Source organism: Anolis carolinensis, chromosome 3 (genome assembly GCF_035594765.1).
Source record: "Anolis carolinensis isolate JA03-04 chromosome 3, rAnoCar3.1.pri, whole genome shotgun sequence".
NCBI classification, from domain to species: Eukaryota; Metazoa; Chordata; class Lepidosauria; order Squamata; family Dactyloidae; genus Anolis; species Anolis carolinensis.
In genome coordinates this window covers 279,281,658-279,425,836 of record NC_085843.1, presented here as the reverse complement: position 1 = coordinate 279,425,836, position 144,179 = coordinate 279,281,658, and the positions used below count along the sequence as shown (strand labels likewise).

The 144,179-nt window shown below is 41.0% G+C and overlaps 3 protein-coding genes and 1 pseudogene across 6 annotated transcripts in view; 2 read left to right on the top strand and 2 right to left on the bottom strand.

The window, feature by feature from the left end:
- LOC134297916 (cytochrome P450 2J4-like) overlaps positions 1-22,008 on the bottom strand; it is a 25,214-nt gene extending 3,206 nt beyond the window's left edge. Inside the window, exons 1-7 of one of the 3 annotated variants that reach the window (XM_062976845.1) lie at positions 18,051-22,008; positions 16,449-16,598; positions 11,629-11,789; positions 10,177-10,353; positions 9,866-10,013; positions 6,711-6,896; positions 4,796-4,937 (exon numbers count right to left, since the gene is read on the bottom strand). In XM_062976845.1, coding sequence (XP_062832915.1) covers positions 4,796-4,937; positions 6,711-6,896; positions 9,866-10,013; positions 10,177-10,353; positions 11,629-11,633 — 658 coding nt within the window. In that variant the 5' untranslated portion in view covers positions 11,634-11,789; positions 16,449-16,598; positions 18,051-22,008. Of the gene's footprint in view, positions 1-4,795; positions 4,938-4,966; positions 6,897-9,865; positions 10,014-10,176; positions 10,354-11,628; positions 11,790-16,448; positions 16,888-18,050 lie in introns of those variants that run through there. The other 2 variants (XM_062976846.1, XM_062976847.1) reach the window with 2 other exon arrangements.
- A 12,456-nt stretch (positions 22,009-34,464) lies between these two features.
- Positions 34,465-138,121, top strand: LOC100562569 (cytochrome P450 2J4). 2 transcript variants are annotated; one of them, XM_062976844.1, is made up of 10 exons: positions 34,465-34,617; positions 36,069-36,150; positions 115,272-115,434; positions 123,429-123,578; positions 124,826-124,986; positions 125,257-125,433; positions 133,886-134,027; positions 134,154-134,341; positions 136,672-136,813; positions 137,204-138,121. In XM_062976844.1, exons 1-10 carry the CDS (start codon positions 34,553-34,555, stop codon positions 137,392-137,394), a joined length of 1,461 nt encoding a protein of 486 aa, XP_062832914.1. In that variant the 5' UTR covers positions 34,465-34,552; the 3' UTR covers positions 137,395-138,121. The 2 variants fall into 2 exon arrangements, with proteins under 2 accessions (XP_062832914.1, XP_008114449.2); XM_008116242.3 differs by lacking the exons at positions 34,465-34,617; positions 36,069-36,150 and adding an exon at positions 108,596-108,972.
- Positions 56,386-58,994, top strand: LOC107983205 (cytochrome b-like; annotated as a pseudogene).
- On the bottom strand, positions 79,092-94,668 carry LOC103279728 (cytochrome P450 2J5). The gene is made up of 8 exons (XM_008116263.3): positions 94,572-94,668; positions 92,941-93,090; positions 92,570-92,730; positions 89,989-90,165; positions 86,509-86,656; positions 83,998-84,182; positions 82,436-82,577; positions 79,092-80,648 (listed from the first exon to the last, which is right to left on the bottom strand). Exons 1-8 carry the CDS (start codon positions 94,666-94,668, stop codon positions 80,464-80,466), a joined length of 1,245 nt encoding a protein of 414 aa, XP_008114470.3. The 3' UTR covers positions 79,092-80,463.
- Positions 138,122-144,179: the final 6,058 nt, after the last annotated feature.

The following is a 144,179-nucleotide window of genomic DNA, read 5'->3' as shown; positions in this document are numbered from 1 at the left end:
ACTACATCTGCTCCAAATGCAAACAGATGACTCTGATGGAGCAGAGGATCCAACAGCTCGAGCACCGTATTAAGACCCTTAAGGACATTCAGGCACTCGAGCTCTTCTTGGACACTGCACAACACGCTGCTGTAGATCTGCAGCCTGCATCACACCAACACCACCAAGACCATGATCAGGAACCTTATGGGGAGATCAACTCAAAGGTAGACAACCCTCAGGCTTGGAAGGAGGTCACCCATAGAAGGAGACGCAGGACCAGGCAGCCTCCGCAGAACTCCTCTGCTCAGCTGCATTTACACAACAGATTTGAAATTCTTACATCATTAACATACAATCAGGAAACACATCTTGTGGAGGACCACAGTTTCTTAGATACCACTCAGTGGACCACCCTGGATCAATGCGCAGGGGATAGCCCTGACAGGGACAGTGCATCACCACAGTCACACTTATGTAATCATGCAAATGCTCCATCCCCAATCATAGACCAGGAGCAACAGGAACATCCTTGGGAGAGTAATGGGCTCTCGGATGTATCTCAATGGATTGTCATTGATGAATGCACTGGGGATGTTGAGGAGGAGGACAACACTTTACACCTACATGATTCACTTCAACAGGAACACTCTTCAGGGGACATACACACTGTCTTGCACAAAAGGGACCCTGTCAATCCTCAAAGGAAACAGGTCTTGGTAGTAGGTGACTCCCTCATTAGAGGAACGGAAGCCATCATTTCCAGACCGGATGGGATGGCTCGAGAAACATGCTGCCTCCCGGGGGCAAAAATACACCATCTCACTCAGAGGCTCAGCAGGCTCCTAAAGCCCCATCACCCTCCCCACCTTATGTTGATTCATGTAGGTACCAATGACACCGCTAGGCATACTTTTCAAAAGATCACAAATGATTTTCGAGCTCTGGGAACAAAGCTAAAACTGTATAATGTACATGTGATCTTTTCATCCCTCCTCCCCGTTGTAGGACACGGCTCTACAAGGGCCGGAAAAATAGTACAGGTCAATAACTGGCTCAGAAAATGGTGTCAAGAGGAGCATTTTGGCTTCCTTGACCATGGTCTACTCTTCCAAGAGGATGGACTACTGGCAAGCGATGGGGTGCATCTCACACAAGTAGGAAAACATCTTTTTGCACACAGACTCACAAACCTCATCAGGCGCACTTTAAACTAGATCCACTGGGGGAGGGGAACAACAGCCTGGCGAACACTATATTACCCACAACCACAGGGAACCGCCGAAAGGCTAAACGGAGGGCTGCACAAACACAGCAAGGACCAAGTACAGAGAGCACAATAATCCCAAATAAACAGTTCGAGGGGAGGTCACAGGGGCTTACATGTCTTTACACTAATGCTCAGAGCATGAGAAATAAGCAAGACGAACTCCAACTCCTAGCACAGCACCACACATACGATGTCATAGGCATCACTGAAACCTGGTGGGATGACTCCCATCACTGGAATTTAACCATTGAGGGCTATAACCTCTTTCACAGAAATAGAACAAAGGGGAGAGGAGGGGGAGTAGCTTTATATGTCAAAAACAGTTACGTTGCAGAAGAAATGCAAGACTGTAATCCGGGAAACCAGCTTGAAAGCATCTGGATAAGAATCAAGGGAACCGGGACTCAAAAAGATCTTGTCGTGGGTGTCTACTACAGACCTCCGAGTCAGGATGAAGGACTTGATGAAGCCTTCTGTCAACAGCTGACCAAACAGGCACAAAGAAGAGATATAGTAGTCATGGGCAATTTCAATTATCCCGATATCTGCTGGAAAACAAACTCAGCCAAGAGTACAAAGTCCAACAAATTCCTCACTTGCCTTGCAGATAATTTTATGGTCCAGAAGGTAGAAGAGGCAACAAGGGGATCAGCAACTCTTGATCTAATCTTAACAAATGTGGAAGACCTGATCAATACAGTTGAAGTGGTTGGATCCTTAGGGGCAAGTGACCATGTGCTCCTGCAGTTTGCAATACAAAGGAATGCTGAAACTAAGACAAGTCAAACACGCATTCTGGACTTTAAGAGAGCTGACTTCCAAAAAATGAAGGAACTACTGAGCGGCATTCCATGGACGCCGATATTAAAAAACAAGGGAGTTAAGGATGGATGGGAGTTTTTCAAAAGTGAAATACTCAAGGCGCAAATGCAAACAGTGCCAACAAAGAAGAAAAATAAGACAAGTGCAAAGAAGCCAGAATGGATGTCCAAAGAACTTCTAACTGAGCTAAAGCTCAAAAGTGACATGCACAAGAAGTGGAAAAGGGGAGAAATCACCAAAGAAGAATTCAAACGTATAGCCAACACCTGTAGGGAAAAGGTTCGCAAGGCTAAACCGCAAAATGAGCTCAGGCTTGCCAGGGACATAAAAAACAACAAAAAAGGTTTTTTTGCTTACGTTGGTAGAAAAAGGAAGAAAAAGGAGGCGATAGGGCCATTGCAAGGAGAAGATGGGGTGATGGCGACAGGGGACAGGGAAAAGGCAGAACTACTTAATGCCTTCTTTGCCTCGGTCTTCTCACAAAAAGAAAGCCATCTTCAACCTCAGCAACATGGAATGGACGAAGGATTGGGGGAAATCCAACCCCAAATAGGGAAACAAGTTGTCCAGGAACACCTGGCCACTCTAAACGAATTCAAGTCCCCAGGGCCAGATCAGCTACATCCAAGAGTACTGAAGGAACTAGCGGAAGTTATTTCAGAACCACTGGCAATTATCTTCGAGAGTTCTTGGAGAACAGGAGAAGTCCCAGCAGATTGGAGGAGGGCGAATGTGGTCCCTATCTTCAAGAAGGGAAAAAAGAACGACCCAAACAATTACCGTCCGGTCAGCCTCACATCAATACCAGGCAAAATTCTGGAAAAGATCATTAAGGAAGTGGTCTGCGAACACTTAGAAACAAATGCGGTCATTGCTAATAGTCAACACGGATTTACCAAAAACAAGTCATGCCAGACTAATCTGATCTCTTTTTTCGATAGAGTTATGAGTTGGGTCGATACAGGGAATGCTGTGGATGTAGCGTACCTGGATTTCAGTAAGGCCTTCGACAAAGTCCCCCACGACCTTCTGGCAAACAAACTAGTAAAATGTGGGCTAGACAAAACTACGGTTAGGTGGATCTGTAATTGGCTAAGCGAACGAACCCAAAGGGTGCTCACCAATGCGTCGTCTTCATCATGGAAAGAAGTGACAAGTGGAGTGCCGCAGGGCTCCATCCTGGGCCCGGTTCTGTTCAACATCTTTATTAACGACTTAGACGAAGGGTTAGAAGGCACGATCATCAAGTTTGCAGACAACACAAAACTGGGAGGGATAGCTAACACTCCAGAAGACAGGAGCAGAATTCAAAACGATCTTGACAGACTAGAGAGATGGGCCAAAACTAACAAAATGAAGTTCAACAGGGACAAATACAAGATACTTCACTTCGGCAGAAAAAATGGAAATCAAAGATACAGAATGGGGGACGCCTGGCTTGACAGCAGTGTGTGCGAAAAAGACCTTGGAGTCCTTGTGGACAACAAGTTAAACATGAGCCAACAATGTGATGCGGCTGCTAAAAAAGCCAATGGGATTCTGGCCTGCATCAATAGGGGAATAGCGTCTAGATCCAGGGAAGTTATGCTCCCCCTCTATTCTGCCCTGGTCAGACCACACCTGGAATACTGTGTCCAATTTTGGGCACCACAGTTGAAGGGAGATGTTGACAAGCTGGAAAGCGTCCAGAGGAGGGCGACTAAAATGATTAAGAGTCTGGAGAACAAGCCCTATGAGGAGCGGCTTAAGGAGCTGGGCATGTTTAGCCTGCAGAAGTGAAGGCTGAGAGGAGACATGATAGCCATGTACAAATACGTGAAGGGAAGTCATAGGGAGGAGGGAGCAAGCTTGTTTTCTGCTGCCCTGCAGACTAGGACACGGAACAATGGCTTCAAACTACAGGAAAGGAGATTCCACCTGAACATCAGGAAGAACTTCCTCACTGTGAGAGCTGTTCGACAGTGGAACTCTCTCCCCAGGGCCGTGGTGGAGGCTCCTTCTTTGGAGGCTTTTAAGCAGAGGCTGGATGGCCATCTGTCGGGGGTGCTTTGAATGCGATTTCCTGCTTCTTAGCAGGGGGTTGGACTGGATGGCCCATGTGGTCTCTTCCAACTCTACTATTCTATGATTCTATGATTCTATGATTCTTTCCCCCATAATTTTTACCCTGATGCTCTTAACCTGGCTTCCAGCATTTATGTTATGGATCGCTTCATCTCTTTAAACATCCATGACATAAATTGTTACACCTCCTCCATTCCTGTTTGGTCTATTTCTACATTATAGTCATGAGATTCATCCTGTTAGGTTTCCACCCTCTCAAGTAACCCATCAAGTTATAAGAGAAGAGTTTCTGCCTAAGCATTGGAAACACTGCTCAGGAGTGAAACAGGAGGGTGGTGAACTCTCCACCATTTGAGGTCAACTAACAAAGGCTGGTTTCTTTCAGCTTCATTTTATTTAAAAGTGCCCCAACTCAGACAGTCACAATACTTTGTTCCTTATAGATCCAGATCTTATTCCAAATACTTCCCAAAATACTTGCCCATACAGAAGCTAATTTGTTGTTATCATGTGCCTTCAAATCAACTGGATTTACGGTAACCCTAAGGATAACCAATATTGGGGATTTTTGAGAAAGATTTGTTGAGGGAATTGGGTTGCCTTTGCTTTCTTCTGATACCGAGAGTCTGTGAACTGCCTGAGGTCATCCAGTACTTTTACCTGTACCAAATCCCAGAAATTCTTTTCTAGCAACAAAATTTCCATCTTTGTCCAAAAAATGATTGGGATTAAATTCGAGTGGAGTTTCCCAGTACTCTTCATCAAGAAGAACAGAACGTATATTGGGCGCAATGTATGTTCCCTGAAAGAAAGAAACAATTAGCAGACAAATAGACACACACACATATCTCTCTTAGAACTGAGATTCAGTGGAAATGGTCTGCCTGAGAGCCTATCATAACCCGACCATGTATTTTGCAGTTGCTGAGATGCTTCCATAATGTAAATCTATATTCACTTAATTATATGATGGTTGTATTACATCATTATTCTAACTCAGTGTTTCCCAGTCTTTGGTCCTCCAGTTATTTTAGACTTCAATTCCCGGAAATCCCAGCCAACTTACCAGCTGTTAGGAATTGTGGGAGCTGAAGTCCAAAACATCTGGAGCATCAAAGGTTGGGGCAGGGATCTAACAAAGATGGACAGTATTTAGAGCAAGCTTGGAAGCTTAATTTGACCTCTTTCTTGAAGAAAGCAACACGAGCTTCTGGGATTATCTGTACAGGCTTGCTGAAATGAGCAATTCCTGAGATCTCATGATAATGGTGTCCTGGATCTTGGCTCTACCATCCCTGGGTTAGAATAATGAATTCTGACCTTGGTTCCAGCAATCCTGTCCCAGACCCTGTTGTATCTTGAATTCTTGACTCTGAATTTTGACTTCCTGGTTTGATTTGTGGACTTGGACTTCAGTTTGTATCCCTGATTATCTGGCTTGACTTCAAAACTCTGACTCTTGCTTTTTGGTCTTGTTTTATGAACTCTGATAGGTGATCTCCTGGCTTCTGGCTATTGAACTGTAACCTTGGCTATTGTTTGTTTTTGCACCTCACCTGGCTCTATAGGACTTGGCTTGTCTGCATTAATTGGACTCTTGACCTTGGCATTGTTATTGTTACTCCAGTTGTGTGCTGCAATATTTTGGCCAGACTTTGAAAGACTTAAGACTTTAGTTTTCTTTATAAATAAATATAGCCTTGGCTTACTTCACTTTTGTTTATATAGACCTTAGCTCTGATACCAGGAGAGCCCCAGAGCACAGCATGGTTGGACAAATAGTTATGGACCATCCAAGAATGTCCAAAACATGGTCAAAATTATTCTTGGTTAGTCTTAACTAGAATAGAACCATTTGGCCAATTGTTGGATGATGAGTTAACGCATAGATAAATCCAGAGTATTTAAGGAGAAAGCAGGTATCACTGATGGTCTTAGATATCTCTACATGAATGTACAGGACATGGGAAATAAACAAAATGAATTGAGCTTGCACATAGAAACGCAGATATGCTATGCTAGCCATAATTGAAACCTCATGAAAAGTCAAATAATGAACTTCCTCTCTCCCCCCCAACTTCCCACATCCTTTCCCCCACAAAACCTTTCCCTGTTCCCATATTTCCCAATCCCCTTTCCTTACCCTATAACCCCAGTTTTTAATGCATGTAATTGAAAATTCTTTATTAGTATTAGTATTATTATTAATAACAACAACAACAACAACAACAACAACAACAACGAACTTCCTCTGAATAAATCTGTGCAGGAAAACCCCTTGATGTTAGGGTCCCCATAAGTGGGAAACAACTTGTAGGCTCAAAGCAATCGTGAAGTCTTTCTGGAAAGATTTGTTTAGAGGGGATTTGCCTTTATTTCTTCTGAGTGAAGCTTGCCAAAGTCACCCAATAGATTTCCATGGTCAAATGGTGATTTAAATCCTGGTCTCCAGAATCATATTCTAACACTGTTATCCTATGCTAGCTTTGTTTCTGTGGATGCATATCTCAAAATGACATCCTTTGAATATCTTTGTTCTTGGGATGCAGAATGCAGCTAAAACTACAATCTGTACCTTTGGGATGATGAAACCTCTCATGTGTATATCTATGGTAGCTTGCCTTGCGACTCCTACTATCATGGGAAATCTGTAACGCTCGATTTCATGAAGCACTGCATGAGTATAAGGCAGTCTTTTGTGGTCGTCATAGCAGATAGAAGCGGAACCCAAAACATCTTCTATCTCCTTGATGATTTTTATCTGAGGAAATAGATGGATATGGATGGATATGGATGAAAGCTTTATTTCAAATATTTGAAAAAAAGGATAATTACTCAAATATTTTTATTATTATACCCACAAGTTGATCACAATTAATTTATTATTGTTCCACTTTTCCTCAAAAGAGTTCATATAATTTTCACGGCCCTATGGGAATCTGAACTTTGTTCTGACGAGAACTTTTTTAAAGCAATGTTCTAACATTGAAACTGTTTTATGGTGTGCAGAGTGAGGAAGTGGAAAGGAGATGGGGAAGGGTCTCTGACAATTCCCCAGGACAAGCCCCCTTCCATCCACAGAGACTAGGGAGTGCAGTGGGAAGGGAAGCACAGAGTTGAAAGACACCCTCAAAGGGCATCCAGTCCAACCCTTCAGACAGGCAGGAAGGCAAAGCATCTCTGGATGGCCATCCAGGCTCTGTTTAAAAACCTCAAAAGAGGTTTAATCACTGCAGAAGTGAAGTGCTGCTGCTGTTCAAGGGTTGGCAATGATATAATGATGAAACGTTTCTAATTAAGAAAATAATCTGCTGACAGTGATGTTTATGATGAACCACACAGAGCAGCTATTGAGGAATCTACATAAGAATCAACTGTAGTACACAAGAAGTGTACAGGAAAAATGTCCATATTTTGTTTATAGAGTAAAGATTATATGAGCAATAGATAGATGATAGATAGATGAATAGATAGATAGATAGATAGATAGATAGATAGATAGATAGATAGAACTCAACTGAATTACTGTGTCATGAAAGGATGCACATTTGTCACTAACATGAAAAGTTTGGAAAGCTCTGTCCTAGAATGACAGCAATGAACCTACTCAGGCCTACTGAAACTTGGTCCAAAGCCAGTTTGCTGCAACCATTTTGGTTTAGATTGTATTGCTTTTGCAAAAATCAATTGGGATATCCTTGAGAAATTTACTGGGATCTGAGTAACAGTGCTTTTACTTGACAGAAGACTTCTTGGGCTTAATCAAAGTCCTTTTCCTCTGCTAGATATGTTCTGAGTGTGTTTGACAGGTCATGCCAATGGAGGCATTTCACGTATCCCTTCCCATAGAACAGTGCTTCTCAACCGAATGCTGAGACCCCTTAATACAGTTCCTCGTGTTGTGATGACCCCCAACCATAACATTATTTTAGCTTTTATTTCATAACTGTAATTTTGCTGCTGATATGAATCGTAATGTAAATATCAGACCAAATTTGGCACCAAATTTGGCACAAATACCCAATATGCCAAATTTGAATACTTTTGGTAGGAGGATTCGATGTCTGTTTCCAAAAAGAAAGAGAAGGACAGGTGGAGAGATCTTCAGCTTTCTCTGCCAAAGGGGTTCCTAAAACCATTAGAAATACAGTAGAGTCTCACTTATCCAACACTCGCTTATCCAACGTTCTGGATTATCCAACGCATTTTTGTAGTCAATGTTTTCAATATATCGTGATATTTTGGTGCTAAGTTCATAAATACAGTAATTACTACATAGCATTACTGCTTATTGAACTACTTTTTCTGCCAAATTTGTTGTCTAACATGATGTTTTGGTCCTTAATTTGTAAAATCATAACCTAATTTGATGTTTCATAGGCTTTTCCTTAATGCCTCCTTATTATCCAACATATTCGCTTATCCAACATTCTGCCAGCCCGTTTATGTCGGATAAGTGAGACTCTACTGTATGTGTTTTCTGGTGGTTTTTGGTGACCCTTCTGACATCCCCTCGCGACCCCCCCCCCGAGGTCCTGACCCCCAGGTTGAGAAACACTGCCATAGAAAGTATGGACTCCATGACACTGATATTAAAAAAGCCCAGTATGCGCAGCTAGCTACCATAACCTGACAGGTTGTGTCAAACTTTGTAGATACTTTTGTGTTAATGGCTCCTGATATGTTTACATCCATATCCTTTTTATTCAGTATAAACAGTTTCATTTAGTACATGCTCTATTTTTCTGTATCCACAGGGATAAACATTTCCATTCTTCACCTTTGATATCTCCTGTTTTCTTCCTTTTTGGCAACTTTTTTCTAATTTGGGGGCTAAATGTTTATTTTTTGCCATTATCCACATACTTTCTGAAGAAAGTTCTCCTGTCCTAATTTCAGTAAACCTTTGCTATCAAATGCTTTTTAAATTAATTCACCAGCCATTCCTTCTCCGTTTGTCCACAAGATTTCTATTTGTTCAACTAATCACAATTTGGAAATTTTCTATGCAGGAACTGGGAGTCCAGAAAACCTGGATTCTGGTTTATTTTAACTCTGCTAACCACTGAACACTGGAGCCCCTGGTGATACAGCAGATTAAACTGCTGAGCTGCTGAACATGCTGACCAAAAGATTGGCAATTCGAATCTGGGGAGTGGGGTGAGCTCCTGCTGTTAGCCCCAGCTTCTGCCAACCTAGCAGTTCAAAAACATGCAAATGTGAGTAGATCAATAGGTACCACTCCGGTGGGAAGATAACAGCACTCCATGCAGTCATACCTGCTACATGACCCTGGAGGTGTCTACGGACAATGCCAGCTTTTTGGCTTAGAAATGGAAATGAGCACCAACCCCCCAGAGTCAGATACGACTAGACTTAATGTCAGGGGAAAACCTTTACCTTAACCATTGAACACATTTATAGTTTCCATGAACAAGACAGAAAAACATTTATCAAAGAAAAAATAATTAGAAGTAAAAGATTTTTAGATATGTCCAGAGGACGTGGATGCCCACATTATCTGACACTCTAGTAATAAATTAGCTTGCTGGTGTATATTCAGTCTTTTCAGTGGGAAGCACTATTTGTGGAGAAACTGGATCTGATTGTCTTTCTCCTTCATTTAGCACATCTTCATTTGATAGATATACCATTTCTATTAAAAATACTGTTGGCACAACAGGGATCAGTAGTAGCCCATTGTTTGTGTTGCACAATGACCTTTTTTACCTTGGACATCTGGACGATTTGCCAAAATGAGGACTCCCCATTTAAGAACTGTGGAGGTAGATTCCAATCCAGCAAAAAAGATGTCATGAATTGTGTGAGCCAGGTTCTCTTCATCCACTGCAGAGGTAGGATCATTCTTATTCTTATCCTGGAAATATAAAATGTGAAGTAGAATTTCTGACTGATCTAAGAGCTACTCCTCAATGCTGCCTTCACTTCTGAACATGTGTGCATGTCTTGACATTGAATATCACCTGTTGACATATAATAACCCAATTTAAAGATGGATATAAAGCAGATACAGTACTTACCTTCCCCATTTCAAGCAGGTAGTAATCAATGAAAACCCGTGGCTCCAGTGTGGGCTCTTGCTCCTTATGTTTCTGTATTTCTTCCTTTGATAACGAAAGCAGTATCTCTGTGGCCTCAAGTGCCTTCTTATGAAGCCCTGGAAGACGTTCCATGAGCGATGGGAACAATTCATACAGCTACAACAGATGAAAGCAAAAAGCCTGCCGTTATTATGGAGGAGGCAAGGAAACACAGTTCATTGGCCAAAGCAAGTTTGACACACACAAATTATTTTGAGATAACTAAATTTCTTGACTGTAAAGAAGGAATGGAGACTAGGATACCTGTACCCTTCATCCATAATTTTCTTCCACAATGTATTCTGAACTTTCCCTTCCTGAGTAATTCTCTGTTCTCCCATTTTCTCAGCTGTTTTCCATTTTGCAGGATTACTTTTTGACTAGTACTTTCCATTTTTGTTCTCATCTTCTTTCCAATACTGCAAACTGAGTGTATATTACTTTTGCCCTCAGTCAGCAAGAGGAAAGAGTAAGGCTCAGTCAAAAGAGAATGATGGCAGCCTTTCTACTTTGAGTATTCTTTCTCTTGAACTTTGGTGCTGGAGAAAAATCCTGAGAGTGCCTTGGACCACAAGAAGATCCAACCAGCCCACACTCCAGGAAATAATGGCCAGCTGCTCATTGGAGGGAAGGCTATTAGAGGCAAAGATGAAGTATTTTGGCCACATAATGAGAAGACAGGAAAGCTTGGAGAAGATAATGATGCTGGGGGAAATGGAAGGAAAAAGGAAGAGAGGCTGACCAAGGGCGAGATGGATGGATGGTATCCTTGAAGTGACTGGCTTGACCTTGAAGGAACTGGGAGCGGCGACGGCTGACAGGAAGCTCTGACGTGGACTGGTCCACGAAGAGTCAGAAATGACTGAACAAATAAAGAAGAAGAATACCTAGCCATAAAGGAGAGGCACTACAAATTCCTTTACTGCAGTGATTGTCAACCTGTGGGTCCCCAGATGTTTTGGCCTTCAATTCCCAGAAATCCTAACAGCTGGTAAACTGGCTGGGATTTCTGGGAGTTGTAGGTCAAAACACCTAGGGACCCACAGGTTTAGAACCACTGCTTTACTTGGTTGTGAAGATACATAACAGAACTCTGGCGAGAGTAACAGATGTGCACTGGTGCCCAATGCTCATAGGAATATAGGCAGTATTCCTTGGAAGCATTTAACTTCACACTTGAGAATTTAATAGTCAAATATTTACTTTCCTAGTTTAATTTGTGAGGGTTTTGCTCTTCAGGCTTTCTTTTGGTCCCTCTTTTGGTCCCTCAAGGTCCAACTGTCAAACCTACTGTCAAAACTACTAAAAAGGTTTTCTGAATATTCTTAAGCTAAATAGATCTTCCTAAGGCATTAAATTGGGGGGGGGGGGGAGGGGAGAGAGTTTACTTACCACATAAAAGATAGATACTCCAAAATGCATGGTATACTCAATGGCTTTAACCAGCTTGTTGAAGTGTAAGTCTTCAAGGGACCACCTGTGCCCAAACATCAGGGCATGTGTCACGTTGGAGACTGAATTGGTGATGATCAATGTAGGATCAAATGGCTTCCCTGCAAATGAAGTCTGATTAATATCAGTTCAGCTTCTTTTTAAAAATAATTTTGATTTACTTTTAATATTTTACATCAACATGTTGGGGGGGGGGGGAAGGTGGGCAGAAGGGGTAAAAAGAAAAAAAAGAAAGAAAAGAAGAAAGCAAGAAGAAAAAAAAACCAAAAATTGGGTAGAGGAGAAGAGAGTAAGAGGTGAGTTGGGGTAGAGGGTGTGTTTGTTGTGTTTCTGGTTGCCTTTATTTGAATCTTGTTTTTTCTTTTCTTTTCTTTTTTTGCACTTTCTAACTCCTTTGCTGCAATTGTTTCCTTTTGCTGGGTTGTTTTATATGTTTTATCTCTCTCTTTACTGGAGGTTTCTTCTTATTTCTTCTCCTGATTCATATATTCCTTTAGTAATGTCCAGTATGTCTTTTTGATTGGTTTTCCTTGGTGTTTCTTTAGTAGATATGTTAATCTGTCCATGTTTCTTATTTCCCATATCTTTTTTATCCACTGTTCCTTTGGTGGTGTTTCCTTGTGTCTCCAGATCCTCGCAAAAACTATTCTTGCAGCCATCACAATGTGATTTAGTATTATTTCTTCATTCCTACTGATTTCTAGATCAGTTATGCATAGCAGATATAGCTCCGGTTTCATTTGGAATTTTCTGTTCATTATCTTCTGACATTCCTTGTGTATTTCTCTCCAATATTTCTTCGTCTTATTACAGGCCCGCCACATGTGGTAAAATGATCCAGGACATTCTTGGCATTTCCAGCATTTTGTCTCAATTTTCTTATTATATTGTCCCAATTGTTTTGGAGTAATGTACCACTTGTACATCATCTTATAGTGATTTTCTTTCCATGGCATATGAAAATTTTATTTTCCTGTTCCAAATTGTTTACCACCTCTCATAATTAATTGGTCTTCCTATATTTTGAGCCCATTGAATTAAGCATTCTTTGATTTGTTCGGTCTCCTTATTCCATTCAAGCAATTTCTGTATATCTTGCAATTATTTTTCTTTCCATTTATTTATTATTTACAGTATTTATATTCTGCCCTTCTCACCCCGAAGGGGACTCAGGGCAGATCACATTATAACACACATAGGGCAAACATTCAATGCCCATAAACACATCAAACAGAGACTGAGAGACACACGTAGAGGCAAGTTAACCTTCTTCTGAGGGGATGTTCGATTCTGGCCACAGGGGGGAGCAGCTGCTTCATCATCCACACTGACGGCACTTCCTCATTCCAGGTCGTAAATTAGTTAATCTTGCCTCCCCACTTTATAAGTGGTACCTTATCTCCTACTTGATAGATGCAACTATCTTTCGGGTTGCTAGGTCAGCAACGAGCAGGGGCTATTTTTTATTTTTAATTGACGGGTGCTCACCCCGCCACGGGCTGGCCTCGAACTCATGACCTCATGGTCAGAGTGATTTAAGGCAGCTGCTCAACAGCTGCGCCACAGCCCGGCCCCTGTGTTTTATCCCAGTATGTTCCTTTTTCCATGAAACCTCGGTATTTGTCTTTGTTGAATTTTTCTCTTATTTGTCTGTACTGAAACCATGTGATGTCTTTATGTACTTTATTTATTTCATCCTGTGATTTAAGAATATATTCTTTCCCATTCTTGTTCAGTAGTTCCTCATAGATGGGCCATTTTGTGTTCCCCACCGCTCTTCTCTGGAGTGCTTCGAGTGCTGAGACCCACAGTGGCATTTTGGGAAACATTATTTTGTAATTAATATTGAGTAGGGATGTATGCTTATAATTTTTGACATTTTGACATCTGTGTTTTTTTGTGGATCAATGTGATGTTTGCCAGGTCTTCGGTATTTTCCTTTCTGTCATTATCTGGTTCATTACTTTCTTTAAGTGTGGTAAGAGTATGTCTTTTGTTTTGTAGTATGCTGCTGTTAGGCTGGCTGGGCCTGGGGCCTTGTTAGTGTCTAAATTGTTTATTGCCAATATTATTTCCTTATCTGAGATCTCCTTATTGAGATTTTTTCTTTGCTCCTCTGTGATTTTATTTAATTTTGTTTTCCTAAAAATGCTGCTATATTCTACTTTTTTATTGTGTCGTTGCTGTATAATTCTTTATAATATTTTCTGAATTGATTAAGTATTTCCTGTTCTGTGGTGAATTTTTTTTTTGCCTGATTTTACTGAGTTGACATATGTTGCTTCTTTTTTCTTCCTGAGTCTTCTAGATAACCATTTTCCTAGTTTATCTGCATTATTGAAATAAGTTTGTTTTATCTATTTTAGTTGGTTTGCTCCTTTTTCTTGTTCTAGAAATTCTCTTCAGCTGTGGAGTAATTCTAATTTTTGCCTTATTTCTCCTCTTTCTGGGTTGTCTTTCAGTTGTTTTTCCTTTTCAGTAATTTCCTTCTTTGTGATGTCCATCTTCTTGGTTCTCATTTTCTTCTTTATGGTGGTCTGTTAAATGAAATGTCCTCAAATCACTGCTTTACTCGCCTCTCAAAGTATTTGTGGTGTCGTTTCTGGTGTTGCGTTTAATTTAAAGTATTCTTCTAGTAGTTTTTAAAGATTTTGTTATGTCTTCTTCCGCTTCGAGGATATTATCATTTTATCTCCATCAGGTTGTTTTCCTCTTTTGATTCAAAATAAACTCTATTGGGCAGTGATCAGATTCTGTTCTGGGTATAATCTTAATTTTTTTTATCTTAGATGTTCTGGATTTTGTTGTCCATGCCATATCAATTCTTGACAACATCTCTGTCTCACTGAACAGAACGTGTGATCTTTTTCTTCTTCATAATGGATTCTCCAGGTGTCCTGCAAATTGAATTCTTTTTGGACATTCTTCATTGCAAGGGGCATATTCCCTGAATTTTCTCCTTTTCTGTTTGTCTTGTTATGAGTTCTGTCTCTTTTTGCATCCATCACTGCATTGAAGTCTTCAAATATTATCCAATTATCATAATCTTGAGCCATTATTTGGTCTTTGAGCTTCTTAGCGAGGTTTGTTTTTTAGTCATTTGGGGCATATATGCTGCATATTAGTGTTTTTGAGTGTTGAGTTGTGATGATCACCCCGACCATCCTTCCCTCTTGGTCTTTAAAGGCTAATTGGGAAGGGATCTCTGCCTTTATATATATTACCACCCTCACATTTTTCTCATTGGCTGAGGAATACAATTGTTTCCCTATTTTGGTTGCCTCAAGTAGGCCACATGTTTATGTGATATGTGCATTTCTTAGATCGCCACCACATCATATTTGCCATTCTTTATTTTATTGAAAATGTTATTCTGTTTATTTGGAGATTTAAGTCCATTTATAATATTTGAAAAAAACTGATTTCCTGATCCATATTGTTTGCCTAGTTTCTATCTTCCTCCTCTTTATCCCCTTCGTCCACTTATCCTAGTTCTGACATTTCCCAATCTTTCCTTTGTCTATTCTGGATACTCCGGTCCCCGGGTTCGTGTCGTCTTTGTCTGGTGATTCTGTTTGTGGCCTTTTCTTGTCCTTAGGCCCCTTATCCATCTCTTTCTGTTAGTCAAAGTCTTGTTTAAGTTTTAGGAGGAGTTGTTTTGCTTTATCTTCTGTGTTGATCCAGTGTTTTGTTTTATGTATATTAGCGTTAATCCTTCTACTCTCGCCCATCTAAATCTTATTTGCATCTTCCTTAATTCTTACACCACTGGTGTGTATTTCCTTCACCTATTCAATACTGAATTGGGATATTCTTTTATAATTGCGATTTTTCTTCCCTGGTATTGGGTTGGGTTTCCATTGTTTCTTTTTAATACTTCGTCTCTGGTTGTTTTCTTTACAAAATGAACTATTGTGTCTCTTGGTGTATTGTTCATTTTGGTGCAATTTGTATTTGTTCTGTATGTTTTATCATCTCCTCTGCTTCCTCCCTTGTGTATTGCAGTATTTTTGAGACTATTTCAATTATGATCTGTCTTATGTTTTTATTTATTTCTTCTATATTCCTGAATCTTAATTGATATTCAAGTTCTTTTGCCTCTATAATTTCTTGCTTTCACTCTAACTTCTCATTTCTAGCCTCTAAATTTCTCACTTTTATTTGGGTCTGTTCTTGAAAACTCTAAAGCTCTTGCTTTTCCTGTTTAATCTCTTGTTGAATATTACTGTGAATTTGAAAAAGCACTCAACGGGGCAAGAAGGACAAGACAAGAGAGGCGTGATGAGAGGGAGGCCAACAGAAGGAAGGATAGACAAGACAGTGGGAAGAATAAAATCGGAACCCCCTGGGGAACAAGGGAAGAAGAAAGAAAGGGAAGAGTAAAACACACACTGACAGACATAAAATATATAAGAAAAGAGGCCTGGATATATGATTATGCTGGTGGAAACCCTGAGAAAGCAAGAGATACTGACTGAAATAAAGAGAAAGCCACAAAGGAAATCACTGTTACAAAAAAGAGAACTAACCTAAGGGGGAAATAAATAAATAAATAAGTCAAAAAGGGGAGAGTGGGGGGGAAAGTGCAACTTTTTAATACTGTGAATTGTATTTCCTTTTGGAAAAAAGGAACAATTGGAATTTCTGACCACTTACTTTTATATCAAAAATCAATTAAATATGATAAATTTCATAACAAAGAGAAATATCGGTTCTACAGGCAAAGACACACGCCAGCATCATCTCCTAATGTTACAAACCTTTTTTACTTGCAAAAATCTCTACAAGCTGTTGGGCTTCATCTTCGATTTTGTCTTCCATGATTCTTTTCCCGACTCCCAGTTTCGCCAAAGTCACTTGGGCAAGTCTTCTCTGTTGCTTCCAGGCATGACCATTTGAGAATCCGACACCTGAGGGCATCAGGAGTCAATATGCAATTATTGCTCACAAAAATTCAAGTCAGATGATGCTGCGTGGCTACTCTAGAATAGGCAAGCTTTATTAAAGACCATGCTCAAAAAGCAGAAACCTCAAAAAGCAGAAACTTTGTCACCAAACTCTGAGGATACATTTGAATAGGAGTATCATAATCACAATCTTGAAACCAAAGCCAGTGGCCATTGGCACCCAATCCAGCATACCATGCTGGCTCTCTTTTTCTTTTTTCTTCTTCTTCACCTATCATTACCTTCCCTTTCTATTCTTTTCCCCTTCATTCCTTGGAATTGTTATCTTTTTATTGTAGAAAACTTTGCTTAATAAAAATTATTTTTTAAAAATGATGAATTGAATTGGGAATCACAAAGGATACTTTCCGACTGGTACAGTATGGTGTACCAAGACCTAGGAAGAACTGCCTATCACTGTTATGGACCAAAAAGTGAAAGGAACGTGGAAAACATTTGATATGGATTGAGATGCACCTGAAAATGATATAAAAGGGGGGCTTTTAAGATACTTGGGTGTGCCAGAGATAACCGTTGCATCTGACACCTATCGCTTCAATGAAGAAACTGATCAACTATTCGGGAGGAGCCTTGTGAATATGAGGATGTATGCATGAGAGAATGAATGTGCCTACTTGGTGCCAAGTCAATGTATGATTTCCAAATGCTTAATAAAAGTTACATGCAAGGTATTTAAACCCAGATCTGGTATCTTTGGATATTCTTTCAAAACCTGGAACTCTCTGTGGAACTCTCTCCCCCGGACTGTGGTGGAGGCTCCTTCTTTGGAGGCTTTTAAGCAGAGGCTGGATGGCCATCTGTCGGGGGTGCTTTGAATGAGATTTTCCTGCTTCTTGCAGGGGGTTGGACTGGATGGCCTGTGAGGTCTCTTCCAACTTTACAATTCTATGATTCTATAGTCTTAAGTTGCAGATTATTGAGTTTCCCCTCTTCTCTGGATAAGGATGAACTGTTTTTGCTTAAAGCAGTGGTTCCCAACCTTTTTTTGACCAGGGGCCACTTGACCAGGGACCACTCTCCAGCATTAGGACCAAAAGGGTTATGAATCAGTTTTTTGGTCAACTTTAGATTCAGTTTGGTTATTTGGGGTGCTGATTCAGAAAATGACATTGGATAGACCACATCAGCTCTACTTTCTAATACAGAACATATGCCATCCAGTAGTCGCCATCTGCTCGCCCACAGAAAACCATATTTAATTATCTGGACTGATTTTCCCTGCATGTCTTGCAGACCTTATTTTAGATATCGCGGTCCATGAGTGGGCCATGGCCCACAGGTTAGGAACCACTAGCTTAAAACGTTAGTTTTTTTACTGCACTTTCTAACAGATAAAAATCTTCCCTTGTCCTCATATCTCTGGGAGAAGGTCTAGTGCAACTTTTCATAACTTACCTTTTCCTTCTGATATTCTATAAAAAAAATGGAGTCGACCCCCGATCCAACAATTCTTCTGAGTGATCAACTAGTCCTTCTTTCACAGCATCGAATCCAGACAGGAACACCACTGGAAAATGACCCAGCCATAAAGTTAAAACGTTTCCGTATTGTTTTGCTACCTGCATTTGGACAAAGCAAGGAGAACAAAGTTATAAACACATGAAGCAAACTATTTCAGAATAATAAATCAAAAGCTAGCCATCCTCGGATCTTCACCTCTGAAGTTTTTTTGTAATAATTTTTATTAAGTTTTCCACACACATACATTGTTTTTATAGAAACAGAAAAAGAAAGAAAATCAAGAAAAAAATAAAAGAAGAAAAAGAGGAAAGAAAGAAAAAAGAAAGAAAAAGAAACAATCAGACAAAAAAACTTAAAATAGACTGCTTTGTGAACTTCCAATCCATATCCGTGCCTTCCACAATAAGAAAGCATTCCATATCTATTAGTATAATGTTTTTAATTCTAGTTCTGCTTCCCTATATTTACATCCAATCTTCTGCGAATAAAAACATTTTATGTCTCTTTTGATATTATAATTTTCTTCTTTTTCTTAATATAGTCCAGAAAAGGTTGCCAGTCCTTATTTTCATTACTTTGATCAGCCAGTAGTCTTCTTGTCTCCAATTTTTCACATATGTGATCCTCACCGCCATCGCTAAGTAATTAAATAGTAGCTCTGGGTTTATCTGGAATTAATTTTTTAGAATTCTTTGGATTATTTCATTTATCAAAAAAATTTCGCCTTATCACAAGTCCACCACATGTGGAAAAAAGACCCTTCCTGTTTCTTACATTTCCAACACGTGTTCTGCATATTCTTATAGTAATTCCCTAATTTTTGTGGAGTTATATACCACCTGTGGAACATTTTAAGCCAATTTTCCCTCAGATCGTATGAGTACATTTGTCTCATTTTACGATTCCAGATGTTCTCCCATTGGTCCATCCTTATTGATCGTCCTATGTTGGTTGCCCGCTTTATCATACAGTCTTTGACTGTTTCTTTTTCTGTTGCCCATTCCAGGAGTTTCTTATAAACTTTTGTTATTAATTTTTTTCCCCAGGATCATAATCCTATCCCAGAATGTTTCTTTGTCCAAAGATCCTTCTGTCTTATTTTTATTATAGTATTCTCTCAATTGTCTGAACTGGAACCATGAGACATTTTTCTTTTTTTAACCTAATTTTTTCTTGTGTTTTCATTTCTACTTTTCCATCAATCTTCTTCAATATATCTTTGTAAGTGGGCCATTTCTCCCACCCTAGTAATCTTCTTTGGCCTGCTTCCAGTGGTGACACCATGAATGGGGTTTTAGGATAAAGTCTTATCTTGTATCTATTCCACATTTTTATTATTGCTGACCTTATAAAGTGGTTACAAACTTTTTTTAGTTTTTATTTTTCTATACCAAATGTATGCATGCCAGTCAATTTGTAAGTCGTGGCCTTCAATACTTAATATTTTTTAGAAACAGGAAGTGATGAGAAGAGACTGTAGAAGTACAGTGAAGAGAATAAAATAGAATAGTAAAGCGGAGAAGTTAATAATAATAGAAGAGAAGGAGGAATCTGTGACCAGCACGACAGACGAGGAGACAACAAGAAGACAGAATGATGAGACACAGAGATTAAGATCCAGCAGGATGACGAAGAAGTGGAAATGGACAGAGATGAGACATTAAGGAGCACAAAGTAGGGAGACAAGAATAAGAGAAGGCTAAGAAAGCTGAACCCAAAGAAGAAAAATGACTTCATTTAAGTTTAAAGCAGACAAAGAGGACAAAGACATGAAGGGATTGCAAAGGAGATACTCTCAGAAGAGATTAGCCTAAAGAATATTATGAAGGAAATACAAAAAATGTCAGTGAAGCAAGATGCGTATCAGAAACTCTTTCAGGATCACATGTTAAATATGAAAAATGAAATCATGGAAGAACTAGAAATATGAAGAAAGACATTAATACATTACAACAGGAAATACAAGAAATCAAACAAGATAAACAAAAACAGGAAAAATCTCAAAATAACATTCAAACCAAGATTGAGAATTTAGAATTAAAAAATCAGAAATTGGAGTTAAAACAAGAATTAATGGATCAAAAGAATTTAGAATATCAATTAAGATTTAGAAATATAGAAGAGGAAAGTAAAAAGAATATAAGACAAATAATTATTCAACTAACTGCTAAACTGACTCAAACTACAAATGAGGATATGGACACGAAAATTGATATGGCTTACAGAATATCTAGTAATTATGCAAGGAGGAATAAAGTATTGAGGGATGTGATTGTATATTTCTCAAAAAAAGAAGAAAGAAATGACATCCTGAAACAAAATAGTAAACAAACTACCTACTATAAAGACAAAAACGGAGCAATCTTAAAAGAATTCCTGACAACAATACTTATTAAAAGAAGAAAATATATGTCTTTTACTGAGGAATTGAAGAAACTACAAATCAGATTCTGATGGAAATGTAATGAGGGCATCATGGTAACATATAAAGAAGAGAGATCTTACCACCCCAAAGAAAGAGACTATACTTTTTACTCAAATAGCCACCAAGGGTGGTCCAGAATAGACATGGTCCGGGCATCAAATAGCTTAGTAATAAAAATAATGAAAATTAAGGTATTAACTAGAACACATTCAGACCATTGCCCAATCGAGTTCACAATAAACTAAACAAAGACGATTAGAAAATGGAGACTAAATGACACATTGTTGATATCTGAGGAAGATATAAAGAAAAATAAGGACATACTGTATTAAAATAATACTTTCAAATTAATGACACCCCAGGAATAAATATGCAAACAATTTAGGACGCAAGTAAGGCTGTTATGAGGGGACATTTTATAAGACAAAACTCATGGAGAAATAAGTTAAGAAATCAGAAATTAAAGAATTCACAAAATCATATGTCAGAAATAGAAGCAAAGTTGAAAAAAACACCTACAAGTCAGAAACTCAAGGGGAAGTTAGGGATACTGAGAAAGCAGATAGCAGATTTAGAATAACTAGCTAAGAAACTGAAATATGTTAAACAAGACCATTTTCAGAAAGCAAATAAGCCAGGCAAATGGCTCTCTCGGAAAATTGAGAGAAAAGGACAAACACAATATGTGACCAAAATAGATGATAAAGGGAAATCCTACTGGACTGACAAAGACATATTGAAACAATTTGAAAATGTTTTTAAGAAACTCTATACAATAGGCATCAGCGATCCAAAAAAAAAATGGTTCAATACTTGTCTCTAAAGTAGGGGGCGCCGGTGCTTCATTTTTGCAACTATTTCCAATTTTTCCCCTCAAAAATTTCAGATATTTCTGAAAATTCGTAATGCTTGAAATTGGTTTGTTAATGGCGGACATGCATGCGCAATCGTGAAAAAACTAGTGTGTGTGTGTGAGGGGGGGCTTTAAGGGTCTCTACCGCCCTAATCTTTGAAGCGATCCTGATCAAATTTTGCACGGTGGTAGAACACATTCTATCCATGTGGCACAGTGTGTTAAAGCGCTGAGCTGCTGAACTTGCAGACCAAAAGGCCCCAGGTTCAAATTCCGGGAGCAGAATGAGCGGAATTTTCTCGACGTCCATGCTGCAAAGCCAGCTGCCAGCAGCACGACAGCCAGCCACAGGTGCCCTTTCTTGCAAAAAATCACCTAAACCAACCCAGTTCTGCTTCTTCCTTCTCCCCGTTGCCTTTCAGCAGGGCCAAAATGCAAAAACCTACGGCCAGCCAGACAGCCAGACCAACACGGAGTCCTTGCTTCTTCTTAAGAAATACAACCCAGACCCCTAAAAGCCGCTTCTCCTTTGCTTCTCATTTTCCCTTCTTTCAGCTTCCCACTGCTAGCCAGATAGAGCTAATACTACAGCCCACAGACAACAACCAGCATCCACCCACCCTCGTGTGCTCCCACCGAACTGCAAATGCCACAAGACAGCCCAAACCGGGCTTTTTATAGAAGACTAATGCGTGGGCATGCAGAGGACATTAGCCCCCACCCTTGCATCCATCGTGCACTCCTGTGATTGGTCAGGGAGCCGAGGCCATGTTTGACTGTGCTGCACTCCCAAACAAGTTCGGTTGCATTAACAAATAATTTTTTAAAAATAATTTTTAAAAAATTTTAAAAATTATTTTGGGGAAAAAATTATGATCAAATTTAAGAGACATAACAAGAGTAGAGCTACAATGCTTCAAATTACCAAGCTTGATGGGCCGTGATAGCCTGCGTCGGATACCGGATCAAAAAGTGGGATATATCCGATTTTAATCCGATTTAAGATTTTTTACGATTTTTTGACCATGCCTACTATACAAAGGACCAAATAAAGAAAGAGAGCACAGTACAGTACTTAAGTAGAAAGAAACTCCAAAAATTTACAAAGGATCAAAGAGAGGCTCTAAATAAACCAATCACGAAAGAAGAAATACATAAAGAAATAAAAAATGGACTCTAATAAGGCTCCTGGACTGGATGGGTTCACGGCAGCATATTATAAAACTTTTGAAGACAAATTGAAGCCATATCTTATAAAATTGATGAACAACATCGTGAACCAAGAGAAGCTACCTGACACATGGGAAAAAGCCAATATAATGATGATTCATAAAGAAAAAACAGACTCTAGGAGTCAAGGACTATAAACCTATATCCCTGCTAAATATTGATTATAAAATATTCACTAATATTCTAGATGACAGATTGAAATAATTTCTAAAGAATTGGATCAAAGAAGATCAAACAGGGTTTCTCCCAAACAGACAATTAAAAGATATTGTCAGAATAATAATTGATGTAATACAGTATTACGAGATGAACAACCAAAAAGAAATGGCTCTACTTGCATTAGACACAGAGAAGGCCTTCAATAATATTAATTGGGATTTTTTTTAAAAAAAATAATAATGAAAAAGATGGACATCAGGTATCAATTTTTAAATGCGATAAATGCAATATATGAAGATCAGTTTGCAAGAATCTCGATTAATGGGCAAGAGACAAAATAAATAAAAATAAGTAAGGGTACCAGACAAGGATGCCCCTTATCACCCCTTATCTTTATCAATGGAGATACTACTAAATACGTTAAGAGAGGACCCAGTGCTCAAGGGTACTAAAATAAGAAATCAGCAATACAAAATAAGGGTGTTTGCAACCACATAATCTGCATCATTGAGGATCCAATAGAGGACATACAAAAATGGATAAACAAGATAGAAGAATATGGATCAGTAGCAGGATTAAAAATAAATATCAAAAAAATTGATGTTATTAACTAAAAACATACGTAAGAAAAGACATGAAAGATTAAAAGAACTCTCTGGACTACAGGTCACAAATAGAATTAATTACTTAGGGATTACTATTACAGAAAAAATTCCCAGTTATTAAAGAACAATTATGAAGTAAAATGGAAAGAAATTAAAAGACAACCTCTGAAGTTTCTGACTGGAGGAACTCCCTTTTATGTCCCCTTTTTCCCCTTACAGCTGACCTTCATCAAAAATATTTAGTTCTCCTGGAATGGTCTCTCACAAACCCTTCCAGTTATATTCCCAACTCATGGAGCCTTCCTCTCAAGAAAGGGAGGGTCCATGAATTTCTTGCTTTACAATAGAGCTTACACCTAAACATGAAAGTATTCTTATCAGGCTTCTCTGTAAAATAAAGGGAATCATTTCTTCGTATCTTTTTCTATCCCAAATGAACTTCCAGAAACAATACATGGAAGCCTTTCCTTTTAAAAAAATTTAAGGGCATCTTCAGTATTCAGTTCATGTTTCTATCACAAGCTCATTTGGCACTGGTTATGCTGCACTCTACATGATATAGATACCAATCCATGAGAGATACTTAAGTGAGTTGGGATAACTCAAGCTGCCATTAATGGAAATACTTTAATTCCAACTTTTTGCCTATCTAGAATTGACAAAACCAGTGTTGCATTTATAAACCTACAGTTAAGCAAAAAAGGGTATTGCATGTCCAGGGGTAATGTCCTGCCAGTAGCCACCATAATGAATACTGATGAACATATAAGAAGTCTAATGAAAATTTCTGAACAAATTGGACCACAACTTTGTTGGTTACAGTTACATAATAAGAATAATCACATAACATGAGTCCCAGATCCAGATATTGATCAACATCATGATCAGTAGCCACTGATTTAATGCAGAAGATATCCCTGCACCAAAATGTACAATGAATCATTAGACCTAAGCCCATTGAGCATTCTGTCATTAGGGCAGTAGGTGGGTGGCTGCAGAACAAGGACTGCCTTGTCCAAGAAAAGGGTCTTTGCTTGCTGGTGACTTTTTTTGTAAAGGTTTTGTTTTATATTCCAGTCCTTTATCTCCTTTAGCATGGGAATTAATAAAGGAGGCACACCAAGAAACTCACATGGGAAAAACAGCTTTGGCCTCACTGTTGGGACGACAGCTCTATATTAATGGACTCACTGCCTTAACAGGTATAGCATCAGCTCGATGTCATATTTGTGCTAAAAATAATCCCAGGACAGGACCTTTGCTGCCCCCAGGAAACCAATATCAAGGAAATACACCATTTGAGTCTCTAGTGGTAGATTTCACTGAAATGCCTAGATATGGGCCTCACAAATATTTGCTTGTTTTTGTATGCACTCACTCCGGATGGCCTGAGGCATACCCCACTAGAACAGAAAAGGCTGCTGAAGTATCAAAAGCACTTCTCAGAGACATCATCCCCAGGTATGGGATTCCTTTACATATTGGTTCAGACAATGGTCCAGCTTTTGTGTCAGAAATATTACAGACTTTAGTTCAGATGTTGGGAACAAAATGGAAATTACATTGTGCATACAGACCTCAAAGTTCAGGGAAAGTAGAAAGAATGAATCAAACACTAAAAGGAAAATTATCAAAAATGTGTCAAGAGACTCACTTACCATGGACTAGGGTATTACCTATGGCTTTGTTGCAGATTAGGTGTACCCCTACTAGGTTTTTGGGTCTTTCACCTTTTGAACTTATGTATGGCAGACCTCCACTTGGACTAAGACACCTCCAAGGGGACATCACTCAATTAGGACAACAGGCTTTGAAAAAAGACATTCAAACATTAGGACAGGCCATAAATCAACTTCAGCAATACACTGAGGATCTCAGGCCACCATGGCCTGCTACTCCTTTACATTCTTTTCATCCAGGGGACTCAGTGCTGATCAAGGATTGGAAGATAGAACCATTAGGGCCAAAGTGGAGAGGACCCTTTACTGTTCTACTTTCTACCCCTACAGCTGTCAAGGTGGAAGAAATTAAGGCCTGGATACACTACACTAGAGTAAAGAAGGCACCTCCTGAGTGGACAGCAACCCCGGATCCAGATGATCCTCTGAAGCTCCGCATCACCAAACAAGAGGCCTTGTGACAATCCAGAAAGAGGACTACGGCTCTGGTTTTGACTACATACCTGGAGGCTGGTCAATCTACACCAGACAGAAGCTTGAGGAGCACTGTGAAAGTGCCTACGTGTATGGGAGACTCCTATCGTGGACAATACACAATACCCTAGAGCAAAGAGGGGTAATTGTGCAAGAAACAATTGTTAAAATACCAAGATTGGGTCATATCAGAAGAAAAAGACCCTCCAAATGAATGATTTTGTTGAGGCTGCAATAATTGTGTCAGCTGTTATTTTATTTTGCTTTATATGTGTTATATACTTGTATTATCAATTGAGAGATATACTGTGTGGAAAACCTATATATCAAAATGCGGAGGTATTGGATCAACTTGCTATCACTTATCCTGATAGTAATAGTTCAGGTTCAGACAGGATGGGAAAAGAACATGTTTCACCAACTCATGACCAATCTGACTCGGCAATTTAATCGGAAAGATTGCTGGTTGTGTTCACATGGTCCATCCTCCCATCGACAGGGATGGCCAGTTATGCCAACAGCTGCATTAAGTCTAGTAGGATGGAATTTTACAAAAGTATCTCATATCTCTGATATATTTCCAAATCAGTTTCCCATAGTAAGAGACCCTGGACAATTTTTATTAAGAGCAGGAAATGTGCCATCTGCTCCTTTATGTGTTCGTAGGTATAAAAAAGATCCAATGAGAAAAATTGTTAATGATGGGGTGAAACATGTAATGACTCGAGTACTCTTGGGGGCATACCCAAATTGTGCTCAGGTTATAAATATATTAGAAAATACAAATGAGACTTGTTCAAAATTAAATCCTCATCATGCTACTTTAGATGGATTAGAATGTGACTCATTTGATACAAGGATGCTTTTATATAATATGACTAAGTCATTGAATGTATTATGGTCTTTGCAGAGACAAGCTATTAACCCATATGAAGAACAGTTATATGGACTCCCAGATGGTTTATATTGGATGTGTGGAAGATGGGCAGGGAAGGTTTTACCTGCTGTCTGGAAGGGAACCTGCACCATTGGGACTCTTATGACAGCAGGTATCTCTTTCTATGATCCAGAACAACCAATTTCTGCATGGCATAAGCAGTTTGCTTGGGATAAATTAAAGCGAAGTTATGATAAAAACTTAGGATATGATCCTGATGATACTTATTTGAGTGAGGGAGCAAGATTTGGTGCTATAGCGCTCCCTTCCCTAGGAGTGGCTTGGAATGTAAGACAACTTAGAAGAATATCAGCACAACTTGAACAGTTTGCAAATCTTACTGCCAAGGATCTTACTTCGATGCAACAAGAGATAGAATCCTTGGCAGGGGTAACAGCACAACATAAGCTTGCACTCGATTATTTACTCAGCAAAGAAGGAGGACTATGTGTGTGGTTAAACACTACTTGCTGTCATTATGTTAACAAAACAGGAGAAATAGAAACAGATGTTGGAAAGTTACATCAAATTGTTGAAACTATTAGAAAGTCATATACCCCTGGTGATAGTAATTGGTATAGCTGGCTGACTTCGTGGTTGCCAGATTTTGGATGGTTGAAATCGTTATTTGTTGGATTTTTACTAGTGGTTCTTTTGTTTTTGTGCTTATTAATTTGTATACCTTGTATTCTATCTATGTGTAAAAGAATATTGTTTCAGATGCTGCCAACAGAAAACATTATGGTAGTCCATAAAAATCCAGATACCCCAGCACCAAGTGAACAATATGAGACAATACTATTAGAATGGACAAAAGAATACAGACCAGCACCTCCAACACCACCCTCTACACCATTGATTTTGAAGAAAGAACACAAGATGGCAAGCCAGACATAATTAAGTTTGCGACGCTTCTGTAAAACATTCGCTCGCAAAAAGGGGGGAATGTGAGGGCAATTGGAAAAATATAATATTAATTTTCTAATTAAGATGAAAATTAAAGATTCTAATTTACCTTGGTTCAGAAGATGCTGAAAAGCTGTGTTCTGTATATTTCCACAAGGAATATACCTATCGATTTCTCCCCTTGGCATAGTAGAATGTTTACTTTGTTTGTTGATTCTGCTTCTGTTTACAGAAGTACCTAGGTCAAACTGGCAGGGTATGATGAACTGGACGAGTCAATATATCGATCGGGATGTGTAAATACATCTCAGGACATTTAATTGATGCAGTATTAGAGTGCCATCTTACGGAAACTACGTGTAAATAGCAGGCATTTTAGAAGAACTTATTTTGAATTATATTTTTAGTTTTACTTAGAAAAATACATTACATTTAACATTAGGAAAACAATCAAGAACAGACACTAAGGAAGATCAGCTTAGTATTCATTGATTGATTATAGCTTTAGTAAGAATACATATATATATATTCAAAGAATATATAAAAGATAGGAAAAAGAAAACAATAAATAAATAAGATTAATAGTTCTTATAAGATGAAACCTATATTTTAAAAGAGTTTGCTTTAAGATCTGCTTTTAAAATTCAGTAATATAATAATCATTTAAAAGAGTTTAAAAAATCAGATGGTAAGAAATAGAACATTTGATCTTTGGAATCACCTGATGTCTGAATTACATAAAAGTATAATCAGGAGATGTAGATACGTCAGCAAATGTTGCATCCCCCTGACCTGGAACATGACCTAAAATTAGAAGGTCGAGGGCAACTGTACACGTGAACACCTGTTTTTCACCTGTTTAATAATTATATCAAGGAAATTTCCAAATGTTGTATCTTCTGCGCATGTGTAAAAAACTGATTTTGTCAGCACAAATTGTACTATATATACTGGTGTAATTGAACATAGCTTTTGTGACAGTCCTTTGATCACTGATCACCCTCTTTTGCAAAAAAGTAAAGACCTGGAAATCCATCTGCTGTCTCCGCCTCTTCCTTTCCCAACTGCACTCGAATGGACGGGTAACGTATGCTGCAACAGATTGAGGGGGGAATCAGAGTTTGATGAGACATCCAAACTGCAGCTGAAGCTGTGTCCGGATCAGTGCATGTATCAGCACCTGCTATTAACATTTGTATAAGCAGCAAAAGAAGCCCCGGTGGCAAAGTGGACCGAAAGATCCCAGGTTCAAATCCCGGGAGCAGAGTGAGCGCCCACTGTTGCTCCAGCTTCTGCCAACCTAGCAGTTCGAAAACATGCCAATGTGAGTAGATCAATAGGTACCGCCCCGGTGGGAAGGTAACGGCCAGGCAGTCATGCCAGCCACATGACCTTGGAGGTGTCTACAGACAACGCCGGCTCTTCGGCTTAGAAATGGAGATGAGCACCAACCCCCAGAGTCAGACATGACTGGACTTAACGTCTGGGGAAAACCTTTACCTTACTATAAGCAGCAATGTGCTTGGCTGCCTATCAAACTGGGTGGAATTGTGAATGCAAACAAGAAGAGTGTGAAGCTAGACATCCTAGAATGGAGGACTGCTGAAATGGCCTAGGGACCCTTGACCATGTTCATGGTCACCCTCCTCTAGACAGTTCTTGCTTGTCAGTGTCCTTCATGATATCTCAGGCCCCTTCCACACAGCTGTATAAAATCCACATTGAACTGGATTATATAGCAGTGTGGACTCATATAACCCAGTTCAAAGCAGATATTGTGGATTATCTGTCTTGACATTCTGCTTGTATGGTTGTGTGAAAGGGCCCCCAGTTGCCCAGAACTGGACACAGAATTTTAAGTGAGATCTGACTTAAGTAGAAAAGGGTGACACTTGTTTTTCTCTTGATTTAGACTGTATTGATGCAGCCCTGCAGAATTTTGGAAAGCTCTTACAGAAAACATTAACTAAATGGAATTCTCACCTACCCGTAGTAAGGGCTGGTGTCTTCCATAACAGCATGACAGCCAATGTGCTCCTTTTCTTTGATTTTATTCCAGAAAATGTATTTGCACCATCAGTTTTATATGTCTAGAAATATGTCAAGAAAATAAAACAAATGTTATTTTTAGACAACTAAGCACCAATTAAAAATAACAATAGAGAAAAAAATACACACACACATAATCAAAAAGCTCTACAAATGTATCACTCTCTTTCTGTTCCGTATTATGCCTTGTTAGTCTCTACTCCCTAGGAGCCATAGCGGTTCAGTGGGTTAAACCCTTATGCCAGCTGAACTGCTGACCTGAAGAATGGGTTGCTCACCTGAAGGTTGCCAATTCGAAACCGCGAGATGGAGTGAGCTCACGTCTGTCAGCTCTAGCTTGCGGGGACATGAGAGTAGCCTCCCAGCAGGATGGTAACACATCCAGGCATCCCCTGGGCAATATCTCTGACACCCGAATTCTCTCACACCCGAAGCAACTTGCAGTGTGTTTTCAAGTCACTTCTGACACCATTAAAAACATCTTCTCCCTTTAAATGATATTATTATAATCACATTTCTTTTTCATCACTGTATGAATTTATGAACCCTACATTTGACAAATTGCCCTCATCATTGTTGTGAAAAGGTAATGAACAAGTTCCAATCTTTCTAAAAGATTTCTGCTCAATCATCACAATCAGTTTGTCCAGTTTGGTTTATTCATTGATATTTAGTTCACTTTTCCTATAAGAACTTTTCAAAATTCTGCAGCTCCCCAAGTGTTTGGAGAGTGAATTCTTCATTGCCTTTGCAATCTTGTTGAAGTTGTTCTAATATTACCTACAAGAAGGAAGAGAGTGCAGATGTGCACTAGCATATCACACAGCATAGCATAATAGGTATTATATCAGCTGTGACAATTTGTCTCTATCCTCATTTGATGTACTAGATTATTCAATCAATTCTCACTGAACATCTTGCTGTGTAACATTTTTTGTCTTTTTCATCTATAAATAAAGAGTTTGAAAACTAGCAACAGCAATTTTCTTATGTTTACACTCTCATGGACATATTTTCTGATAAGCAGGGGATGTGATGGTTGGCGCTGATGTGCTGGCAGGGATAGGAAGCAGTTGTTTGGGAATCTCTCTGGAATTTTGGTGAGCAAACCTGAGGAGATGTTTTATTAACTGATGTGAGAAAATCAGCACCTGACTCACAATACTAGAAAACAGGATGTTCCTGATGACTTCATGAAGCCGTTGATGTAAAATGTAGAACAGACAAATGGAAGTATCTCTTCACACCGCACACATTAAAACTCTGGGATTTTCTCCGGGAAAGAATGATGTCCTCCAAGTTAAAAATAATATTCAAGAAAATTGTATATTTTGGCAAATGGTAGTTTTGCGTATATGATCATATATTTTGGCAAATGGTAGATTTGTGTGAAGCTCAATAAGTGGATCGACGACAAATCAGATAGGATAGGATTCAATAAAAATTATGGAGAGTGAAAGGCTATCAAGTGTTACTAGTCCCTACCTAGTGTTACTGAGGGAGACATGGGTTTAAAAAGAATTTTCAAAGATACTTGTAATGGCTATAAGTCCCAATATGTTTTGATTGACCTTTGTTGTAAAAGGCCTATGTTCGAGGAAGGCATGCACTTGAGAGAAAATGCTGATGTTTGGGAAAAGAGTTGTTCCAGAGAAAAGAAGTTACTTTCAAATAATAACAATACATCAAGTCAGAACCGGTTCCCATACGATTTCGAGCATATACTTGCAACAAGTCAGGGTCAATAACATGAAAGCATCATTGTCTAAAGAATTACATGTTGTTACAGCATAGAAAACCAATGGGATTGCATGATGGTTAAGATGCTTGTGACGTAGACAACATTAGACAAATGGGGTAAATGATCTTTGTGAGCCAATAAGGATATGCTTGATAACTTCTGTGAGGTGATAAAACCCTCGCAACCATTTTGGAAATTCGGACAAATCCTTTGATTGCATGTATGCATGTTTTTATCTCATTGCTATGGCCACGCAATAAATAGTTCTTTTGCAGTTTGAAGATCCAACTTTTGTGGTGTTTTTCCTCGCCCTCTTCACAGAAAAGGGGCCTCCTGCTTTTGACTTTGGATTAAGAGGAGTATTTTTACATCTTTTACATCCTTGTCCCTTCATTACAAGCAGCATAGCTTTGAATATCCATTGTTAGGGAAAGGGGGTGTTATTACCAGAGTCCTCTTCCATGAAGTTCCTTGTTAGCCACAGAAGAAGAAAGAAGACTGGGCTAAATATACCTTTACCCTCCTCTATCAGAGCTATTCTGGGCTATTTTAATGTTGGACATGTTCAGAGCAGTATACAATACTGCAAAACAGGCGCGAAAAGGGTATCCACATACACATACAGCACAGAGGGCCTTCTGGTGCAGCCCCAAAACCACCAAGCTGCATTTTAAAATAATACATGATGTGTTTTCCCTCTCAAATGGTAGACTAATGCATAGCTGCAACAAACTACAACCCTCCTAAAATGCCAGAGTCTTTGCAATGCATTCTTCCCAGAGCGATGCAAATTCAAAGTGAAATTGATAAGAAATCACTTGACAATGAACCCAAGCAGGCAAAATGGCCCCTGGGCCACCCTAAGGGAGCCCTAAACAACATGTCAACGAACCCAAGCAGGCAAAACGGGCCCTGGGCCATCATAAGAGGCCCCTAAACAACCTGACAACAAACCCCAGTGGGAAAAACGGGCCCTGGGCCACCCTAAGGGGGCCCTAAACAACTTGACAACAAACCAAAGTGGGCAAAACGGGCCCTGGGCCACCCTAATGAGGCCCTAAACAACATGACAATAAACCTAAGTGGGCAAAATGGGCCGTAGGCCACCCTAAGGGGGCTGCAATTGATTTATTGATTTATTGATTTACAGCATCTTATACCCTGCCCTTCTCACCCGAGGGGACTCAGGGCGGCTCACAGATATTAGCAAAATTTAATGCCCAAAACGTAAGAAGGAGAAAACCCCCCTGTTAATATGGTTTTATGTATCTCAGCATCTTGGGGATGGGGAGTGTCTGTGTGAAGAATTAACCAGTAGAAGGGAGACACTCCTTTTCCATGTGACCATTTTTATCGGAAAAGGATGCTCCCCATCCCTCAAATTAGGAACCAAAAGCAGAAACAAAGAACAGTTACTGGCAATAAATTAATGTTTACAATATATATCTGGGTCCTGGTTAGCATTAAAGCGACTTGAATGTGGGTAGCAGGAACGGCAGTTCTGCATCATCTCAGAACTTTGTTGCAGTGTGAAATAGATTCTTTGGAGCAAACCTATCAAGCATTCAACTGTGTATCTTCCATGATTTTAGAAGAGGATCTTTTTCAGGATGCTGAACTGAAGGTGAGACGTTTTAAGATTCCAATAATATGCAATGCCATTGAGCTAAACATCAGAGCAGCTTCTTGGTAATGCGTAGATCACTGACAGGGAGTCTACCTGCAACACACACACACACACAAGAGACACAAAACCTTTCTGACAGGGAGGGAATTTCAATAACCTTCCTCTGCCACCATCTTATATGTAACACACTAGGCACCTGTGAACTTATCAATAAGGCAGGGAGAGTTTTGTGATCCCACCGCTGCCACCATTAAGTATGAAACGTGCACTTTGCGATCAGGCAGCGGGTCATCTCTTTTACCAGATCCCAGCCACTGCTTCCATGAACACGTATGTGAGTGCGTGCGCACATGCGATGTAAAGAGACACTGAGGGGAGACTTTTTTCCTGCTGCAACTCTTTTTAAGGAACTTCACTTTATTACTTTGAGGTTTAGAGAAGAGAGTGGAACACTGTGTGTAATGAAAGAAGAACTATTTATTTATTTGTCTCTTTTGAGGCACAAATGCTTGACGGTTTCAGGAACATGAATATGGCAGAAAATGCTTGATGTATTACAAATGGCTTTTGAATGCTTTCCAAAGAGGTTATCACTTCAAAACGTTTTTGTGTAACTTTCGTTTTATGAAATTCCTTGGCCTTTCCTTCCTTGAAGGCTTTAATACAATTACTTTTGAGAGGGACATGGGTTTAAAAACAGAATTTTCAAAGATACTTGTAATGACCACAAGTCCCATATGTTTTGATTGACCTAAGTTGCATGAGGCCTATGTTTGAGGAAGGCCTGCGCTTGAGAGAAAATGCTGGTGCTTGGGAAAAGAGTTGTTCCAGAGAAAAGAAGTTACTTTCCAATAACAATACATCAAGTCAGAACCTTACCCACTACTCCCTAGGATTCTCATACGGTTTTGAACCTATATTTGCAACAAGGAATAGATAAGGAGGTAATAACATGAAAGCACAATTGTCTAAAGAATCACATGTTGTTACAGCATAGAAAACCAATGGGATTGCATGATAGTTAAGATGCTTGTGACGTAGACATTAGACAAATGGGGTAAATTATCTTTGTAAGCCAATAAGGATATGCTTGCTAATTTCTGTGGAGGTGATAAAACCCTCGCAACCATTTTGAAAATTCGGACAAATCCTTTGATTGCATGTATGCATGTATTTGTCACATTGCTATGGCCACGCAATAAATAGTTCTATTGCAGTTTGAAGATCCAACTTTCGTGGTGTTTTTCCTCACCCTCTCCACAGAAAATGAGTTTCCTGCTTTTGACTTTGGATTAAGAGGAGTATTTTTACATCTTTGCCCCTTCATTGTAATTTCGTTTTATGAAATCCCTTGGCCTTTCCTTCCTTGAAGGCTTTAATACAATTACTTTCAAAAGCTGACTTTTGAAACTTGAATTAGACACTGAAGTTCTGACTCAACTGCTTTTTTAAACCTAAACTAGGACTCTCTGTCCACTCTTTAACTCTCAGCTATTCAGTTATTGCTATTAGCTATCCCAAATAACTCTCTAACTGAACTCTAGGGATCCAGCTTTCTCCTTAGCTGTCCCAGCTCAACTCTCTAACTCTCAACTGACTAGAATGCTCAGGAATAACTGCCATAACGGACGTTTTAGCCACGCCCCTCTGTTGGGCATTAGCATCTGCTTATTTGAATCTGGCCAATCAGGCCACTTCATGCAAGCTATCTAGCTCCTCCCCCTGGCTCTATTAGAAAGGAGCCACACAAAATGTCTGCCTTGTTCTTTTATTCTTTTTCTTTCCAAAATGGCTGCTCACAAACCATCTCCTCAAGGTAGGCCACGCATTAACTTTTCCTTAGGCAAGAAAAATCAGTTGCAGGGGCCATAAACAACTTGACAATGAGCCCATGAGGGCAAAACGGACCCTGGGCAACTCTTAAGGGGACCCAAAACAACTTGACAACGAAACCAAGTAGGCAAAATGTGCCTTGGGCCAATCTAGGGGACGCTAAACAACTATATTATTGTCATCTTATAAAATTAACTGCAATGTATTTGTATAGGTAGCACAATTTAAAAGTAGGTCTGTTTACACACAATGTGTTGACATTCAGCTTCGTAATTACCTCTTGCTCAGGTTTCCACCCCATTTCTCTTTTTATGATAACAATTTCCAACCCTTCCTCGGTACCTTTCTCCCATGAGAATAACTTGGAAATGCTGCACATTCTCACAACTGCCTCATAAATCTCCTAATCATCAATGAGCATCCTTAGCTAATGAGAGCTTTCCCAATAACCCCATTAAAGCAAGCAATAGCTGCATGTTTCAAAGCATGACAACACCCATCAGGTAGGAAGGTAGGTAGGTAAAAAGGTAAAGGTTTTCCCCTGACGTTAAGTCCAGTCGTGTCCGACTCTGGGGGTTGGTTCTCATCTCCATTTCTAAGCCGAAGAGCCGGCGTTGTCCATAGACACCTCCAAAATCATGTGGCCGGCATGACTGCATGGAGCGCCGTTACCTTCCTGCCAGAGTGGTATCTATTTATCTACTCACATTTGCATGTTTTCGAACTGCTAGGTGGGCAGGAGCTGGGGCTAACAGCGGGAGCTCATTCCGCTCCCAGGATTTGAACCTGGGACCTTTTGGTCCGCAAGTTCAGCAGCTCAGCGCTTTAACACTCTGTGCCACCACCAGGGACCCAGGAAGGTAGGTAGGTATGTATATATCTGCATAGCTCTACAAGTAAATATATAAACAGGTACACAAAAAAAAGAACTGAAGAAGGTACAAACATACAATATGATATGACTCAAGAAAACATGGGAGGAGTTATACTCCTGACACTCTCCATTGACTTCTCAACAGAAATATTGGAATTTTATTGAAAAGTAATCAAGGATAAGAAAGAAAAGTGCTGATGTAAAGGATGAAGAAAGTTAATAGGAGCCAGGCCAAGCAAGACCAGTCTTCCTTTCATCTTTCCAGGAATAATTTTTCTCCCATGTTCCCTCCACTAAAAGATCATGAGACCGTACAAGTTTCAGATATTATCTATTAAAATGTAAAAATGAGAAAACTGCTGTTGCTTTCTCCAAAAAATTATTTATTCAGGAAAAGATGACATTTTAGAGCTGAAAGGGACATAATAGGTTACATAGAAAGGATTTTTAGTGAGAACAACTAATTTAACAATCTATTATATCATAAAGATGGGGATGAATTGTCATGGCTGATGTTGTATGCTATGACGTGCGCTTCTGTACTCTCTCCCTTCTTGTAGAGTAATAGATGAAAAACCTCAACAAGCTCATCAAGGAAATGGAATTACGTGCTTTTCCCAAATATACCTCCGAATATATAAGGTAACCTACATGAAATTACCATCTACCCCTAGTTGTAGCTGGTGTCTTCCATAACAGTATGCACTCATTAGCTGCATCAACAGGGCCATAATGTCCAAAAGCATTAGTGGCACTATTTTCTGCTTCTGTCAAACTGCACCAGGAATTATGTGTCTATTTCTGGACAACACAGATCAAGGAGGATATTGACAAGCTAGAACATATGCAGAAAATGCTGACCAAGATGAACAAGAGTCTCAAAATCAAGTCTTTTCTCCTTTTTATTTAGAATGCTTAGGTTCAGTCTCTGACCCGGCTGTATTCATAATTTTACCCTTTTGATAGGTAGCCAACCACATGGGCTGCTCATAGAAATGTTATTATCAAGTGTTGATACATGGAGTGACCTAGACATAGTGCTTGCTGCAGCTAGAAGATGCCGATTGTATCAGTCAGCTCCAGACCTCCCGAAATGTATTGTGGGCTTTTGTGTGTTTTCATGGGTCTTGGGATTTAGCAAGATTGCTTCAGAGGCCTTTTTCTGTCTATGCCTCCAGGCTGAGAAAACTTGGTTTATGCAACATCACTCATTGTATTTCCATAGCTAAAAGGCGATTTGAAACTTGATCTTCAAGGGAACTAGTCCAACCCGCAATTCACTATATTGTTAGTTCCCCTATATCCATCCATAGCAAAAATTCTTTCGTTTGAGCAATAGGTGCAAAAACACAAAACAGGATGAAACATTTCCTTAGCACTAAGCTATGTTTCAGATTTGCTAGAGGTTCAAGAGGTAGAAAAGAGGTCTGAGAACATCAAATTAAGTGAATGGGGAAAATTTGCTTTCAATCTACAGCAATGAATAATAAGTCACTGTAATTATTCTTCAATGTTTTATGATTAACTATTGCGAGGAACAGCACACACTTTATAAGGACGGGGTGGAGTTGATAATTCCTTTGCTGGTTCTTCAGTAAATTCCTTGACTCCTGGAGGAAGCTGGAAACGGAATACCCTCACAAGGCGGGTCAAGAAGATAAATAGCTCCATCCTTGCCACAGATTCCCCCAAGCATGACCGAGGCCCTGCATGGGGAAACAAAGGAAGGGAATTCAGCAAATAAGGATGAATCTAAAAAATAGACTATGAATTGATACGGATTGATCATAGAATAATATGAGAATCATGCAGTTGGAAGAGACCCCTATGAATAACCCCTTCCAAGCCCATGTCACAAAATCAAAGGACTCCTGACAAATGGCTATCCAATTTCTGTTTAAGAACCTCCAGAAAAGGAGACTCTGCCACATACTGAAGAAGTATATTCCACTGTTAATTAACTCTTACCATCAGGAAGTTCCTCCTAGTGTTTAAGTGGAATCTTTTTTCCAGCAATTTGAATTCATTGTCCCATGTCCTAATCTCTAGAGCAGCAGAAAACAACCTTGCATCTCAATGTGACATCCTTTCAAATATTTAAACATGGCTATCATGACCCTCTTAATTGATCTTCCCCATGCTAAATATAAAGCTAAACTCCTCCTTGTCAGGCATAGCTTTCAGACCTTTTTTATCTAAAGTGCTGCATTGCCTCTACTGTAAATCCTTGATAGTCATTCATCTGGTCTTGGACACTTGGATTCATCTAGATCAGTGGTTCTCAACCTGGGGTCCCCAGATGTTTTTGGCCTTCAACTCCCAGAAATCCTAACAGCTGGTAAACTGACTGGAATTTCTGAGAGTTGTAGGCCAAAACACCTGGGGACCCCAGCTTGAGAACCACTGATTTAGATTAACCATATATTCCCCTACTGCCTCTTTACCTATTCAATTCTGTATTTCCCCTACTGCATCATCTGATCCATTATGCCCAGATTAACCTTTTGAGAGAGGACTGAGGCAAAGAAGGCATTTAGTTGTTCTCCCTTTTCTCTGTCCCCTGTTAGCAGTTCACCATCACCAGTATGTGGTAGCACTATCATTTCTTTGTTCTTCCTTTTTTATACAGATAACCAAAAAAAGTCCTTTCCATTGTTTTTAACTTCTCTAGCTAGCCTGAGCTCATACTGTGCTGTGTATTTTCTGATTTTATCCCTACACGTGCTGGCTGCTTGTTTCAATTTCTGTTTCACAATTTCTACCACTTTTCGGTGTCTCTTATAAATCTTAGTTCAGTTGAAAGTTCTTTAGACATTCATTATGGTTTCTTTTGATATTGCCTATTTTTCCTCTTCATTGGAACTATTTGGAATTGTGCCTCCAATATTTATTTTTTTTAGAAACTCCCATCTATCATGAACTCATTTCTCTTTTAGTGTTCCTGATGTTGTAGTCCAGCCTCCATCTGAGCTGTCAGGTGAGCCTGAGGTTTGCCCCATTCAGCCTGTGATTGTCCCTGCACCTGCCTTGTCAGAGGTGCAGCCAGAGTTTGTTTCCCCACCTGCCTTGCCAGAGGACTCTGGGTTTGGGCGTGAGATGCAGCCAGAGTTTGTCTCAGTGGATTCTGGGACCAGAGACAGAATGGTTGCAAGCAGGCAGTTTGAACCACATTCCTCAAAGCAGTCAAGGTCAGATCTCCAGGTGCCAGATGGACATTCTAGTTTGGATGTAGGAACTGATAAAGTGGAGAGGGATAATGAGCTTGACAGGAGGAGAGCGATAACTCAGTTGAGAAAAGAAAAGGAGTATGTTGGGGGAGTAGGCATCTGCTTTTGAAACAAAATAATGAGCAACCTTCTCACAGTATGGAACTTTGAATTTCCCATTAGAAGCCTTGCTTTCTCTGACACAGTCATAGGTCATAATGTTGCAAATTCAAGAAGGAAGATTTTTGCTTTGTGTGTATTTCTGCAGCCTTATATCTTGATTCAAGTTCCAGCCTTGCTTCTTCCTGTGTTTCCAGTTGATTTTGCAGTTTGGATTTCTGTTCCAGCCAAGACCTTTGCCTTGTGTTCCAGCCAAGACCCTTGTTGTGTGTTCCAACTTGGACCCTGTTTTGTTCCTGCATTCCAGTGTACTTTCCTGTGTTTCCAGTTTGATTCCTTCCTTGTTTGGACTATTTCTGAGATCTTTCATGGGATTTCTTTTGATCTCCAGTTTGGACCATGGTTTTTGGGTGACTTTCATAGACTCTTGCTTCAAGATTTCCAAGTACTTCGTTCTTGTGAATTTAAACCCATTTTATTAACTCTGAACTTTCATTTGCTATTGCTTGCATATAATCTTCAATAAACAGCTTGTTTGCTTATATTCCGGGGCTCCGGTGTGGTTTTGAGGTGCCTACGCAGCTTAGGGGTGCAATATCTGATTTCTTTCATTTTCCCCCCATAGGTTTGTGGTAATCAACTTGCTTAGTCTAAGGCCCTCCTATACTGCCATGTAATCCAAATTATTAAAGCAAAAATTCATATTATCCAGTACTTTTACCTGTACCAAATCCCAGAAATTCTTTTCTAGCAACAAAATTTCCATCCTTGTCCAAAAAATGATTGGGATTAAATTCGAATGGAGTTTCCCAGTACTCATCATCAACAAGAACAGAACGCATATTGGGCGCAATGAATGTCCCCTGAAAGAAAGAAACAATTAGCAGACAAATAGACACACACACATATCTCTCTTAGAACTGAGATTCAGTGGAAATGGTGTGCCTGAGAGCCTGTCATAACCCAACCATGTATTTTACAGTTGCCGAGTTGCTTCCATAATGTAAATCTACACTCACCTAATTATATGATGGTTGTGTTACATCATTCTTCTAACTCAGTGTTTCCTAGTCTTTGGTCCTCCAGTTATTTTGCATTTCAACTCCCAGAAATCCCAGCCAGCTTACCAGCTGCTAGGAATTGTGGGAGCTGAAATCCAAAACATCTAGAGCACCAAAGGTTGGGGCAGGACTCTAACAAAAATGGACTCTTCCAGTATTTGGAGCAAGCTTGGAAGGGATTTCTTGAAAGCAACACAAACTTCTGTGATTATGTGTACAGGCTTGCTGAAATGAGCAATTCCTGAGATCTCATGATAATGGTGTTCTGGATCTTGGCTCTACCACCCCGGGTTAGAATAATGAATTCTGACCTTGGTTCTAGCAATCCTGTCCCAGACCCTGTTGTATCTTGAATCCTTGACTCTAAATTTTGACTTCCTGGTTTGACTTGTGGACTTGGACTTCAGTTTGTGTCCCTGATTATCTGGCTTGACTTCGGAACTCTGACTTCAGTTTGTCCTTTTGCCTTTTGGTCTTGTTTTATGAACTCTGATAGGTGATCTCCTGGCTTCTGGCTATTGAACTGTAACCTTGGCTATTGTTTGTTTTTGCACCTCACCTGGCTCTATAGGACTTGGCTTGTCTGCGTTAATTGGACTCTTGACCTTGGCATTGTTATTGTTACTCCAGCTATGGCCAGACTTTGAATGACTTAAGACTTTAGTTTTCTGTATAAGTAAATATAGTCTTGGCTTTTGTATAAATAGACCTTTTGTCTTTTGTTTAAATAGACCTTAATCCTGATACCGGGAGAGGTCCAGAACACAAAATGGTTGGACAAATAGTTATGGACCATCCAAGAATGTCCAAAACATGGTCAACATTCTTCTAGGTTAGTCTTAACTAGAATAGAACTATTTGGTCAATTGTTGGATGGTAAGTTAACACATAGATAAATCCAGAGGATTTAATGAGAATGCAGGTATCACTGTTGATCTTAGATAACTCTACATGAATGTACAGGACATGGCAAATAAACCAAATGAACTGAGCTTACACATGGAAAAAAAACAGATATGCTATGCTAGCCATAATTGAAACCTTATAAAAAGTCAAATAACAAACTTCTTCTGAACAAATCTGGGCAGGAAAACCCCATGATGTGTTCACCTCAGGGTCCCCATAAGTGGGAAACAACTTGAAGGCTCACAACAATCTTTCTGGAAAGATTTGTTTAGAGGGGATTTGCCTTTATTTCTTCTGAGTGAAGCTTGCCAAAGTCACCCAGTAGATTTCCATGGTCAAATGGTGATTTGAATCCTGGTCTCCAGAATCATATTCCAACACTATTATCCCATGCTTGCTCTGTTTCTGGGGATGCATCTCTCAAAATGACATCCTTTGAACATCTTTGTTCTTGGGATGCAGAATGCAGCTAAAACTACAATCTGTACCTTTGGGATGATGAAACCTCTCATGTGTACATCTCTGGTAGTTTTCCTTGCGATTCCTATTATTGAGGGAAATCTGTAACGGTGGATTTCATGAATCACTGCATGAGTATAAGGCAGTCTTTTGTGATCGTCATAACAGATAGAAGCGGAACCCAAAACATCTTCTATCTCCTTGATGATTTTATCTGAGGAAATAGATGGATATGGATGAAAGCTTTATTTCAAATATTTGAAAAAAAAAATAATTACTCAAATATTTTTTATTATTGTACCCACAAGTTGATCACAGTGAAATGATTACACTTTTGTTCCACTTTTCCTCAAAAGAGTTCATGGCCCTATGGGAACCTGAACTTTTATACATACAGTAGAGTCTCACTTATCCAACATAAACAGGCCGGCAGAACGTTGGATAAGCAAAAATGTTGGATAATAAGGAGGGATTAAGGAAAAGCCTATTAAATGTCAAATTACATTATGACTTTACAGATGAAGCACCAAAACATCATGTCTATCTAATATGTCAATAGACATCTTTTTAAGTGGGAGAACTTGTACAATTGGTAACTGACTAAATACTATTTCCTCCACTGTGTGGGTGTGTGTATAAATAAAAGATTATATGAACCATATATATATATTTTATATACCATATATCCTCAAAGATAAGCCGAGTTTTTCAGCCCTTATTTACGAGCTGAAAAAGCCTCCCCTGGCTTATAATCGGGTCAAGGTCAAGCCGGCAGCAGAGCCTGGAGGCTGTTGCTTGCAATATATGACATATTTATCTCTCATCTTCCCCTCCCTTATCAGTGTTTTCTTTTCCAAAACTTTCCTCGCTCTTAACCAAGGGAATATTTTGACAAAGGAATGAAGCCCTTGCAAGTCAGGAAGAATATATATACCCATTAATTTTATAGAAAGATTTTTCCCTGAAATATTTGTTAATCTCTGCTACAGATATATAGGCATTTCCCCCTGCAATTCCTCTATGTACCTTTATATTTGTATCCATCTATATTAATTTTATATATGAATTTCCCCCTCATATGTTTGCAAGTCTTTGCAACTCCTATAAACATATGGATATCTAGAGATTACAATGTACCTGTATATCTGTATCTGTGTGTATACATTTTACAACAAATTTGACAGAAAAAGTAGTTCAATACGCAGTAATGCTATGTAGTAATTACTGTATTTATGAATTTAGCACCAAAACATCACAATGTATTGAAAACATTGACTACAAAAATATTGACTACTAAAAGGCAGACTGTGTTGGATAATCCAGAATGTTGGATAAGCAAATGAGTGAGACTCTACTGCATTTTATATATGAATTTTCACCTCATATGTTTGCAAGTCTTTGCAAATCCTCTACAGATATAATTATAGAGAGAGAGATGTCTAGATAGATATATATGAATATAGATATGTAGGGCTGCAAATATTGCAGGGGAAATGCTTGAGTCAATAAGTTTCCCTACTTTTTGTGGTAAAATTAGGTGCCTCAGCTTATATCAGGATCAGCTTATACTCGAATATATACAGTAATCTTTACTGTATAAATGAAATATGGACATTTTTCCTGCACACCTATATATATAAAATCTGTATTGTATGGAACTCTGATAAGGGGGTTAGTTTAACTTTTATTTTGCTAGTAAAACTAAATTACTGTGTCATGAAAGGATGCATATTTGTCACTAACATGAAAAGTTTGGAACGCTCTGTCCTAGAATGACAGCAGTGAACCTACTGAGGCCTACTGAGACTTGGTTGAAAGTCAGTTTGCTGCAACCATTTCGATATAGATTGTATTGCTTCTGCAGAAATCAATTGGGATAGCCTTGAGAGACTTACTGAGACCTGTGTAACAGTGCTTTTACTTGACAGAAGATTTCTTGGACTTAAACAAAGTCTTTTTCTCTTGCTGGATATGCTCCGAATGTGTTTGACAGGTCATGCCAGTGGAGGCATTTCATGTATCCCTTCCCATAGAACAGTGGTTCTCAACCTTCCTAATGCCGCTACCCCTTAATACAGTTCCTCGTGTTGTGATGACCCCCAACCATAACATTATTTTCATTGCTATTTCTTAAGTGTAGTTTTGCTACTGTTATGAATCACAATGTAGATATCTGATATGCAGGATGTATTTTCATTCACTGGACCCTTTGGATGAGAAGGGTGGGATATAAATGTTAGAAAATAAATTTGTCACAAAAACCTGATATGCCAAATTTGAATACTTTTGTGGGAGGATTTGCTGTCTGTTTCCAAAAAGGAAGAGAAGGACAGGTGGAGAAATCTTCAGCCTTCTCTGCCAAAGGGGTTCCTAAGTCCATCAGAAAGATGTGTTTTCTGGTTATCTTTGACAACTCCTCTAACACCCCCTCAGGAGCCCCCCACCAGGTTGAGAAACTCTGCCATAGAAGATATGGACTCCATGACACTGATATAAAAAGGCCCAATATGTGCAGCTATCTACCATAACCTGATAGAAAAGGATTGCGTCAAACTTTGTAGATACTTTTTGTACTAATAGCTCCTGATACGCTTACATCCATATCTTTTTTTTCTGTAGAAATGGTTTGGTTTGGTAGAGGCTCTTTTTTTTCTATATCCACAGGGATAAACATTTCCATTCTTCACCTTTGATATCTCCTGTTTTCTTCTTTTTTGGCAACCTTTTCTAATTTGGGGGCTAAATGTTTATTTTTTGCCATTATCCGCAAACTTTCAGCAGAACGTTCTTCTATTCTAATTTCAGTAAATCTTTGCTATCAAATGCTTTTTTAATTAATCCACCAGCCATTCCTTCTCTGTTTGTCCACAAAATTTCTATTTGTTCAGAAGACGTGGACTCCCACATTATCTGACACTCTAGTAATAAATTAGCTTGCTGGTGTATGATCAGTCTTTTCAATGGGAAGCACTATTAGCGGAGTAACTGGATCTGATTGTCTTTCTCCTTCATTTAGCACATCTTCACTTGATAGTATAACATTTCTATTAACAATACTGTTGGCACAACAGGGATCAGTAGTAGCCCCTTGATTGTGTTGCACAATGACCTTTTTACCTTGGACATCTGGACGATTTGCCAAAATGAGGACTCCCCATTTAAAAACTGTGGAGGTAGATTCCAATCCAGCAAAAAGTATGTCATGAACAGAGTGAATCAGGTTCTCTTCATCCAATGAAGAGGTAGGATCATTCTTATTCTTATCCTGGAAATATAAAATGTGAAGTAGAATTTCTGACTGATCGGAGAGCTACTCTTCAACACTGCCTTTACTTCTGTATATGTGTGCATGTATTGAATCATAGAATAATAAAGCTGAAAGAGACCTTATGGGCCATCTAGTCCAACCCCCTGCCAAGAAGCAGGAAATCGCATTCAAAGCACCTCCAACAGATGGCCATCCAGCCTCTGTATAAAAGCCTCCAAAGAAGGAGCCTCCACCACAGTCCGGGGCAGAGAGTTCTACTGCCCAACAGCTCTCACAGTGTTCAGGTGGAATCTCCTTTCCTGTAGTTTCTAGGGCAGCAGAAAACAAGCTTGCTCCCTCCTCCCTATGACTTCCCTTTACATCTTTATACCTCTCATATCTCCTCTCAGCCTTCTCTTCTGCAGGCTAAACATGCCCAGCTCTTTAAGCTGCTCCTCATAGGGCTTGTTCTCCAGACCCTTGATCATTTTAGTTGCCCTCCTCTGGACACTTTCCAGCTTGTCAACATCTCCCTTCAATTGCATGCCCAGATTTGGACACAGCAGAATAGAGGGGTAGCATGACTTCTCTGGATCTAGACACTATACTCCTATTGATGCAGGCCAAAATCCCATTAGCTTTTTTAGCTGCTGCATCACATTGTCGCTCATGTTTAACTTGTTGTCCACGAGGACTCCAAGGTTTTTTTCACATGTACTGCTGTCAAACCAGGCATCCCCCATTATGTGTCTTTGCATTTCATTTTTTCCACCTAAGTGGAGTATCTTGCATTTGTCCCTGTTGAACTTCATTTTGTTAGTTTTGGCCCATTTCTCTAGCCTGTTAAGATCGTTTTGAATGATGCTCCTGTCTTCTGGAGTATTAGCTATCCCTCCCAGTTTGGTGTCGTCTGCAAACTTGATAATCGTGCCTTCTAACCCTTCGTCTAAGTCGTTAATAAAGTTTTGAACAGAACTGGGCCCAAGACGGAACCATGTGGCACTCCAATTGTCACTTCTTTCCAGGATGAAGAAGACATATTGGTGAGCACCCTTTGGGTTCGTTCACTTACCCAATTATAGATCCACCTAACTGTAGTTTTGTCTAGCCCACAAATTGGAGGTCACCTGTAGACATATAATAACCCCATTTAAAGATGGATATAAAGCAGGTACAATACTTACTTTCTGCATTTCAAGCATGTAGTAATCAATGAAATCCCGTGGCTCCAGCGTGGGCTCTTGCTCCTTATGTTTCTGTATTTCTTCCTTTATTAAGGAAAGCATTATATCTGTTGACTGAAATGCCTTCTTATGAGGCCCTGGAAGACGTTCCATGAGCGATGGGAACAATTCATACAGCTACAACAGATAAAAGCAAAAAGCCTGCCATTATTATGGAGGAGGCAAGGAAACACAGTTCATTGGCCAAAGCAAGTTACACACACACAAATTATTTGGCATAACTAAATTTCTTGACTGTGTAGAGAAGGAATGGAGGTGAGGATACCTGCTCCCCCCTCTTTCATAATTTTCTTCCACAATATATTCTGAACTTTTCCTTCCTGAGTAATTCTCTGTTCTCCCATTCTTTCAGCTGCTTTTCCATTTTGCAGGTTTACTTTTTGACTAGTACTTTCCATCTTTGTTCTCAGCTTCCTTCCAATACTGCTAATTGAGTGTATATTACTTTTGCCCTCAGTCAGCAAGAGGGAAAAGTAAGGCTCAGTCTAAAGTGAAATAGGACAGCCTTTCTACTTTGAGTATTCTTTCTCATTAAAAAAAACTTTTGTCATCTTGATCACATCTGATGTTTTCTTGGCCACATATTCTCCAGTTTTCATAGTCTGTGTACAATAGAAACAAATAGTGGCATCACTTAGGGCTGGTGTCACTCAGTGCGGGAACTCATAATGCAAGCTATTAGAATTTCAGGTGTTATTTATTTAACTAGAAATATGTGTTCTATGTGTGTTGTTGAAGGCTTTCATGGCTGGAATCACGGGCTTGCTGTGAGTTTTCCAGGCTTATGGCCATGTTCCAGAAGCATTCTCTCCTGACGTTTTATCCACATCTATGGCAGGCATCCTCAGAGGTTGTGAGGTCTGTGGAATAATATCTAGGGTGGAAGAAAGAACTCTTGTCTGCCTGAGGCAAGTGTGAATGTTTCAATCAGCCATCTTGACTTGCATTGAATAGCCTAGTTTCTAACACCTCACAACCTCTGAGGATATCTGCCATAGATATGGGTGAAGCATCAGGAGAGAATGCTTCTGGAACATGCCCATACAGCCCAGAAAACTCACAGCAACCCAATATGTGTTCTCCTTTCCTAAATTTTGAATGTTGATGTATTGTCATGTATGAGTATTTTAGTGCATCCCCTGCAAAAGGTCAGTAAATTATATAAAGACCAGCATGATGGGCCTTGCAGAAATCAGGATAAATATAAAACGTTGTTAAAGAATAAAAATACAACCAACAATGACCACCTGAGAACTTGTTTTCCATTACCGGCCTGGGAGGGCTGTTTGCTGAATAAATATCAGTGTTCTTGGTCATAATGGAGGGTCTATAGAGGCCCATAAACACTTCTGGTTGAAATTTTTTTTTGACTTATAGGTAACTGAAACCATAGTTCTTAATTCCATGGATAAGGAGGTACTGTGTTTTCCAAAAAAATGTACAAGAGTGGGTCAAAAGTTTTTGCCTCCTGTGTCATTAAAAATGTTATGAATGAGCATCTAACAGCAGGTGTTGCTACTGATCATAGCCTGAACTATCTACTCAAAACTACCTTTCAGCATAGTCCGCATCAATTAGTACAATACAGTACAGTTCAATACAAGCTGCCCAAACAAAAATTCCCCTACAAAGGAAGTAGCCAAACTTCAAACTTTGATTGAGGGTGCTACTTGTGATGACTCATGGGCCATGTAGTTCCGTTCCTAGTACTATTGTGGCAGATGAAGAGGACAACTTGGGTTTCCCACCGTTTCAGCCAGAATTGGAGCCCTTGCACCTGCAAGATGTTTGTCCACAAGAAGTCAGCCAAACAAGCCTTGAGCAGAAATCTCCCCGTTTTCTCGCCGGGATAATTATAATCGAGATAGAGGCGCTAGGGAGGCGAATCGCAGAAGCGCCAGAATTGCTGCCAGACAATTAGCTGATTAAGCCTGCTTCCCTTGGGAAATCTTAAGGAGTCATGCATCTGGACACAGTATGGGTTTCACTTCTTGTTCCCCAGGGAAAGTGTTCCTTGGCGGGAAAACAAGATCCTATATAGGTGTTTAACCGCAAGGGAATCCTTGCGGAGTCAATTCGTCAGCTTCGGGAGTGAGATCGTGTGTGGACTACGCTACTCCTGTTCCTTGTTTCCAGGACCTTGTTCTTGTTCCAACCCTGCCTTGTTCCCCGGACCTTGCCACGGACCTCACCACGGACCCTGTTCTCGTCTCTTGCTTCTTGTTGCCTCGAATCAAGCCTTGTTTGCCAAGAATCTAGTTTGCTCTCCAGCCTTGTTGTCAAGCTCTATTGGACTAAAGGACCCTGTCATTTCCCCACACTTTGCTCGGCAAGGTGTATGTTTCGGTTATTGGATTATAACTTTGGACTCTAATATCTCATATTGGACATTAATTTCCTGGACTATATTTGACCTTTCCTGAAAGGTCTACTTCTGAACTTTATTCTTCACCTGTTTTTATTGACTTTATATATTCCTTTAATAAAGATATTAGATAGATTCTGGTCTCTGCGCATGGTTATTGGTGCTCTGCAGCCTGGGTCTTGACACTACTCCAGCTCGCCAAACAAGGATTCCCCTAGGTATAACACAGCCAGGCATTGAAGCTGCAAGGCTATTCAGTGCAATTCAACCAGACCAACAAAAGATTAATCTTGGTAGAGGGCAGCCAGGCTTTGAAACAGCGATACTACTCTGTGCTATTGAAGCTGACCAACCAAAGATTCCCCTAGGTAGCAAGCAGCCAGGCTTTGAAGCAGCGAGGCTATTCACTGCAATTCTAGCAGCCCAAAAAACCATTCCCCTACAACGCAAGTACCCAGCCTTCCAAGCATCAAGCCAATTCCTTTGTATTCCAGCTCACCAAAAAAGGATTCCCAAAAGAAGAAAATGGCCAGGCTTTGAGTCTGCAAGGCTATTCACTCCTATTCCACCTAGCCAACAAAGGATTCCCATAAGCCACAGCAACACGTGGCTGGGCACAGCTAGCAGGAATATAAGCAGTATTCCGAGGAAGCATGTAACTTCACACTTGAGAATGAAATAGTCAAATATTTACTTTCCTAGTTTAATTTGTGAGGGTTTTCCTCTTCAGGCTTTCTTCTGGTCTCTTGTCAAGGTCCAACAGTCAAACCACTACTGAAAAGGTTTTCTGAATGTTCTTAAGTTAAATAGATCATCTTAAGGAATTAAATGGAGGAGGGGGAGAGTTTACTTACTGTGTAAAAGATAGTTAGTCCAAAACTCAAGGCATACTCAATGGCTTTAATCAGCTTCTTGAAGTTTGGGTCTTCAAGGGCCCACCGGTGTCCAAACAACAGGGCATATGCCACGTTGGTGACTGAATTGCTCATGATCAATGCAGGATCAAATGGCTTCCCTGCAAATGAAGTCTGATTAATATCAATTCAACTTTTAATACTATGAATTGGATTTCCTTTTGGAAAAAGGAACAATTGGAATTTCTGGCCACTTATTTTTATATAAAAAATCAATAAAATATGATAAATTTCACAACAAAGAGAGATACCGGTTTCTACAGGCAGAGACACACGCCAGCATCTTCTAATGTTACAAACCTTTTTTACTTGCAAAATACTCTACAAGCTGCAGGGCTTCATCTTCTATTTTGTCTTCCATGGTTCTTTTCCCGACTCCTAGTTTTGCCAAAGTCACTTGGGCAAGTCTTCTCTGTTGCTTCCAGGCATATCCATTTGCGAACCCGACACCTGAGGGCATCAGGAGTCAATATGCAATTATTACTCACAAAATTCAAGTCAGATGAGGCTGGGCGGCTACCCTAGAATAGGCAAGCTTTATTAAAGACCATGCTAATGCATCAAAAATGCACATTATTTCAAAACCTACAACATACAGTTCGAGTCCCCTTTATCCAGAATTCTGAAATCTAAGAACCTCACAAAGCAGAAACTTTGTCACCAAACTCTGAGATTACGATTGAGAAGGAGTATCATAATCACAACCTTGAAGATAAAAGCCAGTGTCTATTGGTACCCAATCCGGCACATCATCCTGCCTCTCAGCGAACACAATACACTTCCTATTTCTAGAAGACTAGTGTTGTGAAAAACATGAGTGTTTGAGCTGGAAAGCTGAAGAAAGGAGGAAAGCAAATGGAGAACCATAAAGCGTGACAGTATGGAGACTTTTTGGCAATTGAAGCAAGGAGTAGTTGATCCATGAAATTAACTTTGAAACTTGGATTGGAGACATCAAGGATACCTCCCTACTGGTACAAACAAGTGAGTACCTGCATCTGGGAGATTGTCCCTTCAAAATGATGAATTGAATTGGGAACCACAAAGGCTACTTCCCGACTGGTACAGTATGGTATACCGGGTACCAAGACCTAGGAGGAACTGCCTGTCACTGTTATGGGCCAAGAAGTGAAAGGAACATGGAAAACATTTGATATGGATTGAGATACAGTGTTCCCTCACTTATCGCGGGGATTACGAAAATCCGCAACGTAGGGACACTATATTTATTTTAATAAATATAGCGTCCCTCCTTCCCTCCCTCTCTCCCTCTTTTAATGTACTGAACTGTTATTCCTTCTTGTTCGCTGAAGCGATGAGGCACAGGCAGAGCCTACTGGCGCTGCCTGTGGGTGGCTGCAGAGGACAGGGAAGGCCAGGCCGTGCACCTCAGCCTAGGCCTCTTTGTGCCTGTGCGGGATAGCGGGCCGTATAAAAAACCCCGCGAAACAGCAAATCTGCAAAAAGCAAACCGCAAAGTAGTGGGGGAACAATGTACACCAGAAAATGATATAAAAAGGGGGACTTTTCAGATACTTGAGTGTGCTGGAGACAGCCCATCATCGGACACCCATTGCTTCGATGAAGAAACTGATCAACTATTCAGGAGGAGGGTTGTAAGTGTGAGGATGTATGCATGAGAGAATGAATGTGCCTACTTTGTACCAAGTCAATGTATGATTTCTAAATGCTTAATAAAAGTTACATGCAAGTTATTTAAACCCAGATCGGGTATCTTTGATATTCTTTAAAAACTTATAATCTTAGGTTGCAGATTATGAAGTTTTCCCCTCTTCTCTGGATAAGAACAAACTGCTTTTGCTTAAAGTAGTGGTTCCCAACCTTTTTTTGACCAGGGACTACTTTGACCAGGGACCACTCTCCAACATTAGTACCAAAAGGGTTATGAATCAGGTTTTGGTCAACTTTAGATTCGGTTTGGTTATTTAAGATGCTGATTCAGAAAATGGCACTGGATAGACCACATCAGCTCTACTTTCTGATACAGAACATAGGCCATCCAGTAGTCACCATCTGCTCGCCCACAGAAACCTGTATTTAATCATCTGGAGCTGATTTTCCCCGCATGTCTCACGGACCTTATTTTAGGTCTCGTGGTCCACCAGTGGGCCATGGCCCATAGGTTGGGAACCGTTGGCTTAAAGTCTTTTTTAGTGTAGTTTCTAACAGATAAAAATCTTCTCTTGTCCTCATATTATATCTTCGGGGAAAAGTCTAGTGCAACTTTTCATAACTTACCCTTTCCTTCTGATATTTTTTCAAAAAATGGAGTTGTCCCTCGATCCAAGAATTCTTCCGCGCGATCGGCCAGTCCTTCTTTCACAGCATCATATCCAGACAGGAACACCACTGGAACATGACCCAGCCAAAAAGTGAAAACATTTCCGTATTGTTTTGCTACCTGCATTTGGATCAAAGCAAGGAGAAGAAAGTTATAAAAACATCCTCAGATCTTCACCTCTGAAGTTTCTGACCAGGAAGAACTCCCTTTTATATCCCCTGTTTACCCTTACAGCTGACTTTCATCACAAATATTTAATTCTCCTGGAATGGTCTCTCTTAAACCCTTCCAGATATATTCCCAACTCATGGAGCCTTCCTCTCAAACGAGGTAGGGTCCATGAATTCCTTGCCTCACAATAGCTTACACCTATACATGAAAGTATTCTTATCAGGCTTCTCTGTAAAATGCAGGAAATCTTTTCTTTATATCATTTTCTATCCCAAATGAACTTCCAGAAACAATACATGGAAGCCTTTCCTTTTTAAAAACTTTAAGGGCATCTACAGTATTCAGTTCATGTTTCTTTCACAAGTTCATTTTGCACTGCTTATGCTGCACTTTACTTGATATAGATACCATTCCATGAGAGATACTTAAGCAAGTTGGGATAACTCAAGCTGCCATTAATGGAAATGCTTTAATTCCCACTTTGTTGCCTAACTAGAGTTGATGAAACCCAGTGTTGCATTGATAAACCTACAGATAGGCAACAAAGGGAATTGCATGTCCAGGGGTAATGTCTTGCCAGTAGCCACCACAATGAATACCGATGAACATATAATAAGTTTAATGAAAATTTCTGAACAAATTGGGCCACAACTTTGTTGGTTACAGGTACATTATAGGAATCATCACATAACATGAGTTTCAGATCCAGATATTGACCAACCCGGATCAATGAGCTACCCCCTTCCAGTCCGCTTCCTGAGAAACGCCACTTGGCAAGGCAGGATCACAAAGGGGGTGGGAGCACCAGGGTTTCCCTTGAGGGAATCCCCTCATCCTTGACCAATGTCTGGCAGACATTGACAACATTGTTCTGGATCTGGGACCCATGCCAACCGTCCCCTCCCAAAGTTGTAATGGATAGTAAACAGCACAAACACAAGTACCTATTAAGAACAGTTCGCATGCAGTACATTCTTATAATAATTATAATAATAATTTTATTCTTGTATCCCGCCCCATCTCCCCGTTGGGACTCGGGGCGGCTCACATGGGGCCTTGCCCAACATCACAATATAAAAACAAATCAAAATAGAAACATATTCTTCATAGAAACATCATGATCAGTAGCCACCGATTTCGTGTGGAAGATATCCCTATGGCAATATGTACAATGAATCATAAGACATAAGCCCATTGAGCATTCTGTCATTATGGCAGTCGGGGGATGGCTGCAGAACGAGGACTGCCTGATCCAATAAAAGGGTCTTTGCTTGCTTGTGACTCCTTTTGTAAAGGTTCTGTTTTATAATCCAGTCCTTTATCTCCTTTATAATCCTATTTTAGTGTAGTTTTTAGTGAAGCTGTTCTGTGGATGGAACTGCTTCTGTTAATGGAATTGGGAAGGAAGATGTTTTCTACCCTTGTTCTTTTCATGTCATGCAAAAGGCTCTGGGGACTTGGAGGATCATCTGTTTCAGATTTGTGGGCCAGCATGGAGGGTTACATAGAGCAAAGGGAGGGAAGAAGTCTCATTGCATGCACAGAACTATTCTCACACAACACTGCATTTTAGTTTATAGTTCATTATACACTCAAGTGCTGTTTGTGCAAATGGGGGGTTTCTAGAGCCATTAAGCAAAGGTGGGGAAAGTTTTTTTGGGGGCTTTTGTAGTAGCATGCAATTGCTGTATTTTCTAGGACAGACTTGTCCAACCGGCCCCCTGGCCTCATGTGGCCCAGGATGCCTATCAATTTGGCCCAACACTTAAAACCTACTTAAAGACCATCTAAATGGGGGAAGGAATAATTAGAATTATGATATGAGGACTTTTCTTGTACTTATCTGTAGTAATGAATATCATGAAAATTATGCACAGATTTTTCTTCTTTTTTGCTCATAAGTTATTGTTATTGTTCGTGTTAGTGTATTTTAATTCCTTCTTCCAATGTGCACCAGTGAAGCCGAAAGGTTGGATACCCCTGGGCGAGGAGATTCTGAGAGATGTTTTTCAATTAAACAATACTGCCAAACTCTATACAAAAGGTATAGATCAGTGGTTCCCAACCTTTGGGCCTCTAGGTGTTTTGGACTTCAACTCCCAGAAATCCCAGCCAGCTTACCAGCTGTTAGGAACTGTGGGAGCTGAAGTCCAAAACACCTGGAGGCCCAAAGGTTGGGAACCACTGGTATAGATAGATTGGATTAATACTGACACTACTACAACCAAACATACTAATAATAATTTCCATATTGAACCCACAACTCTTTTGTTCTCAGTTATCAAAGAGGGAAAATAACAATGATCTTTACAAGCATTTTAATTCAGAGTCGTAAGTTATTGGTTAATTAGTTAGAAGTACCTTTATCGGTGTCATGGCATCACATCCAATTCCAAACTTAATTCGCCATAGGCCTCCAATTAAGGGAAGGCCAAGAGGTCCAGGTGGGTAATGTCTTCGTGACCACAGTAGTTTCAGAAAGTACAAAAACAGAAGAATTGGCAGCAAAACACTCCAAGATAACTGAATCGCCGCCATTCTGATGTCTTTTCTTTAATCTTGAATATTTTCAACCAACTATAGGAGATATTGAAAGAGGTTGGTTGAATCTTCTTTCCTCAGTGATGATGCTACTTCTCTCCCTCCCTCGCGCTGTCTTTCTCTCTCTCTCTGCCCCTTTCATATTAACATCATTATATATATACATATATATATATATATATATATATATATATATATATATATATATATACCAGGTGTTAAAAAATTAACAGACAAATCATATTCTGATGGCCTATGCAGGTAGATGATTAATTGTGATGTGCCAAACAAATTAGAATGGGATAGATTAGACCTGTATTTCTGCCATGAGATGTTTGCAGTTTTATGAGAGTGCCTGCCATCATAGGCAACTTATGCAGACACAGCATTGGCACCAGCATTCTGCAACTGGCTTCTTAAATCAAGAAGCAGCTTCCTAAGATCTGCAGAGATTATCGTAGGAACAACTCAACAAGCGAGAGTCCAAATGTGGCAGGTTAAAGTTGGCTACTATTTGATATTTTAGGTTAAGGAACCTTAGTCTAAACTTAGCTTAGTTTAGTTTAAGGAGCCTCTGGTGGCCTAGGGGATAAAAGCCTTGTGACGTGAAGGTTGGGATGCTACCTGAAGGCTGCCAGGTTCGAATCCCACCCGGGGAGAGTGTGGATGAGCTCCCTCTATCAGCTCCAGCTCCATGCGGGGACATGAGAAAAGCCTCCCACAAGGATGGTAAAAACATCAAAAACATCCGGGCGTCCCCTGGGCAACGTCCTTGCAGACGGCCAATTCTCTCACTCCAGAAGCAACTCTGGTTGCTCCTGACACGAGAAAAAAGTTTAGTATTTGATTGAGTTTAGTTTATAGTTGTATATATATTTTTATTTTTATATATGAGTATTTTCATTTTTTGTGGGGGGTTTTCCCCCAGCATCAATTGTGAGAGTATCCCTCTCAAAACACTTTTTTCAAATTTCACATAATAATAAAAAAAAATAATAACAATTTTGATGTAACGTGCAACTGTGAAGTGTTTAAGAAAACAGAAAATTTACATGATCTGTGCAAAAATTATGAGCTGGTATTTCTTACGGTGCCATAGAACAAAAATAATTACATATTGTTACTTTAATTGTAGGTCAACTTGTGAGTTTACCAGCAGATCACCCATTAATTAGCATTAGAAAAAGATTATTTTAAATTAATTCTTATTTAATAATAGGGTTGCCTTTTCTCAAACCATGGGCCTCAGTCTCCAATTTTTGTGGATCATTTCCAAATTGGAGACAAGGATGTAAATTGCCGCAGTTTAGAAAGGCGCCCCAGGGGAGGGAGGGGGGAATGTCTGGATATTTACTTAGCTTCCAAGTTGTTGTAGTGCCTGAGTTCACCTTCCACTTTCCACATACTTTACCTGTTGCTCTGGATTTTGTTCTAAAGATGTATTTTGGAAATCTTCAGCAAATCTAAAAAGGATATGCACAAGTTTCAAAAAGAAATACAGGCAGTCACTGAGTTACAAACATCTAACTTACAAATGACTGCTAGTTAAGAATGGGGGTAAGACAACAGGACGTGAGATAATGATTTCTTCTTCATGGTCTCTGTGAATCACACAATTAGATATTCTCATGCCTGTGCAGAGCACTGTTCGGAACCTTCTAGAACTGGCTTGTGCAAACTTCAGCCCTCCAGGTGTTTTGGATTTCAAAATACATGGAGGGCCAGAGTGTGCCCATGCTTGCTCTAAATTCACTAAGCAGAAAAGTCTTGGCGGTAACCTACTCATCATCCCAAGACTATATAAGGCCGGGTTGCCACTGAAACCCCTCAGTTCCACTCCAGAAACTTTCATTCATTCTGTTTATTTTCAGAATTGTTGGATTAGCCTTTCCTAGTGGCCTCGCTCTGTTAGCCTTTTGCTAGTAGTGACTCTGTTCTTCATTTGTAGCCAGTTGCTGGTCTCTTGAGACTGGTATTTTGTCGCTATCACTCTCGCTTCTGATTCTTCACTCTGTGAGTATGGTGCTTCAGTCCAACTTATGATGGCTTCCACCACTTGGTTTATACAACGTGAGCAGTGCTCAGGCAAGTTTCTCAGCACAGATGGACACTCTAAGTGCCTCCTCTGTTGGGTGAAGGACATTCCATCCATAAGTGTATTCATTGCCAAGCGTTTACGCAGCAAGTATGAAAAATAGAGTCCTGAGTCCTTCTGGGACATGGTGGCGGGGTATATTATCAGTTTTATTAAGTTCCTTTCGAGGACAAGACAGGTGGACATAGGGTCTTTAACTTTGGACTCTGGGTTAGGGGGAAAGCTGTACCCCTTTCCACATAATCAATGAAGACAGCCGTGAAGCGCTTGGCTGAAGAGGCAGCTGCCTCTCATTTGAAAAAAGACAAAGTTCAAGGGACCTACTTCCTCCCTGGAAAAGCCTTTAACTCCTGGGAAGAGTTAGATAGCCAAAGAGGCCTAAAGAAAAGCCCAAGGAGCCAGGAAGGCCAAAAAGAAGAAAGCGAAGAAGGCACCCAAGAAGGGCAATTCACAAGTATGCTATGCAGAACTGCTGATTCTAACCACTACTGTACCAGGAGCACAGAGGTCAGCCCCGAAACCAGATCCTCCAGTTGTCTCGGTGGAGGAATGAGTTGATGATGTCTTGCCCCATTCTGAGGGCAGGGAGTTCAGGGCTTTAGTTAAAATGGTCTGACCTCCTCCCCCGACACCTCCAACTGACTATGGGACAGAACTGAACCAGTTGGGAAGAGTGCTGGTCCCCTTTTTGATCGCCGCATCACCAGGCCCTTTAGGTGCCACTTCATCACTGAAGTGACAGGGTCGCTTGTGAGCCTAGAGTGATCAGATCTCTGACTATCCCTCCCATCACTGTGTATACCCTATTGAATAGATGAAATTAATAACTCACACTTAACAATCCAAAACCTAGGACATCAATGAATATAAGGACTATAAAGACTTGATATTTGACTCATGCATATTACAAACACTAGAATTGAACTTTGATTCCTAACTGGCCACAAACTACCACAAGATATGCCATGAATCAACTGTCATACTGCAAATAAAGTTAAAAGTAAAACTCAACCACATACTACTAAATCATCTCCACCAACATCATACAACAATGAAACTCTACCAAAATCACTATGAAGTGCAAAGAAACCGCTAGATTCACCCCCAAATATTCAAAATGTGTAAAAGACATGGCCTTCGCCAAATAAGGCCCAAAGTACTGCTATCAAAATAGCATATCCAACAGAGTAAATTCCAACAGATCAATCCCCCAATCCTTCAGGAAATGGATCTGAACCCAGTGCTACCGAATAGGAAAACACCACCAATATTCCACCCAAATAAATTAAAAACAAGACTAAATACACAAAAGACCCACGAAACTTAACCAAAACCCCACAACCAACAGCTGCAGATAATACAAGCCCTGCCGCCCCAAAATAAGAAGACAAATGAGAAGCAGCCACTACTAGACTGCCTATGAAACAGAAAATAATACAAACACAAAATAAACCATATATTTTCACCCAGATCTGAAAAACCACAATTGTTATTCAACTACAAAAACAATGACAATCACACGAAACTCCCACTCTGTTTTTAAAATCACCAATGACTCATTTATTGACTTACCCACATCTTCACACATCTCAGCATGATGAAATTTCAGCTCACTTTAAGGAATAGGCCTAATTGCACAAATCTTGACAGGCCAATGTCTAGCCATACACTATATAGCAGACATTTCATCAACATTTTCATCTATTGCCCACGATTCTCAAAATGTCCAATAAAGCTGACTTATCCAAAACATCCATGCTAATGGAGCATCTATTTACATTTACCTTCACATTGGCTGGGGCGTACACTACAGCTCTTACATATTCAAAGGAAACTTAGGCATAATTTTACTATTATTAGTAATAGCTACAGCTTTCATCAGATACATACTGCCATGAGGACAAATATAATTCTGAGGGATAACTATTATTACAAACCTGAAATCAGCAATCCCATATGTGGAAACTCCCAAAGTAAAGTGAATCTAGGTGATTTCTCAATCTGTAATGCAACCTTAACCCAATTTGTTGCATTTCGCTTCCTTCTACCATTCATTACTGCAGGAACAAGATTCATCTGCTGTTCCTCCATGAACCAGGATCTAACAACCCAACAGGGCTGCAATCAGACAAAATCCCATTTTACCCATACTTCTCATATAAAGACCTATTAGCAGTAAAAGCTGATCGCCAGTCAACCCATTAGTTACCACCCCCAGAGTGATGTTTCCTTTTAGCTTCTGCAATTCTATGATCTATTACAAACAAACTAGGCAGGGTTGTAGCCCTACTTATATCAATTATGGTCCCAGTACTCCACACATCAAAATATATTCTGCCCTAGTTCACGAATTATATTCTGAACTTTAATCGCTGATGTACTAATTTTAACATGAATTGGGGGACAACCAGTAGAACACCTGCTTATTATTATTGGACAACTAGCCTCCATCCTATCCAAAATGGGGCAACTTGGAAGGTGCTGAACGAGATGCAGAGCCAACCTTAAGAAATTGGGCTACAAAGTGGAGTCCACAACATGTGAATGTGGAGAAGAGCAAACCACAGACCACTTACTACAATGCAGCCTGAGCCCTGCCATAATGTGCAATGGAGGACTTTCTCACAGTGACATCAGACGCACTCCAAGTGGACAGCTTCTGGTCAAAGGGAATTAGGTATAATGCCAAGTTTTTAACTTTGCTTGTGTTTTTAAATATATTATAACTGTATCTTCAATTCACTTCTGACATGATAAATAAATCCTGTATTTCATACTATTCATTTTTATTATACCTAGACTAGCAATGCTGGAAAATAATAGAAATAAATTTATTATAATAATAATAATTTGTATTTGTATCCCGCTTTTCTCCCTAAATGGGACCCAAAGTGGCTCAAAACATTATAAAAACAATGTAAATCATGATACATATATATATATATATATATATAACAATAATATGTAAAACCAGATTTACAATGGTTTAAAAATAAACATATTTAAAAACATTTATCAAATATAATTATTGCGGGAACTCGACAAACAGATGGTGAACTTAGCACGATTCATTAAGAGTTAGTCTTCCTGTCATGCCCACTAAATGTCTTAATTACAAGCTTGGGCAAAGAGGAGGGTCTTTAGCTGCTTTTTGAAAGATGACAGGGAGGGGGCTGTTTTAACCTCCTTGGGAAGGGATTTCCAAAGGGTTGTGGCGGCCACCAAGAAGGCCCTCTCTCTTGTCACAGTCAACCGCATTAGCTCTTAAAATGATAATCTGATCTCATAGCTTACCTACTACAAAGCACTGGCTCTGTAAATCAAAGATAGGCACCAAAACTGCCCCAAGGACATCAAAAGACTAAATTCCAACTTCACTCCCAAAGATGATATTTTACTTAAACTATCCTCTGAAAGAGGCCCATAAGGAGCACTTTTATGTCAACCTATTTGTCAGACTTTACCCTACAAGTAGACCAGGAGACCCATGGGGTCTCTTTAATGCCAACCTATATGTCAGATTTGCCCTACAACTGACCCTCGGTATCTCTGTGGGGCGAATTGAAAGGAACCATACAATTAAGCCTCACCCACCAGCCAGATTTTCTGTATGGAAGCAAAACTGCCGCAACATCAAACAAATGACGTATAATGTTAATTATATGCATATGTATATCATGCATGCAGTTATTTTCTCTATGAATATTAAACAAGGATTAAAATACGATATTAATACACAATGCACACTATGTATATAGTGCATCTAGTTATTTTCCCCATGAATATTATTTAAATATTACACACTCAACTGTTTTTAAAGAATGATAAATTAAATTGTGCATAAGAAACTTTTACAAATGAATATCAAACAAGAAAACACTATGGTCTCTCTTCCACAGTCTTCTTCCAGAGTTCTTCCAGAGTTCCACAGTCTGGGAGCAGCCACAGAAAAGACCCACTCTCATGTTCCCACCAAATGCGCTTGAGCAGGTGGTGGGACAGAGAGAAGGCCCTCCCCAGTAGATCATAAATGCCAACCAGGTCTTAGAAACGATACGGTCCTTCAGATAATCTGGACTGGAGCCATGTAGGGCTTTGTAGGTCAAAACCAGCTCTTTGAATTGTGCACGGAAATGTGTTGGCAGCTAGTAGAGCTATCACAACAGAGGAGTTGTATGTCCCCTGTAGCCAGCCCCAGTTAGCAGTCTGGCAGATGCTCTTTGGAACAACTGAAGTCTCTGAGTACTTTTAAAAGGCAGCCCCATGTAGAGCACATTACAGTATCCAACTGGGATGTAACCAAGATATGTTCCACAATGGCCAGATCTGACTTCTCCAGGAAAGGGCACAATTGTGGGACAACACAGAGCCCTGAGGGACCCCACACACCAGTGGCCAAGGAATCCCTCCAGCACCACCTTCTAAGAACGTTCCTCCAGGAAGGAATGGAGCCACTGAAGAACAGGACTGTGATGTCTCATGGGCCATGTAGTTCCGTTCCTAGTACTGTTGTGACAGATGAAGAGGAAAACTTGGGTTTCCCACCGTTTCTGCCAGATTTGGAGCCCTTGCAGCTGCAAGATGTTTGCCCACAAGAAGACAGCCAAACAAGTCTTGAGCCGAAATCTCCCCCATTTTCTCGCCGCCTTTATTATAATCAAGATAGAAGCAATCGCGAGGCGACTCGCAGGAGTGCCAGGATAGCTGCCAGACAATTAGATGATTAAGTCTGTTTCCCTTGGGAAAGTTTAAGGAGTCCTGCATCTGGACAGTATAGGTTTCGGTTCTTGTTCCCCAGAGAAAGTGTGCTTTGGCGGGAAAACAAGATCCTATATAGATGTTGGCCACAAAGGATTCCTTGCGGAGTCAATTCGTCAGCTCGAGGAGTGAGATCGTGTGTAGACTACGTACTCCAGTTCCCAGCTCCTGAATCAAGTTCCCAGCCCTGCCTTGTTCCACGGATTTCTATGGACTCAGTTCTTGTTCCACGATTGCCTTGTTTCAAGTTGGACCTTGCCAAGTCTCAAGTTTTGCCTTGCCTTGCGTTTTAAACCACGGACCCTGCTTCTCGGATTCCAGCCTTGTTTCCCTTGATTTGGATTTACCTTAAGCCTCAAAGACTATGGACAGTTCCCCACACTATTGCTTGCCAAATGGTGTGTGTTTCGGTGAAGTGGATTATAACTTTGGACTTTAATATCATATATTGGACATTGTTTTTCTGGACTATATTTGACCTTTCCTGAAAGGTCTACTTCTGAACTATATCCTTAAGGCGACTTGGGGGATTGAGGACAATTTAGAGGCGGCCGGCCACAAACTCCGGCGCCTTTTCCAAGGGGCCAGGCCCTTGTCCCAGTACATAGCCGAGTTCCGAGTGCTGGCCCAAAACACCGGTTGGAACGATGTAGCCCTCAGAGGACAGTTTCGGGAGGGTCTCAACATCGAGATGTTGGAAGAAATCTCCAAGGTGGATCCTCCAAACTCTCTTGAAAGACTTATTGACCAATGTTTACGTGCTGAAGTCATGCTTGCCAACAGGAAACAGTGGCTCCGAGGCCAGAGTGGAAGAGCAGGAGCAAAACCTCCCGCTCCCGCCGGCATCCAGCCACGTCCAATGTGGAGACCCCCGCCACCAGCCCCATACCCCAGAGAAAGCGAGGAGGTGCCGATGCAGTTGGGCAATGTGCGTCCCAGATTAGATGTTGCCGAGAAGGCCCGCCGCCAACGTTTAAACCTCTGTTGGTACTGCGGAAACGGGGGCCACTTTGCCAGAGAGTGTCCAGCCAAAAGAAAGCCCGCCGCTCGTTTGGCGGCGGCGTCCTCCGTGGAGACGGAGACGGCCGAGGCGGCTGGCGCAAAGCCGGCGGGGGAAGCCAGCGACCGGGCGTAGAGAGGCTCGCCAACCCGGTCAGAAACCCCACTCAAGAGCCGCCAACCGGGGTCCTATTTCTTCTAGTGGTCACCTTGTGGTCAGTGAAAAAAGGACCCGTCATGATCCACGCCATGATAGACTCAGGAGCAACAAACAATTTCATCGATAGAGAGTATGCCGACTCTCTGGGATTACAATATCACGATTTTAAGAACGCCCGGGTGGTGCAAGCCATAGATGGCCGCCCCCTAAAGACAGGTCCAGTAAGCCAATGGTCTGAACCCACCAGGATGTGGATAAGGGAACACATGGAAGAGATTTCCTTTTTTGTTACCGAGGTTCCCCACTTCCCTGTGATTTTGGGAATCCCGTGGCTGACACTCCACGACCCCAGCATCTCTTGGACCAACAGAGAACTGCAGTTTGCTTCAAAATATTGCCAAAACCATTGTCTTGTAGCCAAGGTCTGCCATGCCACAGACGCTGAATCCATCATCACCTTGCCCAAGAAATACTCAGACTTTTGGGATGTTTTCAATGAAAAAGAAGCCGAGAAACTACCCCCGCATAGGCCTTATGATTGTGCCATTGACTTGGTGGAGGGGGCCCCGATCCCGCGAGGGCATCTCTATTCCCTGAATGAACCAGAGCAAGAAGCTCTCAGGGAGTTCATAGAGTCCAACCTCCGCAAGGGGTTCATCAGACCTTCTCAATCCCCAGCCGCTTCCCCAGTGATGCTTGTGAAAAAGAAGTCAGGGGACCTACGCTTGGTTGTGGACTATAGAGCACTAAACAATATCACGAAGCGGAACCGCTACCCCCTGCCTTTGATCTCGGACCTCTTAGACCGGCTTCGAGGGGCCAAGGTTTACACCAAGCTGGATCTTCGGGGGGCTTACAATCTAGTTCGCATCAGGGAGGGGGACGAGTGGAAGACCGCCTTCCAGACTAAATTCGGATTATTCGAGTCCCTAGTCATGAATTATGGTTTATGTGGAGCTCCCGCAACGTTCCAGCACTTTGTCAATGATATTTTTCAGGACTATCTAGATCGGTTCTTGATCATATACCTGGACGATTTTTTGGTGTTCTCAATATCACAATCAGAACATGAGAAACACGTCAGAATGGTGTTACAACGTTTGCGGGATCATGGACTATATGCCAAGTTGGAAAAGTGCGTCTTTGATCTCGAAGAGGTTGATTTCCTGGGGTACCGCGTCTCGCCACAAGGGCTCTCCATGGACCCGGCAAAGGTCTCAGCAGTATTGGAATGGAGGGCGCCAACCAACAAGAAAGAGGTGCAACGGTTCTTGGGGTTCGCGAACTACTACCGCAAGTTCATTCCAGACTTTGCCCGCTGGTCTGACCCAATCACCAGCTGCATCCGTGGAAAACAGCCTTTCCGCTGGACGGAGCAAGCAGAGAAAGGGTTCCAGCAACTAAAGAAATTATTCACGTCCCAGCCAATTCTACAGCACCCTGATCCTAAAACCCCTTTTGTTGTGCAGGCTGACGCCTCCGATGTGGCAATTGGGGCTGTACTCTTGCAACCAGTGGGAGAACATCTTCACCCTTGTGCTTTTTACTCGCGTCAACTAACAGCCCCAGAGAGAAATTACACTATTTGGGAGAAAGAACTTTTGGCCATAAAGGCAGCCTTTGAAAATTGGAGACATTGGTTAGAAGGGGCCAAATTTCCCATTGAGGTCCATACTGACCATCGTAATTTAGAGCATCTAAGAACTGCCCGCAAGTTAAATCAGAGGCAGCAGCGCTGGGCTTTATTCTTTGAGCGTTTTGACTTCCAGATTCATTATGTAACCCCAGCCCAGACCAAGCAAGCAGATGCTCTATCACGGAAACCAGAGTATGCTGCAGGGCGCAGAGAGACCTTTGAATCCCAATTGCTGCAGCCCGAGAACTTTGCCACGCTCACAGTGGGAAACACCAAATCCACTCCAAATCCACTCCCTCTACTCCAGGGCCCCTTTGTGCTCAAGAAATTAGAGCCAGTCAACAGGCGGATGCCTGGGCTCAAGATCAACTTCGCCTAGGACTACGTTTCCCTTTTTCACTTAAGGATGGATTACTATGCTACAGAAATCATGTCTACATTCCTCCAGGACCAGGCAGAGAAAAGGCTCTTCGCCTGTGTCATGACTGCAAGCCAGCAGGACATTTTGGACTATTTAAAACCATGCATTTGATCCTAAGAGATTTCTGGTGGCCCAAGATCCGCAAGGATGTGGAAAAATATGTCAATACCTGCCCGGTATGCCAGCGTTCCAAGACAAGAAGGGAGAAGCCCTCGGGGCTTCTACATCCCCTTCCTACCCCATCCCGTCCATGGGAAATAATTTCTGCGGATTTTATCACTGACCTACCACCTTCCCTTGGATTCACCACGATCCTAGTGGTGGTGGACCTTTTTACCAAGTTGGCCCATTTCATTCCCTGCGATGGCCTTCCCACGGCCAAGGAGACTGCAGATTTATTCCTTCAGCATGTTTTCAGATTACATGGATTGCCCAAGAGTCTAGTCACAGACCGTGGATCTCAATTCACCTCTCGTTTCTGGAAAGCACTACAAAAACTATTGGGCATAGACTCTCGTTTATCTTCGGCTCACCATCCCCAAATGGATGGGCAAACTGAGCGCACCAATGCCACTTTGGAACAATACCTTCGCTGTTATGTAAACTACCAGCAGGACAATTGGGCTTCCCTGTTACCTCTGTCAGAGTTTGCCTACAACAATGGTGTCCAGTAGGCTTGATCGATCCACGAAAAATTTGATTCTAAACTCGTTTCAAAACTAGAGGGGGGCAGCTTTTCGTTTCTGATGGTATTTCTGAATTTGGCCCCCAAAAAAATTCGAAATTAACGAAAATTCGTTATTTTCTAAATTAATTCGTTAATGGCGGACGCGCATGCGCAATTCCCAAAAACAGCACAGAGGGAGAGGACTTTACAGGACTCTCCCACCCTCATTTTTTGAGTGATCTTCTTCCAACTTGGTACAGTGGTAGAACACATTTAACACTGATAGCTCACCAAAATTTGGAACGTTTCCCTTATCCTCTGATTTTTGGCGAATTTTCATAGCTTTTATAATAAACCATTTTTTAATAATTGCAGAAATCTGTTCCTGGTTTGAAAGTCTTATTTCCTGTTAAATTGGGTTGTCTTTACTGTGAAAGTCATTGTTCTACTTCAGAAACTTTGTTTTTGTGGCTGAAACTTTGTTAAATTGGTGTGTGTGTGATATATACTGTGTATATATATATAGTCCCTGCATAATGTGTGTGTGTGTGTGTGTGTGTATAGGTAAAGGTAAAGGTATCCCTTGACGTTAAGTTCAGTCATGTCTGACTCTGGGGGTTGGTGCTCATCTCCATTTCTAAGCCCAAGAGCCAGTGTTGTCCATAGACACCTCCAAGGTCATGTGGCCGGCATGACTACATGGAGTGCCATTACCTTCCCGCCACAGCGGTACCTATTGATCTACTCACATTGGCATGTTTTCAAGCTGCTAGGTTGGCAGAAGCTGGAGCTAACAGCGGGCACTCACTCTGCTCCCGGGATTTGAACCTGGGACCTTTCGGTCTGCAAGTTCAGCAGCTCAGTGCTTTAACACACTTCGCCATCGGGGCTCATGTATATATAATATACATACACATACACACAATGTGGAGAATATGTGGAAAGGTAGATAGATAAGTTGGGAGCCACAGCGAAGGCACCTTCCTGGGAGCAAGGTCTAATAATAATAATAATAATAATAATAATAAATCCCTTACAATATCCAAGATGGCTCACTGCTACAGAATCTTGGGAGGTTTAGTTTGATATGGTACCATTATTGGCAGAGAAAGCTAAGCTGTAGGAGTTGAAATCCAATCATTTATCCTCCCTATAGAATCAATTTTATATGCATTTTTAGCTACAGAAAAGCTAAAATCAGGACAGTAAAAGAACAACACCCAGAAAATGGGAATTCCAGACAGGAAACAATCAGGGCCAGCTAATACCTCCCAACAAAGGATTCCCCCAGGTAGGAAGCAGCCAGGCTTTGAAGCTGCAAGGCTATTCAATGCTAATCAAGGTGACCAATTGCAACATTCACACTTGCCTCCCACAGACAAGAGTTCTTTCTCCCACCCTGGACCTTCCACAGATATATAAACCCCACTTGCCTAGCTTCGCACAGACGTCAAAACCTCACCGCCGGGCCCCTCTCTGTCTCTCTCGGTCTCTCCATTCCCGGCTCCATCCGCCGCCTTCCCGCCTCACAGAGAGACACCAGGCCTGAGCTGAGGCGAGGCGGCGGCGGCGGCCATTTTCCCCCTCCGTCTTCCTCCTCCTCCTCGGCCTCCTTCCCCCTCGCCCCCTCCCATTGGCTGAGCCCGTGACGCCCCTTTTGCTGAGGGGCAAAAGGAAAGGGCCTGAATGGTGGGAGTTTGGGTGATTTGCAAAAGCTTTTTTTTTCCTAATGAAAAAAACGACGACATAACGAAAAACGGCCTCTCGCGATTCGAAACCGCGATATCCAGACGTGTGGACAACCAATGCCGTATATTGCTTCAAAACAAACGAAAATAACGAATTAATAACGGTTAACGGGGAAAATGAATTATTTGAGCAAGCCTAGTGTCCAGGCTTCAACTAAAGAAACCCCGTTCTTTGCAAACTACGGCTTCCATCCCCGTTTCTTTCCTTCTGTCATTGAAACCTCAGAAGTCCCTGCAGCTGAGGAATGGCTGCAAGAACTCACAGCGGTGCAACAACTATTGCACCAGCAACTGGACCAATCCAAGGAGGACTATAAACGCCACGCTGACAGTCATTGCCAGCCGGGCCCCGAAATCAAGGTAGGAGACCGGGTTCTTCTGTCCACTCGCTTTTTGCCCTCCCACCGTCCTTGCCGGAAGCTAGATGCCCGTTTCATTGGTCCCTATCCAGTGGTGGCGCAACTTAACCCCGTGACTTTCAAACTCCAACTTCCGCGCTCTATGCGCATTCATCCAGTGTTTCATCGCTCCCTGCTCCTTCCGGCGGATGGTGTGCGCCCTGATGCAGACCGGCCGGCCCCCACACCTGTTTTGGTGGATGGGGAGGAGGAATTCGAGGTTCAGGACATTTTGGATTCTCGCTTTCATCGCCGCCGCCTTCAGTATCTCATTGACTGGGTGGGTTTTGGCCCCGAAGAACGCTCTTGGGAAGACGCTTCCACTGTCCATGCCCCCGATTTAGTCCGCCGCTTCCATCAGGCCTACCCTGCCAAGCCGCGGCCCCGCACCTCGGGAAGAGGGCCCATTTTTGAGAGGGGCCTTGAGGGCGGGGATAGTGTGATGTCTCATGGGCCATGTAGTTCCGTTCCTAGTACTGTTGTGACAGATGAAGAGGAAAACTTGGGTTTCCCACCGTTTCTGCCAGATTTGGAGCCCTTGCAGCTGCAAGATGTTTGCCCACAAGAAGACAGCCAAACAAGCCTTGAGCCGAAATCTCCCCCATTTTCTCGCCGCCTTTATTATAATCAAGATAGAAGCAATCGCGAGGCGACTCGCAGGAGTGCCAGGATAGCTGCCAGACAATTAGATGATTAAGTCTGTTTCCCTTGGGAAAGTTTAAGGAGTCCTGCATCTGGACAGTATAGGTTTCGGTTCTTGTTCCCCAGAGAAAGTGTGCTTTGGCGGGAAAACAAGATCCTATATAGATGTTGGCCACAAAGGATTCCTTGCGGAGTCAATTCGTCAGCTCGAGGAGTGAGATCGTGTGTAGACTACGTACTCCAGTTCCCAGCTCCTGAATCAAGTTCCCAGCCCTGCCTTGTTCCACGGATTTCTATGGACTCAGTTCTTGTTCCACGATTGCCTTGTTTCAAGTTGGACCTTGCCAAGTCTCAAGTTTTGCCTTGCCTTGCGTTTTAAACCACGGACCCTGCTTCTCGGATTCCAGCCTTGTTTCCCTTGATTTGGATTTACCTTAAGCCTCAAAGACTATGGACAGTTCCCCACACTATTGCTTGCCAAATGGTGTGTGTTTCGGTGAAGTGGATTATAACTTTGGACTTTAATATCATATATTGGACATTGTTTTTCTGGACTATATTTGACCTTTCCTGAAAGGTCTACTTCTGAACTATATCCCACACTTGTTTTTATTGACTTTATATATTTCTTTAATAAAGATATTAGATAGATTCTGGCCTCTGCGTATGGTTATTGGTGCTCTGCAGCCTGGGTCCTGACAAGGACCTCCAATCCCCATCCCAGAAAGGTGATTCAGAAGGATACCTTAGTCAATGGTATTGAAAGCTGCTGAAAGATCCAGAACAACAGGGAGATACTTCCCCTGTCCAGTTCTCCACCAAGGCGAACAAAGCTGTCTCTGTCCTATAAGCAGGCCTGAAACCAGACTGAAATTGATCTAGATAATCTGCTTCAACCAGAACCCCTAGGAGTTGTGAAGCTACCACACACTCTAGACCCTTGTCTAAAAATGGGAGATTGGATCATATTTCTGGACTTCCGGTGTGTGGAATATGGCGGGGAGCTGGGTCCTTCGAGCTCTTCGGTAAGGACTAGCCTAAGCACAGCGGTTGGGTAGAGCTTTGGCTCCCTCTCCTTTGTGGATCGATACAAGGAGACTGCGTATCCCACGGCACCCCCCGAAGGTCTACAGTGGGGTTCCCCCCTCAAGGGAGATCCTCCAGTAAGACCCGGGACTAGGGAGCCACAGGGAAAGGCGAACCGCGATTAGGCGAGCCGGCTTGCGCTCTGAGAAGCGCGGCGCGGTACTCTCCCCAGCCTCATACACATCAAAACTTAAGAATTGAAGAAGAGAAATTAGAGGAAGAAGGAACTGCACTGACGGGTAAGAAACACCACTTGACTATACTATTTGGAACGAAACCAATGAAACTAATTTTGGAGCATTGAGTAAAAAATTAGAAAATAAGAAAATAAGAAAATAGGAGCGGTGGGAGGTGCGGAGGATCGTCGGAGATAGAGGAGCAAGAGAAATAGAAGAAGAGAGATCTAACAAATTAATTAAAGAGAATCCCAGACTTGGAAAAAATACATCTTAATAATAAACAGAATAATAAAGAATAATTACCCGAATTGAGAGAAGTTGATCGAGCGGTTTAAAGCCTAACCTAAAAGTTTGGAGCAATAACGTGCAAAAGCACTTAAAATATTAAATATTAAATTAAATATTAGTGTAAAAACATTAAATACCGGAGGATCAATTAATATATAAAATATATAAAGGGAATGGGAACGAAATGGCGACGACAACCCACTGACCTTGGAAATGCTGTTTCAGGAAAGATAAGATAAGGAGAGACCCGGAGGCAGGGCTTGTTGGACAGCGGCTTAGAAAGTTGAGATAAGGACAAAGAGAAGAGGGAGTGAGAAAGTACTGTTACACCCCGCGAGGGGAGGAGAAGAGCGAGAGCACTGGAGGAAAACGGAAACGGAAGGAAACATAGGAAGGCAACCCTCGGAGGGAAGTATCGTGTGGTCAGAAAGAAATAACAATAAAAACAATAACAATACAACCAAACAGAACAATGAACCAGGAAGTTTGTTGAAGTGAGGGATACTAATCAAAGGAAAAGGAAGATTAGCAAAGGAAAGACTAACGAACCCCAGAGAGGGAGTTGCGACAAAGAAACAGAGGAAGTAAAGCCAGGACTGCGAGAAGGCGCAGGGGACGTTGCACCCGATATTCATAGGGAATCAGACCAGTGAGGGGAGAGGCATACATTTTAAGGAGATAATCTGGAAAGCAACTTATTTGAGAAGTTTTGATAAAGTTTAAACAAAGAGATCCCCCCCCAAACACTTGTGCAGATTATAGCAGAAGAGAAAAAAAAAGGGAAGGAAAGGGTGACAAGTGGAGTAGACTCCTGAACCTACTGAGAAGGCAAACTAAATCAAAGAGAAGATGGCATATAAATTAAGAGACAGAGACAATAAAGAACCTAAGTTACAGCAAAAAAGGTCATCCATTTCGGAGGAGCCTAGCATAAGAGACATGACAGACTCAATTCTGAAACAACTGCAGAGGATGCAAGAGAAGCAGGACGCCTACCAAAAGCTAGCGCAAGAACAAATGCTAGATTTTAAGAAGGAAATAAAAGATGAGTTAAGAACAATGAAGCAGGAAATAGGGATAATAAATCAAGATTTGAAAGATCTAAAACTAGAGAAGGCTGAAATCAGAAACTCACAGGACAAATTACGAAAGGAAGTACAACAGTTGGATTTGGAGACGGGCAAAATCAAATCAAGACAAGAACAGTTTGAGGCAAAAGAGCTAGAATACCAACTAAGATTTCGCAACGTTTGGGAGGAGAGGAAGGAAAATATAAGAAGAATCATAATTGAAATCATAGCAAACATCCTAAACTGTTCAACGGATGAAGCGGAAGATAGAACGGATAGAATCTATAGAATCAATACAAACTATGCAAAAAGGAACAAGACACCAAGAGACGTAATAGTGAATTTCACAAAAAAGATATACAGGGATGAAATTCTAAAAATAAACAACATGAAATTAATATCCTTCAAAGGAGAGAAAATAGTGATTTTGAAAGAATATCCGACGGAGACCCTTAACAGAAGAAGAAAATATCAATTCCTAGCAGATGAATTAAAAAAGCATAAAATAAGATTCAGATGGGAAAAGACAGAGGGGTTAATGACTACATATAAGGGAGAGAAATATTGGATTACCTCAGAGGCGAAAGCAAAAAACTTTTATAAGAAATTGAAGAAAGAATTAGAAGAGGAAGAGAAATCGGAGGAAGAGGAACATTCTAAAAACTTTAGACCTTGTACAGAGACATTCAAAAAGAAGACATATGATCAATACTTTCCAGAACACCGTACCAATGTAAAGAAAGGCCAACCTACTCAGGAGGAGGAGGAGGAGGAAGACAGGACAGAAGAAGAGGATTTAGAGGAGGAGGATAACCATATAACACTCTCTGAAAAGGAAGAAGAGACAATTGAAGGCGAAAAAAGAGAAGAAATACTATGAGAAGACATCTGAAGATTTATTGTTGTAATGTGAATGGACTAAACTCCCCCCAGAAAAGAAATAAAATTTATAACCCCCTTAAAAAACTAGATTATGACATAATATCTTTTCAGGAGACACATATAAGGCGGGACCAAGTAGAACTTTTATCGCAACCAAAACTAGGTAAGGAGTTTTACTCTTCAGACATACAAAAAAAAAAAGAGGAGTAGTAACTTATGTCAGCCCCAAATTAGAAGCCCAACAATCCTTTAAAGATACGGAGGGTAGAATACTGGGAATTATTATTAATACTGAAAATTTTAGAATATTGGTGATAAATATTTACGCTCCAAATGAGCCTAAATCCAAATTTGTGAAAAAACTGAAGGAACTAATGCAAGATAAGGAATTTGACAAGATAATTTTAATGGGAGATTTCAATGGGGTGATGAATTGTGAAATTGATAGAAACCCGGGGAGAAACAGCAGGGATAAGAAATTTAAAGGGCTCTTATCAAAGGATTTTAGAAACTTTAAAGAAGAGTACAATCTAGATGATGTGTGGAGGACACACCATGGAGAGGAAAAAGACTACACCTTCTACTCAGCAAAAAATAAAAGCTGGTCCCGTATAGATATGGTTTGGACCTCCAAATCCCTTTCCCCCTTAGTTCAAAATATTAAAATACTACCAAGGACAGATACAGACCATAACCCCATAGAGGTAATATTAAATAAGAAGGAAAAACACTGGAGATGGAAATTGGACAGCAACCTTCTGAAAAGGAAAGAAGATATAGAAAAAAATAGGGCCCTTTTGGAAGAATTTTTCAAAATAAATGATAATCAGGAAACACCCTTCCACATTGTATGGGATGCCAGTAAGGCCACTATGAGAGGCTATTTAATACAACAGGGAATTTGGAAAAAAAGAGAAAAACAAAAACAAATTAAAATAATAATGGAAGAAATAGCAAAAATTGAAAAAGAACTTAAAAGAAAACCTAGGGACTCAAATTTGTTGCTAAGATTAGAGTTGACACAAAAAAAGAGAGAATACTTTGAATTAGAAGAAAGAGCCAAGCAAATGAACTACATCAAACAGACCCACTTTGAATCGGCAAACAAACCAGGTAGATGGCTATCTAGGAAACTAAGGAAAAGAAAAGAGGCAACATATATAAAAAGAATAAAAACAGGGGGAAAATACCATTATCTGGAGGAAGATATCTTAAAACAATTTGCAAAATACTATAAACTACTATACGGGAAAGACCCGATAGAAAAAGAAAAGATAACTGGTTATCTAGGAAAGTTAAAATTACAAAAAATTACAGAAAAGGAGAGAGAAGATCTCAATAAAGAAATTTCTAAAAAAGAAATTCAAGCAGCAATCAGAAAACTAGACAGTTCAAAATCACCAGGTCCAGATGGCCTGACAGCAGCTTACTATAAGGTATTCGAGGGAGAGTTAACACCATATTTTCTCAAAATAATGAATGAAATAAGAGAAAAAGGAAATATGCCAGACTCATGGAAGGAGGCCTTGATTACCGTAATACATAAGGAAAATTCTGACCCAGAAGATTTAAAAAACTATAGACCTATTTCGTTATTGAATGTAGATTACAAAATTTTTTCTAATATAATTGCAGAAAGATTAAAATTATTTTTAAAAAAATGGATAAAGGAAGAACAATCCGGCTTCCTACCAAATAGAAACATCAAAGATAATATAAGACTAGTAGTAGACTTATTAGAATACCACGAAACCCACAATCAACAGGAGATATTATTCCTGGCTGTGGATGCCGAGAAGGCTTTCGACAGGGTAAACTGGGATTATTTTAAATTTTTAATACAAGAACTTGATATGGGATATCACCTTCAAAATTCAATTGAGGCCATATATCAGAGACAAAAAGCAAAAATCATGGTAAACGGGAAGGTAACAGAAGAGTTGGAAATTGGAAAGGAACAAGGCAGGGGTGTCCCCTGTCGCCCCTAATCTTCATAATGACCTTAGAGACCCTATTAATTAATATAAGATCGAATGAGGAACTACAAGGAACAACCATCCAAGGAGTACAATATAAGATACAAGCATATGCAGACGACATTATTTGTTTTATAGGAGACCCAGCAAAGAAGGGAGAAAAATGGATCTCGATTATTAAAGAATATGATGAAGTCACAGGCTTAATGATTAACATGAATAAAACAAAGGCCCTTGCAAAAAATATTAATAAGGCAAAACAGAAGTTGATATCAGAAAAATTAGGCATTGAAATAACACCTAAAATTAAATATCTGGGAATATACATCTCTTCAAAAAACTCCCAACTATTAAAAAACAACTATGAAAAAAATTGGAAAAATATAAAAAAGGACTTAGAAAACTGGAATAATTTAAAAATCTCCCTAATGGGTAGAATCTCAGCGGTAAAAATGAATATCCTACCGAAAATGTTGTTTTTATTTCAATGTCTGCCTATATTAAGAAACCAGAAAATTTTTACAACATGGAATAAAGACTTGAGTAGATTTATATGGCAGGGAAAAAAACCCCGAATAAAAAGGATTAATTTAATTGACGATAAAAGAAGAGGCGGTTTCGCAATGCCTGATTTGAAGATCTACTACGAAGCCTGCAACCTAATTTGGTTAAAGGATTGGATGCAACTGAAAAATAAAAAAATTCTGACAGTAGAGGGATTCGATTTAAGAGCAGGCTGGCACTCATATTTATGGTACGACAAAATCAAAATAGGAAAAAACTTCGGCAATCATTTTATTAGATCGGCGCTTATAAAAACGTGGGATAAATACAAATTAAGAATGTACAATAAAACCCCGACATGGATTTCACCCATAGAGGCAGTCCAGAGAAGACTCCTAGGTTGGTCACAATGGCCTAATTACGAAGCCCTAATAAAATTACATGGATCGGAACCTAGATTAAAATCCCAGGAGGAATTAAAAGCAGAGAATTTAAATATAACATGGTTACAATATGGCCAACTGAAGGAATATTATAAAAAAGATAAAGCGAAGGGATTTATGGGGGGAAATAATTTATGGGATGGAATATTATTTTCAACAGGCCTCCTAATTTCAAAAATTTATAGAATATTACTCGAATGGAATACAGAGATAGAACAGGTAAAAAACAATATGAGTAAATGGGCCAAAGATATAGGAAGACCCATTCAAATGGAGGAGTGGGAAGCATGCTGGGGAAGGAAACTAAAATACACCTACGCATATCAATTAAAAAAGAACTGGATGAAGATGTTCTATCGATGGTACCTCACCCCCAAAAAATTAGGAATAATTAACAAAACTAAGAATGGTAAGTGCTGGAAATGTGGAGTAAAAGAAGGAACATTCCTTCACATGTGGTGGGAATGCAAAAAAGCGAGAGAATACTGGTCCAAAATACATGAAATCATACAAAAAATGATGAACATAAAAATTAGAAAAACTCCAGAACTCTATTTATTAGGAATATTCAACGAACCCCGAAACCCAAATGAGGAAAAATTAATGATATACTTAATCACCTCGGCTAGATTAACATATGCTAGATATTGGCGACAAAAAACAATCCCTAAGAATGAGGAATGGTTAATTAAAGTGGTGGAAATAAAAAACATGGATAGATTGACTTACTTAATGGCAAAGAATCAGGGCAGATTAAGGAAAGAAACCAACTGGCGAGGAATAGAAAAATATCTAGAAGCCAATCTGACTACAAAAAAGAGCTCTAAACAAATAATTAAAGATTATATTAGAATTAAACAAGTATATATTTATATATTTATATGTAAATATACAAGGAATTAAAATGAATAAATAAGGGTACAATCAAATAAAAGAAACGGTTATAGGATAAGGATTTACCAAATAGAGATAGGAATATTAGATCTGAAAATAAACTAGGAACTCGGCACCCCATCTAGTGAGGTAGAAACCAAAGTACCAACAGTAAAGAAGCAAGCGAAGAGAAGATGGATGAGTTTTCAAAAGGAGAAAAGAAGCTTCACCGTCGGGAGCAGTGGAAGTCGACCCCCCCCATACCTCTCCCCCCCCCAACTGCGTGTATTTATTTCTATTATATAACTACTATTCTTAATTTTTCCATTATTATTATTATTATTATTATTATTATTATTATTATTATTATTATTATTATTATTTTCCTCTTCCCTACTAATCATCCACGCCATACCCCCCCCCCCCCCCCCCGCCACCGTTTTTCAAGCGCAAATTTTTCGGATCTCTCCGTTTTGTGCTCCCCGGCTCCAGTGAGTTCCCCGCTCCCCCCCTTTTTTTTTTCTTTCTTTCTTTTCTTTTCCTTCCCCCCTTTTTCTTTTCTTTTTATGTATATAGCGTTTTCTTTTCTTTTTATGTATATGTGCAAAACTCAATAAAAAATAATAATAAAAAATAAAAATAAAAATGGGAGATTGGAGACTGGTCTGTAGTTGTCCAGTACAGAGGGGTCTAGGGAAGGATTTTGTAGATGTGGTCTTACCACAGCCTCCTTGAGACCTGTGGGGACCCTGCCCTGATGTAAGGAGGTACTAATCACCTCCCTTACCCATTCCATCAGTCCTCCTCTAAGCCTGTTATATGAGCCAGGAAGGGCAAGGATCTAGAGCAGTGTTTCTCAAACTGTGTTCCTTCTGTGTTTTGGACTACAGCTCCCAGAAAATCAGCCAGTTTATCAGCTAATAGGAAGAGTAACCATCAACACTGGATAAGGAGCTGCCAAGGTTACATCCACCAAGCTGTATCAACTGTGGCATATAAGTCAGAGTGAATCTGAGAGATCTTATCTGCAAAATGAGCCCCCAGTGATGCAATGGATTAAACCCTTGTGCTGGCAGGACTGCTGTCTCGAAGTTTAGCTTGCTGACCTGAAGGTTGCCAGTTCGAATCCAAGGAGAGTGTGGATGAGCTCATAGAATCATAGAATCATAGAATAGTAGAGTTGGAAGAGACCACATGGGCCATCCAGTCCAACCCCCTGCTAGGAAGCAGGAAATCGCATTCAAAGCACCCCCGACAGATGGCCATCCAGCCTCTGCTTAAAAGCCTCCAAAGAAGGAGCCTCCACCACGGCCCCGGGGAGAGAGTTCCACTGTCGAACAGCTCTCACAGTGAGGAAGTTCTTCCTGATGTTCAGGTGGAATCTCCCTCATGAGCTCCAGCCTCCCATGCAGAGACATGAGAGAAGCCTCCCACAAGCATGGTAAAACACCAAAACGTCCGGGCATCCCCTGGGTAATGTCCTTTCAGACAGCCAATTCTTTCACACCAGATGTGACTTGCAGTTTCTCAAGTTGCTTCTGACATGGAAAAAAAATCTGCAAAATAGTGGGCAAGCTCCTCACAGTACGCTGTAGCATGGGCAACACTTTCTTTTGGGCCAGGTTTGATTTGACTTCCTAACCACCTGAAACAGCTCTGCTAGACAGTTTTGTGCTGCTGCAATAGTATTTTTATAGAGACCACAAAGAAGGACAGGTTGCTTGCTTATCTGTAGCTGTATTTCTTTGAATTCACAGAATCCCGCCTATCCTCTTTATAAAAAAAAACTCTTCATAAAAATTTATGAATTTGTTAAACCTTGGTGAAGTGTAACTTTAGAATACAGAATAACAATATAATAATAATTTATTTTATTTATTTACCCTATTTATACCCTGCCTTTCTCTACCCCGAAGAGTAGAGCTGACATACAGGCCTTAAAACAATTCAGTTCAATGCCGTAAATTCAGTGCCTTAAATCACATACAAAACATAAAGCTTTTAATAATCAAATTAAAATTAATAAATATTAAACATCTAAAAGCATTACATTCAATATTAAAATCATGTTCCATATTCATTGCACATATTCCGAATGAGCTGTTCCCGGCCATGCGTTGCTGTGACTCAGTCTGGTTAAAAAGAAAAGAAAAAGTAAAGAGAAAAAGCAAGTTTGTAATATATTTTCTAATATATTTAATTTCACTATGCTTGTGGGTATTCAATATTTTTTGTGTTCCACTGTCTGTGCAGATGTAAAGATTGTCTGGTTTGCCAACTCTAGGACATGCAGCATATAATTGTCCATGTGAGAAGCAATCCGTGTCTAGATCTTAACCGCACAGTTCTAAAGGTTGGCCTTGTGCTTTGTTGATGGTGATTGCAAACACCAATCAAATAGGGAATTGCAGGTGCTTAAATTGAATTGGCATATCCAGTGGAATCATAGGAATGCGAGGAAGGAGGAAGGTCCTGTCAAGATTGTTGTTTCCATGACATTAATGTCCAAGATGATTCACAGGGAAAGATACGTTTGGACAGGTAAGCTGGTAATATAAAAGGCAATATAACAATAATGACATGAAATAATATATTAATAATATAACAATATTGACATAAAATAATGAATGACATAAAATAACAATATAATAGTAATAATAACACCATAACAATAAATACAGAATAATAAATTACATAAAATAACAATATAATACAATTTATTTATTTATTTACTACATTTATATCCCGCCCCTGTCAGACCGAAGGGGAATCGGAGCAGCTTACAAATTATATGTACAAACAATATATTATATTTTTAGCATAGCATATTATTAGCATTATATATTACTCTACTGTACTATACCACTATGCTGTAATATTATTAGTAATATTCCATGTAATATATAAAATATAATTATTATTATATTGTATAATTATTAGTATTATATTGTATTACATTATAATATTATTATCAATATCATATGTATATACAATATTTTATATTATTATCTATTATTGTATGTTATATTACATATTGTATAGAATATACTATATAGATAAATAATACATATTATATTATTAGCATAGCATGTTACTGGTGGGAGGAGCCCTCAGCAGATGGTACAGAAGATGGAACTGTCTTCCTGGCTCCTCCTCTTTGCTCTGGCCCCAGTGCATCAGTTGGTGATGAGGGAGGGGGCTCCAATTGATGGCGGCAAAATGAAACAGTAATAATAGGTCTTAGTCTGCATTTTGCACAAGTCCTTGCCCTGCCCTCTCAAATCTGATCATGCAGATCATTTCCTAGTTATTGGTTGTTGTTGTTAGTTGATTCTCTTGGGAGGAGAGCAATGGCCAACCTCGATAAAATAGTGAAGAGTAGAGACATCACACTGGCAACGAAAATGGTATTCCCTGTAGTAACCTATGGATGTGAGAGCTGGACCATAAGGAAGGCTGAGCAAAGGAAGATAGATGGTTTTGAACTGTGGTGTTGGAAGAGAATTCTGAGAGTGCCTTGGACCTTGACAAGAAGATCCAACCAGTCCATACATCAGGAAATAATGCCCAGCTGCTCACTGGAGGGAAGGATATTAGAGGCAAAGATTAAATATTTTGGCCACTTAAAGAGAAGACAGTAAAGCTTGGAAAAAAGAATAATGCTGGGGAAAATTGGAGAGAAAAGGAAGAGGGACCAACCAAAGGCATGATGGATGGATGGTATCCTTGAATTAACTGGCTTGAACTTGAATGAGCTGAGGGTGGTGATGGACGATAGGGAGCTCTGGCATGTGCTGCTCCATGAGGTCACAAAGAGTCGGAAGCGACTGAACAAATAAACAACAACAATACATCTAGGAATCAAGAGACACTAACAATGGTAAAAAAAAAACTTTGCCAGTCTGCTATTATCCCATCTGGAATTATGTCCCAACATCTTGCAGTCCATCCTCATCTGGAATGGTAGTTTGGTGGATCCTTGGTATCTGCTGAGGTTTGATTTGAAGACCACCCCCTCCCCCCCCCCCCCCATGGACAAAAAATATCTATGGGTTATATACTCAAAAGAACAGTGTGCTGGGTTTACTGGTTTGAAGGAAATGCTCTCCCAGGCCCTAACTCTTTGCAGGAGCTTGCAGGATCAAAGTTGTTTTTAAAAATGGAGAGTTCACATGAATAGTTTCAAAGAAAGAAAAACAGGTCAAGAACAACCTGATTGTCAAGCAAACACAATGATTTCTTTATTAAGAAGGCAGGAAATGATAGCAGAAACAGAACAGCACATTCTATGTTCAGTACAAGCTGTTTCTCAAAGGAAAAAGGCAGGTGCTGAAAACCCAACTTCTAAACATGAATCTAAGGGGACTATGGGAATGCTGCTAAGTGCAAGGGGCTATGGACTAACACACACACACACATTTTGTTGCCCTCTGGGAAGAAAACTCAAAATAAAGCAGGAAATCAGGTTCTGGACGAAGAGGACGTTTGAGGAAGATCCTTCAGAGACACTTTCTCTGGGGACTCTTTAACTTCTGGAGATTCTGCTTCCTTTCTCTGTGGGGATGCTACTGATTTTGCCTTGCTTTGGAATCTAATTCTCTTGCTGTGCCCTTTTGCAGATATTTAACTTGAAGGCTGTCACCTGAAGTGAATAAGACTCCTCCGAGTAGTGCAAAACATGAGTTTTCTCTTATCCTACGGGGAGTTTTTTTTAAGACTCCATGTGTTTAAAGTGATGAAGGTAGAGCTTATGCCTTGTGTGCCAAAAGGGTCTGTGCACAAGAGGGCAGATGAAACAAAAGGTTTGGAAACCAAGCCCTATGAATAGCGGCTGGGTAGATTGGAGAAAAGAAGACTGAGTCCACTGCCATATAATCCAGATTAACAATGTTCAAATATTTGAAAACATGTCACATCAAGGAGGGGTCAAGCTTGCCCTAGATCAGTGGTTCTCAACCTGCGGGTCCACAGATGTTTTGGTCTTCAACTCCCAGAAATCCTAACAGCTGGTAAACTGGCTGGGATTTCTGGGAGTTGTAGGCCAAAAACATCTGGGGACCCACAGGTTGAGAACCACTGCTCTAGAGACTAGGGACACAGAGTAATTGGTTCATATTTCAGGAAAAACGATTCCACATAAACATTAGGAAGACCCTCTTGATGGTTACAGCTGTTCGTCAGTGTAATATGTTGCCTTGGAGTTGTGGCATAGTCTCCTTCTCTTGAAGTTTTTAAAGAGGATGGGTGGCCATCTGTCAGGAGTGCTTTGATTGTATTTTCCTGCATGGCAGGGGTTGGACTGGATAGCCTTTGAGGTCTATTCAACTATGATTCTATGAGTTGCAACCTATGTGACAGAGCCAATCCATCATAGACATTTGCTGTCTCTCATATACAAATATGACCACCCAACCTCTGGAAACTGCACAATGGTGTGTGTGTGTCTCTCTGTGTGTGACAGTCTAAGCCGCTTTGGCCATATCTCCATTCACTAGAAATAAACAAAATAGTTAAGCACTTATTGATCTTTTGAATCCTTTAAAATTACAGCAATAAATAATAAGCTACTGTAATTATTTTGCATGCTTTACGATTTAATTATAGCGAGGAAGAGCACACAATTTATAATGTTTGGGGGGCAGTGTCAGTCCCATTGATGGCTCTTCATCCAGTGTTTGGATTCCTGGAGGCGGCTGGAAACGGAACTCCCTCAACAGGCTGGTCACCACAAGAAATAACTCCATCCTCGCCAGGTCCTTCCCCAAACACGAGCGAGTTCCTGCAGGTTAAATAAAGGCAGAAAATGAGTATATATCCCATTCAACAGACAAGAATGAATCCTAAAACTGGACTATGAATGGGTAAGCTTTAAGGTAACCCATCAGATTCAAATTACAAGAGAAAAGATGTTGCCTGAACATTGGGAAGATCGTATGTTACGCCAGCTCCACTGGCTGCCAGTCTGCTTCCGAACTCAATTCAAAGTTCTGGTTTTAGGCTATAAAGCGCTAAACAGTTCTGGCCCAGCTTATCTGCCAGAACGTATCTCCCTCTATGAACCACCTCGGAGGTTAAGATCATCCAGGGAGGCCCTGCTCTCGGTCCTTCCTCCTTCGCAGGCACAACTGCTGGGGACGAGACAGGGCCTTCTCAGTGGTGGCTCCTTGGCTGTGCAACTCCCTTCCCAACAAAATTAGATCAGCACCCTCCCATCTGGCCTTTCAGAAGAAAGGTAAAAACTTGGCAGTGGGACCAGGCCTTCGGGCAATAAGCAATAAAAGGGATGATCAGAGATTACGTGCATTACAGATTGATATTGGAACGGCCCTGAACTTTGATTTTTAGATTCTGTGATTGTAATGTTTAAATTAATATGTTTTAACTCTATGTTTTAATGTTAAAGTTATTGCATTTTTATGATTCAGTTGATAGTTATATTTTATTATTGTTGTGTAGGCATTGAATTTTTTTTATTTATTTTTTTCGTGTCAGGAGCAACCGGAGTTGCTTCTGGGGTGAGAGAATTGGCCGTCTGCAAGGACATTGCCCAGGGGACGCCCGGATGTTTTGATGGTTTTTTTTACTATCCTTGTGGGAGGCTTCTCTCATGTCCCCACATGGAGCTGGAGCTGATAGAGGGAGCTCATCCACACTCTCCCCAGGTGGGATTCGAACCTGGCAGCTTTCAGGTCAGCAACCCAACCTTCAAGTCACTTAGTCCACTACGCCATCTGGGGGCTCCATTGAATTTTGTCATAATATGTTTGGAAACCACTTTGAGTCCCCCATCCGGGGTGAGAAAAGCGGTATACAAGTGAAATAAGCAAATAAATAAATAAATGTGCTGCTCAAGAGTGGGTTAGGCTGCCTCAGGACCCATCTACACTGCCATATAATGCAGTTTCAAATATCTGTCTCTAGACTGCATAGGATGAACCCATTACAGTACAAATGAAATTACAATGCTATATCTGTATAATATGAATGGGACCCTACATTCCTTCACAGCTGCAGATATGGCACACTCATTTCTGGACAATTTTTTTTCAAGCAGCCTGAATTGGCAACATGACTTCCTATGTCTCCCCAATTACAGCACCATGAAGTGATTAATGGTTGTCGAAGGCTTTCATGGCCGGAATCACAGGATTGTTGTGTGTTTTCCAGGCTGTATGGCCATGTTCCAGAAGTAATACTTCTGGAACATGGCCATACAGCCCGGAAAACACACAACAACCCTAATTAATGGTTTTTAATAACTTCATTATTTAATGGACACTTCCCCTGAAGAGTAATTAAAAAAAATACTGCCACACCACAGCAGTGTCTCACAAGAAGTAGAGGCTGCAGCAGATATTATCCTGAAAAATTCACAGAAGACTCACGTATAAATCACAAGCTGGTTTTTTGTTGTGTGTCTTCAAGTTGATTGGACTTACAATGGTCCTAATGCTACCCTGTTGTGGGGATCTATTGGCATGATTTATTCAGGGAAGGGGAAATTGCTTTTGCTTTCTTCTAATGCTGAGGGACTGTGATCTGCCCAATGCCACCCAGTACGTTTACCTGCACCAAATGCCAGAAACTCGTCTCTGGGAACAAAATGCCCATCCTTGTCCAAAAAATGATTGGGATTGAATTCATCAGGAGTCTTCCAGTGCTTAGGATCAAGAAGGGCCGAGCGTAGATTGGGCATAACCAATGTCCCCTGAAAGATTAGCAAACAAAAACATCTCTCAGAACTAAGGATTCAGTGGGAATGGTCTCCTCGAAAACCAGTCATAGCACAACCATGCATTCTGCTGTTGCTGAGATCCTACATCATGCCTGCATAAATTAAATCTACACTCAATTATATGATGGTTGTGTTAACTAACTAGGCTTGTGTGCGGATCCATTTTAGCAATTTTTCTTCTGCCAATCTGGTTTCTTCTGCTTGATCGGATGGTGGTAATGGAAAGGGCCCAGCCATCACGGTTTCCTGTCCATAACGGCAACACGTGGCAGCCGATCACGGCTCTTCTTCCACTTTTTGGGAGCATGCAGCACAAAGAGGCAGCCACGTGCTCCCCCTCACGTGGGGTTTCCCTGTGAGCCCTGCCTGTTGGGCCAACTGGCGTAGAAGAATCCCGTGACCTGTCTTACACAAGCTGTGTCTGCTTCCTTAATGCCGTTGCTCAAACCCAGGCTCCCTTGAAGGGAAGAAAGGAAAGGGTCCCAGGAACGGAAAGGGGAGCCTTGTAAGTTTCCCATTGCCGCCAATGGTCCAAATATAACCGTATTTTTCAGCTGCGGAACAAAAGCTATCTGGCTACCCCCTTTTTTCGAGAGACACGCAAAAACAGATACCAGAATCCAGCCAGCAGAAACTGATTGAGGTTCAGCCAAAATGCATAGGCCTCCTTCTAATGCAGTGTTCCTGCTTATTGTCTTACTTGTGCAATAAGGAATGTATAGTGGCTGTTTTTGCACTCCCTGTGAATCGAGCTATGCATCGAAGGCATGGACAAATAACTATGGAGCATCCAAGAGAGTCCAAAACAGGGGAGAACAACTTGGTTAGTCTTAATTAGAGAAGAATCATTCAGTTATTGGTTGGATGGTGAGTTAACATGGCAATAAATCCAGAGGATTTAATGGCTAGAGGAGATTACGCATGGTCTTCGGTATCTCTACATTAATGTTAAGGGCATGGAAAATAAACAAGACAAACTGAACTTTCACATGGCAAAACAGATACGTTATGATAGGAAATCTCAGGAGAAGACAAATACAGCCCTCCTCTGAACAAATTTGAGCAAGAAAGCCCCATGATAAATTCACTTAAGGGTCCCTATAAGAGGGAAACGAAGGCTCTCAGCAATAGTTTAGGTGAACTTATCATGGGGTTTTCCTGGCAAATTTTGTTTAGGGGGATTTGATTTGCCTCCTTCTGAGGCAGAGAGTGTGGCTTGCTCGAGGTCAGCAGTGGATTTCCATGGCCAAATGGGGATTCAAATTCTGGTCTCCAGACTCATGCTTCAATGCTCACATCACTACCCTACACTGGTCCTGTATGTGTGGATTCATCTCTCAAAATGCCATCCTATGAACTTCCTTGGGAATTCAGCCAAAACTACAATCAATACCTTTGGGATGATATAACCTCTTATTTTCAGATCTTTAGTAGTTTGCCTTCCAACTCCCATTAGCATGGAATATCTGTAACGCTGAATCTCATGAAGCACAGCATTAGTGAAAGGCAGCCTCCTAATATCTTCATAGCAGATGGAAGCGGAACCCAAAACATCTTCTATTTCCTTGATGATTTTATCTGAAGAAATAGATGGAAACGGAAGAAAGCTTCATTTTGAATATTAGAGTTTATTTGACAAAAAAATGCTTTTTTGAGTCTATCCATATAAATTCATGAGTCTATCCAGATAAATTCAATCAACAGTGAATCCCAAATCAAAATGAATTGTCCTCAAAAGTGTTCAGATCAATTTGACGGCCCTATGGGAATCTGAGGCTGTTTCCCCCAATCCATGCATAGCATTGCTATCCTGTTTTTTTTTTATGTGTTTTTTAATTTGCTGTAAACCACTGTGATTCCCAAACTGAGCCAGGATGGAGTCCCGATTGCCAAGTGGCACTTAACTTTGTATATGATTTAATGGTTTTTAACTGGGAATTTTTAAATATTGTTTATATTTAATCCTGTTTACATGTTTGCATATTTGTATATTTTAAATCGTACGCTTTATTTGGATAATTTTTCATTTTAAAAATTACTGTAAATAGTGCTACACAAAATTATACAAACATAAAAAAATATTTTCCATTGTTAACACATGTTTGCATTATTCCCCCTCTTTCTCCCTCCCCTCTCCAGGAAGAGTTTACAAATTTTGCTGTGTTTGTTATGATTGTTCGATCATGAGGATAATCTTGTTAAACTCCTTACATTTAGCTTTCCCCTTTTTCTGTAAATTAAGCCTTTCCATTTTGCCTCCCATGACTTTCTGATTTGTCCCTTCCTTTAGTAACTTTTCCTTTTGCTAATGTAGTCTTGGAGGAGGTAGTCTGCTAACTATTTATACCATGTTTTTGTGTCTCATTTCTTTTGGTCCTTCCAGCCTAAGGTGACCGAGGCTTTAATTGCATCTAACATATCATTTATTAATCCCTCCCATTCTTTAGATCCCCCTTCGTTTTCAATTTTCTGGAGGAAATTAATGGCAAGGCCTGAAATCTTTTTGAATTTTTAAATTACTTTTGTTACTATCTTTACAGAGTCCTCCATCATCTGCATCATCTACATATCAATTAATTTTTATTTCTTCTCTATACATCTTATACCCTTTTATATTTTTGTCTGACTTAATTAGGTTGACTAAGGGTTCTATCGCTAGGGTGAAGAGTAGTGGAGTGTCTAGTTATTAATATTGTCCTGGTTTTAATTGTGTTGATGTGTTTTTATTGTTTTATTTGTTATAATATTTTTAATTGATTGTTCTGTGTTTTAACTTGTGTTTTTGGGCTTGTCCCCATGTGAGCCACTCTGAGTCCCTTCAGAGAGAGGGAAACGGGATAAAAAATAAAATAATAATAATAATAATAATAATAATAATTATTATTATTATTATTATTATTATTATTATTATTATTATTATTGAGAGAGAGGGCAGCCTTGTTTGGTTCCGCTTTTGATATAATGGCTCTTGAATTACAAGCATTTATTATTACTTCCGCCTGGTTTTCTTTATATAATTCTGTAATTACTCCACCCATCTTTATCCCCAAATTACACTCTTCCCATAATTTGACTAAATAAATGATTTATCATATCAAATGCTTTCTAAATGTCTAATTTTATTAGGAGTAATTTTGCTTTCTCTCTTGTTGCATGGTCAATTACCTTTAAAATATTTCTGATTGGGTCAGCAATGGTTCTTTTTTTAATAAATCTGTACTGGTCTTCCTCAGTTAAAGTGGGCATTATCTTTTTCAATCTATTTGCTATAATTTTTGTAAATATTCTATAGTCCACATTGCATAAAGCAATTGGTCTATAAGAGTTAGGATCATATTCCTCCTTATTTGGTTTTAAAATTGTTATAATTTCTGAATATTTCCATGCCTCTGGGTTGTTTTATTTTCCATAATTTTGTTATATAAATTGTTAATTTACATTGTATGATGATACTTTATGTTAAGCCACTTTGAATCTCCTTCAGCAGATATAAAGTGGGGTATAAATAAATATAATTATAATAACAGTGACAACAACAACAATAACAACAACCTGATTTTGTGCCATCAACTGAAAGTTTTCCATGCAGTAATTGATGGTTCATAAAATCTCATTTACTCTGTTTTATTTAAATTCTGCTAATTGGTTAAACAAAATTAAAGTTCCTATAAACTGTGCAAAAAGTGAAAAAATGTCTGAACTAAGCAAAAGATTTTTGCAAACTCTTGTAATAAATTAGTTTATGAGTGTGTTTCATCTCTTCAATGAAAAGCACTGGTTTTCTTTTTTCTTTGACTTTGTACATTCTTTGAAAAGTATGACATTTTTGTAAAAAAAAATAAAATTAACACAGCAGGAATCAGGAGCAACCCCTTGTTTTTGTCGCACAAAGACCTTTTTGTACCTTGGACTTCTCGACGATTTGCCAAAAGGATGAATGCCCATTTCATCGTAGTAGCACTTGTTTCTGTTCCACCAATAAAGAAGTCGTGAATACTTTGAGCCAGGTTTTCTTCATCGTATGTAGAGTTAGGATCATGCTTCATCTTCTCCTGAAAATGTCAAAGGAAAAGTATAATTGATGATGATGATGATGATTATGATGACTTATATCCCGCTTTTTCTCTCCATAAAGGAGTCTTAAAGAAGCTTAATCATAAAGCTCCCCCTCAGTGCAGTATTTATCTTTCTCCCTATGTGCGCGCACTTCTTCAAGTTGCCTGTTGATATATGGCAACCGTACTCAAAGGCAGGTCTAATAGTTACTTCCTCTGAAACAGTCCTCCATGTGTTTTGGACTTCAACTCCCACAATTCCTAATAGCTGGTAAACTCGCTGGGATTTCTGGGAGTTGAAGTCCAAAACATCTGGAGGGCCCAAATTTGCCCATGCCTGCTCTAAAAGATAGCCTGTAGTACATGATATATGTAGGCAGTTTCCCATCCAACTCCTAACCAGGGCTGACCCTCCTTAGTGTCCAGGATCAGGCAGGATCTGGTTCCATGAGGGTGCTTAGCCCTTACTGCTATAGCTCCATATTATTCTATCATAAAATAAAGTTTGATAACTGATTGCAAAAAGATTCACGCACACATCCCTAGGCATTAGAGACACAGGTAAATGAAAGTGTGGTTTAAGTTCATGAATGCTGCTTTTGACCCAGGTGCGTAGAGCTATTTTGAACACTGATCAAAAGTCACAAGCTGAAGTATCAGCCTCTACTGCCACTTATAATGCGGAAAGTAGGGAGGAGAAAGCAATTCAGAAAAGAAAAAGCAGCTACTACTTGAGGGACCGTATCTCCTTCTACCAACCCACTTGAGCCCTGAGATCCTCAGGAGAGGCCCTTCACTTGGTCCCACCATCATCACAAGCATGTTTGGTGGGAACGAGAGAGAGAGAGACCATTTTCTGTGGTGGCCCCGCGGACCTGGAACCCCTTCCCTAATGAGGCATGATTGGCCCCCTCCTTACTGCCCTTTCATTTGCAAATTAAAACCTTTCTTTGGAGCCAGACCTTCCCAGACAAATGATAATAGGCACTGCCAGTTTGATAAATATTTTGATAATACATGACAAATAATTTCAGTGGCTGGAAGTTATGGATATCTTCAAATGGTGATTACTGTAAGTTTTTAAATTCTTGTATTTGATATGTTAATTGGGTTTTTATATTGGGATATGATGTTTTAACTGATTATGTATTGTAGTTGGATGTATTTGTATGAATTTTATATGTTATATGCCACTTTGAATCCCACCCAGGATAGCAGGATAGATATGAACTACTTCTTCTTCTTCTTCTTCTTCTTCTTCTTCTTCTTCTTCTTCTTATTATTATTATTATTATTATTATTATTATTATCATTATAAAAGTTAAAGGTTTCTCCTGATTTTAAGTCCAGTCGTGCCCGACTCTGGGGGCTGGTGCTCATCTCCATTTCTAAGCCGAAGAGCCAGCATTGTCTGTAGACATCTCCAAGGTCATGTGGCTGGCATGACTGCATGGAGCGCCGTTACCTTCCCGCTGGAGCGGTACCTATTGATCTACTCACATTTGCATATTTTCGAACTGCTAGGTTGGCAGGAGCTGGGGCTAACACCGGGCACTCATTCTGCTCCTGGGTTTTGAACCTGGGTGTTATGATTGAGCCTCATGGCTCTGTTTCTGACAGACGTGGGCGTAAGACTCCTCGAGAGTCAGATACTCTCGAGGAGCGAGAGAGAAAAAGACTGCGAGACATATTTGCAGCACCATCTGACGAAGAGTCTTTCGAAGGGTTTACGGAAAGAATGGAGGAGGGGCTGGTTAGCTCAGAGGAGGATGAGATGGATTGGACTCGGGTACGGGAGGAATTGGGTGCCACTGGCCATGATGGGACAGAAGATGAATGGGGACCTTCAGGATTAGACCCATGGCTTAGCTGGAGGGATGGGACGGGATCCACAGCTGGAGATGCTGTTGGGCGTAGTCAGAGGTGTTCCAGCTCTGACGAGGAAAGTGATGAGGAAACGCCCGGGTTAAGGAGGACAGCTGACAGTGATGAGGATTTGTAACTGGCATAAAATGGGGCTTGGGAGCAATTGCAAATTGCGTCGGGCAAGGTAATCTGGGCAAACGCTTGGGATTCGTGTGTGTGTGTGGGACGCTTCCCTGAAGACTTGTGTGCTTTCCTGTGCTGAGACGTAAGTTGATTGGAATCCAGGGTCAGACGGCGGGAGGGATTGTGTGGGCATTTGTTTGTGCAAACCTGTGCTTACTCTTATTAGCTTGACCTTCCGTCGTCTTCTTGACGGACGCCATCTCCTGCTTTGAGAACTCGGACTGAACTGACCACGGCTTGTCTTCTCCCCTTCTTGGACTTGGAAAAACTACAAACGTCTGCTTCTGGCTTTGATCTACGGAACGGAACTGGTCTACTCTACTGCTAAAATCCCTGGCTGATTTGTTCGTGTTGGAATCCTGTCTGCTGTGTGTGTGGGAGCGACGCAAGTTACTCTAAAAACAGTGTTGGCAGCAGAGAGGAATCTGCTGCCAATTAGTTGCATCCTTTGTATCTTTTGTTCCTTGGCTTTCGTTTTGTTTATACCCAGGCTGAAGAAAGCAGTTTGTTTTTACCCGGATTAAACTCCGGTTTAATCTGGTTTATCTTTTGAACATTTACTTTTGCCCCTTTTTTGCTCCTAAAGGCAAAAATTGCCTGGCCCTTGTGTTTTACGGGCATTTTTGAGTTCTGTAATCTAATAAACTCTGTTACTTTGAATCTTGTGGCGTTCTGTCCTTGACACTGGGACCTTTTGGTCTGCAAGTTCAGCAGCTCAGCGCTTTAACACACTGTGCCACCAGGGGCCCCTATTATTATTATTATTATTATTATTATTATTATTATTATTATTATTATTACAGTAGAGTCTCACTTATCCAAGCTAAACAGGCCGGCAGAAGCTTGGATAAGAAAATATTTTGGATAATAAGGAGGGATTAAGGAACAGCCTATTAAACATCAAATTAGGTTATGATTTTACAAATTAAGCACCAAAACATGTTATACAACAAATTTGACAGAAAAAGTAGTTCAATACGCAGTAATGTTATGTTGTAATTACTGTATTTACGAATTTAGCACCAAAATATCACGATATATTGAAAACATTGACTACAAAAATGGCTTGGATAATCCAGAACCTTGGATATGTGAGGCTTGGATAAGTGAGACTCTACTGTATTATTATTCTCTGGGTCTCCAAGAAAAGGAAGACGAAGGTACACATCACCTGTGAGTGCACCTTTGTTTCTTCATTCTCTAAGTTAGGAGCAGATGCTGCTTCCCTGCCTGAACTGCCTCTGTCTTCCCTCCTGATTAGATACAAAGCAGATATTTACTTTCTCCATTTCAAGAAGGTAGAAATCAATGAAATCCTGTGGCTCATGAGTAGACTGTTGCTCCTTATGTCGCTGTATTTCTTCATGTGCTAGGGATACCACCATCTCCGTGGCATGAAGTGCCTTCTTGTGAGGCCCCGGAAGACGGTCCATGAGCGATGGGAGCAATTCATACAACTGCAACAAACAGAAGTGAGAGCCTATCATTAGTCTGGAGGAGAAAACACAGTCTGTTCTCCAAAGCAAGTTTCACACACACAGGTGGCTTTAAAATAACTACGTTTCTTGGCTGTAAATAAGAATTGGAGGAAAAGGACAAGCCACAGCATACATTCAACTTCCCATATTTGGGGGAAAGGGACACTTTCTCAGCTACTTTCAAATATCCTGGGTTCTCGATATTGCCACTACTTTCCCTCTTTGTTCTGGACTTCCTTCAGCTACTGGAAACTGAGTTCAAAGTAGAAAAGTAGTTTGACCTCAGTTAACTCAGCCAGAAGGAAGAGTAAAGGAGTTGCACATAATCTTGTCCTTCCCATTAGGCTTAGTCTAAAGGAGGCTTGGGAAAACTTCACCCCTCCAGGTGTTTTGGACTTCAACTCCAACAATTCCTAAGAGCTGATAGGCTGTTAGGAATTGTGGGAGTTGAAGTCCAAAACACCTGGAGGGCCCAAGTTTGCCCATACCTTGTCGAAAGCACACTTTAGAATTCTTTCTAGCCTTTATCACTTTCATGAACTTGATCACATTTGATGTTGTCAGGGCACATATTCCTTATTTCCATATGTTAAATGTTGAGGTGTGTGCAACAGAAGCAAACAGTATTGTCACTAGGGTTGGTGTCACCCAGTGTGGTAACTTATGGTTTCACCCCTAGAAATCTCTCTTCATACTAGACCATGCCACCATACTCCTGGTAAAATACCAGAATTTTCAAGTGTCTATACTCTACCCATATCCTGGCATTGTGTACATTGTGTGTATGTATTTGTATAGACAGAGAGATCACCTGGTTCTTTGCCTGTAATGCTGCCCAAAAACCATAGCAGGAACAGCGAAAGATCAAAGAAAGACCCAGAAATTCAAAGTGTATAGTTAACCCATTCAACAGCAGAATGTGTATCTTTGGGCATTTAGAACTGCAAATTAAACCCATACAATGCTACATAGTGTTTTTCCCCTTACCGTCTATACTGTTTTCCTCTCCCTCATCAATTTATTAGATATCTTTTAAGATTGAATTTAATAACACTAATACTAGTGCCCTATCCATTCCCTTTTCCCTACCATGCCCTTTGGAAAAATATTTGGAAATCTATACACATAATAAAAGTGAAAATCTGTGTGTATGTGGCAGGGGTGTCTGCTCACACAGAGAGAGTCCCACCTCCATAAACAGATATATTTCCCAATAAGCAGGAGCCAACCATAGCAATTTTTACTGACATTGTAGGTTATAGTGAGCACCATGAACATGTCCAAGAGCCCTGCCAATATCCTCCACAAACACCATACTGCCTGCCACCCAAGTGAAGGCTTTCATTTGGGGACCATTTTCTGTTTCTCCTCCACTAAAGACACCTCCCAGGGTTCCATTCTCTCAATTGCTGTGAAATTTGCATGACTCCACCCACTACCTCTTCCTTAACCCTTTCATAGTCCTTTCAACTGTCTGCATAACAAACAGAGCAGAACTAAGCAGCAACTAAACATATTGGAGATTGGGGGACTGTCTCCGCATGACGGAAGTTGTAGTTCACCCTGCATCAAGACACAGCACTGTGACCCCCCCCCCCCCCCACTTACTGACAATGGATCTGGACAACATTTGGCACACAGAACCCCTATGAACAAAGAAAAATACTGGAGAGATTTGGGGGAATTCACTTTGATTTATAGCCCTTGTCGGTACTGGGATTTATAGTTCATTTGCAATCAAAGAGCACTCTGGACCCCACCGATGATGGACCTAGAAATAACTTGACACATAGAACCCTCATGACCAACATAAAATACTGGAGGTCTTTGGAGTGATTGATAGGAGTTGTAGTTTTCCTATCCAGAGCACACTATGAACCCAAACAATGATGGATCTGGATCAAACTTGGAATACATACCCAACATGTTCAACTGCGAATACTGGGAGTTGTAGTTCACCCTTATCCTTAGAGCACTGAACTTAGCCAACGACGGATCTGGACCAAAGTTACTTAGCATCTCAAAACAAACAATGCCTTCTTCTAATAACCCGGGCACCGCCGGGTCCTCAAGCTAGTGATTAGTAAAAGTAAGATTTTTTAAAAAAGTATAACCCAAAATCTTGTTTGTTTGTTCTATGATCACTGTTTTATTAAGATTTGTTTTTCTTAAATAAAAATTACACTACAAAAAAAGAATGAAATAGTCAAATATTAACTTCCCTAATTTAAGCTTTTGGAATTTACCCCTGCAGTATACATTATAGTGTCCCTTGACAAAATTCAACACAATTGTAAAGAGTTTCTGAATGTTTCTACAGACTTAGTATCTTTGGAATATCTATTTGAATTAATGGAAAGGAAAAAAACAACCTTTGACTTACTATATGAAAGGGGGTTCCTCCAACTTTGAAGATATACTCAATGGCATCAATCAATTCCTTGAAGTTTCCATCTTCAAGGGAAAACCGGTGTCCAAAAGACAGGGCACATATCACATTGCACACCAGATTGGTGACGGGCAATGCAGGATCAAACGGCTGACCTACAAATGAAGTTCTATTAATATCCCTTCAATTGTCTTAATGTTCTAAATTGGATTTCCTTTTGGAGAAAAGAACCATTGATATCTCTACTTGTTTGTATTAGAATTCAACAAAGATATAACGAATTCCACAACAGAGAGAAGTACAGACCACACAAAGATTTCTGCAGGCTGAGACACCTCCCAGCGTCATTTCTTAATATGACATACCTTTTTCACGTGAAAAAACCTCTATAAGCTGCTCGACTTCTGCTTCTATTTGAGACTCCACACTTTTTTTCCCGACTCCCAACTTCCGCATAGCAGCTTGGGCAATCCGTCTCTGCTGCTTCCAGACATGACCATTTGAAAATCCAATACCTGAGGACATTAGGAGTCAATATTCAATTGTTACTCAGAAAATACAGGCCATATACAGCTACCTTGCTGTGTTAAAAAATGCAAGTTTTATTACAAACCATGCCACTGCATCTAGATATTGTGCATGATTTCAAAACCTAAAACATACAAATTGAATCTCCTCTACAAAGAATTCTGCAATCTCACAATCTCCAAAAACTGAAATGAATTCACAATATTTCACACTTTATTCTACTCTCTCCTGAAAGTAACTTGAAGCCCTCCCTCACTCCAATTCCCTTTGAGAGTGTTGAGCACTTTGTCCTTCTACGCTCCCAAATGGCACTATGATACATATCTTTGCACTTTCGCCTAGACCGCCCTCCCATTTTATTCCACTTCTCCTAAATGGTGGTCTTTTTATGTCATCATTCCAGGTTTTAAATAATTTTTTACTGTTATTGTATTGTATCATTTGGTTTTAAAGTGTTTTATCTCGTTGAAAATGCTGTTTTTACATGTATTTTACTTTGCTTATTATTTGTTTTTGGGCTTGGCCCTGTGTTAGCTGCCCCGAGTCCCTGCAGGGAGATGGAGGCGGGATAGAAAAATTAAGTTATTATTATTATGGAGCCCTCGGTGGCTTAGTGGATTAAAGCCTCGTGACTTGAAGGTTGGGTTGCTGACCTGATGGCTGCCAGGTTCAAATCCCACCCAGGGAGAGCGCAGATGAGCTCCCTCTATCAGCTCCAGCTCCACGCAGGGACATGAAAGAAGCCTCCCACAAGGATGGTAAAAACATCAAAATATACGGGCGTCCCCTGGGCAACGTCCTTGCAGACGGCCAATTCTCTCACTCCAGAAGTGACTCAAATTGCTCCTGACATTTAAAAAATTTATTATTATTATTATTATTATTATTATTATTATTATTTCTGCCACCAGCCTCTGATGATCTCAGAGGTAATAGAGTTGGAATATCATAGCCTTGAAGGCAAGAACTGTTAGCTGTTGGATTTTTTAAAAATGTCAGGAGCAACTTGAGAAACTGCAGATCGCCTCTGGTGTGAGAGAATTGGCAGTCTGCAAGGACGTTGCCAAGGGAATGCCCGGATGGTTGATGTTTTACCATCATTGTGGGAGGCTTCTCTCATGTTCCCGCATGGGAAGTCGGAGCTGACAGAGGGAGCTCACCCGCTCTTCATCGACAATGCAAAGAAATGATTGAATCATGATTAAAACATAATGTGACTATAGGAGAGACACAACGTCATGTACTAAGCTCCATTGAAAGGCGCTTTTATCCTCTCGTAATTGCACTTTATCATCTGTATGATAGTTCATGGTCCATCACAGAAACCAGTGCATCATGCTGACTCTCGGCGAACAGAGTACAGTTGCAATTTCAGAAGTCTTTTTTAAAAAGAAATAATATTCCCTGAGTGTGTTATCTTATTGTTTCTCTGGGGGAAAGCCTGCTGGCACACCTCTTTGTAACTTACCCTTTTCTTTTGATAGAACTTTAATAAATGGGCTCTGTAACCGCTCTGATAATTCATCCAAGGTGAGTCCGTCTTTCACAGCCTCGAATCCATTCATGAATACCATAGGTATCCCTCCTGCCCACAAAGTATAAATGTCTCCGTATTCGTCTCCAATCTGTCATTTGGTTCAAAACGGGATAAGAAAAGTAACAATCAGATAGCGCAGACTATTGCAGACTAATCAATCAATCTTATCCATCCTCAGTTCGTCACCACTGCAATTTCTGGCCACGAGAAACTCCCTTCTCTGTCCGTTTCCCTGTAGATTACAGCTATCCACTTCCTTTATCATAAATACTTTATCATTCTCTTGGAATAGTCTCCTTCAAACTCATCCTTATATATTCCCAGGAATGATTACCAGTTTAGGTTTGTCCCAAACCCTGAGATTATTGGGCATAATCTGACTTCAAACTTTGAAGGAACTATCCAAGAATATACATAAATAAACAGCATAAAGGAGAACTTTTCTAAACCCTAGGGTGGATTCAAAGCCCCAGTGAGCAGATTCCATGCAGAACGTCCACCTGAATCACCAGATGCCGCTGCATCCAGGGCTTAGAGGCAGCTGTCATTCTCTAATGGATGCAAATGCTGAAGTTAGCAACATGTGTGAGAGGTGTGAGTTTGGGTACATTTAATAAACTAACTTTACGTTGAATGATGGTTTGATAATTTATTTTTGTCCTATAGATTGATACCTCTGCTACTTAAGGATTATTGGGATGCTTAAGGCCAGACAAAGGGTGCTTTTGGTGGCCGCAGTTATTTTAGGATGGTCAGGATAGATTAATGAAGTATTCCACAGAAACCAAAAAGACATCTAAAAGCTCCCCACATTTGATGCTATAGCTGAGGGACAAGTGATTGATTCTAAGTTTGTGATAGTGGTGAAGTAAGGGAAACCCTCCCACCAAAAACCCAATGGAAGGATCCACCACTAAAATACCTCAACAGGTGGGCATTCAAATTCAACTTAAAAGGTTCAACAAAGATCTCACAGTCCTATCTCATCCAGCCTGCAAGAGGCTTACTGGGGGGAATATCTGGCCCTCTCACCCAAGTAATCCACCCCTTGATTGTCTAATCAAGAAGCCAATATTTGCTTGTAGTATATTTGAATATGGAACATATCATTCCTCAGATTTCACCAGAATGGACTCCTAGCCAACACACCCAAGACTAGTCCAATTTTAATCTAAAATTTTAATGCAAAAGTATCTTAAGTAAATGAATCAGTGTTTTGAATTTATTTATTTAGTTTGCATGAGCATTATATACTGGACTGGACTCATTGAATCAATTGCTGAGCAGTGAGTTAACACATATACATATTCAATATTTTCAATGATCTACTCAAGTCAGGACTTCAAACGGAATTTATACTAATACTAAATTATCAGGTTGATTGCTTTTTAAATCAGCTTCTGTTTATGGACTAAGAATCTGGTTAATAATTGCATGCACTCATAGTTACAATGTGATTTGCTGCTGCTGGTCAGTCGTTTAGTCGTCTCCTGCTCTTCGTGACCTCATGGACCAGTCCACGCCAGAGCTCCCTGTCATCTGTCACCGCCCCCAGTTCCTAATGTGATTTGTCTTATTAAGAAATATATTTTGTTGAAGGCTTGCAATTATTAGCCTGCATTTGCACAGGCAGGCGCCTATGCAGGAGACACCAAGCTGATTGATTCCTATTACAGGTCAAGAGTTATGCCCATCTTCAGTTTTATTTTTCTCTTCTTCCCAACCCACTGTTCAAACTGCAGTCTCTGTCCATATTGCCCAAATTTCTATCCGCTGAACCTTTCTCTTGAAAACTGTCCATTTCTATAAATGGACTGGGAGAAGTGGGATAAAATGAATGGCTCAAGCAGAGAACCAGATTTATTTTACTATGAACTTTTATTATCCATCCACTTCCTTCATTAGTGCATTGAAGCTCATAAATGAGTTAGTCTGAAATGTGTTGCTTGATTGTATCACTCTGCCCACCACCCTTTCCATTTTCTGCTGAAACAAAGGTGTCACAATAATCTCTTTGATATCCCTTCAGCATTAATCTCCTACACCCTTACATTTCATTGGATTCCTTGGTATTCAGCTTCCTCTTTGGAGGAGCAGAGGAAGAAATCTCAATATCAGTCGAGAGAAGGGCCTCATTCATATGTGGACACCTGTACACTAGGCTTGTGAAAACCGGGTAAACTGATCCATTTCGGTGTCCCAGATTTCGGTGGGTGTCCCGATCTGTTTTTTTGGGGCCTCCCAATTCAGAAGGACAGAAATCTCTTTTCGATAAGGGAAGCCGAAATATTTGTTTTCTATCCATACCATTATGTGGGGGACTTCCCGTCATTTTAGGCATTTCTTGTCCTTATATCCTTCATTAAGACCTGGATTAAAAGCATCAGAAAGATACCACTCTTTCTGCGATCCTTTCCCTTCTGTCTGTAGAGGAGACTGGGTTTAATGCTTAGTTAAAGCTGTTTCTACTCAAGGGAAGATAGGTGTGGTGCTCTCTCCCTGCAGGACACAGCTTTCCAAGGCATTTTAAGGAGGCTTCCCCACTTCCCAGGGAAGGAAGAGCAATCGATCTGGAGCTATCCTACCCTGGGCTTCCTTCAAAAATCCCTTTTTTTCCTCTTGATTAGCAGGCCCTGGAGTGATGCCTTTTTCTCCCCTCATGCTTTTTCTTCTAGCGGCTGACTCCCTCCCACACTCTACTTGTGACCAAAGGTAGCCTGTTTTCGACAGCCAGTGTTCTGTTGTGGCCAGAACAAATAAGGAGGCTGAGCCCTTGCTGTTATGGCCAACTGAACAAGCTGGACCAGCTGAATTAGCCGAAGTAAACCAGCCACTCTGTAACTGTGCACAAGCCTACAGTACTGTATTTATTTCCATCATTTCTATCCGGCAGGCTCCATCGCTTCTGAGTTTTAGGAAAAAAGTAAAGACTTGGCTTTGTGAGCAGGCGTTTGATGAGTGAATTCTGTTGGCTCAACTCGGTCCGGATTAAGGTTTATGTATAAGGTCTTGTGGACGAATGGCTCAAGTATTTTATAATGTATGGTTTTAAATCTATTTCTTGTATTTTGTTAAATTACCTAATTGTTTTAATTGCTTATGTTTTATCTTTTTGTATTGTATATTGGCATTGAATTTTGCCAGATTGTGAGCCGCCCTGAGTCCCTTCGGGTGAGAAGGGCGGGATAGAAATGATGGAAATAAATAAATACAGTACTGTACACACTGTAGAGACCCACCTACTCTGAAAATCTCCCTTCTTCCATCAGAGTTTCATATTGGATTCTGGATTTTCATGTGGATGGTGATTCTATGCATACAAGGTCGACTCACGAGAGGAAAAAATCCTTATGAAATGGATAATTGTGTTTACATTGAACCTTATGAAAGCATCACTTGGTTTTGTCAACTTTAGATAATGGTATTATATTACTGTCTAGACAAGTAAAAATTACAGTCATTCTACAGTATATTACTATTACTGTTACTGTTATCCTACTAATCTGTCAATTTGAAATCCAAGTAGCTTATGGAAACAATGTTTAGTTTTGATGTTTAAAGACCGTTTAAAAGACAATGGTGTTACAACTTACTTTAAACCCCTTTTTAAAAAAATATGTTTGAAATGTAATATAGGACAAAGTCCAGAATTCCTATTTACTTTACTTGTCGAATCCTTTTTTGCTGGTGAATTTTTTAAAAGGTTCTGCTTTGTATAACATTTCTGTTTTTATTGGGTAGAGTTACTTTTTGGGCTACAGCTGCAACACACAATAAGTTTACTTCCTAGGCAATTTCAAAAGCTGTCTTTCAATTAAGCAATATTTCCAAACTCTTGTAAAAAAAAAAAAAAAAGGACGGACAAAGCTTTAATAGGTTGCTGTGCGTTTTCTGGGATGTATGGCCATGTTCCCGAAGCATTCTTTCCTGATGTTTCACCCACATCTATGGCAGGCATCCCCAGAGGTTGTGAGGTCTGTTGGAAACTAGGCAAGTGGGGTTTATATATCTGTGGAAGATCCAGTGTGGGAGAAAGAACTCTTGTCTGTCTGAGGCAAGTGTGAATGTTGCAATTGACCAACTTGATTAGCACTGAATAGCTTTTCAGCTTCAAGGTGTGGCTGCTTGCCACCTGGGAGAATCCTTTGTTGGGAGAGAAGCCATTGAAATCCACAAACATGTGGATAGTTTCAACAGAAAGGAGGAAACCATGAAAATAAACACAATCTGGCTACCAGTATTTTTTTTAAAAAAAACTCTAAAATCAGGACAGTAAATAAAGAACAACAGAAAACAGGGGAATTCCAGACAGAAAACAATCAGGGCCAGCTAACAACTTCCAACAAAGGATTCCCAGGAAAGGCAAGAAACAGTCAGGCTTTGAAGCTGCAAGCCTATTCAATGCTAATCAAGCTGGCCAATTGCAACATTCACACTTGCCTCAAACAGGCAAGAGTTCTTTCTTCCACCTTGGACATCATTACACAAATATATAAATCCCACTTGCCTAGTTTCCAACAGATCTCACAACCTCTGGGTATGACTGCCATATATGCAGGCGAAAGATCAGGAAAGAATGCTTCTGGAACATGGCCATACATCCCAGAAAACTCACAGTGATTCCAGCCATGAAAGCCTTCGACAACACACTTTAATATATCACCAATACTACAACCAAACATACTACTAGTTTTTTTATATAAACATTTACCTAAGGTTTTTTCCTAACCCGTAACACTTTTGCTCACTTTCACCATAGAAGAAAATAATTCACAATGATCTACACAAACTTTTCTGACTCATATTCCTTATTTCTAAAGAAGTACCTTTATCAGTGTCTTGTCATCACCCTTAATCCCAAACCGTATCCGCCATAGACCTCCAATGATGGGAAAGACAAAGGGTCCAGGTGGGAAATGTCGTCGTGACCACTGCTGTTTCAGAAAGTACAGAAGATAAAGAATCGCCAGCAGACCACCCAAAATGACTGGGATCCCCACCATTCTGCTGCCTTTTCTTTGAGTATTTTCAATCAACAATGGGAGAGATTGAAAAAAGAGCTGCTTGGATCTGCTTTCCTCAGTGACAAAGCCACCTCCTTCTCTGTCTGTCTCCCTCTTTCCTAGTGACATCATTATATATGTATACTTTATATAATATATATTCCATATATTAAAAACAAAACCAAACAGGCAATTGATTTTCTGATGGCCTCTCCAAGTAGCCTTGAAAATTATACCTCTGGACACCTGTCAATAATAATACAATGTAGTTTGCAAATGTTTTAGCCTACTTGGACAGGCCTTAAGAAAACCATGCTTTAACATGGCAAGAGGAAGCAACTACATAGAATCATAAATATGGAAGCGATCAAAAGAGTCATCCTGTCTGGCATAACACGATCACAGTAACCCCAACAAATGATCATCCAACTTCTGCCAAACAGTTCTTATTATCAGGAAGCTCTTCCTAATGTTCAATTTAAATGCACTGCTCCATTGTCTCTGGAGCAACTAAAGCCAAGCTTGCACCAATTTCAGCGTGTTGTTGTTGCATGCCTTCCGGTCGTTTTCTGACTTACAGCAACCCTAAGGCAAACTTATCATGGGAATCTCTGAAGCTAAGGGTGTGTGACATGCCTGAGGTCACCCAATGGGTTTACAAGGCGAAGCTGGGATTCAAAACCCTGTTTTCCAGAGTTAGAGTCCAATGTTCAAAGCAGAGCATCATGCTGAATTCAACTTCAATATGGTGCCTCAAAGCAGAATAGAGCACTATTATTACTTACCATCGTGGTATTAGAAGAAGCCATTGTTTGTTTTGCGATGTTATGTAATATCACTGAAGTTTGGTCCATATCTATCATTGTCTGGGTTCAGTGCTGTCTAGATAAGAGTGAACTACAACTCCCAGATCCCCAGGTCAATTATCCCCAAACCCTGTCAGTATTCGCAGTTGACCATGTTGGGTCTGTGTGCCAAGTTTAGTCCAGATCTGTCATTGGCTGAGTTCAGGGCTCTCTGGATAAGGGTGAACTACAACTTCCAAATCTGAGATCAATCATCCCCAAACCAGGCCTGTATGTACATTGGCCATGTTGGGTCTATGTGCCAAGTTTGATCCAGATCTGACGTCAGCTGGGTTCAGTGCTTCCTGGATGCAAATGAACTATAATTCCCAAAATTAAGATCTATTCCCACTAACCCCTGTAGTATGTTCAGTTGGTCATGGAGCTTCTCTGTGCCAAATTTGATCCCAGTCCATTGTTGGTGGGGGTCACAGTATCAGAGAAGGTACTGCAAGTCCCATTATCCGTGGCAAGTTTGGTCCAGATCCATCTTTGGTTGGGTGAACAATGCTCTCTGGATGTAGGTTAAGTACAACTCCTGGTTGCTTGCAAATCCTGGCCGATTGAAAACCTGGTTGATCCTGGCTGCTGAGCAAGTTCCGGAAAGCGGCCTGGAGGAGAGCAGCTCCCGAGGAGAAGCAGGCAGGATCGACCAGGTTTGCAATCTGCCAGGGTTTGCAAGCAACCAGGATCGGCTGGCAGGAAGGGAAGCAAAGGGAAGCCTCAATGCTTTCTCTCTTCAGATCCCTTTGCTAAAGAAGCGAGAGCTGAGTTTTTCCTTGCTTCCTTTTGCATTCATTGTTCAGCCTGGCTGAGTTTCAGCGTTGCAATAACGCCGGTCGCAGAGGCGGGAAAGTGTTGAGGGTATGAACTTTCCAAAGTCATTCCTCACTGTGATAAGTGCCTAAATCTGAATGAAGACTATGTTGAAATGTACTATTTCAGTGTGGCTTTCAACTGCATATCGTAAGTGGTTTATCCTATACTTTGTTCTTTTTTAATTCCAAAACGTAATGTACTTTCTGGATAGCCCTCGTATATATATATATATATATATATAGAGAGAGAGAGAGAGAGAGAGAGAGAGAGAGAGAGATTGAAACACATTTCTCTTTATTAAATTTAGCAAAGTTGTGAAGCACTGTCTGAGGTCTAACTTTAGAATATAGATTGAGATGTAGACAAATACTCTTAAAACCATACCAAAATCTCAAGGCACAGAAAAACCCATTTCTCTTGCAGTATTAAATTGAAAATTTGAGTCTCCTTCATGGACAGAAAAAGTAGGTTATACATAAACAAAAGAAGAAAAAGACAGAGGATAACAAATCTTTCTTTACAATATGTAGCTGATTTGTTAAAAACCATTTGAAGTGAGACTTTAAAATACAGAGTGAGGTGCAGAAAAAAGCTCTTGAAATGATATTTTAATCTCAAGGAGGCACAGAAAAACTTACCCTGCTCCTAGAATTAACTTTACCTCAACATCAACTGAAAAATTAAACCACACAGCGTCTTGTGCACAGCCATGCAGTTTTTTTAATTGTATCAGAAGCGACTTGAGAAGTCACTTGTGAGAGAATTGGCTGTCTACAGAGACGTTGCTCAGGGGATGCCCAGATGTGTTACTGGGAGGCTTCTTTCATGTCTCAGCCATGCAGTGAATAATACACAACAACATATAATGACACTAATACTGCCAGTGTTGTACTATGCTAATAATATTATATTGTATGTAAATTTAATTTGTAAGTCACTCTGAATCCCCTTCGGGGTGATAAGGGCGGGATATAAATGTAGCAAATAAATAAATAAATAATATATGTAACTCCACTCCCATAACACTATGAAAGAAAATTTGAAAAAGTTTATGTTCCTGGTTTGAAAGTTTTATTTCCTGTTTAATTGTGTGGTACCACTTACATTGAAAGTAGTTGTTATACTCCGGAAACGTTATTTTTGCATCTGCCACAAACTATGTTGAATTGGTTGAGACTCTATCAGATATTCATTGAAAAACTATAGCAAAATGTGCCGCAGGATGTCCCACAAAAACAAAGTTTTTGCAGTTTAATAAACTTTTCCCATGTTTTTTTTATGATAGAACCCATTAGGAAATGATAATTTATAACCCAGGAACTAAAATTGTGTTATATGGTATAATTTTTAACCAATTGGCTTTGTTAGGTATCTGCTGAAAAAGTACAAGCTAATGCATGAAGGAACACATATACTGTATATATTTGGGTATAAGCCTAGTTTTTCAGCCCTTTTTTTGGGCTGAAAAAGCTCCCCTCGGCTTATACTCGAGTGAGGTCCTGGCTGGCTTCTATTCAGGTCAGCTTATACTTGAGTATATAGGTATTCAGCGTTGGATAGTCTTAGCTTATTAAAGTCTTATTGTTACTTTAAATTACAGTTTTATATAAATATTCAAAAACATTTAACCTACTGATGCCTCAAATAATGCAATTTTATTAATATCTATTTTATTGTTGAAATTGACCCGTAGCTGCTGCATTTCCCACGCTTGTCTTATACTCGAGTCAATAAGTTTTTCCAGTTTTTGTGGTAAAATTAGATGCTTCGGCTTATATTCGGGTCATCTTATACTCGAGTATATACGGTACATTAGATCCTAACAGGAGACCAGCCAGCAGATATTCTTACACTAATGATCTGATTAATGCATGCAGTAAGAAAAAAAGGCCATGCTTCCTGGGGGTGTTGTGTGGTTTCTGGCTATATGGCTGTGTTCTAGCAGCATTTTCTCCTGATGTTTTGCCTGCATCTGTGGCTGGCATCTTCAGAGGAAAGCAAGTGGAGTACATTACACCTGTAGGGTGTCCAGTGTGGGAGAAAAAACATTATCTATTAACCAAGTGCAAAGGGTGTGTGGGATGTCTAGGATGGGAGAAAGAACCATTCTTCCTTCTCCAGCACCTCCTTTTGCATAAATAAGAACAAAGGGTCATGTTTGTTTAATCTCACTACAACCTGAATCCTATTATTAGTCAGAGTATACCCATGAATTCAATTTACTTATGGCTTGATTCACCATTCAACTATTCATTCACTGAATCTAGCTGAAACTCATAAGTAGGATCCAGGTATTAATTATCCTATCTGTGTCACCATTCAATTATTGTTTTCTTAATTATCACTCTTTGGTTAATGATCACGATTTATAATTTGGAACTGAAATGTGTTCCGCCCCTGTTCAGCATAGTCTTCCATGCACTCAGGAATACAAGCAATAGCCAAATGGAAAAACCCATTGGCATAGTGGGTTGTGATCTGTAAAAATGTATATTGAATAAAATTTGGTTTGCAACATTTATTTTGGGTTTCTGAGAGTTTTCCAGGCTGTATGGCCATGTTCCAGAAGAATTCTCTCCTGACGTTTCACCCACGTATATGGCAGGCATCCTGAGAGGTTGTCTGGTCTGTTGGAAACTAGGCAAGTGGGGTTTGAGGATGCCTGCCATAGATGTGGGCAAAACATCAGGAGAGAATGCTTCTGGAACATGGCCATACAGCCTGGAAAACTCACAGAAGCCCAGTGATTGCAGCCAGGAAAGCCTTCGACAATTTATTTTATTTAAACACTTTTTAATATCCATTTTGTTCATTAAAAATATACAAGGTGGCTTGCAATTTTAAAACAGGCAATAAAAACCATCCACTAAAGCAATAAAATAAATTAAAAACTATTCATTTGCAATGCTAGGGCGATAGATCATATTAACAATATGGAAAATAATTAGAGGGGGAATCCTTTTCAGGCAAATACAGTTTATTGATGGTGGAAACACCCAGGAATCGGGCCATATCTCAATGGTTAGATCATTCGACATAGTGGTGCCACAACATGGAAGTCTCTCCTCTGCACTATGTCTAAATAACCCTTGATATTGATAAGGCAAACTGGGAGAAACTGGGGAAAATGGGATTCCAATATTTGGTTAAAAGTACTAACTGAATCGAAAGGATGGTTTGCCCTCCACTCTCTTCTATATCCAAGAAAGAGTTTATTTTGCAATCCCAGGGTCTATCTTCTTGACAAAAAGAGTGCCAGAAGGTTTAGATATCTTTTGCCTAAAAAATACTGAGCACCATTTAAGGCCACTGACACTTTGTGAACTTTTGTAATTTTGGGCTGATGAGAAGAAAATAACATGATAATGAAAAGAAGATACTGTGTTTCCTCAATTGTAAGACACAACAATTGTAAAACACATCCTAATTTCAGTACCGACACCACCAACAAAAATACACCTGTGATTCTCAGATGCATCCAATTTTTAGAGATTATATAGGCGAAAAGGTGTGTCTTAGACTTGAAGAAATACAGTAATTACATAAAGAACTATTATGGGTTGTGTTTACGTGATCTCTTAAGTACCTAAGTACCCAAAACAGCGATCTTACTAACTTTATTTATATCCCGCCTTCATCACCAAAGGGACTCAGACCTTGGTAGGGCAAACATCACTAATTAGTGATGTATTTGTATGTGTAATGTAATAAACTATGCTTTGTAATTTTCATGTAGAATTGTATAAATGCTCGGTCCTTTGTTGTACTTGTTGTGTCTTTTTTGTGGTTTTTAGAGATTTCTCACATGCTGTACTCGTTTGAAGAGCACCAAGGAACACAGTCCCCAATTTACGGATTACAGCCTCACTAATAATAATAATAATAATAATAATAATAAAACTTTATTTATACCCCGCCACCATCTCCCCAACGGGGACTCGGGGCGGCTCACATGGGGCCATGCCCAAGACAATACAATAGACAAAATATAAAAACAACATATCAGAATGCAATTAAACAATGCAACAATAACACTACACAATACAGAACAAAAAAGCAGAACGTAGCATAACATAACAAGGGCGGGCCGCATGGACACAAGGTTAAAAACTCGGGGTAAGAAGAGATAAGAATAAAACCATGGGGAACAGGGTCTACAGAATACATGTTGGGGAGAGAAACACAGGAGGTATATACAATTACTCTCCGAAAGCACACCGGAAGAGCCATGTTTTTAAAACTTTCCTAAAGGCTAAAAGAGTGGGGGCTAGCCTGATCTCAATGGGCAGTGAGTTCCACAAACGGGGGGCCACAGCAGAAAAGGCCCTCTCCCTTGTTCCCACAAGGCGGGCCTGTGATAAAGGCAGTGGAGACAGGAGGGCCTCCCCAGATGAACGAAGGGCTCGGGCAGGTTTATGTTGAGCTAAGCTTTATTAGCCTTTAAGGTACCACAGGAACTATGTTACTTACTACTAGAGATGTGCGTGAAAAATTTTCCTTCGTCTCTTTCATGCTATCGTTTCATTTCGACCATTAGTATACACAAGGACGACATTTTTTTAGGAATCAAGAGGCGAGATGAAAATAAGAGCCGCACAGTCATGGTGCTTGCTTTCGTTTTGGCCCCATAACAATAAGCAGGTACTGATAGAGGGCTGCTTTTCCATTATAGCTGATGTGTACCAATGGGTGTTAATAATAATATTAATATAAATAACGATAGTTATTCTGGGACCCTAATCTGAGTCTGGGAGAGGAGTGCCTCCCCATGACATCTGATGTGTGCCAATGGGTATATATATATACCCATATAAAATGATAGCTACTTTAGGATTTTAAGTTGAGCCTGGGAGAGGAGTGCCTCCCCATGACATCTGATGTGAGCCAATGGGTCTTACTAGTAATATATATATATATATATATATATAAAGAACGATACCTACTCTGGGGCTCTAAGCTGAGTCTGGGAGAGGAGTGCCTCTCCATGACATCTGATGTAGGCCAATCGGTCTTACTAATAAGATAGATACATACATAGATAGATGATAGATAGATAGATAGATAGATAGATAGATAGATAGATAGATAGAATGATAGCTACTCTGGTCTGGGGAGGAGTGCCTCCCCATGACAGCTGATGTGTGCCAATGGGTGTTAATAATAATATTAATGACAATAGTAATCTGGGGAAGACCCAAATGTTTTTAAAGTTGGTGGGCTAAAAGGGGTCAAACTGCCCTCAGTGTGTGGGGATTTTCACCCCTCTAGCCCAAAAACCAAGGGGGGTGAGCCTTGGAAGCCCTCCCATTGCTGCCAATGGCGTGAAAATTTTTGTGTTTTTCATTAGCCAGACAAAAATTCGTGTCATATAGCGGGCCCATTCTTGTTAGCGGGAACCAAATACAAAAATGCGATGACAGAAGTGAAACTACACAAAATGAACAGCAATTCCATACAATAGCACAACACTACTTACTACTATAGACTAGCACAGCTACTCCTCTCAAATGACTTTTAGGAAGAGGGAAAACTGTGTAAGCAGCATTATTAGGAGGGAGTTGGCATTTCTGACAGTATAGTATGGTTTCCTTTTCTGAGTCTAAAACTTTGCTATCTCCACTTTTCTTTACTGCATAGGCAACACCAGATGCCCCTCCTGCCTCTCCTCCCCCTTTCCCTCCTCCTCCTCCTCCTCCTTCCAAAGGAGGTTTCTGGCAAAGCAGAGCCTAACTGCCCTATTGTCACCACCTACTGGCATCTAAGGAGCTCATCACGTTGAGGCCAGGAAACCAGGGAATAGCAGGGGACAGTGGGGAAAACTGTGGGGCAACATAACGCTACATTCCCTTTCCATTGTGGCATCCCTTCCCACGATGTTTCCCCGCTGTCTCCAATTGCTCCCACTTCCTCCCTGGCTTTTTCAATGAGAAGTTGGATGAACATCCAACTTCTATGGGCTCTGATTCTCTGCGCTGCCACCACACTGCTGGCACAGAGCCCAATGGAGCCCCGATGGAAGTAGCCCTATGTCATCTAATGGGCTCCAGTGAACTCTGTGCCAGCAGGATGCCAGCAACTCAGAGAAACACAAAGAATTGGATCACATGTTGGACACTTCCCAAGTGTCTAGGACGGTGTGATGTATCAGCGAATAATGTGTGCAGATCCCAGAAAGGTGGCCTTCTGCAGTTGGCAGGTGGTAATTTTGTCAGCACCGATTGTGTTTAAGTGCAGGCCAAGGCCTTTAGGTACTGCACCCAGTGTGCCGATCACCACTGGGACCACCTTGACTGGCTTGTGCCAGAGTCTTTGCAATTCGATCTTTAAATCCTCATATCGTGTCAGCTTTTCCAGTTGCTTTTCTTCAATCCTGCTGTCCCCTGGGATTGCAATATCAACAATCCATATTTTGCTTTTTAACACGATTGTGAGGTCACGAGTATTGTGCTCCAAAACTCTTGTTTGTCTGAATTCAGAAGTCCCAGAGTGGCTTGACATGTTCATTCTCTGTAACCAGTTCTTCTTCTTATTATTATTATTATATTATGACACAGCAAACAAGATAGATATGCTGGATTTCGTATCACAAAATTACAAGTCGAACACTTCCCAAGTGTCTAGGACTGTGTGATGTATTTTCGGATGACGCGCGCAAATCCCAGTCGGGTGGCCTTTTGCAGTTGGCAGATCGTGATTCTGTCAATGTCTATTGTTTCCAAATGCCGGCTGAGATCTTTTGGTATGGCACCCAGCATGCCGATTACCACCGGGACCACCTGTACTGGTTTATGCCAGAGCCTTTGCAGTTCTATCTTGAGGTCCTGATAGCTGCTGAGTTTTTCCTGTTGTTTTTCGTCAATGCGACTGTCACCTGGGATGGCAACACCATCATTATTATTATTATTACTACTACTACTACTACTACTACTACTACTCCTTGCAGTTGCACCTTATTTTCAGCTCCCCAAAAAGCTATTGAGATCTGATCAGTCCCTCTCTTCCTAACAGCCTTTTCCTAACTCTGTTTCACACTGGCACTGTCTAACCACTTATCAGGTAATATTCTAGGTTATATCTTTTCTTTCATAGGCTCTTAGAGTTTCAGTTTTTAATGTTGAAAATCGTATGGAAATAACAGGGCAAATGTGGATCTATCTATCCTAAATATTCACATATATCAAGAATATATGTGGCCTTGGATCAGATTGTGTTAGCTTTTTGTTAAGGGCATATCTTTCCATCAGACTTAACATAGATAATTGGTTCTTGTGCTGCAAGAATAGAGGGCTGGCAGATCACATTCCAGGGCTTACTTTGATATGAAATTGTGGTGCTTGCCTGTTTGAAATAATTGCAGTGTCTAAAAGTCTGTTAGGAAGTAAACAGAGGCAAGTAGCGACATCGCCGCGGAAGGCAAAAAATTCATTGGAGAGATCATGCTGAGTGCTGTCAAGGGCACTGGGAAGACACAAAGAGGGGGAAAGCAAAGATAGGGGAATGTTGGCAAGACTGGCATGTTTGGTGACGCTGATTCCACGACTGATTCTGCAATACTTGAAACAGCTGTGGGCGCACAGACATTACCCTCCCGGTCCTCTTCCACTTCCTTTCATTGGAGGCCTATGGCGGCTTGGGATCAGGCTTTCTCAGGATACTTTCACGAAGGTATTTCTTACTTAATAATTAATCATCCAGGTAAGACGGACTGGAGAGAGTGGAAAATTGCTTTGTCATTGTATTTATCAGCGTTTCTCAACCTGGGGGTCGGGATCCCTGGGTGGGTCACGAGAGGGTGTCAGAGGGGCTGCCGAAGACCATCCGAAAATATATATTTCTCATGGTCAGAGGAACCCTTTTGGCAGAGAAGGCTGAAGATCTCTCCGCCTGCCAAACCCTTCCAGTATTTTCTGTTGGTCATGGGAGTTCTGTGTGCCAAGTTTGGTTCAGTTCCATTGTTGGTGGAGCTCAGAATGCTCTTTGATTGCATGCTAACTATAAATCCCAGCAACCACAGCTCCCAAATGACAAAATCATTCCCCCTCCCCAACCGCACCGGCATTCAAATTTGGGCGTATCGGGTATTTGTGCCAAATTTTGTCCAGTGAATGAAAATACATCCTGCATATCAGATATTTACATTACAATTCATAACAGTAGCAAAATTATAGTTATGAAGTGGCAACAAAAATAATTTTATGGTTGGGGGTCACCACAACATGAGGAACTCTAATAAGGGGTCATGGCATTAGGAAGGTTGAGAACCACTGGTATTTATGATAGCCAAACCCTGGCATCCAGGCACGCAGAGAGCAACACTCTGCAGGCAGCATTCAGTGAGTGACTTCAGCAACAGTGATTTCACCTTGCACTTACATGTGTTTTGGGAGGAGGGCCATTTCAGATTGTGTGGTTTCAATAATAATTGTTTTTAATATTTATATGGCTTTTAAAAAAATGGTATTTAATCTATATGTTTATTTTATTGTTGTTTGTTTGTTTGATAAGGCATCAAATTGTTATCTGTTGTAAGGCCACTCTGAGTCCCCTTTGGGGTGAGAAGGGCAGGTGCTTCTTGGCAGGGGGCTGGACTGGATGGCCCATGAGGTCTCTTCCAAATCTACTATTCTATGATTCTAGGATTCTACAAATACAGTAAATAAATAAATGCAAGGTTGATATTTCCTGCCTCACTCTCCAACAACCAAAGTTGTCCCCGGATTCATGTCATCCAGAGAGCTACTCCAAATGGCCATTTCAACAGAAAGACGGAAACCATGAAAATAAACAAAATCTGGCTACCAGTATTTTTTTTAAAAAAAACTCTAAAATCAGGACAGCAAATAAATAACAACACTCTGAAACAGGGAAATTCCAGACAAGAAATAATCAGGGACAGCTAACACCTCCCAAAAAAGGATTCCCCCAGGCAGGAAGCAGCCAGGCTTTGAAGCTACAAATCCATTCAATACTAATCCAGGTGGCCATTTGCAACATTCACACTTGCCTCAAGCAGGCAAGAGTTTTTTCTCCCACCCTGGACATCATTCCACAGATACTCATATATAAACCCCACTTTCCTAGTTTCCAACAGACCTCACAACCTCTGAGGATGCCTGCCATAGATGTGGGTAAAACATCAGGAAATAATGCTTCTGGAACATGGCCATACAGCCCGGAAAACTCACAGCAACCTAGCCATTCCGTTGTTGGTGGATAGTAACAGCCTAACATGGTAGTAATGACCTGTCCAGGAAATGGTTTGAAAAATTCGGAAGCAGATATTTAAGACCTTTGATTCTAACCTAGTCTACTGAAAACAGGATTGTGAGTAGACATAGACGGAAATGCATCAGGCTTTATTTTACTAATAAAATGACAATTTATTGAGCATATTGCAGTGAAACCAGAGAGAGCATTTATCACAAGGTGTGATACAAAACGGTTAGATTGTTTTCTGAGACATCCAAAGGAATCCATCCAATACCAGCGGAGGGTGTAATTATCCTGCATCTGGCTTTGGGAACATAGCCAGATGGGTCACACCAACCCACTCTCCACCAGCCACAGAATAGCTGGGCTGGCAGAGGTAATGAAGCAATGGAAAAGTGAGTAACATAGTGCAGGAAGTCCCTGAGTTACAAACATCCCATTTACAAATGAGTCACAGTTAAGAGCAGGGTTGAGAGAAATCAACTCCTCAGAAGGGAAAGTCACTCCTGAAAGAGTTATTGTGAGGAAAAGGGGTCTCCATTGAAGCTTTATTTCTGATCAGGGCACAGGCAGAAAAAGAAACAGCACAGAGGGACTCATGCTTTCCTATGCTATCCAGAGCTTACATACTAGTGTTGTGCTTTTGTATGGAATTGCTGTTTGTTTTGTGTAGTTTCATTAGTGTCATCTCATTTTCATATTTGGTTCCCGCTAACAAAAATGGGCCACCTATACAACACGAATTTTTGTCTGGCTAACAAAAAACACAAAAAAATTCATTTCATTGGCTACCAAGGCTCACCCTCCCCCCTCGGATTTTGAGCTAGAAGGGTGAAAATCGCTACACACTGAGGGCATTTTGACCCCTTTTAACCCACCAACTGTGATGTCCCATGGACCCTTGGGCCGTGAACCTGACTCCATTGTGGACAACAGCGATGAGGAAACAGATTTAGTGCCAATTCAGCAAGACTCTGCCCCGTTCCAGATGTACCCTATTGACAATTCCAGTTCAGTGCTCATTAAAAAGGACCTTGGAGCGGAGTCTTCTCTTCCCAGCTCTCCTCCCTTTGATAGGAGAATGTTTGTGCAAACGAACAGACAGGAGAAAGCGGGACAAAGACGAAGCGCGCGATTAGCAGCAAGGGAATCTGCTGATTAACCTATTTTCCCCTGAGAACTCTCGGGGAGGATCGCATCTGGTGAAGATGTTGTGTTAGCTCTTTTCCCTTGGGAAAAGAGCATTTGTACACCTGCTCTGTGAAGAGATTTGAAGTTCCTTAAAAGTTCTGTGCGCTGGCTAGCCAGCGCGGAGTCAACGTGTCAGTTTGGAGGATTAACTTCGCTTCCAGCCAAGTGTGGACTGCGTTTAAGTCCACTGCCTTCCAGCCTTGTTGTGCCTTGCCAAGCCGTGTTCCTTGACTTGTCTTGCCGTGAATCCAGTCTTGTCTTGTCGTGCCGTGTATCCAGCCTTGTCTTCAATTTCTTGCCTTTGGATTTGCTTTGAACTCTAGTGAAGGACTTGGATGTTTTCCCCACTCAAACTGCTTGGAAGTTTGAGTGCATTTCGGTTTTTGGATTACAAACTTTATACTCTAATATTATATATTGGACAATATACTACTGGACTATATTTGACCTTTCCTGAAAGGTCTATTGATGGACTATACTTTCTACTTGTTTTCATTTTAATTTCTTAAATCCTTAATAAAGATATTAGATTGTTTATTGGCCTCAGTGTATTGGTTTCCAGTGCTCTCGCAGCCAGGGGCGTCACACCAACCTTTAAAACGTTTGGGTCTTCCCTAGCATACTATTGTTATTAATAATATTATTAACACCCATTGGCACACATCAGCTGTCATGGGAAGGCACTCCTCTCCCAGACTCAGCTTAGAGTCCCAGAGTAGCTATGTTATTAATATATATAATATTATTAGTAAGATCCATTGACACACATCAGATGTAATGGGGAGGCACTCCTCCCCCAGACTGAACATAGAGTCCCAGAGTAGCTATCAAAAGGTCACAGGTTCGAATCCAGGGGGTAGGGTGAGTTCCCGCTGTTAGCCCCAGCTTCTGCCAACCTAGCAGTTTGAAAACATGCAAATGTGAGTAGATCAATAGGTATGCCTTTGGCAGAAAAGTAACAGCTCTCCATACAGTCATGCTGGCCACATGATCTTGGAGGCATCTATGGACAATGCCAGCTCTTCGGCTTAGAAACAGAGATGAGTACCACCCCACAGAGTCAGACTTAATATCAAGGGAAAACCTTTACCTTTACATACATACATACATACACATACACAGTAGAATCTCACTTATCCAACATAAACGGGCCAGCAGAATGTTGGATAAGCTTATATGTTGGATAATAAGGAAGGATTAAGGAAACGTCTATTAAACATCAAATTACATTATGATTTTACAAATTAAGCACCTAAACATCATGTTTTACAACAAATTTGACAGAAAAACCAGTTCAGTATGCGGTAATTACAGTATTTACTAATTTAGCACCAAAACTTCACAATGTATTGAAAACATTGACTACAAAAACATTGATTACTAAAAGGCAGACTTTGTTGGATAATCCAGAACGTTGGATAAGTGAGACTCTACTGTTTATGGCTGGAGTTGCACTTAAAAAAGTGTCTGTTCCAACTAATAAACAAATTCAGCTTAAGAACAAACTTACAAAACCTATCTTGTTTATAACCTGGGGACTGCCTATATACATGTAGAATTAGTACGCAATGTGGCACCACACCAGTAAGTGTGATTTTATCAATAACAGGGTTGTGAAAATTGTTGCTCTCCCAGCTGAATCATGGTTAATGGATTGCTAGGTTCCAAGAAAACACAATTCCCTCAGATTCATCTGAATTAGAGTATCATTTCAAATCTGTTCCCACGACAGAATGCACCCTTCAGAAGCCAAAGATCCTGCACATCCATATTACAACTAATCCCATAATTTCCAGAAAGACAGTCTAACTTCAAGTACACCATCATGTCTGTTTCTGGTTCCCAAAGAACTAATGCTTTTATCAGTCACACCCATCTCAGGCCTTCCTTGCAGGTTAATGAAGCAGGTGTTGTGCACATGGCAAGTGTTTTTAACTGTTTATATTATAGTTTCAATCATAGAATTGTAGAATAAGAGAGTTGGGAGAGACCACATGGGCCATCTAGTCCAACCCCCTGCCATGCAGAAAAAGCACTCCCGACAGATGGCCATCAAGCCTCTGTTATAAAAGCCTCCAATGAAGGCGCTTCCACCTGACTCCGAGGCAGAGTATAATAATATAATAATAAAGGACCAAAAAAGAAAGCATTTGCTGTCTCCCTGCTTCTCTGCAACATTGCATTGCACTGGATTATATTGCAAAATCACTCTTGATACCAGCAGAGACAAAGCTGGTGGAAAGACATGCAAAGAATTTCTTGGTATCTGATCCCAGAATTTGAAGGAGACTCAGCTCATCTAATTCTCTGCAATCCTCTGCAGGAAAAAGTCATTTTCATTTGATCAGACTTTGGGCATATACATTAATCAGCTGTTGAATGTGGCCTAACTGATTGGTCTTGGCTTTGGCTTCAAATTCAACATTGCCATTGCTTTCCAGTGTGCCTCCTCACACCAGAGCATGGATGCACAGCACTTTACATCCAGTTTCTGCCTCCTGCAGAATTCTGGGATTTGTAGTTTAATGTGCACCAGGACCTGTCTGGCTGAGCAGTTTAAAGCCCCCACCTCATCATCATGCATTACAGACTTAAGTCAAATTTAGGCTATTGCAACTCACATTTATGGTTGTTTAATAGGTCAGAGCCCCGGTGGCAAAGTGCATTAAAGCGCTGAGCTGCTGAACTTGCAGACCGAAAGGTCCCAGGTTCAAATCCCGGGAGTGGCTTCAGCACCCGCTGTTAGCTCCAGCTCCTGCCAACCTAGCAGTTCGAAAACATGCAAAATGTGAGTAGATCAATAGGTACCGCTCCAGCGGGAAGATAACGGCGCTCCATGCAGTCATGCCGGCCACGTGACCTTGGAGGTGTCTACAGACAATGCCGGCTCTTCGGCTTAGAAATGGAGATGAGCACCAACCCCTAGAGTCAGACATGACTGGACTTAACGTCAAGGGAAATCTTTACCTTTAATAGGTCGGAATTCTGTTTTGACCATTCAAAGACCAAAACAATTAACTTTGTAAGCCAAAACATACAAATTTCCATGCTGCCAGAGAATGTGGGCATGAGCAGGGATGCCTCTACCTCTTTTCTAGTATTTGGATGTGCTGCAAGAGCATCATCTGCCGATTGCTTGCAACAAACTCCATAGGTTTCCCTAGATGGTTATCACAACATATTCAGATACAGAAAAATAATTGAGCACATTCCCTTTTATCCCCTTTTCTCCCGGTCTCTGCTGGCATGTTGGCATGGAGCATCACTGCTTTCAAGGTGGGTTTTGGGGGGACGAGCATCATGAGACATACCTATAGAGATGTAGGTACATGCCACAGGTAGGTTTCCTAATGTGGGAGCATGGCACTAGAAAAATAGAATGGCATTGGAGGTGGGGATTAAGTCCAGTAAACGTTGGCTGCTCTTCTCTCAAAGGCCAAAGCAATGGAATTGGTTAAATGGGAGATGGCCTCTCACCAGCTCCTGACATTGAGACATGATAGACTTGTTGAAATATTTGTTCATCAGAGTTGCTAAATTTTTTTGGTTTATTTGAATGGTAGGTGGCGAAGTGCTACGGAGACATATATACCCTGTGGATTGGGCACATCCCTATGGTCGTCCTGTCTGGTTACCAAGCCGTGAAAGAAGGCCTGATTGACCACTCAGATGACTTAGCAGACCGGCCAGTGACCCCTTTCATTGAAGCTGCCTTAAAAGGGAGAGGTAAGGTGTTGTGGAAAGGAAATTGCAAGTGGGATGTACGTGGCTGACATCATGTGGCTCCAATGCCAGTTTGGCTGCCTTCTGCAATAAAGTCCACAAAGCATAAAGCATGTAAATGTGCATGCGGAGTGCACAACTGCATGTGAAATTTACATCAGCATGCACAAAAAGCAATGGCAGCACTTGCCACACTACAGCTCTGCTTCTGTCACCCTCAACTGAATACAGACATTACTTGTGGCTAAAAATGTTTAGTTAGCCACATCTTGCCGGGAAAACTCTGTGATTGCGCCAGAAAAGGCTTGAAGGCATACAACAATGACAGCAAACTGGTGTCAAGGTCCTTTCTGCTAATCCTAAAGAAATTAAAATTAAAATCATTCACCCACTTATTAAAAACTAGCTGTGCCCAGCCACGCGTTGCTGTGGCATTTTCTGGTGGTGTTGGTGAGAAATTGTTGAGTCAGTGGTGGTATTGAATGTCTGTTGTATGGTAGTCTTTATGTTTAGTATGCACACTGAAGTGGATTATATGGCAGTGTGGAGTCAAGATAATCCAGTTCAAAGCAGATAATATAAGATTCTAAATGGGTTATATAGCTGTGTGGAAGGGCCTTGAGTCTACACTGCCATATAATCCAGTTCAAATCTGATAATCTGTGAAAAAGGCCTAAGTGAGGCCTAACTGTGCCTGTCCCCTGGGCTGAGTAGGTTGCTAGGAGACCAAGTGGGCGGAGCTTAGCCTTCAAACTGGCAGCAATTGGATAAAAACTATTATTCCTCTCCCTGTAATTAGGACTTTATTTTTTCTTTACTTTTTGTTGTATCAACCTAGAGCCGTGAATGATGGGTTGTGTTGTCAAATTTCGAGGTTGGGGGGCCTGTAGTTTTGTTGTTTTGTCCGCTGCCCTGATGCCATCACTCTTTTATGTCAGCTCACCACAGCCGCTCCTGAATGAACACACAAGACTCTCTGTGATATCACCAGAAACTTTTACTGTAGGAAACATGAACATCAGAAAAGCCAAGAATGGGATACTACGGCCAACCCTCCTTTATATACCCTCCCCCTCATTTGAACAGTCTCTTCCCGCTCAGTAAAACCCCGCGCAAATTCCCCGCCAAGTCCAGCAGCCGTTTCTTCTCCAAGTCCTGAGCCGCAGGTGTCTTATCAATGTCAGTGACCCTGAAACTCAGAGCCACATCCAGGCTCTAGTAGCAGGGTTCTGACATGGCGTCCTCCTCCCCTTCATCCTGGAAGGAAAAGATTAAACACAACTATTGTTCTCCGCCGTCCAGAGTTCCTTTATACTTTTTTAACAGGCTGCAATGGAATACCGGGTGTACCTTTCCTAGGTCCTTGGGTAGCCTCAGCTCATAGGTCACTTCGTTTATTCTTTTTGCTACCCTGAATGGTCCTATATAGCGTGGAGCCAATTTCTTGGATGGGAATCCCAATTTTAGGTTTTTTGTGCTCAGCCAAACCAGATCTCCTTCGCCCAATTTGTCCCCCTCTCGGCGCCTACGATCCGCAAAGAGCTTGTACTTCTTTTGTGTTTCCCGCAATGCCTCTACCACGGTTTGCCACCCTTGCTTGATTTTGGCCGGCCATTCCTCGTCGGTCTGGCCCTCCCCTTCCTTCCACTCGGGTAGCCTGGGGAAAGGTGCCACCTCCTGTCCGTATACTATTTCGAATGGGGCACGACCTGTGGCCGAATGTACGGCCCCGTTAAAAGCCATCTCAGCAAACGGTAGAAGGTCCGCCCAATCATCCTGTCTATAATTGGTGTACATCCTTAAGAATTGGCACAGTGTCTGTTGGGTACGTTCGACCCCCCCGTTGGTCGCGGGATGAAAGGCCGAGCTCAGGTTCCTTTCTGCTCCTAACAGCTGTAAGAATTTTCCCCAAAATTTTGCAGTAAATTGGACTCCCCGGTCGCTAATTATTTTGTCGGGACACCCATGTAGGCGATATACATGCTTCACATACAAATCAGCAAGTTTTTCAGCTGAAGGGAGTTTTGGCAGGGCCACAAAGTGTGCCTGTTTTGAGAATAGGTCCAATATTGTCCAAATGTATCTGTGGCCTCTGCTGGGGGGTAGTTCGCCTACAAAATCCATGGCTACGCATTCCCATGGCCTCATGGGCTCCACCACCTTCTGCAATAGCCCCTGGGGCTTCCCCGGTGGTGTTTTTCCCTCTGCACATAATTCACACTGCGTGACGTACCCCCTGGCGTCTTTCCTCATTCCGGGCCACCAGCATTGTTTGGCCAACAGTTTAATAGTCCTGGTGGGGCCTAGATGACCCGCACCTTTGTTATCATGGTACTTCCTTAACATTTCTCGTCTTAAACATTCAGGGATATACAATTTCTTATTTACAAACACCAAATCCCCACACAATTTTCCCTTTTCTTTGTTAGTTTGTAACCATTTGTCCATTCCATACGCTCGCTTCAACTCTTCCTCCCATATTTCTCCTCCCCCCGTGGAAATGGCAGTACGTTTGTTTTCTTTGGCCGCTTGTGCTCGAGTTAGTACTGCCAGGCCCCATTGCTTATCTAGGAATAGGCTCCCTTCAGATTCCTGAATTCCTCCCCCGTGCTGAGGCATCCGAGAGAGAGCGTCAGCGAGTATGTTATGTTTCCCCTGGAAGAATCTGAGTCTGAAATCAAAACGGCTGAAATATTGGGCCCATCTAATTTGCTTCGCCGATAGTTTACGAGGGGATCTTAGATACTGTAAATTTCTATGATCAGTCCACACCTCAAACGGTGTTCCACTTCCTTCCAGAAAGTGTCTCCAGCACTCTAGTGCTTTTAGAATAGCTAAGGCTTCTCTCTCCCAAATTGGCCAGTTTTTTTCTGTATCGCTAAACTTTTTTGACAGATAGCCACATGGCTTCAGGTTCCCCCCCTCGTCTTTCTGTAGCAGAACTGCCCCATATGCCCGGTCTGACGCATCGCAATGTAATACAAAGGCTTTAGACATATCAGGGTGCTGTAGGACAGGCTCCTCAGTAAAACGCTTTTTAAGGGCTTCGAAAGCTTCCTGGCATTCTATTGTCCAGGTCAGTTTGGCCCCTGGGGCCTTCACTTTGGCTGTTTCTCCCCTGCCTTTAGTCTTTAACAAATCCGTTAATGGCAAAGTGAGGCGCGCAAAGTCCTTGATAAATGTTCTATAGAAGTTTGCGAACCCTAGGAAGGATTGCAGCTGCTTCCGTGTTTTGGGGGCTTCCCACCCCCTCACGTCTTCTACCTTCGCAGGGTCCATCGCCACTCCCTGGGAGGAAATCCTATACCCCAGAAAGTCTATCTGGTCTTTATTGAACTCGCACTTGGCAAGCTTCGCATACAGTTTTGCTTCTCTCAACTTTTGCAGGACTTCCCTGACTAGTTCTATGTGTTGCTCCTTAGTCCGAGATATTATCAATATGTCATCTAAAAAAACAAAGACTCCCTTGTACAACAATGGATGCAACACTTCGTTGATTAATTGCATGAACGCGGCACCTCCGCCGCACAAACCGAAGGGGAGCACACGATAATTGAATAATCCGAATGCACAGGAGAAGGCCGTCTTCCACCTGTCCTCTGGTTTGATCTGCAATTTATGGTACGCTTCAATTAAGTCCAATTTAGTGAATATCTGTCCCTCCGATAACTGGGCGATCAAGTCCTTCACTAAGGGTAGGGGGTATTTATTTACAGAACTGATTGCATTCAGGCCCCTGTAGTCAATGCAGAGCCTCAGCGTTTGGTCCTTTTTCCGCCTGAACAACACAGGCGCCCCTAAAGGGGAATTTGAAGGCTCTATGAAACCCCTCGCTAGGTTTTTATCAATGTATTTTCTCAGTTCCTCCTTTTCCCTAGCCGACATTGGGTATATTTTTGCCTTGGGAAGCTCTGCTCCTGGGACTAGCTCTATCTTCACTTCAACTCTCCGCTTCGGTGGGAAACTGTCTGCTTCCTTCTCATCAAATACGTCCACAAAATCCCGATACTCTGGGGGTAATTTATCTGCCAGTTCTGCTATCCTGATAGAGTCTTCCTCCCCCCTTTTCCCCGGCTCCCTCTCCACTTCCTGGCTCCCTTCTTCCAACTTCATCCTGAAGATCATGCTCTTATCCTCCCAGTTGATTTGCGGGTTGGCCTGCCCCAGCCATGGCATGCCTAGTATAACATTATAGCTGGCTATTTGTGATATCACAAATGATACCTTTCCTTCCCAACTCCCTATCTTACACTTTACATCTTCGGCACTGTACTTAGCTAATGATCCCGATGCTGTGGATCCGTCCAACTGCGAAAAAGCTATTGGGGATTCTAGGTTCGTTCTTTCGCATCCCAATCCCTCGGCTAATTCAGGGGAGATGATGTTCCTGGAACATCCACAATCCACAAATGCTTTGCAGGTTGCTTGTTTGCTGCCACTTTCAAGCTGAATGGGGACCACTATCATGGCTTTGTCCTGACTTACCAACCCCCCCGAGTGGTGCCTCATCGGTGGTTCTTCCTCGGCGCGTTTCCCTGCCACGGCTCTTGGTTTGGGCGGGCCTCCGCCTTCCCCTTTTCTCTGCCAGCACTCGGCAGCCCTGTGGCCCAAACGGCCGCACACGAAGCAGCCCCTCCTGCTGGTGCTCACGTTCCCTGTCGGCTCCGTTCTCCTCCCGGCTGGGGTTGATCCCTCCTTCCGGCTCCCCTCTTTCATCTGCGGCCGCTGCTGTAGCCCTCCTCGGTGCCTCCTCGCCTGGGCCAGCGATGTCTCGATGCGCCCCGCCAGCTGAATCCATCCGCGCAGTGTGTCAGGCTCATCACGATGCACCGCCCAGGAGAGGATCTCCCGCCTGAGCCCCTCTTTGAAGAGTTCTATCTTTGTCACTGCAGACCATTCCGGCACCTTTTCAGCGAGGCATTGGAACTCCTCCGCATACTCAGATACCGATCTCTGCCCCTGGGAGACGGTCTTCAACTTCTCCCTCGCCCGGATCTGTTCCAGTGGATCTCGGAAACGGGTCTCCAGGGCCCCCATAAAGCGTCGGAGTGACCCCAGACATGGGTCGCGCCGCGCGTGCAGTTGAACGTACCAGCTGGCCGCTCCCCTCTTCAACACTGCACCAATGGCCCGTACCCGGCTGGATTCCGTTCTAAAAGTGTGAGCATTGTCCTCCATATAGCCCCTCACCGTGGTCAGGAAAAAATCCAGTTCAGAGGACTCTCCCCCAAACTCGATCCTTAGTTCCTCTCGTCTCGGTAGGGGTCCCTGTGGTGGCAATCCCCAATTCTCCGCCCGTCGCAAGCCCCCTTGCGGACCAGTGGGCCCCGCTGCTGCTTCTCTTGGCCCTGTGCCACGCCCGGCATTCGCCAGGGGCACCAGGGTCTCAGCTGGGAGCGTAGCCGGGATTCTCGGAGGCTTTTCCCCTTCGTCGTCACTCTCCTCCACCCGCGTCAGGCTTGTTTGGATCTTGGGCCGGGCACCGGGCTCCTTTCGCATTTCCCTTCCCTGCGGTGCTGGGAGGTCTGCAAAGCCCTGGCTGCTTCCCATGCTCACGTCCCACATTGAGCTAGCCCGAAGTTCCCTTCCTCTCTCCGGCTCCGCCAAAACTGCCAGGCGCTCCATCGCCCTCGACATCACTGCCAGGGTGGTCTCCATCGCCGACATCCTCTCCTCCAGAAACACCATCCTCTGTGGGCCTGGGGAAGGTGAACCTTCCTCTCCTCCGGTGCTATCTCCCCGCACCACTCCGCGCCTCTGGGTTACCCCATTTGGCTGGGCATAAGCGGTGGATGACGCCAGGGCCGCCAGCTGGTGGAACTCAGCGTCCGGCTCGGGAGTGGCCCTTCCCGACCTTCCTCCTCCTGCGCCCAAGAGCTCTTCATCCTCCACTTGCATGTTACACCTCACCGCTACAGCGGGATGGTGTCCGTATTCTTGGCTTAGTGTCAGCTCACCACAGCCGCTCCTGAATGAACACACAAGACTCTCTGTGATATCACCAGAAACTTTTACTGTAGGAAACATGAACATCAGAAAAGCCAAGAATGGGATACTACGGCCAACCCTCCTTTATATACCCTCCCCCTCATTTGAACAGTCTCTTCCCGCTCAGTAAAACCCCGCGCAAATTCCCCGCCAAGTCCAGCAGCCGTTTCTTCTCCAAGTCCTGAGCCGCAGGTGTCTTATCAATGTCAGTGACCCTGAAACTCAGAGCCACATCCAGGCTCTAGTAGCAGGGTTCTGACACTTTTATATATATAGATAATATCTGGATGCTGTGTCATTTTTGAAAGACTGCCACAAGAGGGCAGCAAAGATTGTTTTAAATTTCAAATAAGTTCAAATACTTATTACAGTAGAGTCTCACTTATCCAACATTCGCTTATCCAACATTCTGGATTATCCAACGCATTTTTGTAGTCAATGTTTTCAATACTTCATGATATTTTGGTGCTAAATTCGTAAATACAGTAATTACTACATAGCATTACTGTCTATTGAACTACCTTTTCTGTCAAATGTGTTGTATAACATGATGTTTTGGTGCTTAATTTGTAAAATCGTAACCTAAGTTGATGTTTAATAGGCTTCTCCTTAATCTCTCCTTGTTATCCAACATATTCGCTTATTCAATGTTCTGCTGGCCCGTTTATGTTGGATAAGTGAGACTCTACTGTAAGTTCAAATACTTATTACAGTAGAGTCTCACTTATCCAACATTCGCTTATCCAACGTTCTGGATTATCCAACGAATTTTTGTAGTCAATGTTTTCAATACATCGTGATATTTTGGTGCTAAATTCATAAATACAGTTATTACTACGTAGCATTACTGCGTATTGAACTACTTTTGCTATCAAATTTGTTGTATAACATGATGTTTTGGTGCTTAATTTGTAAAATCGTAACCTAAGTTGATGTTTAATAGGCTTCTCCTTAATCTCTCCTTGTTATCCAACATATTCACTTATTCAATGTTCTGCTGGCCCGTTTATGTTGGATAAGTGAGACTCTACTGTATGTTGTAAACTGCTTTGAGTCCCACCCCCAGGGGTGAGAAAAGCGGTATATAAATACAGTAAATAAATAATAAATCAATAAAAACAATGATGACTTCACTGTGCTAGAGTCCTTAAGTAATCCTTATGGTTAGCTCAAATGCAAGTTGAGTCCTGATGATCTAAACAACTGTTTTTCTTTATATGAGCATTCCCAATTGTTGAGAGCTTTGGGGAATTTATTACATATGTTTCCATCACGGCTATAGGCATGTCTGGCAAGGAGACGGTTCTTATGTTGTCCAAGTCCCTCCCACAGAAGGCCAGTTAGGCTCCGTCTCTGCTTTCCTTCCATTACCAAAATACCTCTTTACTTTTTTAAACTATTGACTAATTGTTTCAGAAGGGTCTTTTAATGAGTTCTATGTGTGCACATTTTTTCTCAAACTGTTTTAAATTCTCTTAAACCTTTTCAATTATAGTGTTATTCATTACAGTGTTGTTAAAATATCTTTGTGTTATGATCACTGAGATTTTATGAATATTCACATCTATGCTGTGAGCGGCTTTTTAGCATTATAACTTTAAAAGCATAACTGCATATGTACAAGAACTTAAGATTGCATAGAACACCCGCAGAATTTTCATCACTAGCAATTCCCTAGAAAACTTTAGAAGTAACCCAAGAAGATATCAGGCCCAGCAAATGAATAACTTATTTTGCAAACTCGATGCTTTCTTGGATCAATCCTTCATATGCACAGTCATCCTCTTTTCCAACTGCTTTCCACTTTTTCAGGCTTTTGCAGTGTCTCGTGATAGCTCCAAAGTTAGACAGCCTGAGATAAGTTATCTTCACTTCTAATAGGAGTGTATTCTTGACATGCTCTTGGACTAATTTATTGGTCTTTTTGGCTATCTGCACCTCCTTCTTTAAAGCCAAGTTGGGAGTCCAGCACAATCGCCATGGTAATCATTTCTCACTGCTTGATTCAGGTATTGCATTTTCGAATGGACACACTTGGAAGCAGCAGAGGCGATTTGGGCAAGTGACCATGCGGAAGCTGGGCCTGGGGAAGAAAGGCATGGAGTGCCAAATAGAAGAGGAGGCCCACCAACTTGTGAAGACTTTCACACAGGCAAAGGGTATGTAATATGAAGAGAAGCTGTTGACATATGTCCCAGTCTTCAGAAACCTTTTTGTGGTCTGTATCAAAAGACGTTGCAGTTGAAAAGAGATTTTCAGACACATGGAAAACCTCATTGAGAAAACGAAAGCTCAGTGAATATTTTGCACAATTCCCTTCTGATATTTGATGGGCTGGAATGCCATGGAGGAATGATTATGTTGAGAAAGATATGAGGTGTGTTTTTTTCTTCACAAAAGCCACCTATTTCGGCACGGAAAGTGCGTTTCCAATGCAGAAAACATTGCACAAAAATACCTTCTCGTGTTTTTTCTGCACAAAATCATTGTTTGTTTACTACATTTATATCCTGCCCCTCTCATCCCGAAGGGGACTCAGAGTGGCTTACAAATTATATGTACATACAATATTTTATATTATTAGCATAGCACAATGTTAGTATTATATATTACTATATTGTACTATACCACTATACTATAATATTATTCGTAATATTACATGTAATATATAATATATAATTAATATTATTATATTGTATTATTATTAGTATTATATTGTAATACATTATAATATTGTTAGCAATATTATATGTATATACAATATATTATATAATTTGTATTGTATTGTTCTTTCATGTTTTTGGCGGGGGGGGGGGGGGAGACTACACATTAAGATATGTGCAGTGTCCATAGGAATTGGTTCACATTTTTTCCCCAAATATATTGTCACCCCCCCCCCCCACACACACACACACACACACAAACTGTCTTAAGGGACCATAAACCAGCCCTCTGTCGAGAGGGCTTTGATTGTATCCTTCTGCCTGGCCGAAGGGAGTTGGACTGGATGGCCCTTGAAGTCTTTTCCAACTCTAGGATTCTACGATATACCTATAATCTCTCTCTCTCAATCATTTCTATCTATCCCAATGGTATCTATGATTACACTGCAATACTTCAAAGAATGGAAATTACAGGGAAAATACTGTAGAGGATATAATTTTTCTTGTGCCAAAGCATGAATGTTCACGTTGCTGCCATTAAATAATATAGAACACAATCACCTGTGGTTTTCCTTAATTTCATGGGGCCCTGAAAGCAGAACCGCACAGATATGGCTGGTCCACCGTACTCTTAACCATGCAAAGGGACACTAACAAAACCTGAGTGTCTAGCTTCAGGGCCAATTCCCCAAGTACATTCAAACTATAAACTGTGATATGACCGTCATTAACTTCTTCTCCAGGACAGCCGTTTGATCCTTCAGGACCCATCACCAAAGCAGTCTCCAATGTGATATGTGCTCTGGTTTTTGGACACCAGTTTTCTACTGAGGATGAAAACTTGCAGAAAATGTTGGAAACTCTTCACTTTGGCTTACAATTTGGAGGAAGCTTCTTTCATGCTGTGAGTGCTCTTCCTCCTTGCACAGTCAAGGAAGCCTCCCCAATAGCCTAGCTTCTCCAGATGTTTCTCCTTTTCTCCTAGCTTCTCCTTTGGTTCTCCAGATGTTTTGGACTTCTGCCTCCAGAATGTGTCATCACTGGTTATCCTGGTGAATGCTTCTGGGAGCTGAAGTATGGAGGCTGAGAATCTCTGCTTTCAAAACTCTCATTTCTGGCTCTTACTCAGTAAAATGTCTGAGGTCATTAATCTTGAGTTCCATTGTTCCTTTAGTTGTATGAGTTGTTTCCATGGCTTATGAAACGCCTCCCAGGACCTCACAAGAAAGCACTGTCAGCCATGGGCATGGTGATTTCACTTATAAAGAAGGAAGTGAAGAAGCATAAGGAGCAACAGTCCCTGCACGAACCACAGGATTTCATTGATTTCTACCTTCTTCAGATGGAGAAAGTAAGTATTGACTTGGTGTGAAATTAAAGGGTTATTTCCCCTTCTGACTAATGTGGGCAAATGGGATGAGGAACATTCCATCTAGCCTACCTGCTTTTATTTATTTATTTATTTATTTTGCCTCATTTATACCCCGCCTTTCTCACCCCGGCTTACACATGGCACAATTTGATGCCCCAAAACACATATAAAGCCAAAGCTTAAAATATTAAATATTTTAAAAAATTAAAACATAAAAATGTAAACAAATATATCCAGAAGGTATGGTTTTAGAGCTCAGTGAAAGCTGAGTCCCGGTCCACAAAAATGTATGAGAAGAAAGAAGCTAAATGCATCTATTATATAACTCTTGGAGAGTCTTTGCAAGTTGAAGTAGAAACTCAATGAATCTTTGCAAATTGTAACAAGACACTGCTGTGTTAGCTCAGCTAGAGATTTATACTAGGAGTGTGTGATTTGTCCAAAACCCGCCCCATTTTCAGTTCTGTTTTCAACTGGGTTTTTTAAGAAATTACCAAAATCGGGAGGAAGGAATGCCATTTCTCAGATCTGTCAGCCAGAAGCTAAGTTTTCATTTCAGGAAATTCCAACCCCTTGGTGGTGATGGGGGAACTTGCAAGGCTACTCTTTCCGTCATCTGTGGCTATTGGGATGAAAAGGCCACACTTGGAGGGCACATTTACCACTGCAAGCCTACCAAATTTCAGAATGTTTGGGTCATTACTGATTTTTAGGAAATGTTTTAAGTTTATGATTTTTAAAGTTTCTAAATGGGTTTAAACTGGAGCACTGTTTCTTGTATCATATGGGGTTTGGAGCAGAACAATTCAAGAAGAGAGAAAAATCTGTATGTGGCTGCTCTTCTCACGCAGCAGCCAAATGCAGCTGATACTGCTGAAGATTGGTCTTCACTGGCTCCATTATTGCCAGTCTCTGATTGCCCCTGCCCACCCACCCCGTTTCTGGGGATTTGGCTGCCAAACCAGCCGGAACCTCTGAATATGGAACAGAGATCTACTATTGTGCACACCCCTAATTTATACTCAGGCCTTTGCTTTTGCCCACAGTTGATTTTGCTAGGACTGGGGAATTTGTGTCTCTTCCTGTTCCCCAAAATTGGAGAGTCAGAGGCCAGGCCCTGAGATCTGGCACCCCAATTCCCAGTTTCTACAGCTGCTGTTCATTTTAGCAAAATGTTGATTCTTGAAGCACATAGCAGCTCCAAGAAAAGTCAAAGAATTTCAGCACTAATAGGAGTCGAGAAGTGCAGTAGCTTGATGCAGACCATTTGGGGTGTCCAGTATAGTGTTTGATCAATCCGCCACACACCACAGGTCCCAAGACCCTCCAATCTCCACCAAGTCATATGATTACTAGGCAAATTATTAAAAACCCTTTGTGAGGAGTAGTGTTGCATGCCATGAGTGTAATCTTCATGCTCTTAAAAAGAAGCTTGTCACCCAATATAGTTGTTCTGTGGCTGACCCTGCTTAACTTCCAAGATCAGACAGGATTTCATGCCTTTAGGGTATTTAGTCCCCAAGCTATGGAGAGGACTTTCAATTCTAATGGGATGAATGGAGGAATGTGGTAGCCTTTTTGACAAAATAAGCTTGAGGGTATACATGACGCATGGTTACTGCCATGATGTCAAAATCCTGCCATGTAGCAAAGGAGTTGATGGAAAACTGAACACAAGATGGTGCTAAATCAACAATGAGAAAAGAAAAATAGCATGCTGAGTCAATTCAGAGAGAAAAAAAAACGCATACCAGGTTGACTGGAAGAGAGAGAAAAGCAGTGTGGAAAAAATATGGGCAGCTTACAAAGCATTCGTAATGGAACAATGCATACGGTGCAATAAATACAGATACATCAATATCAAAAGAAAGGAAAGTATACTTAGCAGCATCTGCCAGCCCAACCCCAACTCCAATCCTGATTTACTGGGCAGCAGCAACTCTGAATGGCTAAAGCATATGCTTCCATGAACTGGGATTCAGCAGACTGATGTTTTCACAAATCCTTCTCCTGCCACTGATGTCTCTCTATCAGAATTCCTCCTTGAACTGGAGATCATTGGCTGAAGAGGGTGGAAACATCACTATGGTGCCTCCTAATAAATAGTTCTTTTATGCATAATTCTAGTTATTCATTCATAACTATAATAGCAAGTTCTCTTTTCAGATCTTTCTTACTTACTCTATACCTGATACGAAATGATGACACATTTCTTCTTATTGTAGGATTAGATCCATGGCTAACAGTTCTGTAGCAAAAGAAGAAGCTTGCTCTGAGGTTGTATAAATACAGACAGTTCATCCATTTACACTGCCTTCTGTCACACTTTAGGGATCATTTGTCATATATGGTATATGTGTAAGAGGAGTCAGGTTGGTTCTCATCAAGAACAGGATGCATTGCAATACATTATAATTTCATTGATCAGGAACCTGGTGACCAGATACCTCTGTATATTTCATTATACATGTGTGAAGACTTGATGTGATGTCAGGGATGGAATCTTTTTGGATCCCACCACTGCCACCAAAATGCGAAGGACTCACCTTCTACCTCTATGTATTTCACTTTTCTATGTTGTCGCTGCCACCACCTTTGAAAGATGCTTTGCTCAAATAATAAGCAACATTTGAAGAAACAGTAACTTGTTTATTTATAGCACATAGCTTGATGGTTGCAAGAATGTTATAACTTGAGGTGAACGATGTTACTTCTGTACAGTAAGTGTTGCAAGATTTCTCAATAGTTTCTCTGAGCTTAGTATGGTATCAGCTTTATATTACTTGTTTCTTTCAGTTAGGAATACTGTCCTTCTTGAACTTAGTTGACCTGTACCCGATCAAACTTGGATTGGGGAGTTTAACTGGTTAACCCTAGTCCTCCTTGACTTAGGGATATAGCCTCAGCTCTTTAGTTATCTCTACTAAAGGCTCAGCAACTTTAATTTTAGCCCTTCTCCGCTAAAACTCTCTAGCTGCTCAACTTCCTCCCACAATCTCTTCTCTCAATCTCACTCCTTTCTCACTGAACAGAACCAACTGCTCTGCTCAACCGACAAACTCCAACTGCCAAATTCCAACTGCTAAATTTTGAATTCTAAGGCTTCCACCAGCAAGGTGAAGCCACGCCCCTTTTCCTGGCCATGCCTTAGAGGCTCCCAGCTTCTGTATAAGAATAGCTGAAATATATAACCTTAAACAGTCAACCTAAACATAGCAATCATGAATAAAACACAATGATCATGACATCTTTACATACCTTCCAACCCGGAAAGATTATTTTTGCTTTTTCTAGACCCAGAATAAGCAAAAATAATAGAGAGTAACACCAAATACCTATCTATACATAAACATAGCATAATACCTTAAACTCTAAATACAAACCTGTAAGTCTTCCGATCAAGGTGCTCTGGATAGAGCATCAGCTACTACATTACATTTGCCCTTTATATGTTTAATATCAAATGTAAAGTCCTGTAGTGATAAACTCCATCTCAATAATTTGTTATTGGTCCCTTTTACATTATCCAACCATCTTAGGGGTGCGTGATCAGTTTGTAACGTAAACTTCCTTCCCCACAAGTATGGTTTCAGTTTCTTTATGGACCAAATTATCGAGTAACATTCCTTCTCGATTGTGGACATGCTAAGCTCATTAGAATGCCACTTCTTACTGAGGAATAGTATGGGCCTATCCTCTCCCTGAGTTCTAAAGGCCGTTTTGGACTGGTCTTCAGGTGCCATAGGCACTTGCCAGAACCCCTTAGTCAAATCAATACTACTTATAAATTTGGCTTTTCCAATTTTTTCTAGTAAATCATCCAAACGGGGCATCGGATACATGTCGTTTTGGGTGATTTTATTTAACTGCCGGTAATCTATGCAAAACCTTACGGTTTTGTCTGGCTTCTTTACTAACACTATGGGCGAAGCCCAAGGGCTGTTAGATGGCACGATTATATCCAAATCTAACATCTCCCTGACCTCTTGCTCTATGCATTCGCTTATCTTACCCGTTACCCTATAGGGAGGGGATGCTATCGGTGCGGCGTCACCGGTGCATATTTTATGTTGCACTCCCTGCACTCTCCCGGGTAAATCCGAAAACATGACTTTATACTTAGCCAAGATTCCTTTAACCTCTCTTTGTTGTGATGGAGATAAGTCTGAATTTATGGATACTTTATCCAAGTTTCTATGTATCTCCCTATCACCTTCCCAAAATGAAAAAGGACCTGTATCTTCCTCTGATACTATACAGTAAACATTTGCCGACCTATTTACATACGGCTTAATCATGTTTACATGCACCCGTTTCTCAATCCCCAATCGTTCATCTAGGATGTCACAGTTCACATGGTTCTGCTTCCTGACGATCCTCCACGGTCCAGTCCAGTCCATCTGTAGTTTGTTGTTCTTGTTGGGTGTTAAAAACAGGACCTCATCTCCGACGTTGAAGTCTCGGGGTCTCGACGTTGCGTCGTACCGGATCTTTTGTTGCTCCTGGGCCGTCATAAGATGTTCCTGGGCGATGTCCCTGGCCATCTTTAATGTTGACTGAAGATCTTTGATGTAGTTGTCGACAGGAACAGGATCTGGCGTAGGGCTTGCTTCCCAGTGCTCTCTGATCAAATCAAGGGGTCCACGAGCCTTCCTTCCGAATAACAATTCAAAAGGCGAGTAACCAGTGCTGTCCTGTGGGACTGATCGATATGCGAATAACAGCTGCTGCAACTTGGTGTCCCAGTCGTGGGGTCTCTGCTGGCTATAGGCCTTGATCATTTTCACTAGTGTTTTGTTCAGGTTTTCTACTAGGCCATTCGTTTGCGGATGATAAGGTGTGGACGTTAGGTGTTTAATTCCGCACAACTCTAATAACTTCTTCATTAGCCGCGAGGTGAACTGAGTCCCCAGGTCTGACACAAGCTCTCTGGGAAATCCAGTCCTTCCCCAAATTGATAACAGCGCATTGGCTATGGTGGAAGTTTCAATATTGGTCAAAGCCACTGCATCTGGATACCTGGTTGCATAGTCTATTACTGTGAGGATATATTTGTATCCCCTCCGACTGGGCTTATACAAAGGACCAACTAGATCAATCCCTACTCGGAAAAAGGGTTCCCCAACAACCGGCATGGGAACTAAAGGTGCTTTGGTCTTATCTCTTCCCGTGCTAAACCTTTGGCAAGTATCGCACGACCTGCAAAACTCCTTGATATGTTGATACATGCCAGGCCAGAAAAAGTTCTTGCTGATTCTTTGGGTGGTTTTTCTAACCCCCAAATGCCCTCCTTGTGGATTGTCATGGGCCACATCTAACAGTTGTTTCCTGTAGTTTACAGGTACCACTATTTGGGTACGTGTTTCTGGCTCATTCAAAGTCTTATGGCTTGTACTTTTCCTGTATAAAACTCCCTCCTTAAGTACGAACTTAGGAGTTTTACTTTCTTCTGTTCCTGTGGCGCTCTGAGCTTGCAAGAACAAAGGTTGTAATGTTTCATCTGCTAGCTGCTCTCGCAGTATCTCTTGTTTTCCCTCTATTCCGCTGACCAACTCAGTGATGTTCGAACTAGACTCAGGAAGTTGCTCTGAGCTAGCTTGGATGGTCAAACACTTGGCTTTTGGAGTGTGGACCTCCATGTTGCCTTCATGTTTATCAGCTTCTTTCTGCCAATTCCTAACTTTTCCATTTAAATCATTCCCAATCAAACATTTGTATGGGATGTCCGCGCAGACAGCGAAGTCCCATAATCCTTCCCAGCCTTTGTACTTGATGGGTAAGGATACTACAGGGGTTGGTATCGACGGACCTATCCCCTTTAAATTTATCTCTGAAGAGGGATGTTGGTATCTCTGTGGGACCGCTTCAGGACGTATAATACAGACATCCGACCCAGTGTCTCTCCATCCCTGCGTGTGTATCTCATCTATGACAATAGATTCTAAATAGTCTTCAGAGATTTCTCTTGAAAGGATAAATAAACATTGTTTTTCTTTTGGCCTCGCATCAGGGCTTCTAGACTTAACTTCAGGTTCCACTTCTTGTTCTATTGGAGCTCTATTTACAAAGAACGTAGACCTGTCTTTCTTGATTAAGTTACATTGGTATCTAAGATGCCCTGGCCTTCCACAATGGTAACATTTTATCTTTTCCTCAGGCCTGGCTTGGCCTGCAACTGCCTCATGCTTCCTATAGGCGGTGTTTTCTCCTGAACCTCCCCTTTGCATCTGTGTGCGTGCGTGAGGGTAAAACGTCGGCTTTAGAGGTTTTTTCTCTTTTGGTTCTTCCTCCTTCCTAAAACCTTCTTTCAAGGTAATTAGCTGGTCAATCATAACTGCAGCTTCGTTGGCTGTATTTGGGTTTCGGTCTTGAATTAGCCATCTGTATTCTGAGGGAACTAGGTGAAAGAGCTGCTCCAGCTTCAATAGTTCCTTAAGTTGCAGAAAGGAATCTACTTCAGAAGTCCTCACCCAGCTGTCAAAGTATTGAGCTTGCTTTGAAGCAACTTGCGCAAAACTTTGGTGTCTGTCCCTCTTTAAAGTTCTGAACTTTAATCTGTAAAATTCAGGCGTCAACTGAAACTTTTGTTGTACCTGCAGTTTAAACATCTTATAATCTCTGTGAGTGTCTTCAGCCATATCACTATATATTTCTAGAAGCTTTCCACTAATTTGTGGCCTCAGATATAACATCCATTTGTCTTCACTCACTTCAAAATCTTTACAGCACCTTTCAAAGGATATAAGGAACTTTTCTATATCATCTTCCTTGTTATATCTGGGAAACCTTTTTAAAATTACATCAGGTGCTTCAGCTCTCAAATCCCCTTCTTGGGTATCAGCATGAGGTTGAGAGTGTGTCAATCTTTGCTTCTCCAAATCTATTTCCATTCTCCTCAACTCTCTCTCCTTCTCTCTTTCCTCAGCCTCCATCTTTTTCAATTCCAATTCAGTCTGCCTGGCTCTCTCTCTCTCCTTCTTTCTTTCCTCCATCTTTTTCAATTCCAATTCAGTCTGCCTGGCTCTCTCTCTCTCCTCAATCTCTAATTTCTTCATCTCTAATTGATACTTGAGAGACATTTCAGACAAGGTTACTTGTTCTGAATCTGAGGAGGAAAGCTCTCCCGCCTCCTCTGCCAACTTTTTCTGTTTCCTGGTGGCCATTTCCAGACAAGTTTTACCTCAGCCCTTTTACCTAAAGCTGATCTTTGGCACCAACTAACCTTTGCCAAACGAATTTCAGGCACTGAATCAGTTCTTGTCACACATATCCCAGGCACTGAATCAGTCTTTGTTACACGTATCCCAGGCACTGAATCAGTCTTTGTTACACGTATCCCACCGCTTGCCGCCAAAATGTGAAGACTTGATGTGATGACAGGGATGGAATCTTTTTGGATCCCACCACTGCCACCAAAATGCGAAGGACTCACCTTCTACCTCTATGTATTTCACTTTTCTATGTTGTCGCTGCCACCACCTTTGAAAGATGCTTTACTCAAATAATAAGCAACATTTGAAGAAACAGTAACTTGTTTATTTATAGCACATAGCTTGATGGTTGCAAGAATGTTATAACTTGAGGTGAACGATGTTACTTCTGTACAGTAAGTGTTGCAAGATTTCTCAATAGTTTCTCTGAGCTTAGTATGGTATCAGCTTTATATTACTTGTTTCTTTCAGTTAGGAATACTGTCCTTCTTAACTTAGTTGACCTGTACCCGATCAAACTTGGATTGGGGAGTTTAACTGGTTAACCCTAGTCCTCCTTGACTTAGGGATATAGCCTCAGCTCTTTAGTTATCTCTACTAAAGGCTCAGCAACTTTAATTTTAGCCCTTCTCCGCTAAAACTCTCTAGCTGCTCAACTTCCTCCCACAATCTCTTCTCTCAATCTCCCTCCTTTCTCACTGAACAGAACCAACTGCTCTGCTCAACCGACAAACTCCAACTGCCAAATTCCAACTGCTAAATTTTGAATTCTAAGGCTTCCACCAGCAAGGTGAAGCCACGCCCCTTTTCCTGGCCATGCCTTAGAGGCTCCCAGCTTCTGTATAAGAATAGCTGAAATATATAACCTTAAACAGTCAACCTAAACATAGCAATCATGAATAAAACACAATGATCATGACATCTTTACACATGTGATTGCACTTTTTTGTTTTTGTGCAATGAACATATTTTTTTCACAGTTGTACAGATGCATGGCCTTGCATTTTGCATAAGTGCCTTCAATGTACCACATGATTCAATAGGGTTGCAAAGCCACTATGCATTCCCCATTGCACAAGGGAACAATACACAAACGCACTTTAGCTGAAACATGATCATTTTAATGATTTATTTGGAAGACAAGTGAAATGGAGCTGATTTATGCCATGAATGCATGATATAGGTCCTCTGTCATTCTCTTCTTTAATTGTTATTAACAGACTAATGATAATCTCTATACAACCTATGATGATGAAAACCTGGCTGAATGTATTATTGAGTTTTTTGGAGCTGGAACAGAGACGACAGCTGTCACCCTGAGGTGGGCACTACTTCTGATGGCAGTTCACCCAGATATCCAAGGTAGGAAAGACTTTTGCAAAAATTTCTTAACAGATTGTTTATTCAGGGTTTTTCAATGGGGCCCTATGGAACACTCACATTCCTGGGTATGTTAAATAAATTCCTCTTGCCCACCATTTTCCCTAGGTAAAATCCAGAAGGAAATGGAAGATGTTTTTGATGCTTCTTGCTCTATCCGCTATCAAGACCGGAAGAAACTACCCTACACCAATGCTGTGATTCATGAGATCCAGCGTGCAAGATATGCCTTTTTATTGGGGGTTCCCAGACAAAATGTGAAGGATGTGACCATACATGGTTCATTCATTCCAAAGGTACAACTCTATTTTCTGTAATTCAAGACCATTTCAGACCCAGAGCTACATTTTTCAGTACTATACATGGAAAATTCAGTTTTCCAAACTGATCAAGGCTGAATCCTACATTGTGTGCATGAGTTGTAAATCTACACTCCCAGTTAACAGTGTGATTATGCTACACAAGCCTTTTGCTGCATACCAGCTCTGGGCTGCCATTTGTGTGCCTTACCAATGTCATTTTTTTTGTTTTATTATGCAAGGGAAGATATGCAATGGCTATGTCCATAATCCCAGTTAATCAACCAGTATGCTAAAGGTACTGCTGAGTAGCTATGAACCAGTCAGAAATGTAAATCTGTTTGTTCCATAGTTATGGAACTGAATGCTCAACATGGACATTATACAGTGGCCCAAATACAGGTAGTCCCCACGTTATGAACAAGACAGGTTCTAAAAGTTTGTTCTTAAGCTGAATTGTACCATGCTTCCCCGAAAATAAGACCTAGTAGAGGTTTTGCTATATTGCCAAATATAAGACATCCCCCGAAAGTAAGACCTAGGAGGAGGGACCACCGCTGCCAAAGAAGGTGCATGCAGCGCGAAGGAGAAGGAGGGAAAGGCCTTTCCCTCCTTCTCCTTTGTGCTGCACACGCCTTCCTCAGTGGAGGAGGAGGGATGTTACAGTTTTTGTGGTATTGTAGTGAAATGTTTAATCTATTGTGGCTGTGGAAGTGTGTGTATTCGTTCTGGCAAGCATTCCAGCAGTCAAGAGCTTAATTGCAATGAGCCCTGATTGATTGCTAGAAGGGTAAAGGACTAAGACTTCCGTTTGTGTACTACTTGACAGGAAGATATATCATGGGCTGTGGAATGCAGGGGAGGTGCTTCAGTTCACTGATAACGGACTCAGAGAGAGACAAAAAAATCCATGATTTGATCATGCAGAGGCAAGATGTGTCCAGACAGCTTTGGTTATTAGAATTGTAAATATTACTGTAAATAAAGTCTTTAGTGCCGCTGGGTTCAGCAGATAAGATCGATTGTTGCTGTTGTTCTTTATCGGTACCATTTTCGCTATTGCTGAAGTGGTCTGATGGGTGAGCAGAGGTGAGACCTGACTCATCAATCAGTCAGGGTGCCAGTTCTCTGACAAGAGAGCCATTGAGTATAAGAAAGGAATCGTGAAAAAAATAAGACATCCCTTGAAAATAAGACCTAGCACATCTTTGGGAACAAAAATGTATATAAGACACTGTCTTATTTTCAGGGAAACACGGTATGATATATATAGAGAGAGGGGGAGGATGGAGCTTTGGATAGCATAGGGAAGGGTTAGCACCCTTGTGGCATTTGTTTTGCTGTCTGTGCCCCTGTTCAAAAGATTTCCTCTCATTTTCTTCTGATAACTGAATTTTCAAAAATTTGGTTTGTTGTGGAAGCAAGGATTGGAGAGAAAGCTTCAGTAGAGAGAGCTTTCCCCCATGATAATAACTCTTCCAGGAGTGAATTTCCCTTCCAAGGGGTAGGTTTTTCTCACTTCCTATTGTCTCACCCCCATTCTTAACTAGGAGTCGTTTAGTCGGATGTTGGCAACTCAGGGACTGTCAGCACCATGTGTATGAGAGAACTTAGGTGGATTTTTGTTTACAATCCTCCCAATAATGCAGAGACAAACATCTGTTTGTTAACTCAATTAAACCCATTGTTGAACTGTGAGTAAACACTTATGTACAGCCAATGAAATAATTGACTCTTCTTTGTTAGAACTACTGGTATAATTTAGGCCATAAATGGTTTGTTGCAGTGTGTGAATTCTTGGGTAGTATATTACATCAAGGTATAGCTGTGCATATTCAGCGCTTATTGAAGTTATAGACCAGGTCAGAACAACCTGTGTTTTGGACTTCAGCTCCAACTTCCAGAAGCCCTACCCAGTTTGTCCAATGGTCATTCCTGACCATTGGACAAACTGGGTAGGGCTTCTGGAAGTTGGAGCCCCTAACACCTGAAGGAACAAAGGTTGTGTAGGCCTGTTGTGGACTATCAGAATTCTAGAACGAAGCACATCTCCATCTCCCTTTCTTTTCCCTTCCATCTGTAGGAGTGCAGGTATGTTGGGAAATGGTAACAGGGGAAAGAGTCACCTGCATCAAAAGTCTGCACCTAAACTGCAGTTGTATTGAAGGAACATCAAGGAGATTACCCCAGACAAGTTTTAAAGGCTGAATTATAAATCTCCTGCATTGCATATATCACAAAGTTTGACTAAAGATCATTTGGGCTAGTACAACACAGATCTGAACTGTCCTGTTCCATGTGCATTTTGAACCAATTCTTTCTTGCAGGGCACCTTTATCATGCCGGATCTCCACTCTGTTCTTCTTGATCCCAAGCTATGGGAGACCCCCAAAGAATTCAACCCACACCATTTCTTGGATAAAGACGGAAATTTTTTGGCCAGAGAGGCATTTCTTGCTTTTGGTGAAGGTAAATCCAGAAGATATTTATAACTACAGAGTCTTCTCAACACAACATAAAGGGAGGCTGATGTTATATACCAAGTGCTGTATTTGAATAGGCTATATTCAAATGAAAGTAATGGGTGTGTAACCAGAGCCATTTTTACAGCCTCGTGTGATAATGTCCTAGCACATAACAGGTGTTGTGACTGAGATTTTGTTTTTCATAAGAGTAAAAAACCCAAAAAGCTTACTTTTTTCAGACTACAGGTTTAAGTCTTCCTGGATCAGTGGCCATTCTGGTAGCTCCTGGGGACTGTAAATTTCCCACGGTCTAATCAAAACCTGTGCCTGATTGGAAAATACTTGAAATAAGTGATCACTCACTTGCACTTATCCTCTCATGTTTCCTCCACAGGGGCTCGGGTGTGTTTGGGAGAGCAGCTGGCAAGAATTGAAGTCTTCATCTTCTTCACATGCTTGTTGAGGTCATTCAGCTTCCAGCTACCGCCAGGAGTGAAAAAGCTCAATATGAAGCCTGTGGTTGGGTTGACGATGCACCCACGTCCTCATAAACTCTGTGCTGTTCCCCGCTGCAAAGCATCATAACCCTTGAAAATTGCGACAGTCACTTATTTATTGTGCATCATCCTTTTTGCCATTTATCCAACATTCATTCTTGATTGCTCAGTTTGACTCTCTCCTAGAAAATATCAACTCTAGCAGAACTGAAGGCAGATCTTGTATGAAAATGTTTTTCATCACTAGCAGTGGAAGCCCAGGAGAAATGAAAGTGACACCCCAAGTCCCTGCTCTCTTTTGGTCTCTTTCACTGTTTCTTCAGAAAATAGGTTAAAGTTGAGTTGCTGTGAGTTTTCTGGGCTTCCAGAAGCAATCTCTCCTGACGTTTGGCCCACATCTATGGCAGGCATCCTCAGAGGTTGTGAAGTCTGTTGGAAACTAGTCAAGTGGGGTTTATATATCTGTGAAATGATGCCCAGGGTGGGAGAAAGAACTCTTATCTGTTTGAGGCAAGTATGAATGTCACCATTGGCCTCCTTGATTAACATTGAATGGCCTTGCAGCTTCAAAGCCTGTCTGCTTCCTGACTGGGGGAATCCTTTGTTGAGAGGTGTTAAATGGAGATCATTGTTTCCTGTCTGGAACTCCCCTGTTTTCTGAGGTTAACATTATTAGTAATGCTATTCACACCTTCAAAGGGAGAGAAGGGGTCCAGTTTTCCAACCTTCACGTGTCCCTGTTTTTCTGAGCTTTTTAGAATATATTTCCTTAGACATGTTCCAATACTGCAAACTGCAATAAGAAAACAAATTAATTTGTTATTTTTTTAAAATACTGTATTGATTGATGTACATGTAGGAGTCAAACTCATTAGTCAAGGTTCAGAATATGTTCCAATGAAGAAATGTAGGCACGATCCAATTTCAGTATCAAGGTAATAGCGAAATAATAATAAGAAAGAAAAAGAAAAAAGTCATAGAAAGAACTTTTCAATAGTCACAAGGTCAACAGCAGAAGCCAAAATCTGAACTAGAAACATACAAAACAGCATGGCCACTGGCTGAAGTATTCTTATCAAAAAAGTAACTTTTCAAAGATCTCTCAGGAATAGACCAGTGGCTAATGCTAGCACACCTTTCCCCTGGAGCGAGTCTCATCTTGTTGATAACAGTCACATACATCATGAATATGTGTCTCACTGGAGCATTCTTCTTCCTCAGAAGAAGAAGAAGACAGAAAGCAGCCAGATCTTGCTCAAGGAAATCAGCTTCATGAACCTTCTAGGTCCTCCTCCACTTCAGTCTGATGGACATCCAAATATTTCTTCAGTTCATAGAATTATGGAATAGAGTAATAGAATCATAGAGTTAGAAGAGACCTCATGGGCCATCCAGTCCAACCCTCTTCCAAGAAGCAGGAAAATCACATTCAAAGCACCCCCGACAGATGGCCATCCAGCCTCTGCTTAAAAGCTTCCAAAGAAGGAGCCTCCACCACACTCCGGGGCAGAGAGAGTTCCACTGCGGAACAGCCCTCACAGCGAGGAAGTTCTTCCTGATGTTCAGGTGGAATCTCCTTTCCTGTAGTTTGAAACCATTGTTCCGTGTCCTAGTCTGCAGAGCAGCAGAAAACAAGCTCGCTCCCTCCTCCCTATGACTTCCCCTCACATCTTTATACATGGCTCTCATCATATCTCCTCTCAGCCTTCTCTTCTGCAGGCTAAATTAAGCCGCTCCTCGTAGGGCTTGTTCTCCAGATCATTTTAGTTGCTCTCCTCTGGACACATTTCACCTTGTCAACATCTACCTTAAATTGTGGTGCCCAGAATTGGACACAGTGCGATTCCAGGTCTGGTCTGACCAAGGCAGAATAGAAGAGAGATCCATGATTTCCCTGGATCTAGTCACTACACTCTTCTTTATGCAGGCCAAAATCCCCTTGGCTTTTTTAGCTGCAGCATGACATTGTTGGCTCATGTTCACCTTCCTGTCCACGAGGACTCCAAGATCCTTTTACACGTACCGCTATTGGCAAGAAAGGAAGCTGGATGAGAAATCTCCAAGCCCTCCAGAGAAAAGACATCTTCAGCTTATGGCACAGATGCACCGGGGCAGCAAAAGGCTATGCACCTGCTCCTGTTAGATGCGCTCTTTAATTACCATCATGCATGTGGACTTGGGGTGAGCTGAGTGCTGTTAAAAACAGTCAACAATCTCCCTCAAAGCAAACCCAATCCTTCTGGATTTCCTGATGACTTATAGTCACTGTAAGTTGGAAATGACTTCTAGCTGAAAGGACTAAAATATCCTTGAGCCAGGAACCAGAAGACCATTGTAGGGGAAAGAGAGATGTAATGTTGTTGGGGAATTCAGAACAGAGAAAAGATAGGTACTCTTAGAGAATATGTTCAGATTCTTACTAAACCCCACTGAATTCAAGGAGACTGAAATCTGAGCAGATACATTTTGAAAGTCTTGACTAGGGAGCCTTCACAAAATTATTCTCAGCTTTTAAAAAAGTGTAGTTCTAATACATCCAAGCATTTTTCACAAGATGCTCATAAGTGGTAACATTACACCACAGCACTCAATTTCTTTAGTAAAGAAATGACACATGACCACATTTGCTTTATGTACGTATGTCGCAATCACAACTAGGGTGGCAGGGTATTTCCCAATATAGCACACCTTCCAGTGGTAGAAGGTTTATACAGTTTCTGTCCAGTCATGTAAATTGCTATTCTTGTATTGCCGCCAGCTCTGCTTGCATTATGCCAAGATGAATTCATAGCAAGCAACTCCTTTTGTTTTGACATTCTTTATGTTCAGGCTAATCACAATGGAAAAAATGACATCTAGCATAACAGGAAGAGAGGGAAGGAGAATCAACTCAGCCGGATCAGAAGGATAACAGTTTTGATTTTAGAAATAGAGCAGACACTATTCATATCGCCAGTCTAATATCATACATTTACTACAGCAGAAAAAGTTTTCATTTCATATCATTTCCAGTCAACCAGAACAGAATCACCGAAACAATAAAACTTGCATAAGTGCAAATACCTATGATTCAATACAAGTACTAACTATGGGAAGCAATTAGGATTAGTCTATTCTTCCATTTTCAGACAAATACAATACAAAGGTGGATATCTGTAAACAGCAAGAGTGAAATAGTGGCTTGAGTGTTAAAGAGACCTGGGTGTGAATCCTTTCTCGACAATGCAAAAACCTTTGGGTGACATTGGGCAAGTCACATTTTCTCAGCCTCCTAGGAAGGCAAAGGCAAATCTCCTCTGAACAAATCTTGCCAAGAAAACCCCGTGAAAGGGTTATTATAAGACAAAAAGGACTTCAAGGAATGCAGCAACTAACATACATCTATGGTGATGTGTTTTGTAGCTCAGCAAGTGGCTGAGGATTGTTCTGATTTTTCTGACATTTCAGAGGACGAGGAATTTGATGGGTTTCAAAGTGAAGAGTTTGTTAGTTCTAGAAGAGAATTGCAGCCAGATGAGGCCAATGTTTTGGATTCCAGTACTCGTTCCCACGCAACAGGGGAAACAAGGGAAGGGGAAAGTCCCAGGTCCCCTGGGAAATGGCCTTCATCTGACGGGGAGTTTTCAAGAGAAGCTAGATTAGGCTTGAGAATGGAGGGAGTGAAAAATAGACTAATTAGACGCTTTGAGAGAATCCGTGAAAAGACCTTGAAGCCCAGGTGAATTCAACATGATCTCATGGCTACTTGGTCAGGCTTAAATTACGGAGTGCTGGCTTCAATCCTTTCAGAGGAGACAACGTTGCCATAAGGATGGCTGGTTCTCATGTCTCTGCTCTCAAGTCCCTGATTCAAGAATTCTCAAGTTTCCTGTCCTGGTTCATGTCTTTGCTCCCTTTTGGAAATGCCCTTTCCCCTTTTTTTACCTACTTTTTTCCATAAACATTTTAAATAGAACTACTGGACTCTGGTGTGGTGCTGGGTGACACAGAGGCACCCGGACTCACAGTTCTAATTGATTTCACAAGTCTTGTCAGTCAAGTAGCACACTTTCGCCATTCATGTTTGAAAGTCTTCACGTTGAGTTCTGCCACATTGAAATGATGCTCCATACCAGCCCGTTTTGGCTCCTGGCATCTGCTCATCACCTTCAGGCAGCATCTACAAGACAAAGATCAGACAGGATAATCTGTGACATCCAACGGGATTGATCCAGGCTGAAATGTTTAATCCTCTGAAAACCATTCTACTGAGTTAAGTAAAATTTCTGAGTATGACAAGATAGGCTTGATTATTCGAGAAAAGGTAACTTTCTTCGCAATTTGTTTTGGTACGGTACAACTCCCAAATCAGGGAGGCATTTTGAATGTGTGTGTGCACTTTAATGCATTCTTGCTTTTTAAAAAAAATGAAAATATCGTTTTTCTTGCTCGTTATGTCTATATTAGTTCCCAAAGATTTTATTCTTCAAACAGATCTTTATATGCATCAGACCTGCTAGGAACCACTGCTCATAAATCTTTTGACAATCTTTTAACATGTCATTTATCACTTCAATGCCTTTTTTTCCTTTCTTTCATGCAATTCCTTGCCATGCTCTGGCTTACCCCTATCTCAGAGGCACAGAAAGTATCTTTGGTTGAGAAACACCCTTATAAAGATCTTGCTTCATCTTCTTATTGCTGCTTCTGGAGACTGCTGCCTATAATGCATTTCATCCCAAGTTTATTGAAGTTATGTAGATCCATATCAAGATACGACCCATGTCTTTGCAAGATAGGCAGGCTAGCCAACACTATGCATGTTATGTACACATTTTGGACTGACACCATCTGCCAGCCATGTATAAGCCAAAATTCTGTTGGTGACTTTTATGGTCCTCTAAAGGTACATCTACACTGTAGAATTATTGCAGTTTGACACCACTTCAACTGTCGTGGCTTAATGTTTTGGAATCTGGGGCATTTGTATTTGCTGAAGCACCAACACTTTTGCAAAGAAGGCTAAAGACCTTGGAAACATACATCTCCCAAGATTCCAAAGGACTGAGCCATAGTAATAGTCGTTGTGGTAAACTGCATTAATTCTACAGTGTGGATGCATCCTTGGTTACACTTAGGAAAAGCAGCCAATCATTCAATCAAAACAATTTTCAGTTAACTTGGTGTTTCTAGTTAAATCCTTTCTTCTCTTGTGTCAGGAGCAACTTGAAAACTGCAGGTCCCTTTGGGTGTGAGAGAATTGGCTGTCTGCAAGGATGTTGCCCAGGGGATCCTAAGATGTTTTGCTATTTTACCATCCTTGTGGAAGGCTTCTCTCATGTCCCCACATGGGGAGCTGGAGCTGACAGAGGGAGCTCACCTGCTCTCACAAATTTGAACCGCCAATCTGTCGGTCAGCCATCCTGCTGGCATAAGGGTTTAATGCCATTGCGCCACCAGGGGCTCTAATTACATAAACTGCATCCATTAAATGATTGATGTAAAAATTAGGGATGGCAAACTGCACAAATAAAACACCAGCAGTACTTTAGATAATTATCACGTTATCTAAAGCAGTTCAACACTTCGGAAATGAACACCTGCATGATTACACAAGACCCCCAAAGCCACCATGAAGCATTATTCTGGACAAGCAGACACAAAAGCACATGTAAAACCTGCTCCATACAATGTCATGTTTGTTTGTTTTTTTCCAGAAAGGCTGTGATTGACAGTGCGGAGAGTATGTGGGACACCCAACCAAATCGGTTGCTGGGTGTAGTGGATCTGGCATGCAGTCAGGACAGCAATTCTTAACGCCTGGCTGCCTAAGAAATCGCTGCTGGGAAGATGTAACCATGAGAAGACATCTCTTTCTCTCTTCTATCACACAGAATTGTCGCAAGTGAGCCAACATCCAACACTCTGCTAGGGCAGCATAAACCTACAGCAATGGTGAAGCAGAAGTTTGGCTACTCTACCTTCTGATGAATACTAATATTGTGAAAGAGGCTGTATATCATTTATAGGTAGAATAAATCTGAAAGTTCTCTTTAAAAGCTCAGGCACGAACAAACAACCGTGAGAAATATTTCTAAGAGTATTAAAGAAGAAAACCTGCCTTACAAGAAATATCAAAAAGAGATGAACGCATTTGATTTGTGAAGGAGAGTAAATGCAAAAGAACATTATCAGCAGAAACGAGCAATAATTATAAAGGGGAAAGCTGCAGTTATAATCCAGGCAAGATTGTTACTACAGGCAAGGATTATAAAATGCAAAGTAGGCTCCAGTTTACTCCACACTGATGCTCACTAGACGAAGAGACTATTAAGAGATTGTATCAGACCATCAGATGAAACAGCTATGTCATGAAAAACTTTTACTATGCATTCATAAACGTGACATGTTGCCAAAGTCATAAGTTCCTGTGAATCCTAAACTCCAGGGAGTCATACTGACCAATGGACGCAGTGAGATATTTCCAGATCATTCTTATCAGTGAATAAAACTGTTAGAATCAGCATATTGTCTCAATATATTGCCTCATTAGAGATCATTGGCAGGAGAGGGTTGGAAGTATTATCCCAGTGCGCCCCAATCACCAGAAGAACAGTCCTCCATTATTCAGCTGGCAATTAAGGCATGTTTCAAGGCCTTTTCACACCAGGAAATTTTAATTAGTTACATATTTGTAACTAAATTGGCAATATAAGATCTCATCTATATAATGGCTGCGCTTAACACAGTGGGTTAAACCGCCAGCTACAGAAAATCTTGTCAACCAGAAGGTTGGCAGTTCAAGCTGCTGGTTGGGGTGAGCTCCCACCGTCAGCCCTAGCTTCTGCTTACCTAGCTGTTCCAAAACAGCAAGGTGAGTAGATAAATAGGTAC

Excerpts from the sequence above, each read along its gene's own strand:
- LOC103279728 (XM_008116263.3), bottom strand. The coding sequence starts at position 94,668 with ATGAATGGATTCGAGGCTGTGAAAGACGGACTCACCTTGGATGAATTA. Across the intron at positions 86,657-89,988 it reads ACCTTCTTGAAATGGAGAAA|GAGAAGATGAAGCATGATCC; the intron begins GTAAATATCTGC and ends TGACATTTTCAG. Across the intron at positions 80,649-82,435 it reads GTTTCTGGCATTTGGTGCAG|GAACTCGCTCGTGTTTGGGG; the intron begins GTAAACGTACTG and ends TTTAACCTGCAG.
- LOC100562569 (XM_008116242.3), top strand. The coding sequence starts at position 108,805 with ATGTTGGCAAGACTGGCATGTTTGGTGACGCTGATTCCACGACTGATT. Across the intron at positions 108,973-115,271 it reads CTCAGGATACTTTCACGAAG|GTGGCGAAGTGCTACGGAGA; the intron begins GTATTTCTTACT and ends TTTGAATGGTAG. Across the intron at positions 123,579-124,825 it reads GACTTTCACACAGGCAAAGG|GACAGCCGTTTGATCCTTCA; the intron begins GTATGTAATATG and ends CTTCTTCTCCAG.